Source organism: Rhododendron vialii, chromosome 11a, assembly GCF_030253575.1.
Source record: "Rhododendron vialii isolate Sample 1 chromosome 11a, ASM3025357v1".
Classification (NCBI taxonomy): domain Eukaryota; kingdom Viridiplantae; phylum Streptophyta; class Magnoliopsida; order Ericales; family Ericaceae; genus Rhododendron; species Rhododendron vialii.
Genome location: NC_080567.1, coordinates 20,670,342 through 20,789,343, shown reverse-complemented (window position 1 = coordinate 20,789,343; position 119,002 = coordinate 20,670,342). Strand labels below are relative to the sequence as shown.

Here is a 119,002-nt window from a genome sequence, read left to right as displayed (position 1 = left end):
TGTTCCATAGTTCCTAGATAGGTAGTTTTGCACTTTCAACTAAGTTACAATAAATTCAAGAGGATGAGGACAACCATAAGTTCGGCACGTTCCCTTTTGTTGTTAGCATTTGTCTTCGTCTTCACTTTCATAAATCTATGCGTGGTCCATGAAGGAAAAATGTTTTTCCTAATACTAGTAAGATGTTGCCAAATACTTTCCAGTTGTCTAGACCCATGTTCTTGTGATTATGATGCTTTTTTGCTCAGCCGAATTTAAGTTTCATTGATCCAAGTTCAAGCTTATATTGGGGTACTTGCAGCTTCAACCAGCTCCCTTTGACACCAATGCCCGTGTTGTTGGCACCTGAGCAGACCATTGATATGCATCATCCTGTTTTCAAGATGACTATAGCGATTCGCAATGAGAACCCTGATGGTGTCCAGGTCTATCCATATGTGTACATAAGGGTAATGTTTCTTAATAGCATTCCCACAGCTGAAATTTTACCATGTGGCATGCGAAAGGATGATATTTTATATACTTGATTATTTTGTTTTGATAGGTAACGGATGAGTGTTGGAGGCTTAGCATTCATGAGCCAATTATCTGGGCTTTTGTGGATTTCTATAACCACCTTCAACTAGATCGTCTTCCGCAAAATTCTAGTATCACTCAAGTTGATCCAGAGATATGCATAGAGTAAGAATTCTTTTATTGCTTGTTTGTACACAGCTGAAGTTGAAATGTTTTGTTTACTTTTTCTGTTAGATGATTCTCCTATAAAGTCTCTTAATCACATTATTTATGTGAAACTTGTCACCTGTCTAGGATGTCTGTCACCGCCAAGAGTGTCTTGGCAATTGCTTTTCTTTATTGCTGCCCCTAACTTGTCACCTCTGAGGAATGTGTAGCGCTGTGTTTTAATATGTGGAGTCTTTTGATATCAGCTGAAAGTGAGATAATTTCTCAGAAATGGTTCTTTTATGGGGAAACATGAATTGCGATGCTTGATATATGCTATATCCACTCCATATTTTGAATACTAAAGTATTGTTTGAATTTTACGAGTTGTGGTCTGGATATAGTGTATGCTGTTGATGGATGGATAATTACATGCCATGCTTTGTGTTTATTGTTGTTGGAGCTTGTCCTCCATGGATAAGATGGTTCCCTAAACTATAATATGATCCTTGTGGCTTCACTCATTGCCATTTGTTTTTGACTTTTGAGTGGGATTCTTTAGCATAGTATCAAAGTTAACTCTGGCTTGGCCCTTTGTTTCAATTAGCAGTGATTTGCTAGGATTCCCCTTGTTTGTGGCATAGGTGCACCTTGTTATCCTTCTGGTGTGTCATATCTTTTTCCGGTCAATCATGCGTATAGGGGTCACATGTACGGGGAGTGTTGGAGCTTGTCTCAACATCAATATAACAGTGCCTCCGAAACTAATGTAAGTCCCTTTTGGGCCTCTCAAATACTTGCCATTTGGCTATGCAAGCTAATTAAAAACAGGACTTCCCATAGACATTGTCCTTTTATTTCATTCTTCTTTTCTATTTTCGTCATTTTGGTGACACTCTCCCTGAGGCAAGCTGTCTGAACTGATGTTCATGGATCAGGAGGGTTCAATTTCACCCTACCTGCATGTTAGGATTTCTGGCTTCGGAAGTTGGTAAATGCAGGATAATGCCCTTGCTAGCGTAACCGGATTTTCTTTATTGTTCGGTAGAACATAAGGTCCCTTGCCAATTATTTGCTGTGCATGATCTGATGATCATATTGATCCATAAGACGTCGTAAGCCATTAATTGCAAATTAATGTGCAAATGAAAAGTTTGGGATTTTACTTCTTTTCAGCACATATTTATGACAACCCGAAAAGAATGAAAGAATAATAGAAGTACCAAAAAAAAAACGCTAAATAAACTGAACGGTGAGGAAGATTGAGACTTCCTAAATAAACTGACGCTCATATTAATTGCACCACACAACATAACACTAAGGTTGCCACAATTCATAAGTGTTTTCACCAATTACACAGTACTTCATGTTAAAATATTTTTTGAGCATAGAATTACATAGTGAGCTATTAGAATAGAGTTTCATTGTTTTATCACCTAAAGGCATTTATCCATACAATCTGCCATCACTTTAACTACTACTGTAACTATCAAGAATTACGACCCAACAATCCCATCATGGCTATTATGGTCTTCAAAATCAATCACACCTGAAAAACCAAAAACCAAACCAAAATCAAAACTCTTCTAGAACTAATGGGATTGCATGAACAAAGATTGAAGTTGGATGGTAAACGATTTAATAGCAAGACCCTAGCTAAGAAGCATCACCACAAATCTCATTAATGGAAAATGGATGTATGCACTATGCATGTCCTTAGTATTTTCAAAAATAGCACTATGCTAACTAACTTAGATTACCTAGCCAGTCCCTGAACTAAGGGTGGTCATTGAAAAATGATAGGCGTTACTCATCTATACACAGTCAAATATCCAGATGTAGTTAATCTAAGCAGAACACTAAACATAGTACGTTGAAGCATCATGACAGTTAACATCAATAAGCCTCAGATAAAATTAAAAGCCATAGGATAATTCTCTTGACATAGTAGGAGTTGCGCTTAAAAATAGACACCTTGATTGAATAAATTGCGGCTCATAATCAATGCCTACTTAACATATTAGGATTACAAAGTTACCGGTCAATAAGAAGGTTGTCGGTTGTTGCTAATGATAAGGTGAGGATTATCGCGGCCCTTAAACTTTTGGATAGGGAGAGCTTTGTTCCCGTTAAATCGATAAGATGTTGTGCTAGAGCTCTTGGAGAGAACTTTGTTCATGGGTGAGGATGATTTCGAAGACAGCTTGTGTTGTAGGACATAAGCCTACTCCATAGATCAAGAAAAAAGAATAAGATTATTCTACAATCATACTTGTTTACACATAAAAAAAAAAGAAAAAATTGTAGCAGGATATTACAGTAGGTTATAATAGAGGGGCAAAAAAGGGCCCAAGGCATATGAATCAACGATGTTAACAGAAAAAATGTTATAACCCATAACAAATAAGATTTTTATGAACTCACTGCTATTTATACTCCGGAGTATTGGAAACTATTTTCAATTGCATCAAATTACCACAATAGGATTTTGATGATACCAAAGATTCCACCAACATAGTTCAACTGAGGTATTGACAAATGAAAAAAATGGACACTCAAAAAAACTTATACAGCCTGGAGTTGAGGTATGATAGCCAAAAAAAGTCAATACAGAGTCAGGTCAATAAGTACGTGTGGCTAGAGTTGAGGTACGCATTAAAGCAAGACTTAAACAGCCACCCATAAAAATAAAATGCGTGTAGAGAGCAATCCAATGTAACACACAAATGCTTAAAAACAAATTAGTTAACATAAAAAGGAGAAAACAAATTAAATGATATTGATTACAGTAAGAATCAAATTTAAGTTGAAACATTATTTCCTGTAGCTGCGTTAGTATCCCTTCAGATTGAATTTTGGTCCTCGGTTTGTGTGGAAGTTTGAGCTTGCAATCTTTTGAAAAGAGAAAAATAAAGAGTAGGTCTATTCAATAATGAAAATGCAATTGTCTATTGTATTCAAAATAACATTAACCCCTAAGCTCCAACCGTCAATGTCAAATTATGTGCTCTAAAAAAAAATAAAAAATCATACCTCATCAAGTCTTTAGATCACTGCCCACCTCCCTGACTTGAATGCCCTGTAATACATATACCAATTGTAATCAAAAACGTAAAGAAGATATTCAATCCAACCCCAGCACTAAAAAATAGTTCTCCAAACCATACCAATCCAACCCCAGCACTAAAAAATCACAAATGGTACAACTTACAATTGATCCTGGACTACCAAAACTGACTGAATATATGGATAATCAATTTTTAGAAATAAAAGATACTTATCATTAAAACGGGAGAAGCATATAAACATCATGAAAACAAATACATATACAACCAAACTGTCAAAGTACTCATGTAAGCTACCAATATTCATTGAAGCATCACGATCTTGCTCAGGTAAACATAGTCCGACGACAACCATGTTTAAATGCAAAAAGAGCATATTCCAAATTCCGGAAGGCATGTTACATTTGTTTAGCTTAACCATAATTTTCTCATAAATGCAATAAATTATGGAAAAAAATACCTCTTCTTGGCTCACGTAGTAAATTGAGCATCCAAGAGGGCAACATGATGATTCTCAACAGCCCCAATTTCTTAGCAAAAAAGAGTCACTCAAACCTCACGTACACCTCAACTGCAATCAAATGCATCAAGAATACAATAAAAAGCCAAACTAATTTAAAGAATCGTAGGAAAAAAAAGACATTACAAAGAAGCATGAAATAAATAAGGATTTCAAACAAAATCAGATACTGTAAATAGAAAATATGGACATGAATGCACAAAAACTATTGAGAACTCCAGCCACTTTTGTTACCATATTAGCGCTGATAAATCGAACAGAAACCCATCAAACTATATGAAAATAAACAGAGAAATCACCCGAGTATGTATTACCGATCAAGGGGCATCTAGGGCTAGGGATATCCATATTCAAACCATTGGATGTTCGATCTGAGAGAGAGAGAGAGAGAGAGAGAGAGAGAGAGAGAGAGAGAGAGAGAGAGAGATTGCAATGAATACCTTCTGAGGCAGCCCTGAGGATCTCCTCAATCTTCTCGCACTTCCTGACGACCTTCCCCGGCTCAATCTATATCACCCTGCACTGCGATTTGACGATCATTCTCGTAGGGCAAAGGGTCTTTGTGGAGAGAGAGAGAGAGAGTGAGAGAGAGAGAGACAGGTTCTGTGAAATCGGAGAGAGAGCAAGGGGGAACGGGATGAACATAGTTGTTTTGAGAGAATTTTCATTTGAGATTCCGCTAGGGCTTCCAACAGAATGCCATATGTGATAACCCTCGAATGAATCAAGTATTTACAAAAAAGTCATTGTAGAATGAATGGTGGAGATTTATGTAGGCATGAGGATAAATCTAGAGCGTTGGTTATCTTTTGGATTCAAACAGAGGTCTGTTTTATTATATAGATATATATATATATATATATATATATAGAGAGAGAGAGAGAGAGAGAGAGAGAGAGAGAGAGAGAGAGAGAGAGATTTCTTAAACTAATACATTTTTAAATAGGTTTTGAAAAAATGGAACGAAGAAATTCCCAGTTTGAAACTGCAAACAAAGATTCTCAGTTCAATGATGAGAGAGAGGTAGATAGAGAGATAATAACACCCAACTCTAATGGTAGTGTGGCACGATACAAGGCACGTTTGGTTGCAAATGGCTATCAACAAGCTGAAGGTATAGATTTCACAGAAACTTTTAGTCCAGTCATCAAACAACCTACAGTCAGGGTTGTACTTAGTCTAGCTGTTCATTATGCATGGTCCATCAAACAGTTAGATGTGACTAATGCATTTCTGCATGGAGTGCTGGATGAAGAAGTATATATGAGGCAACCACTGGGCTATAAGGATTCTGAGCATCCTAATTTTATCTGCAAACTGAACAAAGCCTTGTATGGTCTGCGACAGGCACCACGAGCATGGTTTTCTATGTTTTCTGGTTTTCTGATTCAGCAAGGATTTCTTCATAGTAAAGCTGATGCTTCTCTTTTCACTAAGAAAACAGATAAAGGTATTACTCTGGTTCTTGTGTACGTAGATGATATTCTAGTTACTGGAAGTGACAGAGTATATTTCAGATTTGATTCAAGCATTTTTTTTTGCTCGGCAAACAGAACTTTTTATCCTAATTTGATTCAAGCATTGAGTCACAAGTTTGTTATGAAAGACCTTGGTTCTCTAAGCTACTTTCTTGGTCTTGAAGTTCTTAATCATGGTTCTAGCATTATTTTGTCTCAAACAAAATATGCCACAGACCTTAATAAAGCTGGAATGCAGGACTGTAAACCAAGTCTTATCACCATCCTCCTCTAAGCCTGCTGTTTTTTATCCTGATCCTGAGTATCTTGACCCTTATTGGCTTAGGACAGTTGTGGGATCTCTTCAATACTTGACTCTCACAAAACCAGAAATTTCTTTTGTGGTCAATCTCGCATGTCAGCACATGCACAGGCCTCACTATAGTCATTTTGTGGCAGTCAAATGTATCCTACTGTATATTAAAGGTAGTCTTCAATACTTGACTCTCACAAAACCAGAAATTTCTTTTGTGGTCAATCTCGCATGTCAGCACATGCACAGGCCTCACTATAGTCGTTTTGTGGCAGTCAAATGTATCCTACTGTATATTAAAGGTAGTCTTCAATACTTGACTCTCACAAAACCAGAAATTTCTTTTGTGGTCAATCTCGCATGTCAGCACATGCACAGGCCTCACTATAGTCGTTTTGTGGCAGTCAAACGTATCCTACTGTATATTAAAGGTAGTCTTCATGAAGGCCTTCATTTTGTTCCAAGTTCATTGCAATTAACAACGTTTACAGATGCTGATTGGGCAGAGGATCATTTAGATCGCAGATCTACCTCAGGATATTGCTTGTATCTTGGTTCTAATCTCGTTTCATGGTGTGCTAAAAAGAAGCATACCGTTGCTCGATCATCGACAGAATCTGAGTATAGAGCCCTTGCACAAGCAGCTGCCGATATTTCTTGGGTTCAACAACTTCTTGTTGAATTGTATGTTTCTTTATCTTTGCCTCATGTTGTCTGGTGTGACTATATTTCTGCCATTTCCTTGGCATCAGACCCCATCTTTCATGCCAGGACAAAGCATGTTGAAGTGGACTATCACTTCATCAGGGAAAAGGTTCTTTCAAAACAGATTTTGGTACAACATGTTGGGACTCACGATCAAGTTGCAGATATATTCACCAAATCGTTGTCAGTAGCTCGGTTTGTGTTTCTTAAAGACAAACTCAGGGTGTTTCCCACACCCATGAGTTTGCAAGGGTCTATTAAGCAAGGGCGTTAAAGTCAGGAGTGAGTTAGAAAGTTAGAGGGTAATTAGTTAGGTTTGTTACGGTGATTAGTGGGGCTAAACCCTTTGCTTGTATTGTCAGGGACATATATAGCTTGTAATGGTCATTCTGTACCGAACAACGGAAAATGAAATAGAACACCAGATTCTCTCTCTCCCTCGAATCATGTACTGTATCAAAAAAATTTGTTCTGGGACTTTTGAGGACCTACAATTGGAGCACACCAAACAGTTAAGCACACACAAGAGAACTCAATACACTAATTTACGTGATTTTTTTACCAATTTTCCTACGTCCATGAACAAGAAAAAATCCACTAAAATAAAAGTGAGTGCAATTTTATGAGAGAAAAAAAAAACCTCACACTACAGCCCTCGCTCACTTTTATTTTTTCTTTCCCTCTTAAGTTTCTGTTGATCCCTCATTTACTTCACCAAGCATTGTTCTCTTGACCAGTTCTCTTGTTTGAAAGAAAACCCACCATGATTCCTCCATTTCTTGGTCAAGACTTCATCCCAGAATTGTTTTTCTTTCCTTTGCACACATTGCTATACCAATAATGAACCCCTGAATAAGGGAAGCAAATAAAATGGAAACCTCCTTATCTTTTTGTTATCCTATACCAATCCAAGCACGCAAATACCAACAATTCCTCCTGTACCACCCCAAGCGGTTAGAGAGATGTTACCGACAATTTGACAACCAGCAACCAATGACTGACCGGGTGGTGTGTGCTGGCAGATAGTAGATGGTTTAACTGATGTTTATTGCAAAACCATAATCTCTACCCAATAAAAAATTAGGCCGAAATTATCAGTGTAATCCAACAAAACCTTACCCCGTTTGATAACAGTGATAGGTGGATGGGATTCGTAAGGAGATAGGATTATGATTGGGATTCGTAATGAGAAGGGATTATTAATGAGAAAGGGATTGATAATGAGTATGTTTGTTTGGGATGGGATTAGATGATGGGATTATTAATATCATGTTTGTTTGAGATGGGATTAGATGATGGGATTGGATTGATAGAAGAAATTGGTAATGAGATGGGATTAGTAATAAGAATAGGTTGGGATGGGACTACGAATACCAAGTCCCACGGGGTATTGCTAATACCCATGTTTGATTGCAGATTTCGTTTTGGAGGGATTCGTAATGAGGTGGGATTAGGATTGGGATTAAGAATGAGGTGGGATTATTAATGAGGGGATGAATCATTCATTCATGTTTGTTTTGCACAGGATTAGGATTGGGATTGGAATTGAGAATGAGGTGAGATTGTAAATAACATGTTTGTTTTGGCTAGGATTAGGATTGGGATTGGGATTGAGATGGGTTTTTAAACTAGTCTTGCTCAATCCCATGGGGATGGGATTAGTAGTAACACCCCCCCCATGGTATTGCTAATACCCCCATTTTGGGGGATTAACAATCCCATGGGATAACTAATCCCCATCCACAAATGCCAACCAAACAAAGAATTAACAATCCTATCACCTCCTCAATCCCAATCCCTCCCTCCAAGAGGGTTATCAAACACGCCCCTAAAGGCCGGATTGGACATCCCAACGGACTAAATACCCCTAAAGGCCGGATTGGACATCCCAACGGACTAATAGTCCGGACCTTTTTTGGTTACCAAACAGAGTATTAATAATCCCATGGGATTACTACTCCAATCCCAACCCCCAAACCCGTTATCAAACGGGGCAAGGGGTATTGATACCCCTATGGAGCTCACTGCTCATCCCAACGGAGTAATAATCCGGTTATCAAACAGGGGGTTTGGGAAGCCCTTGAAATTGGTAGTCCAATCCTAAGGCATAGTCCGGTTATCAAACGGAAAGGTCCTCATTGGCCTAAAAACAGCACCCAAGTTAATTACCTCACATTAGTCAAAGTAAATTTGACCCTAATCGTCATTTTCATGTCTTTCTTTCTTTTACAACCCCATGATTCTGTGGAATTAATTCTGAGAAGATAGTGACGGGTTTCGTTAAATAACACCTGTTTTAGTTATTGAACCCCATGTTAATCGTGACAGGTTGCTTTTTTTCCCTATGTTAGGTGCATCTGAGGAGGGTGATGCACAGAGACAGATTCATTCGGAAAAGCTCTGTTATTCCTGCTATTGGCAATCGTGTATGGAGAGATTTAACCCATAATCCTCTACACTTTATTTTTTCATTTGATTATGAAAATTAATTATTTTCCTACAGGTATTGCCAAGTAGGAACAAGAAACGTTGCTGCCTGGGGGACATGTAAAGAAAGTATTTAGGCAACGTTTTGAAAACTTCAAAGATGGGAATTGACTATTCCTTATTTTGTGTGTGGTCACTTTATGTTGTAAAGATTTTAAACCTTTATGGCTCTGACATTGTGTTCTAATATTCAGATTGCTTCCGCAGTTTGAAATATTTTTCTTTACAGTCCTTGCATCTCATAGGACTAAGTAATGAGGCCTCGGGTGGAGGCTAGATCCACTGGCCAATCACGATAATCCCTTTATCTTAAGTACTGGGATAGGGTCGTGACATTCTTCCAAGGATATTGTTTTGTCCAAAAGTAGAGAAGCTTCAGTGCAGTTAAATTACCTAGTGAAAAAGGCAGTTCTGTGAATTTGTTATCATCTAAAAACAGGCGTTGCAACTTATGAAATCTGCCAATGGTGTCGGGAATAGGGCCAGAAAAATAATTACTTGGCGTACTTAAGGCGGTGAGATTGAGGAGATTCCCAATACCCGAAGAGATACTTCCATGTAGTTGATTCCCCCTATTTCTATGACGCTAAGCTCGATGGAGAGATTGGCTATGGATTTGGGCAATGAACCCCTGAGAAGATTGCGACCTACCAGAAGATACCGTAAACGGGTACAATTTGTTAGAGAGGAGATAGAAGTGAGGTCATCCTCCAACTGATTAATTTGAAAGTTCATCTATTGAACATTAAAGAGTTCTCCAAGATCTTTTGGCATTGGCCCGATGAAGTTATTGAGACCGAAGCTTATCGTTTCAAGACCAGAAGCATTAGACAACGAATTAGGAATCATCCCTGTGAACGAATTGTTATGAAAGGAAAGAAACCAGAGATGAGGAAGTTTTGACCCTATATCAGGAGGAATACTTCCTTCGAGTTGGTTAAATTGTAGTGAGAATACACCGAAGGTGGAGATATTGTACAAGCCAGAAGGAACCTTCCCGGACAGCTTGTTGTCTGCGAACACAAGATATGTCAATTGCCAAAGCTTAGCAATGCCCTCTGGAATCTCTCCGTGCAAATTGCATTCCGGAAAAGAAAGCACTTGAAGAGATGAGAGGTTACCAATGGAAGGAGGGATGGTTCCCGAGAATTTATTTTTACCGATGAATAAACCTTGAAGCTTTGACAAAGAACCTAGCTGAGATGGGATGTTTCCACTCAGGTGGTTATTAACCAAGACCAAGGCCTCAAGCTGTGAGCAGCGTGACAGGTTGTTGGGTATTCCACCGCCAAACGAGTTGTTGCTGAGTTGTATAACTTGAAGGCGAAATAAACGACCGATCTCCTCTGGGATGGGGCCATGGAAGGAATTGTTCGGAAATTTTGTTTTTATCAATGGAAGGAGGGATGGTTCCTGAAATTTTGTTTTTATCGAGAATTAAAACTCGAAGCTTGGGCAAAGAGTCCCCTAGCTGGGTTGGATGTTTCCACTCAGGTGGTTATTATCCAAGACCAAGGCCTCAAGCTGTGAGCAGCGTGACAGGTTGTTGGGTATTCCACCGCCAAATGAGTTGTTGCTGAGATCTATACCTTGAAGGCGAAATAAATGACCCAACTCCTCTGGTATTGGGCCATGGGAGTGGTTGTTTGTAAGAATGATTCTCCTCAGGAAGCTGAGGTTTCCTATGTGAGGAGAGAGTGATCCAACTAGGCCTTTGGATGTTAAGTTCAACTACACGATTCTATCGCGATGCCGGCAGCTGCACAGAATGCCATTCCAGTCACAGTAGTGGACTGAATCATTCCAAGAACTGAGGGCACCAAATGAGGGTTAAACATCTATAGCAGCCTTAAAGGCTAATAAAGCAAGTCTATCAGTTTCATTTGTACTCATGCCAAAAGTGGAAGGAATGTTGCACCACCACACAAGGGCAGTGTAGAGCACAATAAGTAACCACTCTGCCATGATTCTTTTTTGTGCTTTTAGTTTTCTGTTAGTGAATCAGTCATTTCATGGTTGTTTTATAGTAGAAAATGTCTCCTCACATTTACAAGGTGGCAAGTGATCAGTCGATCTCTTGTATGGACCATGTAGCGATGGTCAACTGTGCGTGCCTACTAATCGGGACAGACAAGGGAGAAAAAATAGTCATTTCGGACAGCAATTTTAACTCCCCTTTCTTCGTATACCGGAATTTCACCTTTTAGGTAAATGCAACTATTCCCAAAATTCAACGATTCCAGAAATTCCAGCTTCGTATGGGGTCCTATTTCGTTACAGCTTTGAAAGCAATCAATTCAAGTGGAGTCTTGTTTACACCCGTTTTTTGCACTCAATCCTAGACAAGCGCTGGAAGGTCATTAATTAATTATTTAATTGAATTGGGCCTCAAAACATGAATGAGTTTGAATTAAAATTAATGGGCCAAACCAATGTTAACTGGGCCCGGTTAATTTTAGTTCAATTTGGTTATAACTTGAAATTATGGACTATGGGTTATATTATTTGTGAGCCAAATTGAGGCCCATTGGGTTTGTACGATGAGAACAAGACCTTTTTAGTTTTTAATAGGCCCATTGCTTCATTGATTAAATCATATGAGGAAGCTTCACGAAGGAAAAATGGAAACAAGTAAAAGTGGGAATGATTGCCACATAGCCATTTGATTAGGTCAAATGGCCCATTATGTTTCGGCTGCCCACGAAAGAAGGGAAGAGGAGAAGCCCACTACTTTGAATAACTTCTCTCAACTGCCCATGATCAAGGAATTACAAGTGGGGAATTTCTACCACTGCTGCAAACCGCCAACTCAAGAGAGTGGAAGTTACATGGGACACCTGGCGTCACCAGGAGAAGGCGGGAATTCCTCTTGCATGCAAAACCGTGGAGATTCTTGCCTATAAATACAAGAACTCAAGAAGGAAAATGGATTTAACACCTCAAAGCCCAGTGTTTAAACCAAAGTCTTCCTAGGGAAGCATCTATCTTTACTTTTCCTGCATTCAACTCAATTACTTTATCAAGTAATTTGGGTTTTCACTTTCCCGTTGTACTCAAACTTTATTATTCCGACATAATAAAGTTATTTTACATTGTTACTTCTTTCCTACACGGTTAGAAAATTGTTAAGTCCTCGATCGTTGAGGCAAAACCACGAACTATCACTATGATCCAGCTCTTAGGGTCACAGCACTCTCGCTCATGGTCAAGAAGTCAGAAAAAGGACATCCCGTCCTTTACATTGAATGCGACAAGTCCTGGCACGCCCACTCAGTCTTTGACCCATTTCATGACCAAACAAGTCTCCACTCCAGTTTTATTTTGCTAAGCAAGTCTCCACTCCAGTTGGGAGGCTTATCTGCCCCCCATCCCCCCACCACTTGGTTAGCCAATTCCTCGATCAAGGATGGCTGCTTCTTTTGGTTGTTTTTGTGACTTTTGACTGTCATCAATAATGTTCCTATCCTTTTGGCGAAAAATGGAAAAAGAAAATGCTAGTGGATGGAGAAACTCCATGCTTAGACTAAAGACGCCTAGACTGTCACAGGGCACCGAGGATCCCCTGTCCGAGTGAAATCCGGACAGGGGCCTGTACCACCCCTCGGAGCCGTTGCTCTCGCAAATCAACGGTTGAGATTTGTTGAGCCAAAACGACATCGTTTTGGACCAGAAAGGGTTTGGCAGATCTCAGCTGTTGATTTGCAAGATCAACGGCTCTGAAGGGTGGGACAGGCCCCTGTCCGGATTTCACTCAGACAGGGGATCTGGTCTCATCACAGGGCCATTCATTTGAACGATCCTTTTTCGCGTTTGGAAGGAAAGAGAGAGAATCAAGTGGACGGAAACTCTTTCTTTCTGTTCATGTGTATCCAAAGTCTCCGATGAGTAAATAATTCTAGCAACTTTCTCATTCTAAATTTGACATTAACTCGAGTGCATAATCTTTGAGATAAGTATTTATTTTGATCTATGATATGCGGATTGTCACATGGTGGTACTCCGTCTGCCAATTATGTTTTTTGGTTTCCTTATTTATTTGTTATAATTAAAATGACCCGGTGTAGCATTTAGCTCTGCATGTATCAGGTCATTTTTCAGCCACAACTAACCATTGGAGAACTTGGAGTAATTACCCAGTTACTTGAAGAGAGGGCTTCACAATCTATTTTATAACTCAAGGTGTCCTGATCAACTTACCGACTAATCCCGTGAGACAGTCCCTCTGCCTGCTTGAAGGGGGAAAGATTTGACCGCCATGTCAATCCCTAAGTGAGGGCTTCACAATGGGGTGCATTTGGAACTATATAGGAGTGGGTTTTGTTAAATCACAGATAAGAACAGCAAGGGGTAAAAAGGTAGAGGATTTTTGAGGCATTTGGATGGTGTGGAAATCACTCTGTCCGGTCCTTTTTTTTCCCTTCTTTATTTAACTCATTTTACTATTTTATTCGAGGGGCGTGTAAGCTAGCTAGAGCATCCTGAGTTACAAGAAAAAAAAAAAAACTTGTCTTTGCTACATGGACTGATTGAAACCGAAAGAGGGAAAACAGTGATAACATTTTGAGCAAATTACTGAAACTGATGTCTATGCAAAGATTAGAGAGGGTAAAGATAGTACACATCTTTGCCTTGGATTCGCTAAGAAACAAATCCCATCTCCACTCAGTCTCGTCGGCGATTCCATTGAGCAAGCGACTCCAATTCCTAGTAGTGGTAGAAGCTTTTCACACAACGTGGTCAACATGAACTCAGCAAGTTAGGATTGATTTTTTCCCACACAAACACAAATATAACACGGCACAATGACATAAAACAATAAACAGGTCAGGTTAGTATTGAACATGAGTAACAGAAAGTACACACGTTAAACACATGTAATTGCAATTCATTTGTGGATTCATACGTTATTTCAATCCAACCCACCAAGCGATTACTATGCCTACTGTATTTATCGACCTTGTACCATGAATTGTAGACATTGTTGCTTTCAATTGGGAAGAAGATGATCGACCTGATTTTGAGATACTTCCTCTGGGTTTTGTTTGATTGTGATCAGTGGAAATGAAGAGCAAGAGTGTTTTAAAATTTGCCGGAAATGAAAAGGTGGGTAAGTTGGACGCAGGATTTTTCGGAATATTTTGTTATGATTCCTAAATTAATGCTTATGTATTTAAGGAATATAACCAAAGAAATCCCTTGACACAGTTAGACAAGCCTCCAACAAATGTGTCCAGGAGTGTCGGACGTCACACGCCACATTCCATGAAAGTTCGTGTGCTTCTATCTCTACCGGTCTGAACTCTGACATTCAAAAACAGCGAAAAAGGGAGAAAGATCGAACTATTTGGACATGCAATTTCAACAAAGTACAAAACTAGCACTCCTTTCCACACGAACTGCTGATCTATTATATACATAATACTCCTAAATACCAAAGAAAGGGAAAAGAATCACAAATTATCGCGCAAAGAAACCAGGTTCTCGATGATTAGGAGCAGCATATTGTGGAGGTACCATCATTGGAGGGCCTTGGTAGTCATCCTGGACACAGAAAAATAAGTTCTTAAGCTGACTAGCTATCGATACAAGCCAATTTCTGGTTTGACAACTACATTAAATTCTATAGTAAAAGGTAATTGCATATACAATAGGTACATTATTATTTTTTCGATACTGGTTCAGTCAGTTCAGCTAACACCACTCTATGTGGAGTGGTGTTGCCACTGAATCCCATGCATCTTGGACTGTTATGTAATAATGGGATAAGGCTTCCCATCTACGACTTGTTAGCGTGAAGTGAGCAATCTGAATGTAACATCTTCGTCTTTTGAAAAAGAATAGACTACAACTCCAAAAGCATAGCTTGAAGCGAGTAAAGCGAGAACGGTCAGACTGTAAAACCATTGAGTGAGGTACTTACTCCTCCTATAGGGCAGCAGACTGCTGTCATTGTGAAAACCAGCTAAAGTCTTGTTTGCTCCATTCAGTCCACAATTCTGCTTGAAGTGCCCTGGCTCTCCACAAAGATAACAAGTCTTCTGGCTTGAAGACCCGGGTGATGTCCTGTGTTGCAAGCACGCAATAGAATAAATGAAGTGCTAACGCGGCAAACCCGCAACATATAAAGAAGGGATAGAGAATCCCACACCTGATACATCATCTTCATAAATGACTCCAAAGTCGTAAAGAAGAAATTTTGAGTCCATGAGATCCGTCCCCAGGTATATATGTGAAGAAAATGTTCAACTAACGACACTAGGCTGACCAGTACTTTCGCTTGTACTAAACTATCAAGGCCATTTCTTCCTAGATCAAGGTTAAGATATTATACAGCCCATTCCCCCATTTACCACTAGAAGGGGAAAACACAGCGAAAATTAAATGCCAAAGAAATTTAATCTTCATATGGCCAAATGTTCTCAACAATGAGCACTTTTTTCGCCATCACTTATTTTCCCTACCCTAGTCTAGAGAAGTTGCAATGCCCTCCCTTCAATTTTACCTGCATAAATTACAAATAGATAATTTATGTGTTAACTACCAATTTACAAGGTGAATATCTGACTTCGCATAATAACTGCCGGCTATGAATTCCTGTGCGGGTGGTCACTTGACAATCTCCAAGAGGAAGCAAAAAGTACCCCAAAAAAACTGGTATAGTAAGTTCTGGCTATCATACACTTTTTGACTACCCTAAATAAACCCTCTAATGTCTTGAGTGATTTACCCGAATGCCTCAAATAGTGATACTACAATCCCATCACTACTCTTAAGTCTAAACAGTCATTCAACTTCAACCCAACCCATGAAAAAATCGACTTTGTGACTCAATGTGATATATACTCTAATAACCCAGTCCAGCTTATTTCTCCTCCATCGTCCATCATTAGATCATTTGCTTGTGGATAAAAAGTTTGACCCTAACCTGTTGTGAATGCAATTATGTACATAACTCGGTAAATATGCAATGTAAATGAGACTACTCTGTAACGAATCGAAACGCAAGGAAGAAAAAGAAACAGGATGATAACAGGATGCCCGAAGGCCCACAATAGCGGGAAAATCATGCCTTGCTTCTCTCTGTGGGCACCCATTCTTGTTATGTGGGCAGCTATTCTTGTAGTGTCCCTGTTGTCCACAATTAAAGCAACTCCTCTGGTCTGGATCCCTTTGTGGCTTCTCTCTTTGAAAACTCTTTTTGTTATCTAACTCCTCCTCCACAGCCAATGCCCTATTAACAGCCTCCGAATACGAGTGCAGATCCAGCAGAGACACCCTGCGTCGGAGAGCGACCTTTAGTCCCCTTAAGAACCTTCTAATCCTAGTCTCCTCATCCGGAACCAATTCATGAGCATATCTAGCCAACTCTGAAAACTCAGCCTCATATTCTGTGACAGTTATGCCACGCTGTACTAGCTGGAGGAAATCATTCTCCAACGCATGTCGGAATATGAGTGGAAAGTATTTGTCAATAAACAAATCCCTGAACTCCTGCCATGTCAAAGTCCGATCTATCAAACGCCACCACTGGACTGCATCCTCCTCTAACTGAGAGGCTGCTAAAGACACTCTGGTCTGATCATCAGTTATGGACATAGAATTCAGAATCCTCTCCATCTGACTAAGCCAGTACTCTGCTAACTTTGGCTCTGGCCAACCTCGAAACACCGGTGGGTTTTGTTTCTGAAACTCACGTAGTACCACCATTGCTTTGGACTCCTTGCCAGCTGCTGGTTCCCTAGCATTTTGCACCATGACCTTGGCCATCTCTACCAAGGCGACAATGTCAGCAGGCCCACTGCACTCTCTAACACATCCTGACGTTACCTGTTCTGTTTGAAATCAAGAGAGAAATACACTAAGCTTGCCAGTCAGTAATCAATGAAACAATCACAGATACACTGAGAGACTGAGAGTTCTCAATCATAAAGTACTACCGCCAAGCCCAAAGCAGTTGTGAAACTACCAAGTTGTTATGCCCGTATTATTTCTTCAGGGGATTACGGGTTCTGAATTTAGAACAGGAATATAAGACCTGTACGTAGCATTTCTATTCACAATATCAAAAAGGCAACATTTCCAGATGGAAATAAAATAGAAAGGTTGTCAATCCAGCAAAGAAACAATATAGATTGTTGTAAATCTGGCTGCGAACAATACACATTACACACAAAATGCAAACATTGAAAGTAGTCCTAAATTCTCATGTACACCAAGGTTAGTTGAAATACCTACTCAATTTGGACCTTTATCAATTTTACATGTTAACTTTTTGTTTGGGGTGGCACCAACACTCTCTATCATCTTCTCTATCCTATAAAATATTAAATTCAATGAGGGAGAGGCATGTAAATCAATGGAGAGGCATGGGAGTTCCTTCCTGCATGTGCACCAAGCAATATTACCCAACAGTACATTTTTAAAAAATTGTTTATATATTAAAAAATATAATTAAAAATTAAGTACTCCAATTTTTAATATGTTTGAACTGGTGCAAAAATCTTGTTATTGTAATTAAATTATTCTAAAGGTTCATAATTTAGTTCTGTCTTTAGGACTTTTATATTCAAGTATTTGCTATACAGGGTCCCCAATGAGAGTCCTAGAGACAAAAATTAATTATGACCCTTTAGGATAAGATGATCAGAAAAATAAAATCTTCATATTAGTTCAAACGGATTAAAAATTGGAACACTTAATTTTTTCACCATATTTTTTAATATATAAACAACTTAAAAAATTAAATACTCCAATTTTCAATCCATTTGAACCAGTACAAAGATTTTAATATTTTAATCCTATTATTCTAAAGAGTCATAATTTAATTTTGTCTATAGGACTTTCATAATCAAGTATCTACTCTATAGGATTCCCAATGAAAGCTCAAGAGACAAAAATTAGTTATGACCCTTTAGAATAAAATGATAAAAATAAAATAAAGTCTTCACAATGGTTCAAAAGGATCAAAAATTGGAGCATTTATAATTTTTTAAACAGATTTTCAATATATAAACCATCTAAAAAAATATTTATGATAATGAGAGAGAGAAAGGAACAATTTAAGAACGAGAGAAAATGAGAGACCGGTAGGGAGGAGAGAGAAAAAGAAACAATATTTTAATAAATCCCTTGTGAACAGTTGCTCGGTAATTGAAGCGAGCTATAGTGCACAAAGGGATAATACCTCACTGTATACAGACGCTGCTGCACCCTTATTTTGTGTCTTACTTCGGTAAATGGCTACAAAAGTTGTTTTTGCTAGTTTGATGTACATGCTCTTAGAGCTCTTTCGTCCAAAACCTAAATGTCAAATATTAAGTATGAGACCAAAACCCTGACTCCACCCACAGGATTATGTAATATCCACTGACATAGATAGAGTTTCAAAGCATAACAACAAAGTCCTCATAGACTGAACTAAATATAAAATAATTACAGTTGTCTCAACAGCCAGAGAAGTAGAGAACATATAAATCAAATTCATGTTAAGTCCAGGTCATGTCCTTGAGCTTCAACCTAGGCATGTCTCGTAAAGTAATGCAAGCATTAAGCTATAGGCCCTGTAGTCAAAAACCTTATGCACTGACCAAATATAATTTCATGATGTGCATCACATGCCTGTAGGCTCCCTGTCCGAAAACAGACATGTGTGAGTTTCCAGAGTCGCCAATCAGGTTTAAGGCTATACTCAAGGAACCAAACAGAACACACAAGCAAAGATTACTAGTGCGTCATAACTACAGATTACTCAGCTCAGGAGATAAGTTACAAAACAGAAAGGCGTAAGACACCCCATTTGACCTAAGCCTCGGTTAGTCTCTACTAGTCACTTAAGGGATTTAATAGCATTAATTATTAACTCTAATGGAAACAGAGGCGCAAAAGCAAAACAGTAATCAAAGTATCAAACAATGAACAAACGTGAACGAAATCGATAACAAACTCAATGTTCTAGGCTTTCACAAATGAACCTGGTGTACGCCAAAATGATGATGAGAACGCAAGGTCAGACAGGGCAACAGACAGGCATGCGCAAGTTTTACCCTACTCTTCCATTACCGTACTACATTTTTCTCAACCACTACACACTAGGCAGCACTCATAGTTTCAAACCAACCCATAAAATAGCCTCACATCACCAAGTTTTGAATAATTACTTTATCACTCCCATGGTCTCTATAATCATCACATCTCACACAACAAACCCATAGCGCAACTATTTATACGTAACAAAACTTCCAACACAACTCCATCTTGCAAAAATGTAGAACAAACAAGTATGGACCAAGGGCGGGGGTGGCGAAAGAAAGAAAAAAAAAAAAAACTTTTCAGAATCCTATTATCACAAGAGTATTCTACATAAATTGATTTAAGTTGTGCAAGTTCGACGCATGACCTTTTTGAAAAATCAAATCTTTGCCACCCCAAAGTTAAGGTGAAAACCTTTTTTGCCGCTCCGCATACGTTCTCTTTCCCAAGGATACAAAGGCGTCTCCATCCATACGTGCACACGCACAGACACTTAACTTTATTCTCCGTACCTAGATACAAACAAATCCACTAACTACACACATAGACAGCATGAGCACAACCCAAAGGAAAACTCCCCAAAACAATTATTTTATCCCCTTGTACCACAAAGCCTTACCCCGCTCTGCCAAGCCAAAATTGCACACCCCTAAAATTTCACCTTCTTCGTACATTAAGGCCCCTTTGGACTAACTTTTCACGGACTTTTTCGCACCATCTTTTTTGTCTCTCTTAATTTCATCAGTGTTCTAAAAAGCGGCCAAGGCGGTACCCTGCTGCCGTGCCTAGGGGCCGGGCTGATTAATCAGCTGCTAGGCGGGACTAATCGACAATTAATTGCCTAGGCGTTCTAGGCAGATTAGGCAGACGATATGCAGCTAGGCAGACTGTTAGGCGAGAAGGCGATGTGATTTTAAAAAATTAAGGGCTTTAGTGTCATGGCAATATAATATAAGGGACTTTGGTATAGTCTTACTATGATATATACACATTTCCAGTCTACTTAGTTCTCTTACACAATCAAAAACTGAGGAGGGGGTAGCAGAATATTTCTTTAAAAAAAATATTGAAAATCCGCCTAATGTCTAGACGCCAATTAATCGGCCTAGGTGCTAGGTGGTGCCTGGCTGCCCAACTAGCGCCTAGAAGCATTAAGAATCTTGCTTAGTATCTACTAGATTTTGGGATAAGTTAGCCCTAAAAAGTCGGTGAAAAGTTAGCCCAAAGGGGCATCCAAGATCTCAACCCCAATCCTCCCATATCAACACTCATGCGACACGTCAAACCAAAACATCAAACCCACTTCACAATCATGTATAACAAGGAGTGGCAACAAATTACCCAATAATTCAATTCAACCAACGGCGGATAGTTTCGTTAACAAACACAATCGTGATACCATAGACATCACAAAGAAGTACTAACAGGATGAAAAAGCAAAAGCGAGGAGTTTGGTTTTGTTGTATGCATCACCTCACAAGTGTAGCACCGATCGAAGAGTGGGTTTAGCCGCCCCTTCTTCGGCGGACGTGCCGCCCGCATCGGCCGCACGGAAGCAGTCTCTGTCGGCTGACTACCGTCAATTATGCACCTACCCCGCCGCCCAACCTCTGCTTCGTTTGCGCCCATAAATGGGGAAAAAATTCCTCCCCCTGTATTTTGCACTTCATAGTTCATATAGGCCTCGTTCCACGGGGTTTTTTTTTTTTTTTTTTTTTTCTGTTTGGCGTTTTGTCGTTATTAAAAACTTTGGTTTGATAATTTTGCAGTAAATTTTTGTAGATTATTAAAAAATTCAAAAAAATTACTCTTACCAAAAAAAAATGGAAAATATCGAAGATTAAATTCCAAAAAATCGGCTTTTGGGGTTTTATAGTTTGGAGCAAAATTACCTAACGAAATGATAAAAATAAAGACTATTTTTTACTTGTTAAAAGTAGCTTTTAAAATGAATTTTCTACGACCGAAGCACGTTATGCACTTGAATCCTTATCTATTCGATTGAGCTAAATTTTGTCACACCCACCTAAAAAATTGAACAATTTCGATCAATAAATTGAAACACGAAATGAGCATACCCTTTACCGACGGTGAACAATCAAATTAGGTGGGGTAGATTGAATTCTTAAGGAGAAAAAGTTACTTAAACTTGTTGATGGATTGGGAAGGAGTTTTGAATATTCGAAGGACTCAAGGATATTGTAGGACGGGTTATCCTACAGGGTTATAGGGCGACAGATTCGAAATGGACGGACGGAACGGCCACACTAAAGCCCTTGTAGTGCGGGTTGCACTGAAGAATTTCCAAATTCGTATTCAAAATCATTCAATTTGGCATCTTGTTAGAACTATGACTCATAGGTTAAGTATGAAGAGATACTAAGGAGTTCTAGAAAGAAAGCAAGATGCCGGAGCGAAGCGAAGCGCAACGAGTGGAGCGTAGCGGAGTAACGGCATCTGACCCATCGCAAATGATCCAGGGGTATTTTTGAGATACAGACCAAATACACCAAATTAGGGTTAGAATAGAGTCGGTATAAATACTCTATGTTATAAACCCTATTCCGTACTGTGATAATAAAGAACAACAACCACTCTCGCTCCCGTGGACATACCCGGTTTTGGGAAATCATGTATATCTCTGTGTTGATTCTTTACTATTTTATACTCGTAAATCGTATGTGTGCACATCTCTTATTTAATCTATGTTAATTTGCCGCGGATATTGTTAAATGAATTTTACAAATTCTGTCTGCTGTGTTTGGTTTGATTTTTGATTTTTTTTTTTTTGAAAAATAGTAGGGGTAATAAGTGGATTGGTTTTTAAATTTTTTTTTGAAAAATAGTAGGGGGTAATAAGTGGATTGGATTTTAAATTTTTTTTTGAAAAATAGTAGAGGTAATAAGTGGAAAGAGATAGGGTGAGAAATGTCGGAAGTATAGGGAATTTAAAGAGAATCTAGGAGGAATTTTTTGAAAAATTCTTTTTGAAAAGCAAAGAGAACAAGGCAGATGGAGGAATTGTCTTTGTTAATGGGGTCATTTCTCCGAGACTCACTGACTAATAACAAGCTAGCTAATGTATACCCTCCTGTAAATTTTTTTGAACTTTATGAAAAAAATAAAAAATAAAAGTAATTATACAATGTCCACAGAGGTTTGGAAATTAATGATGCAACAAGCCATTGAAATTTTGTTTTATAGGTTTTTTTTTTTTAAGAAATCATTCATTTATCATCAGCCCATCGGGCAATACAGATTTCAAAAAAGATACAGGAAAGAACCAGAGCTACCTAAACTTCGATCTCATGCACATACTGTCGAAGTAGCCCCGGCGAAATCGCCGGTACTTAAAAACCAATCTAGGTCCAGATAACAGAGGATCAAAAGATCCACAGCTCAAACCCTATCCTAAAAACTAAGCATTGCTGAAAACTGCAGGCAAACAACAATAATTACAACTACAAGCAAACTACTCTAAGACCAGCCTTCTTCTAGTCGAACTGTTGCGCAGCCAAACCAACACACCATCGGACCACCACCAACCCTTGTTACACCACCGAACTTCCAACAGCCCCAAACAAACATCAAAAAACCACCATCAACGGACCATTCCTCAATAGCCGCAGGATTATTCGCCTACCACCCGCCGGATCTGGGGGAGACCCAGACCGGAAACCCACCGGATTTGGAGGAAATTCAGATCGGTAACACAACCGGACAAGCCGGGAGACCCGGATAAACCGGTAAAAGCAACAGAAAAAAGAAAGAAAAAACTACTCTACCCACCTACATAAGGGTCCTCGCCGTTATTCGCAACCCACCACCTACGCCCTCTGAATCGTCAGGCCCGCCACCAGATCTTGAGGTTGAGGAGGAGCCCGGATCAAACCAGATTCACAAGCCGGCCGAAGTCAAGAAGTGAACTCAGTAACACTCGAACCAAAACCATAATCGGAGGAAAGTCGAAAAACCAATTCAGAGAATGGGGGGGGGGGGGGAAGGGGGGGGGGAGGGGAAAGGGGAGGTGGAGCTCCGGGGGAGGGAGAGAGGAGGCGGCGGCCCCCTCCCCCAGAGAAGCCAGATCTGGAAAAGGAGAGGTGGGGTTAGCTCGGGGAAAAGTAGAGAGAGAGAGAGAGAGAGAGAGAGAGAGAGAGAGTACAGAGAGACAATTATCTCACTTGTCCCTAAAGAAATACAATTACGAGGGGCAATTTATGATACAGATCAAATTCTTGTTTTATAGGTTGATTTTGGTGAAAATGGGATGTTGATTGTCGAGATGACATATCAATCAACAGTTGCCAATCACATCCCCAAAAGAAGTTATTGAACTAATCCAAAACAAAATATTTCACTGATAAGATACAGTTTCTTCCTACATGGAATGAATGACAAATGGCTACATATACGATAAGGGCAGAGGTAGCTAGTATGAGGCGCAGGGTGGCACGTGCCACCCCTGCTCCAAAAACAAAACTATTTTTGTTCTACAAAAATAACATTATTCTATGAAATGCGGGTATTATTTGTGGGAATTAAGTATGTTGATGACTGCTGAGTGATTAAACGATCAAAATGTGGACCTTTTTTTTGGGTATTGTGAATAGTTACTTTAGAACATGTGGTTTTTTTTTAGTGTAATAAAATAAGTATGTTGATGGATGATTACATATGAAAATATATGTGTTTTCGATTATTATGCATAATTAACCTTAGAATATTTGTACTTTTTTATGCTAATTACTCCCTCCGCCCAGTAAAGATTGCACGGTATTATTTACCGTGAGATACGGATTAGGATTGGATTTTCATTTCAAAACCGTGGATTAACCGAACCGGACCATGAGATATTTAAAAAAATAAAAATATAGATATGTGTGTGTAATATATATAAATAATTATAATTTTACTAATTTGGTTGTTTGTTTTGAGAAACTAATTTGCTATTTTTTGTTTGGTTTTTATGGGTTGTAATAAGTAGATTATGCTTGACTAGAATTTGTATATTTTGGACAATGCTTAGTTTCATTTGGTTGCTATCTTGCTGCATTTATCATGTTTATTGCCTTAATGCTTTTGCTGCCTTTACAATTAGGACAATGTTTTATGGAAATTAGTGTTTGTATTTTTATTTGGAATATGATCATGGTAGTAGCATCATTTTATTTTTTTGGAAGGAAATCCGTGGATAAAACCGGGACCGAACCGTGATTCACGGTTCAGAATTCAAACCGAACCGTGAGACTTTTGGATTAAGATTGGATTGCATTTTCTAATAACCATGAGATACGGATTAGGATTGGATTCATACGAATCCGATCCGGACCGTGGACAGCCCTAATGTTTTGCTCTAAAACAGCAAAGGCACGATTCTCGATATTCTACAATTCGATAGATGCTGGTGGAGCTCTAGGCCTCTAGCTGTTGGTTGCCACAACTAGCAAAACTTCTGTGATGCTCCCAAGTGGTATGGGAGCATCATACTCCCATTGAATTACAACCATTGGATTGAAAATAAATAAACCTCAGCCCTTGGATTGAAACCAAAAACTAAAACATGGGTGGTTTTGTTGAAAATGAGGTGGTTTTGACCAAAAAAACGGAGAATTACTTACCACAGAACAGGCAATTTATACCATTTACTAAGGCAACACTTACCATTGTATAAGGTAACACTTACCACACAAACAGGCAACGCTTACTACAATCGGTTGGTCAGGTAACAAGTTACCATTAAGTAAAAAAAAAAAAGGTATCTGATTTTTTGGCGGGAAAATTTGCAGATTTTAGGGATTTAAATATTAGAAGAATTATCTAAAAAATATAAAATTCTTAATTTTAATTGGTTATGAAAATATAAAATTTTGAAAAATATTTTCCATAATTTCCAAATGACATTATAAATGTATTTAATTGATTAATTTTTAAATAATCCTTTATTATAGATATTAGAAGGTATCTGAGTTAAATAACTTAGTTTTAAATATTATGGAAAAAATAAAATATTTATTAATATTTTGATAGCTTACAAATATAGTTAATAGATATTATAAAATGACGCCACAAGTTGATTGTTACAACAACATTGTACGATAAATATATTTTTGATTAATAGTGATTGAATAATTTTGTAGAATTCTCTAGTATTTAATGAAATTAGGCCATTCAAATTCATTAATATAGTTTATAGTGATCAATATGATATATTTTACAAATCTAACAACTAATAGTGTTGATACTAATATATTTGGCAGCGATCAATCAACGAGAATTGATTCATTTGTAATTGATTGATCTGGTTATATGTTCAGCCAATTGGCAGATGTGGTAGTTAACAATGATGTTGAATGATAGTGATTAGTGAAAATTAATATAATTGTCTAAAGTAGGTTGACTAATTTGTTTAACTGCTTAACCACATATTTATCTATTTCAATCCTTCAAGTTACACAATTAGCAAATTTGAAAAATGGTTATTTGATGGTTAACATTGATCACTTAACAAATGAAGGAGTAATAGTCCTTGAGATTAACATTGATCACTTTGCTAATGTAAGAATAACCACTAGTGAACCAGTAAATTGAAATATCTCATTTATTTGATCCTTTTATAAAAGTAATTTTATTAATATGACTGCTTTTATTTAATTTATCATAAAAGTAATACAATATATCCAAATAAAATTTAATGTGGTAGGTAATAAGACATTAATGGGTAATAAGACATTAATGGTGATATACATTAATGTATACCTGCCCGTCATTAATGTTATATTTACTATAGAATAAAGATTACTTACCAAAGAATATGGCTAGAGATACCACAAAAACTGAATTTTTACGACGGACTAATATTCATTGATAAAACTTACCATGTGATTGACAATACTTACCATGAAATAAGGGAACAACGACTATATACTTAGACCAGTTTTACCACACAAACTTATTCACGGTTTGTCAATTGCCTTGTTTACCTGCCATCAATTATGACATTAATGGTACTAGGTTTCTCCACACCTACCTTAAACCCTGCAAACTTATCCACTCTAACTCCTCTAGCTCCCATTCATCTCTCCTCTTGTCCAAAAAGCTCACATTCATCTCTTCTCTTGTCCAAAAAAATGAAGATTTAAGAAGAACCTCCATAACAAGTTGAAGAAGCTCACCAAGTAAGTTTTCTTGAAGAATAAACTGAAATTAGTTGTGATGATTACCTCATACCAACTTACCAAATGATCATAAGTTGAAAAATCTCGAATAAGTGTTTCACAATAATCTAATGAAGCTATTTTTACGTTTTTTATGGTTATACTTACCATTTACTATGGCTTTTTATACCTCTTTTTATTGTATTTTTACTACGGATGAAAATCGTATTTAGGAAGTATCAGAAGAATAAGTTCTCTATATTCCTGGTAAGTATATCCAGAATTTAGTAAAAAACCCTTTTGTTATGGTAATTATGATCATGGAAATGGTAGGTAATCTCCATAGGTAACAGTTTTGCTTGCCATACCGTAGGTAATATAGTATTTGTGGTTAACATATGTATGTTAGTTTTTACCATTGTAGAGAACAAGAAAATGTGGCAATTGTAGAGAATCTGGTCACATAAGAACCAAATGCCCCAAATTAGTGCATGGAGATAATCTAGGAGACATGAATGAGGATGAAGACACATATGAATCAGATGTGAGCGTTATTCACCAACAATCATTTACCGGGCGAGACTCGTCGATATATCATTCATCCTTTAAGCACACTGATTACACAATCAATGGTTGTGAATCCAGTGTCAACCCTAATTTGGTAAGCCTCTTACTATCTAGTTAGTTGATAGACTATTATTTATTTGTCCATTTACTAATTTTCAAACTTGAACTTTGTAGACTGCTAACTGGTCAAGAAATCCTGAGAGTGTGCAAGCCCAGTTCCATGGCAGCAACATTGGAGGATGGGAAGATGATTTCGGACAAGGATTGTGAAGGATAAATGTAACCTTTATTTGTATTAAGGCATTGAGTGGGGACAAGAAATTTATTGTAATCTTTTAATTCAGTAAAACTAAGGTAATGATCTGGACAAGAACTTATCCGTAGTCATGGTAAGACAGTGAGTACGATTATTGAAATGGTAACAATGCCCAGATTTTAGCAAGCATACCCTATTTATATGGTAAGTATTGCTTTGGCAATGAGAAGAATGCCCAGATTTATGTAAGTTATTGAGATGGTAAGAATCCCCATATTTTAGTTAGGATACTCTGTATAAATGGTAAGTAATGCTATGGAAATGAGAAGTACGCCTAGATTTTTGTAAGTACTGTTATTGAAATGGTAAGAATTCCCAGATTTTAGTAAGCACACCCTCTATAAATGGTAAGTAATGCTATGAAAGAGTGGTAAAGCGGGAAGGAAAAATATGGTGGGACTTGGGAGCAATAGCAGCATGTAAGGATGCAGTAGCTATACTTAGTACGGGTGACAATACATAGCCCACCTGAAAACCAAAATTACTTTTTTAGAGATGGCATCTGGTTCGGCCTCCATTACTGATTAATGTGACTAGGAAAAACTTTAACTTCAGGCAAAAGCGTAGTAGAAAAGATTAAGCAAATAAAATGAAGAGGAAAACTTTGAGCAGGAAACTCGGATCCTGGTCGATTAAACTTGAGAAGGGTCTTTTAAAAGCCCATGGCCAATGTACAAGAAGAACAAAGAAATTTACAGAAGTTTCTCAAAAGAAAATAAGTGAACTAAAGCACTCTATTGAAACTTTCAAAACTTTAGTAGAACTCGTTATTGTTACCTGCCAAGTTCTCTTTTCTTCTACAAAGACAACTCGTCTGAATTCCCAGATTTTTATAAGTACTGTTATTGAAATGGTAAGAATTCTCAGATTTTAGTAAGCACGCCCTGTATAAATGGTAAGTAATGCTATGGAAATGAGAAGAGCGCCCAAATTTTTTTAAGTACCGTTATTGAAATGATAAGAATTCCCAGATTTTAGTAAGCACTCCCTGTATAAATGGTAAGTAATGCTATGAAAATGAGAAGCATGCCCAGATTTTTTGTAATTACGGTTATTGAGAGCACAACAATCTGTTCATGGCACACCAAACAATCTGGTACAAAAGTGACATGGGTAGCAGACATAACCGAATACATAGCTTAAACCAAAGCAAATACATAGCTTAAACCAAACCATAGCAGCCAGCAATAGTTCAACAGCAAACAGCAGTCATAAAAAAAAACAGAAGGCAGCCGTAGGAGCAAAGCAGCAAGCAGCACAACACCTGGACAGCAGCAGCAGTTCAATAGCAAAACAGCCATCCAACAGATTACCCAACACCTGCAGCAGAAGAAATAGCAACAGCAACAGAAAACTGTCCAAAATAGATCACCATTACAACGAGCTGTTACCATTACAACGAGCTGCTACCATTACAATAGCAACAAACAATAGAATGATCTAAATTGAAGGCAGTATTTGCCATATCAAGTTTACAACAAAAGCCACAAAGGCACCTCACATTCATCAAGTTTACAACATGATTGAAATCAAGTTTACAACAAAAGCCACAAAGGCGCCATGGTATCAAATTATCCTTCTAGTGTTGCGGTATTTTTCTTGAGCCTTTCGGATGACTTCATTCCTGATTACGTTCTCCCCACAAAGGATCAAGTCCAAAATCAAGTTGTTCCTACCCTCTTCAGAAGTGAATCTCAACTACATTTAACAAAATAACCAAATATTAGAAATAATGAGTGGTCCAAACGAATTGTAACTTGTGGCCATTAAAGATACTCAAAGTCTCAAAAAGACATACAAGAAATATATCCATCCATTACAAGGATGCTTTGGAACAGCATTACGGTCTTCTTTAACCATTTTCAACTCCTAAAACAAATAGACCTGTTAAATAAAAAATTGATAGTTAGTTTGTGAAAAGCAAGGTTGAATACATATGTACAATGCTTTCAATATTACCCCATGGTCCCCATCCCAATGGAGGGGCAATTAACGAAACCATGATGGCAAATTTACCATGATCATAAAAGCAAATTAATAGCCATGTCGATCATTAAACCTATCAATTACCGAGAAATTAATGTGAAACTACCCAATATCTTCAACATTTTGTCCCATGGCCTTCGGTAGAGGAAATTTCCCAATCTAAATGATCTATGGTCTGCTCCATTAGTCATTGGACTACATAAAAGTTCCACAGCATGCAAACAGCCTACCCAAAAAAAAAAAAAACCCTCATTCTCTACTCCTTACCCCCCACATATAAAAACGGCCATTTCTTTGACGTGTGTAAAAATGGGCTTTGATTAGTATGTCACACATAGAGAAAAAAACATTTTTGTAATTCAAAATTGGCTTAACTATGCATTGACCATTTTTGTAATGCATGAATGATTTAATTAAAAATTTAGTTGATAATATCTACCACATTCGATCTTATTTTAAGGGCCGGCACACAGTTTTAAATTCCTAGGCGAATTTCCAATGTGAGGTGGTTTAGTCGATAATATCTACAACTGATGGGGCCATCGATTCTCAAACTTGTGCATTGACTAATTAACTATGATAAGATGCACAATCAACATGACCCACAATTGTATATTCTCATGTACAGATCTAGTTTTTCAACTAAAATAATACAAATCAGTTCATAGGAGAACCCACAAATCCACGTTAAAACAAAACAAGCCAACAAACCCACGTCAAAGCTTAGCAACAAAAAAAAAAATTGTCAAAAGAAAAGGAGACTGTTCCAGAGAACCCACAAAACCCTAAGTGCAGGGGTGTTTGTGTATTGTAGTGGTGGCTGTGTGTTTGAGAGAGTGAGAGAGAGAAATACCTCGCACAATGGAGAGGGCTTTTCGTTGTGACTGACTGTTGAGGACGAGAGAGGGCTCGTCGTTGTTTGTTTAGGGGCTATGGAGGTATAGAGGTGGAAGAGTGGTGAGGGTTTCCGTTGACTGTGCAGAAGGGAGAGAGATAGAGGCGTTTAGAGCTGTGGAGGTGGAGGCGTCCGGCTATTGAGGCGTCGGAGAGGTAGACGACGATTGATGAGAGGAGAGACGACGAGAGAGCGGCGATTAGGGCTCAAAATTTTTACCTGTGATGCGTACCTTTTTTGTTTCTTTTACTCGGATGTATTAGATGCAACCGGAATAGCAGGTGCTGAGATAAAGAGAGGAGAGAGATGAATTGCATTCAGGGATTTAATGAATGGCCAGGATTAAAACAATCACATCCTACGGCCTAGGTTTGATGGGAGTATCATGCTCCCAAAACCAGCGGTTTTTGATGGGAGCATCACAGCCTTTGCCACAACTAGAAGACGTGAGGTAAGAAGAGGAAGAAGAGTTGAAAGGGGAATGATAGTATCGAGAGAAAGTGTCTATGTGTGTGGGGTTCCCTCCACAATACAATGGGATTGGGTTTAATATTATGTTCTCTCTCTAAAACCATATTTGCTCTAATACTATTTACGGAATGTAACAGTAGAGGAAGATGAATAGAAAGCAGTGGCGGAGCCAGGAATCAAAGTCAGAGGGGGTTGAGATATTAATGAAATTTTGGTTCGACAAATTTTTCAAGACTAAATCCACTCATTCGAGTTTCTTTAGGACGATTTTGATAAATTGAAGGATTAATCTCAAGTATTGTTGCTATCATATCATTCGGCAAACGCATTATCCTATCATATCATTTGGCGAACGCATTATCGTTATTGCACGATATTATTTACCATAATTTAGTGTTCTCCACATGAAAATTGATCTTACTTTTAATTATGTTTCTAAGTTTTAAAAGTTTTTATCAATATATTTAAAAAAAATATACAAAATATACTCCAAAATATGAAACTGGGTGGGGCCGGGGCCACCTCGGCCCCTACATACCTCCACCCTTGGTTGAAAGGGGAAGTATTGAGAGGTGTGTTTGTCTGTGTGGTTCCTTCCACAATACGAGGATCGGGTTGAATATTATGTAACAGAATGGTCTATGATGACATCATTACATAGTTGGGCGGATGAAACTGATGGTTTTTGAAGACGAGGGGGTGTCCGAAAATTTAAGCCAATGAAAAATACAAGGGGGTTTTGGTGACATTTTTTCAGATTCCAATTTCTTTCCCAAATACTGGCTGAGAGCTGAAGCTTGAAAGCCATTTGAAGTTTGCGCGCCCTTATTCTCCCTTCCCCTTCACTCCTCACTTGCAAGGGTTTCTCTCTCTCTCTCTCTCTCTCTCTCTCTCTCTCTCTCTCTCAGTGCCCAGAGAAATCCTTTACTTCACACCACAATGACTTCAACCAGTCCACACCACCTCATCGACGACGACGATGTGAGTGTTCATTTGCAATCCCACTTGTTTTTTTTTCTTTCTTTTAACTACATATCTATATCTATACATCTCCTTTGCTTTCTCTCTCATACTCTCTCTCCTCTCTTTCTCTCCCTCCAGGAATTCGACTGGGAAGCAGCCGTCAGAGAAATCGACGTCGCCTGCCAATCCACAAACCCCACCATTTCAAGCCCAAATGCACGCACTAATAACTCCGTGTCTTCTTCTAGGCAGTCCACTCTCGATAGATTCATTCAGAAGGCGGGACCCAGTGTCCGATCGGAGGACCGGATTGACAGGGAAATCGATCAGGACAGGGTCGAGGAAATAGACCTAGATAAGTTCCAGGGTAGTGGACGGGTGAGCTACGTTGAGATCGATGCCGAGGCTGCAAAAACCTGGATTTACCCAGGTTTTACTGACTACTATTCATTCAATTTGCCTCTTTTTTTTTTTTTTTTTTTTTTTTGTATTTTTAGGTTTTCAGGGTTTTGGTTTATCTGTTTGAAAAGGGTTATAAGTTTTGTGGGTTTTGGGTAATCTATTGAAAATGTGACACGTGCGTGCATATATTTATGACAAGCGGTAGGACAATTATATGACCGTGTTACGATAACTGTACACTACATCAACCATGGGAGGTCTGCAACAACTAAATCAAGCCCAATACGGAACAAGAACAGCGTCGTACCGGGAAGTAATGAACTGATAACGAAAGATGTTATACAGGAGAGAATTGATAATCACTAATTGTCTTTGGCAAGATTTGACTGGAGAGTGTACAAGAGGCCCAACTAGGCTAGCCATAGTTGGTTTACTGAACATATGGAACTGTTGACTCTTTTTAATTGCTCTTCATGTGGCAGAAGTTTATGTAGGCATTCTGGGAAAAAAATTATATGGCATGTGTGGAGTGATGTCTAGGGTATTTACCCGTCTATGCATATGAATGAAAGTTTGCGCTAATTTTTTGTTCAAGACTTGCAAAACGAATTTGATATATTTTCTTTCATTTTCTGGCAGCAAATGTTCCTCTTCGAGAGTATCAACAATCCATAAGCAGGACTGCTCTATTTTCAAACACATTGGTGGCGTTGCCAACAGGACTTGGGAAGACTCTTATTGCTGCTGTTGTAATGTATAATTATTTTAGATGGTTTCCAGAAGGTATTCGATGTTCTACCACACTTTTGTAGGATTTTCTCTTATTTATATCACATTACTTTAATTTTTTTTCTTTTTCTGTTGGCATCCGTTCCCACTTCTCGCATATTTGGAACATAAATTAGGGATTGTTGGCATATGAAGTTGATTACTCTAAGCTTGTCTAAAATATGAGCTGATGATTGATTGTTCTGCAACTGAGTTTAATATCGTATGTTTTTTACCAGTTCACCTCTTCTCTTTTCAGTACATTGAGGATTTAGTTTCATTAGATATCCATAACCATCTGGGTGAAAATTACTTAGTGACGACATTGATTTCACACGATGAGGGTCAAGTAATGGTAAAACCTATTTGAAATACTTAATTAAGCGACATTGAATCACCAAATTTGAAAAAGCACTGAATTTCAATCGTTGGATTTACTCTTCTGGTGTTTACTAATTGTTAAAGATGCTCTTCTCTGTGTTCAAAAAGTGTATGAATGCTTTAGTCTTGTTAGTTAGGGAAATAACCTGAAAGTCTCTAATACTTTTGGCAAATGTTCCTGTTTAATTTGCTTTTGGAGATAGTTTGGGAACACTAATGTACATCTTGGTGTTTCCATGGCAGGGAAAATTGTTTTTGCCGCTCCTTCTCGGCCGCTTGTTTTGCAACAAATAGAAGCATGCCATAATATTGTCGGAATACCACAAGTAAGACTGTTTTTTATACTACTATGTGGTGATTTGCCATCTAGTCTTTGAATAGGGACATTTGTAAAGTCAGCATTGCCCACATATTTAGACTGCATTGGTATCGAATTGGTTGCAGGAATGGACAATTGATTTGACAGGTCAAACGAGTCCTACGAAAAGAGCTTGCTTTTGGAAAGTCAAACGAGTTTTCTTTGTTACTCCACAAGTACTTGAGAGGGATATTCAATCTGGTGAATCTCTGAACGTACTTCTCATATATTTTTTCAAAAACAACCGAATGGACTTTGACATGGCTGATATTTCATTGAAGCATTGCAGTTCTTTTTGACCATATTACTCATTTGAAGATGTGAAGCAAAATAAATCTGTTGAAAGTATTATTTTAGTGGTCATGGATACGGTTATATTCGTTAATGAGAACATCATCCTCAACTTTCTGAAGATTATAGAGATATTTTTGTGTGTTAAGAAATTTAATTGGAAGTTTGAAATGAGTTCTTCCAGGTTCTATTCTTTCCTTCAACCTGGAAATATGTTCCTCTAATTTGTAATCTGTGTTGCACTAATGTTTACCCCATTTGCTTGCCACTCTTATTGTAGAAGCGTGACAAAAGAAAATGGAATATGATTCCCTTTAAAACCCATAGGTCAATAATCTTCTTGACATAACAATATTAGGTTTTTTATAGAGACATAGATCGTGTATAAAGTGTCAGAAGGCTCTAGAATGAATTTTACCTTGAGGACGTCCATTAATAAAAGATTATTTTTACTTTTATAATCATGACCAAAGATTCAACTTTAGTCTCCTCTACTCAATTTCTGTAGCACCTAAAAATTGTTAGTTTCTTTCTCCTTTACTTAATATTGTGACCATACCGATGCTCTGGCAATGAAGGAAGCATGGTAATGTGCACATAAATTGAATTGGGTCTCTAGGCCTGCCCTCTCTGATGCCATTCGGCTTTGATTTAGGGGACATGGTTCTGCAGCAAAACAAGTATATGGGGGCCACTGTTTCAGTGGTATTTTGAGAGCAGCCACTTTGTGCATATTGCCAAAGGTTATGTCTGTCTCCAATCGTCCCCCGCCCATACCCCCAATGATTGGGGACTACATGGGTTATGTTGTTGTTGTTGTTGTTGTTTCTCCTCTACTTAATACCTTGGCCTTTTAAAATAACATATCAAATTTTGGAGACACAAGACCACTGACTCAAGGGCTAAAAATAGGAGCCAGGAAGCATGTTTCTAGGTGGCAACCTCTCTTTGTCAACATTGCCATAGGTATTATATTATAGGGGGATTGGAGGAAGATGAAGCAAACCCGGTTTGACTGAATCTAAAAGCAACATGACTACTTGACTAGATATTTTCTCGAGGTAGGAGATGGCAGTCATGGTGGCAAGCCCTCATTGCAGTTTGCAACCAAGTAGCCAAGCTTGCCTTATTGGGTTCAGCTGTGGACTTAGGCCAACCGTCCACTGAAAGTCACTGACCTTCAGAAGATAATATGACCTGTAGGAATTTATCTACCTAATAAAACACAAGAGTATGGGCCCCCACACAAGACAAGTTGATCCAATGGTTGAGATTAATTTGATCCAAGGGTTGATGTATGCTCTCCAACTCGATTGATTTGATCCAAAGGCTGATCTATGCTCTCCAACTCTCTTAAGAAAACACTCACACTTTTACAAATATATTACAAAAATGCCATCAAATGGTGGGTAGTGCCGTAGGCATGAGCAAACACTAGTAACTCATAAGCTAGGTGGGTAGATGGAAAAAATGCTTTGCCAGAGTGAGAGAGAGATAGATCTTGCAGATGTGGCATTATGATTACTTGGCAATGAAGAGTTTCTGAAGTAGTTGAGAAATTGAGATAGTTTAATTTTGTGGCACATTGTGGGGGGTGATGTTATAGGGACTCTACCTGTGTTAGACACTCGATACTAGAACAAGGGATAGGATCTGTGTGTGACATGTATTAGACATTCACCTTGTAGGTATATTGTGTAATTTGAATTATACCATGAACTAAGGATAGAACTTCTATGCTACACTTGAAATTGCCCCAAGGCACCTTGTAAACCAGAACCCAGAACCATACCAAAGAATATGAATATTTTGGCTTTCCATGTAATACCCCAGATTTGGGGGGAGCAGTCATCTGGTCCTAAGGGGCGGTCGACTGGTCTAGTGTGTGCGTAGTTCTACGTCGGTTGGGAGTTGGAACCTCATTTGGTATATTAACTCCCATCAAGGGCTACATGATACCTTCTTAGGTATACCTTTTAAGGCCATGTGTTTAGGCCGAAAGAGGGTCCACGGTTAGCCGAGTCGGGTCGTGACATTTCCCATTGTCCTTCGGGTGGAAATTAGATGCATTTGATACTTAGATAGATTTGATACTTAGATAGTTGATGGATGACTGCATCCGATGCCTGTTCCTGATTCAATGTTTACAGGTCGGTAGAGTGATCAGAGAGGTAGGTATGGAGATAGTCTATTTGTCTTTTGCTGGTTTAGAGAGAGTATACAAAGCCGGAACTTGATGAGCTGAAGGGGAGGTCTTCAGCTCCATGTATATCTGTTATGTTACATTATAGAAAGTTGAAAGACTAAAGTAGCCAGTTCTTGCATTGCTGTTAAAAAGACCTTTGGATTTGGATACTTCGTGGGATGAATGTGTAACATTTTTAGTTTGGAGGGTTTAAGTGATATTGAGTCATAGTTCAAGGGGGCCTTGTGTACTCAACCTATAGAGTCTGTGTATTGCATTTATTTTTTTTAAGTTGCTTCTCATTCTTCACATTATTCAATTAAATACCTTGCCTCAATTGGTTGTCTTTTAATCATTTTTACATGCTCTATCTATGGCCGTACTTGGTTCAAAATAGGTCTCAGTTGCATCTATTGAAAGGAAAAGAAGCACCACCGATTCACCATTATATTTGTACCATGTCACATTCTTGCTAGTTCTAAGTGTGAACAACTAACCTGTTTTAATTTTATTGTTGAATTTGAGGCCTAGTTTGTGTTATATTCAGCTTTAACAGGTGTATACATTCATAATTTTTGTGCTCTTCTTCTGTGACATGCATCTCCATTTGGCACATTTAATGGGTTTTGCTTATACGTGAGGTGTTATAGCCTTATAGGTACAACACGTTTATGATGAAAAATACGTGAGGCTTTGTTCACTTGGTGTTCCCAGAACCTATCTCTCTCTCTCTTAACACGGTTTCCCAAAAAATTTCTAACGCAACGGAATTCACAAGAGACTAGTTAGCGTACTAGTCCAACGAGATAAACACTCGAATCCATGAGCAAACTTTGCGCACAAGGAAAATAGAGAGAAACTCTGAATATTATTGATAGAAAAACTGAATAATTGAATATGTTGCAACTCTTTTTATAAGACCCTAATCCTAGAAATCCTAAATAATGTCAAAACAACCGGCATTAAAGAAAAGATAATTCCTAATTAATTAAAATAAAATCCTAATTCTTGTAGACCAAGAATCCTAATAAAGTTGGAAATTAAAATCAAACCAACTATGAAAAGGTAATAATTCTAACCTAAACGAAAATATTCCTAGTAAAACTCTTTTTCTAAAACAATTAAATTAAAATATAGAAACTCTCGAATCTTGTCCTACATCAATCTCCCTTTCTTCAAAAGAACTCGCCCTCGAGTTCTTATTAGAAATTTGCCACCTTCCATTCCAAAGAAATAGACATTTGGAATACTTCAACAACTTGCTCTTCTTCACAAAATTAGATAAAAAACTGTAATTGCAATAATCTCTTCTCTCCATGCTTCAACTTATTTAAAAGACTCACAATTCGAGAACCGAGTATAAACTCAAATTGATCCACCTCAAGAAAATCAACAATATGAACTTTATGCTGAAGTTGCAGCTTCTCTTTAGGTTGAACCATCACAGAATTGATTGGTACATCGAATACAAATGCTGTAGCATTAAGAGAACGTGTACCGAATTCACCATTAGGGCCAGTCATACTTTCGAGTGTCTCACAAGGCTCAACATTGCAGGTGACATTATCGAGTTGAGAAATTACCGGCCCCAATTTGTGATTTTCCTCTTCCTTGGATTCTAATGTTTGGTTTGTCGTTGCAACATCTTTATCCTCCCATGCAACTACCTCCTTTAAAGCATTCCCATCAGAATCGAATTGTCTTTTGAGATCTAATTGACTTTCGAACATTGGGACACTCAAAAGTTCTTCTTTGTTATCAATTTCTTATTGAGCACCACATTCAACCTGACCTCCTTGTTTTTCAATTCATATCGATCCTTATTATCAAGAATCGAAATAGCTGAGCTTGAAAAATATGGATTGGTTTGTTGACTTTCAGAAATTGCTTGGTATGAACTCAAATAATTTGTAACTCTTTGTGAAAAATATTGCAAATCAAAAGTATCTTGGAAGGTATGTTTTGACTCTAGCATCCTTCGATACTCTTGATATGACATTTGTCCATGATTTGTCTGAAGAAATCTATCACTCATCAATTGTCTCATCTGGAGCCATGTCTTAATGGGTTGTTCATATTCCTGCAATCTATTGGACTGCAATTGTTCCCACCATGTAGAAACATAGCCATGTAATTTACGAGCCACATATTTGACCTCCTCTTTTGGAATACCCGTGTAGAACTCAAAGAATTTATCAACTTTACAAAACCAATAAATAAAATTCTCAGGATGGCAATACCCATGAAAAGTAGGAATTATTGGTTCTACTTGAAAAGTTGTCATCTGTGTGATAAAACCCTTCAAACCTTGAATGTTGCTTCTTCGACTGATATCCATAATAATCCTCAGATAACTCGTCTTCAGATTCATCCTCACTATCAAGTTGGTAATAAGAATATCCTCCGGAGACGTTTTGGTTAATAGGTTGGTTGTGGGCAAATCCCTCAATGCGGTTCCTATCAACCTTGTGTTTAACAGATTGACCATGGGCAAATCCTTTGGTGCGAGTTCTGTTAAATCCTTCCCTACGACCAACCTACGACCAACGTCAATGGGTGTGTCTTCAACCGTATTTGGTGCTATCGAACCAGGCAAAGCGTGGCTCTGATACCAGTTGACGCAACGGAATTCACTAGAGACTAGTTAGCATACTAGTTCAAACGAGATACACTCGAATCCATGGGCAAACCTTGCGCATAAGGAAAATAGAGAGAAACTCTGAATATTATTGATAAAAAAACTGAATAATTGAATAGGTTACAACCCTTTTTATAGAACCCTAACCCTAGAAATCCTACTGGAAAAGAAATCCTAAATAATGTTAAAACAACCGGCATTAAAGAAAAGATAATTCCTAATTAATTAAAATAAAATCCTAATTCTTGTAGACCAAGAATCCTAATAAAGTTGGAAATTAAAATCAAACCGAATATGAAAAGGTAATAATTCTAACCTAAACGAAAATATTCCTAGTAAAAATCTTATTCTAAAACAATAAAAATAAAATATAGAAACTCTCCAATCTTGTCCTACATCATTTTCTCTCCACTTATTACTCTCATCTCTCTCTCTCTCTCTCTCTCTCTCTCTCTCGACATATTACCCCCAAAACCTTTACCAAACAACACCCAGTTCTAGTGTTTTTTCTTAGTAGCAATGATAATATCAATGCTATAACTTACCATTTTCTTTCATACTCCATGTAATTATCCTGGGTTTTGCTTGAAAAGTATAGTGTTGTAGGTACATTTGCGGTGAAATACCTTGTGTGTTTGGTGATTGATGAGGCTCATCGGGCAACGGGCAACTATTCCTACTGCGTGGCAGTTCGCGAGGTTTGTAAAGCCATTTCTTCTAGCCATTCTGTATATGCTGTCACTCTGCCCTTCTGTTATTACTTGGTGTGTTATTTTCGTACTCTTGTTCCTTTTTTCTATTGTAAAATTCAAATGCTGATTTCAACCTGTAGTTGATGGCTGTTCCTGTAGAACTCAGAATATTGGCTTTAACTGCAACACCAGGATGTAAGTTTACTTGTATCCAATTTCTCTTTTTGGATGTTTCTTGTTGACCTGATAATTAAAGTGCCTGGTGTTAAATGTGATTATTCAGCAAAGCATCAGACCATACAGAATATTATTGATAACTTACAAATATCAACACTTGAGTATCGCAATGAAAGTGACCCTGATGTAAGCCCTTATGTGCATGACAGAAAGGTTGAATTAATAGAGGTATGGACTAATTTGTTTGTGCTGAACCTAAGTGTTCGTAAAAGCAAAGTTATGGGTCTGACATTAGTGTTAGCATGTTGCTAGGTTGCCATGGCCGAAGTTGCTGTTGAAATAAACAATAGGCTTTTGGAAGTAATACGTCCGCTCTTTGCCAGGCTTTGTGCGCTTGGAGTGCTTCAGAATAGAGACATGCAGACTGTACGGTTCCTTCTATTTTTTTTCCCTGTGAATTTTTTTGGCAGTACAGGTTACTGTGTGAAACTTTCCTGTCAAACATGATCATTCTGTGAAGATCATTTATGAATGCACTTGTTGGAAATTTGTACTTTACCCAATTGTCTAGTGCCAAGCCTGTAATGTGGGTGTCAGCCACAGTTTCAGGCTATGAGAAGTTATGAAACAGGAAATAACACAAGACCAAGGTCATGTACCCCTTCTTTTCAGGAGGAGAAACACCATCTAAAACAATGGAAGTGAAACTGATGGTGCTCAAAGATTATGTGAGGATGGATCAGTTAGATAATAGGCTCTTACAGTTCTGGACTGAGTTGCCTTAATCCTCTCGTTGTGCTTAACTTGCTCCTGCTGAGAGGAAGAAATTCAAGAGATCCTTTTCTTTTATAAGATTTCTTTCTCACCAAATGCATTTAATGATGGTGGCTAAGTAAACTTGGAACTATGTATGTACTAAATCTTTTTGCCACTGAATCTGTCAGTAAAGCAACTTTTTGCCAGCAGCAGTTCTCCTAAGCTTCACCATTTTCCATTTCATTCAAAACAGTCAAGGGTCCCTTGACTACCTTCATTGTTCAGAGACACTTTTCTCCAGTAACTTACTTATGACTCCAATGAACCCATGGTGCCTGAGGTGATAATGCTCCCTCGTTACTAGGAGCTTGTATCAGTGAAACATCTGTAATCGAGCTGCAGCAGGTGCCGTTGTCCTTATCTTGTATATAACATCTCCTAAACTTGGTCTGATAGTCATCAAAACCATACTGGTGGAACCACAAGTCTGCTAACGCTATGTGGTTTGCAAGATCTTAATTGTTATTCTAATACAGAACTAGTGGGCTTCCTGGTCTTGGCCACCAGCTTCGTTCCAAAGTTGCAACTTTTGAATCTTGCTACTAAAGCTTCTATCTTGTCTCTTTGGTACGAGTATCGATGTTATGATTCAATAATGGTAACCAGCCTGCCAAGTGTCCAATAAGTTGGTAACTGGTTTACTGTTTTAACTGGTTACGCTCGGGCCAGGCTTGTTATGAGTTTTATGACCATTGTCTTGTGATGTAAGTGGTTCGATAGATTATAAGTTGGCCATCCGACCATGCCATAACACCTTAAGCTTTTTTGGAGAATTCGTGATCTAAATGGTATCGGAACTTGAGTTTTTGGGAGGCCTTGGGACTTGGGTCCAAGCCTTTCTTGCTTGCATTTGTCTTCCATTTTCATTGGCTTCTCTCCGTTGCTCTCTCTTTGGTTCAATGTATGGATATTTTGCATTTGCACGTGCAAGACAAGGTTGCACATGAGGGAAAGTGGATAGCTTAATATACATTGTTGGCCCATTGCCAATCATCTTAAGATTTTGGGCAATTGGTGAGCTGACAAAAAAGCTGTATTAATGCTAGTCTTATGGGAGAGAATCTCTAGATTGTTTCTCTATTTGTTTGGACCATAAGTGCATTTAATTTCCTTGTAATTTCTATAGTTTAGATCATATGGTTACCTCTCCACATGCAACTCGGGAGTTGCAAGAGCATAATCATCACCTCCAAAACTAGTGTACGAGTCTGGACAACTTCTCCACTCATTGCTAATTGGTTTTGAGCAAAGTCCCTTAATGGTAGTATTTTGTGCTCATAATCTTATATATATCAACTGTTACTTTTTCTCTTAAATGAAGTGAATGGACGGAAGTACTTGTTGCCATCCTCTATTATACACTGAACATTTAGTCAATTTTTAAAGGGGTTGTTGGCTGTTTTTCATCGTGCAATCTTGCTTTTACACATCTGTAGTTGGAAGTTCTAATTTCATACTCTTCGTCTATCTTGGGCTATAGATATGAGTTGACTTGCATCTGTCAGTATTGATCAGTTCCTCCGTCCCATTCATGGAAGGATCCCTGAGCCCATAGTTGGCAGGTCCAATCTTCGTGCTCTTGTCCTAGCCTTTGGGAATATATGTGAATTGGCTTGCCTTACGTTGAATTTACGAGATTTTTCAAGTTTGGTTGTGCAGCTTGTGCTTATCAGTCCATTCTTCTTCCATTAAAACTATACTTCAATTTCTGACAGTTGAGCCCTATGGAATTACTTAACGCAAGGGATAGATTTCGTCAAGCACCTCCACTAGACCTTCCCCAGTTGAAGCATGGAGAAGTGGAAGGATATTTGGGAGTCCTTATTACTCTTTACCATATTCGCAAGTTACTGTCAAGCCACGGTGTAAGGCCAGCATATGATATGATTGAGGATAAATTGCGACAAGGGTATGTCCTTGTTCCTCCTCAAATAAAGCACCGTCTCAATTTCAAGGGCATTTATTGTGACTATCGGTTTCTGAATTTATGTGAATCTATCAATTCTCACTAGAATCTATTTGGTGTAGTTTTAGTTAGCATAGTAAATTGATGAAACTGAATCACCTATTCAACTTCTAGCTTGTGGGACAAAACTTTGCACTGGGGATCCTAGTGTTAAGAAGTCAAACTGTTCAAACAAATAAGGTCCCCTCCTGGTACAAGCATATTCATTTTTCAGATTTTGGGAGGGGCGGAGCCTAGCATGTGAAGATGATTCTTTTTTTTCTTTTTTTTCAACTCATTTGAAAGATCAGAGGCACCAGGTTGTTCCTAGAGGAGGGATGATTTGGCTTGACTCTCGAGTGCTCGCCCAACTAAAAATTCAACACAAAATTTAGCACTTAATTCTGACTGCCAATATATGTCAATTTAGTATCTGTCTGAACTTTTACGAAAAGGAGATTGTGACATTTCGTGTTAGATACTAATTTTTAGCATATTATTTGTAGTATAAAGTAAAATCTTTTGGTACTTTTTCTTGTTCTTATACGAAGGCCTAATGATTATTAGTTCAATACTTCAATTAGATAACTACAGTTGATTCTCACCATTAATGAGCTTATATGTTATACAACACGAAACAGACAATTTTTTTGGGCAAACATATCTTGAACAAGGCTCAATGATTGCAGGTATTTTGCACGGCTTATGACTAGAAATGAAGTTTTGCAGAAATTAAAGCTTTTAATGGAGCAAAGCTTGTCGCATGGAGCTCCTGATCCCAAATTGTCGAAAATGTTAGAAGTTCTGACTGATCATTTCAGTATGTGGCAGTTTCCACTTTCTCTTTCTGCTTTGTACTACTGGCAATACATATTTAAAGTTTCTTTTGTAATTTTGACTCATCCTGAGGCGAACAGATGTGATATTCAAAGCTCTCACTATTCCCTACTCTTTTATTTAATTCACATAGATCTAACGACCTTTTAATTTGTCTTTGCAATGAAGTATTATTACCATATAGTTTCCTAATGATATTTTTGTGACTAAATTTTCAATTAATCAGTAATCTTTCGAACTTAACGTCAATCCTTTCTCTTAGATTGTCTTGTCCAAAAATGTATTAGTTAGCCTTACATTAGTCAACCTGCAAATAATGCAAAATATGTGAAATTTAAAAAATTGATGGTTTCATCCTAAACAGCACGTGTATGGTACGGGTAAGGATATAATGCGGGTTTGTCGATATGGAAATATGTAAACAATTAGTTGTACGGCTAGGGTATGACTATAGCATATGCATCTTTATAATTCATATCAATGTATTACGTATAATAATTACACTTCAAATAAAGATGTTAGAGCTTGTCCCACATTGGTTAATTATCTCCTCTAAAACTAGTATATGAGCCTGGACAGCCTCTCCATTGATTGCCAATTGGTAATGAGTTGGATGTTTTAACATGGTATTAGAGCTAGGCTTTTGGACTAGACTCTATGTCGTTGATGGTTGGTTCCCCTTTGGTTTGTCGTTGATGGTTGATTGTTGTTGTATGTGTTGAATCATTTGTTTACCTCACCACGTGCATGGGAGCTTGTCCCACATCAGTTAATTATCATCTCCAAAACTAGTATATGAGCCTAGGCGACCTCTCCTCTCATTGTCAATTGGTTTTGAGTTGGATGCTTTAACAAAAGAAATAGCTAAATGACTTGGGCAATTAAGAATGCAACATCAAGTAGAAGTCTAACTCCAAACTTAAGGTACAAATCAGAGTATAGTGCTATTAATCTTACCAGTCTACAAGAAAGAAGGCAATGAGCAGTGAGTTCCAGGTGCAGCTTTATCGATAGGGGTAGTAAGATACAAGAAGCAAGTATAGAACTTGTAGACCAAAATCTTTATTCTACAGTCATTATATCAACAGAAAAAGGAAGTCTTATCAACTTAGCTACATCTTTGTGTTGCGTACAAGCTCAATATATAGTGGTGTACTTCTGCGGATTGCGGTTACTTCAGAGGGAGATGTTTTTGTACCTATTTTGTGTACCCGGTATGGATTTAGAGGTACCATGCAAAGTACCGGTACCTACTACGTTACGGGTACGAGTATGCCCGGGTTTTAGAAGTACCTGTTCTTCCTAGGACTTTCATCTAATTTCATTTTTTGGTTTTAGCTAGATGTACTTGGTTCAGTCAAAACCCGCGCATTGTCATGTCTGATGTAAACAAGCTGCTATTCAACTATTCAATTCTTTATGAAATGAATAATGCTCTAGTCATTTACTCAAACAACACAGGTGTTGCATTATCAATTATAGATCTCTGCATGTGAGATTTTTTATTATTTAATTGACTCCTTGTTTATACAAAAAGGAGTCGCCGTGCTATTTTAATTGCAGAATTTGAATTTTGCATCTAAGCATGTTTAGTTGTCAAGAAAAAGGTTCAATTGTTCTTTCTGGAGAATCTGACAACTATATCTATATGTGGTGATGCAGAAATGAGTGATCCAAAAAACTCTAGGGTTATCATTTTCTCAAACTTCAGGGGAAGTGTCAGGTGAAGATGACTTCTTGAATCTCAATTGTGTAGTAGTTTTCATTGTTCTTTTTGCAATGTATTTTTATGTGGGTTGGTTTTGGAAATTTCCACCGTGACAATGATACCTACTTCAGGGACATAATGAATGCATTAATGACCATTGGAGACTTTGTTAAAGCTACTCAATTTGTTGGCCAAAGTTCAGGTTTGTAATCTAGTTATTAGTTAACATTGTTTTCCTTTTGTAGTACTTTAGTGATAATTTTCTATTCCTTTCCCTGGGTTGTAGTGATTTATCTATATGCTGTTGCATCCCATGTATGTAACTGTCTATTTGGTTTTCTGTAACATATCACATATGCAGTATATTTCCGGGATTTCCGAGTTATCGAGTTATAATGTCCTGTACAAATATCTCAATCCAGAGAAGCCTAATCTTGCAGCTCAGTCTTTAGTAGTAGGATCCTTCTAAAATGGTACGCTCCCAAGACGGGGCTCGAATGGGCACTCCCAAGATGGGAGCTTGATGGGAACTCGCTCCCATCTAGATGGGAGCTCACTCCAAACTAAGATGGGAGCTTATCGAGCCATTAATGCAATTATTCTCTTATTTTTAAGGGAGTTATGCCATTGTGGAAATAAGAATATGAAAATCATCAGTCAAGAAGTTTTGCAAATTGAAAATATCTAACTTCCGATAATTACCCTTTAAGATTGTGAAACTTCTCAATATGTATCACTTTTCCTTCAATGGTTAAGTATTTAAAGGCATGTTATATACGTATTTATATATAATCTATATACGCTCTTTAGGCTCTCCCAACTTTAGGAGCTTATAGGTGCCTCTACTCCCCCGCCCCCGCTCCTGCTTCGTGCTACTAAGGCTCAGTCTTTTTACCCAAAAAAGGAAAATATTCTTACTGCTCAGTCACGACTAGAATGTTGTTTTGCTTCTGTGGAGTTATAGGGTTGTAATAAGCCACTGTAATAGCTCTAATCTATGTCAGCGTATAGTTTTCGTACTTACCTAATTTTGTTGCTTTAATGAAGGGTTTTAGTTCGTGGTTCCAGAGACGGTTCTTTATGCAGCAGCCAAGCTGCCTATAATGACTGAAAAATTGTACTGAGTTTAGTAATAGAGAAATTGTAAAATGTTTTTGGTGGAGATAAACCATTTACTTGATTTCATTTTAATTGCAAATCAATTGGTCTTTGGTCCTTAGTTAATTTGCAACCACTGTTATTTGGCTTTCAGCTACGATGTGTCGATTCTTCTATATTGAGGTGATGTACTATCTATGTAATGGATATAGTTGTTCTTTAGATGCTCATAGATCTGCGTCCAATAAAGTTAAAAAGGAACTTTTATTGAAGGTTGAGCAAGTATCTGATACTCGGACTCCCATGTACTCCCGGTTTGTATTTTGTTTGACGATTTCAATCTGGGGTGTTCTAAAAGACACGTCCACTTCGAGAACTCAATGTATTGAACTTTTTGGTTTGCTGAAACCATCCCTAATGAAAGGTTATTTATACTCTACAGTTGGGATCAACGGTCAAGGCTGTAAACCATTACATTCTGATGTGAATTTGAATACTGCATCAAAGAGACTAAATTCTTCCCAAACGATGCATAAATCCTGTGGTTACGGCATGCAATGTCACCCAGCTTGCCTCAACTTAAAAACTGTATTTCCCCTTAACCATGAAACAAGACATGTATCTTCCCAACAAAATATTGGTATATATATGACTATATATGCATCTTATATCCACGGCATAACACCCTTTTAGTTTCTCCCTTTTTGGAGATATAAAGGGCCACTTCAGTGGTAAAAGATTGTGAGAGTAGCCGCATTGTGGATATATTGTCAAAGGTTAGGTATGTCTTCGGTCTGCCCCCGCCATACCCCCATTTATTGGGGATTATAGGGGTACAGTTATTGTTGTATTTCCATATAGTTGATGTGTATAAGCATCTATATAGTGGCCAATACGTATTCGGCTTAATTAAAGAGAGATCTAATGGATCGAATGGCTTTGTATAGTGAAAGCAGTGAAGGTGGTGGGGCTACAATGGAGAAGGGAGGGGGGAACGGGATGGTGGTGGCAGAGTCGATGGGGCTGTAAGGACAGATGGGGAATGGACGATGGCAGATGTTTGGGGATGGGGTTGGCCTGGTGGTCAAGGTCTGGAACTTAGTGGTTTGCTCCATCCTAAATCCTAAGGTCTAAGGTTCGAAACCTCCCAGCTGCTATCAACTCTTTTGAGCCAGTTTGATACTTAACTTTTTGTTGATAGGCAAGTTTGATACTTAACTTGATGTTGGAGTTTGTCCCACATTGGTTAAATATAATCTCTAAACCTAGTATATGAGCTTGGGCGGCCTCTCCACTTCTTGCCAATTGGTTTGGAGTTGGATGCTTTAACATGGTATCAGAACTAGGGTTTCGGAGAATTTGTTTCCCCTTGTTTGTGCCATAAGTGCACCATTGCTTGTTGTGATCCAAGTATTATGGATCCTTTGTTTACCTCTCCATGTGCGAGTCAGGGGTCGCACGTGCGGGGCGCACATTGGTTAAATATAACCTTCAAACCTAGTATATGAGCCTGGGCGGCCTTTCCACTTCTTGCCAATTGGTTTGGAGTTGCATGCTTTAACACTTGATGAATGTGGGTATGTGGAAATCTCTATATTTGTATAATAGTGGATAAGGCTCCCATGGAAGTAGGCAATTTTAGCCAAACTTCGTAAATTTGGTGTGTTCTCATGGTATGGTTCTTGGCAATAAACATCGACATTATGTTTTCTTTTTCTCCAGCGCTCTGGCAGAATTTTCTTTTCTTTTTAGGGTAAGAAGGTCCTTGCGTTCCAGTTGCGGTCTAAAACACGAAATCTTCAATTTTCCAGCTCCGAAAAATATAAAAGGAATATATGAGCTTAGATTGATAGGTGGGTGTAGCTGTTTTTTACCCTCTTCTTTGTTGCATTTGTTTGTTTTTGTTGACTGTATTTAATGTATTGAATGTAATTACGAAGATACTCAATTTGGTAGAATCAATTAGGGATTTGATTAGGTAGAATCAATTAGGGATTAGTACCTAATCAATTAGGGATTTGATTTGATTTGATGTTCTTTCTTTATTTTACCTTGTATTCGGTCTATATATTGTACCTCATTGTGAGAAGAATAATATATCAATCAAAGTATTTCGATATGGTATCAAAGCGGGTTCCAAGAACCTGATTTCTTCTTTCTCTTCTTTTCTTGGTCTCTCGACCAAGTATCGTCTTTATCCTCTTTTTCAGAGCCAGGGAGCCTGTCTCTATTCTCTCTCGAACGATCTCTGTTTCTTAGACCTATCTGAGAAATCCCTCTTGTCCGACGAAGTACTCTCAGTTCTCAGCAATATTGAGACTGCCTTCTCTGACCTTCTACAGACTCACCCACTCAGTCGGACTCCGGCAACCTTGCCTGAACCCCAGTCAGCAACGTCAGACCCTCATCTAAACCATATCAACTCCGGGTATCTTTGTTGCATCCCCACCAGATTCGGTAATATCTGGTTTATTCCTATTTTTTGGTTTGCTCTCGTATTATGGGTGATAAGGATATGAAAACCGAAACATCTGGCTCTAAGGACACTGTTAGGGATCCATTTCATTGTCGTTCTCTCACCTCAATTAAATTAAATGGGGCCAATTATTTGCCATGGTCACGTGTTGTGACTGTTTCTTTGCGAGCAAGTGGTGAGACTTCCTATATCACTGATGCCCCATCTGAAGATTCTGTTTGGATTCAAAATGATTTGTATATTATGACTTTGCTTTGGAATAGTCTTGAACCTGATATTTTTAACAATGTTGCATGCCTTGACACATCCAAAGAAGTATGGGATACTTTACATGAGTTATATTCATCCGAACAGAATCTTTCTCGCATTTATCAGATTTATCATAATATTTTCTCTTTCCAACAAGGAGATCGATCGGTTGATGAGTACTTTTCCACCTTAAAAGGGATGTGGGATAAGTTAAATGTTTATCAACCTTTAACCACAGATTTAAAGGTTCAGTAGAAGTACAGAGATGAATTTCGAGTTACCAAATTCTTGTCCGGGCTGAATACAGAACTTGCTCCTCTCAGTCCCCAAATTTTTTCCGGCAAGGAAGTTCCTACTGTTGGTGAGGCTTTTGCTCGTGTTCGAAGGGCTGCTCCTCAGTCTTTTGTTTTAGAGTATCCAACTCCATCTGCTCTAGCTGCTCCTGCTACTGGTCCTATTCCATCTTTTGGGAATTTTAGCCACTCTAATCCTCCCCATAGTCGTAGTGGTTCTTATGAATGTGGTGGTCGACGTGACGGCCGTGGGGGGCGTGGTGGTCGTGGCACCAAGAAGTGTACACATTGCAATGCAACCAATCACACTGTTGAGTTCTGTTGGAAGCTTCATTGCAAGCCGGCTCGGGCTAATCAGGCTACATTTGAGGGGGAGCCATCTAGGTTGGCTCCTCCAGATCATATTACTATCTCTAGGTCTGAGTATGATTCCATGTTTCGCAAGGCTAATGCATCTTCGACTTCCATGGCGACTCATGTCTCATCAGGTAATACTTGCCTTCACTCATCTTCTCGTACTGGCAGTGCTCCATGGATTCTCGATTCTGGCGCATCTGATCATATGACAAGTGATTTGTCTCTTCTTATTGATGTCGTTACACCTTCCGTTCCTTCTTATGTTAGTATTGTGGATGGTACTAAAATTCGTGTACATGGCTTTGGTACTTATCGTGCCTCTGACCTTATTTTTACTTCTGTCTTATACTTACCACAATTTTCTTTTAATCTACTTTCCATTCATAAACATTCTCAAACTCACAATTGTTCTGTACTCTTTTATCCCTCTCATTGTGAATTTCAGGATCTCAAGACGCAGAGGATGATTGGTGGGGGGAATGAGAAGAATGGTCTGTACTACCTTCAGCCGTCCAATCCTTCCAAGTTATCTGCCTTCCACTCCACTACCACACCTTACCAGTGGCATTGTTGTCTTGGACACCCATCTTCTGCCAATCTTCGCAAGATAGTCCCTGATTTACCTAGTTTTTCTCCTTTTAATTGTGACACTTGTGAACTCAGTAAACATCGTAGAGTTTCTTTTCCTTTACGAGTTGAGTCACCTAGTTTAGAACCGTTTTTTTTAGTTCATTCGGATATTTGGGGACCATCTCGTACCACAAGTTTATGTGGTGCTCGCTATTTTGTTACGTTTATTGATGATTTTTCTCGTTTAACTTGGGTATATCTTCTCAAAGATCGGTCTCAATTATTTTTTGTGTTTTCTAATTTTTATGCTGAAATTGTCACTCAATTTAATGCCAAATTACGTATTTTGCGGACTGATAATGCCCAAGAATATATTTCTCATCAATTTACGCATTTACTGAAACTCATGGCATTATTCATCCAACTTCTTGTGTAACCACCCCTCAACAAAATGGGGTTGCTGAGCGGAAAAATGGACCAATTTTAGCAGTTGCCCGAGCTCTTAGGCTTCACATGCATGTTCCAAAACATTTTTGGGGGTATGTAGTTCTTACAGCTAATTATCTTATAAATAGAATGCCATCTCGAGCTTTGAACGGCAAAACTCCGTACCAGATTCTCTTTCCTGACAAGGATCTTTTTTCTCTTCTCCCAAAACTTTTTGGTTGTGTTTCATTCATACATAATATCTCTCCAGGTCGTGATAAGCTTGATCCTCGTTCTTATAAATGTATATTTCTTGGTTACTCTCGGACACAGAAAGGATACAAGTGTTATAGTCCCTTGCTACGTAAGCACTTTGTAAGTGCTGACGTGACATTCTTTGAGACCGTCCCATATTATTCCCCAGCAGATGCACGGTTACAGCCACCCATGTTGGCTGATCTTGGTCTGTCACCTTGTCTTCCTGAGATTGCTCCTCGACCACCCATTACACCTGTCCGTCCTCCCGAGACTGCTCCTCGACCACCCATAAAACAGGTTTATGTTCGTCTTTGTCGCTCTTCCGCCGCCGCACCACCCATGGCTCCTACAGACCCAACTTCTTTACCCACATTATCTCCTTCACCGTTTGAGGATCCGGATCTTGACTTGCCTATTGCCGTTCGTAAGGGTACGCGTTCTTGCACTTTCCATCCTATTTCTCAGTTTGTGTCCTATGATCGTTTATCTCCATCTTTTTGCGCTTTTTCTATGTCTCTATCTTTTGTTGTTGTTCATAAGTCTTATTTAGAGGCTCTTTCTCATCCTAGATGGCGCTCCGCTATGGAAGAAGAGATGCATGCCTTGTCCATAAATCATACTTGGACCCTTGTTTCCAAGCCTATTGGAGCACATATTGTTGGTTGTCGTTGGGTGTTTACTGTCAAACAAAATCCCGATGGTACTCTTGATCGATTGAAAGCTCGTTTTGTGGCCAAAGGTTTCACCCAAACCTATGGACTTGATTATACTGAGACTTTTTCTCCAGTGGCCAAACTTAATTCTGTACGGATTGTTATCTCTCTTGCGGCAAATCTTGATTGGCCTCTCCACCAACTTGATGTTAAGAATGCCTTTCTACATGGGGATTTGTCTGAGACTATCTATATGGCAAAACCACCTGGTTTTGAGTCCAAGGGGGAGTGTGTGTGTCGTCTCCACAAATCTATATATGGCCTCAAACAGTCTCCGCGGGCTTGGTTCGATAAGTTCAGTAACACTATTATTTCTCATGGTATGACTCGGAGTCAGGCTGATCACTCCGTGTTCTTTAAAAAGACCACTCATGGTATTGTGATTCTTGTGGTTTATGTGGATGATATCGTCATCACTGGTAGTGATAGCATTGGGATTCAAACACTAATTCGTCATCTTGGTTCTAGCTTTCTTACCAAAGATCTAGGCAAGCTTCAATATTTCCTTGGCATTGAGGTGGCTCGTTCCAAAGCGGGTATCAGTTTATCACAAAGGAAGTACACTCTTGATCTCTTGAAAGATATAGGTTATATTGGGTCTAAACCTGTAGCTTCTCCCATGGAAACTAATCTTAAGTTAATGCCTGAAGATGGTGAGCTGATTGACGACCCTGAGATGTATCAGAGACTTGTGGGAAAACTTATTTATCTAACTATTACTCGACCCGATATCTCCTATGCAGTTAGCATTGTCAGTCAATTTATGACTCGTCCTCGAGTTCCTCATATGGAGGCAGTTGTTCGTATCTTGAAGTATCTCAAAATGCTCCTAGACGTGGACTTCTCTACAAATCATCTGGACATCTTCGTATTGAAGGATATACAGATGCTGACTGGGCAAGATCTCCTGCTGATCGTCGTTCTTCTACTGGCTATTGCACCTTTATAGGAGGCAATCTTGTGACATGGAGAAGTAAGAAACAGTCAGTTGTAGCACGATCTAGTGCTGAGGCAGAGTATAGAGCAATGGCTCATACCGCTGGTGAGTTGACTTGGTTGTGCACACTTCTACAAGAGTTTGGGATCCTGGTACATGGTCCTACTCTATATTGTGATAATCAAGCTGCTATCCACATTGCTAATAATCCAGTATTCCATGAGAGGACCAAACACATTGAAGTTGATTGTCATTTCATTTGGTCAAAGGTGGAATCTAAAGATATTAGCACTCCTTTTGTTCCTTCAGGCTCTCAACTGGCTGATATTTTCACCAAGGCACTTCCCAAGACTTCCATTGATACTATTTGTCACAAGCTGGGAGTACACGATGTTTATGCTCCAGCTTGAAGGGGAGTGTTTACTGTATTTAATGTATTGAATGTAATTAGGAAGATACTCAATTTGGTAGAATCAATTAGGGATTTGATTAGGTAGAATCAATTAGGGATCAGTTAGGGATTTGATTTGATTTGATTTGATTTTCTTTCCTTATTTTACCTTGTATTCGGTCTATATATTGTACCTCATTATGAGAAGAATAATATATCAATCAAAGTATTTCGATAGTTTTGTTCCCTTTTCCGGCACCTAACATCCTATTAAAGTATTTCAACATGTTCAAGAGTAAATAACAGAAACAATTTCCAGGAATGAGCATAATACAGCAGAAATGGATTTTAAGAGTATTTCTCTTGTAAAACTCTCTTCTTTATTGCAACTTTTCTTACTCTTTCATTGAAGTTGATTGCCATTTCATCGTACGTGACATTCTTTTGGCCCGACAATCTCTTGTAAAATGGTCCATAATTGTAAATTGTGCAGGAAAAACATTAAAGGGACAATCACAAAAAGTTCAACAAGCCGTTTTGGAGGTAAATTTTATCATCTTTTCGCTTTTAAATCTTTTCATAGGCTTATGTCATTCATTCACAGAAGTTTCGGGCTGGTGGATACAATGTAATTGTTGCAACATCAATCGGTGAAGAAGGTTTGGACATAATGGAGGTTGATCTTGTCATTTGTTTTGACGCTAATATCTCTCCCTTGAGAATGATTCAGCGCATGGGGAGGACCGGAAGGAAGCATGATGGACGAGTTGATATCCTTCTCCTGTGTAATCAATGCATAAATGAAATAGATTGTTTTTATTTACCCAAACAAAGAAATAGATAGTTATCATTATAGGTATGAACTCGTGATCATTGCATATTTGGTGAACTACTTGCCTATATATCTTGGGCATTATGTTTTAGAAGTCATTAAGACAGAATTCTGGTCAGAAATCTGTTACAATTTCTCAAAGGGCTCCTTAACAAGGTTTACTTGTTTTAGCTTTTCAAGGGACAGAGCTGAAGGGTTACCTGCGGAAGCAAGCAAATAACAAATCTATCAATAAGCACATGCGAAACGGGGGAATGAATAGCTTCAATTTCCATTCTAGTCCAAGGATGGTAAAGTTCACGAGATAACATTGCCTAGTGATTGTCTTGGAGTTTTCATTTGTTACCCTCTTAACCTCTGTATGCGGTGTTGCTTTATTCGTAGATTCCACATATTTTCAAACCAGAAGTTGTGTCAATTGAGCTATCTATTGAACAATTCATTCCTCGTGGAAAGAAAGGGAAAGTGGATGATGCTAGCCAGACCCCCGTGTTTAATGCCAAGCTATCTGATGCTGAGACTGATTTAGTCGCTAAATACTTCGACTCTACCAAAGAGAGTATATGGAGACCATCCCTCATCTCCTTTCCCCATTTCCAAGCATCTCCTTCTAGAGTGCTCAAAGTTTTGCATTCATCCAGAACAGAAATGCTGATTGATGCAATGCAACATTTGCAAGGCTTAGCCATAATTAGAGACAACAGTACCATCTTAGTTGAGGTTTGCTTTTGCTTTTGGGTTTGAGTTGGCTTTCTTTCTTTGTTCTCTGTTTTCTCTTTGCGGTACATTTGAAGACAACAAAAAAGAAAAGTGACATTCCATTTGCCATTTTTCAGGATGAAGCCCTGTCAAATCTGCACTTGGGAGTTGAAACTATTGAGCAGCATGAGCACAGTAAGGAAGGTAGTGCCATCTTCCAGACTTCCACTGACTCAAATGTTTCTGGGACAAAATAAATTCTATTGTGCAGGAGGTGTTATATAGTTTGTGAATTGGATAGCACATCTTCATGATATGCAGCATATGCCAATATGGAAAAGGAGATCGAAAGGAAATTATGATAAATCGATTTGCGTCTTTCTGATGGCTTTTGTTTCAATTACCGCATCATCAGTTCTCTTTTGCATGCAAATGGATTTCAGAGTTGCTTTGGAACGTCTTAAGTTCCTATCACTGAGATAGACATATATGAATACTTGTAGAAGCTGTTAGGGGTCAAATATTCGTTTATACGGGTAGTTAATTCAACCAAATGGTTGAGCTGCCTGAAAAGGTATATCAAAGTGTCACAAAGTCCCTTGCACGGAAGGCTCTCTTTGTTTTTGAACGGCCACAGAAGGCTCTCTTGAACATGAGGCGACTGATTACCGTACCAATAGAACTGAATAAGGAGCACAAACACACTCATAATGGAGTCCATACAACCCACTCAATGGGGGAACAACATACCGTTAGACTTGAACCAAGGACCTCAAGAAATAAAGCTCTGATATCACCCTGATGCCCAAGAAGTTATGTGCCATTATGGTTCCTTAAAAATTTTGTGGTGTTCTTACCATGATTTCCAACATGCGTTCACACCATGTTTTTCTTTCCTTCTCCTACCGGCCAAATTTCTATAGATCTTATCAGGTTGTGGGGATGTCTCTCTTGGCAGTAGACTCGTGCTCGCTGAATCCTTGAGAGCCTGTGCACTCCATTACCAAAAGCCCACTCAATGACTGATGCATGCCATGTAAACCAATTCAATTTTGCGCTCCAATACTACTTTAAATAGGTGATCTGGGAGAAGTTTGGGATTTTAGGGATTACATGGATGACAAAGAGATTGGATTTGGCGGCTATAATTAGGCAGTAAAAGGGCAGCTTTAAACAGACGCAGCACAGGTGTGGGCTGTTCTGTGTGATGTGAACAGTAACTTTAGCACATTTGTGTTGCTTTGCAAGGTAGGGTGCTAGGGTTGAGCTGAGGGATGAATAGGGGACAAAATAGTCAATGAAAAAGAACGTCTAGGAATCACTCCTTCCTAGATTCCTAAAGCCAAAGGCGTCTTAACAGCATCCACAACTCAGCTCTATAATAGGCATTACATACATTGATATAGACTACGCACTTCCTACACCAACTATTACTAGAATTTCTAGATGTAAACTTCTAAAATCCATCTACTACTTGATGATAGCTTGACACATAGAAACAACCCCTGGGAGATTCCTACAGCCCGAGTACAGGAAATCTAGAATAACCAAAAAAATACCTGAGTCAAAATTTCATCAATGGAAACCAACGTCCAAAATTTTCCAACCTTTTATATCTACTTTTTCTTTAGCTCTTTATCCTGCATCAATAGGAGTAAACTAGGGTTGAACTTGGCCAACATTTTGCAATTTAAAAGAACTCAGTCCTAGAACTAATGCAAATGCTCATTCTTGTATATCTGTGATTCTGTGTGGTAATGGAGTGAAGCTTTGCATAGAACAGCTGTTGGTCTTGAAACTATAACTCCTCTACCACCTTCTCTGGCAGAAGCAGTGTCGCATTCCATCTGCTTACCCGAAAACATGCTCGGTATTTGGCATCTAAATGATGTGCTCTTCCAAAAGAATTACATGCTTGCTATGCTTCTGTCATGCCTTTAGACGCACAAAATTTTGCAAATGCCTTGCATGTTTTTCTGCTTCAGCATTTAATTCTCGATAGCATACTTTGGCTTTGTTCTCACTTCTCACCATTCCCCATAATAGCCTTCACAAAGAAAAGTATTATTCTGATACATTACCTGTGGAGAATTCAGCAGATGAGGTTAATGCGAGAATAAAAGACTTTTCTGACCGGACAACTTCCTCCTGGTCAAGGCGCAATGAAAACAAGAATATGCCGACATCAAAATGCAGCTCTGTTGCCCAGCAAGAGAATGCAGTGGATGTGGATGACAAAATTCTTCAGACCCCTGTTTCCAAAATGAATTCTTCCAACGAAGGAGAATATGTCATTCTTGAGACACCTCAGGAAAGGAAAAGAAAAGTACAGTTAATTGATGATTCGAGCAATGGCTTGCGAGATTTTGAGCTCAGTCCCCGGTTATCTAATTTTATCAAGGCCGGTGTGGTTCCAGAGTCTCCAATAGATTATGCGGGTTCGTATTCTTCCCAATGATGTTTGCATTTACAAGTTAATTGTGTAAAATTAAAAATGTTTGCTAACATCTGTTCTGCCATAATGGAGTAGTAAAACACTATAAAGCTCGGAACAACTCATATACTCCAAAATGCCACATACCACTAGCCGATATGTTACATCAGATAGGTTTGAAGATTTCATGAGAGTCAAACTGTAAACTTTAGAAATTTTAATTGAAAAGATGTAATAGAAATTAAAAAGTTCAATAGCACATGCCCCCTTAATGTTTCATCAAAGTTGCAGTATGAATTGAAAGTCTTGCATTCATTGAAGTTCAACAGGAATTCACTGTTTAACTTACTTTTATATTTGGTTTTGGCATGTGTGGATTCTTGACATTTTCATCTAAACGAAGCTATCTTTACTCTCATTTTACTTTCATGCATATGACAGTACTTTTAGCAAATGTAAATATTCGTTACAAAACATTGCGTCGAGGTATTGGTACTCTACTATTGTACCTTTTTGTATATCTCCCTATCCCGTTCATATCTTCATCCCGCTTCTGTGCTTCCTAACTATAATATGATGAAAGAGTCTTTAATTTTGCAGGGACATCAAAAGGTAAAGGGGTAGGTGATTCAATGGACCCAAACTCTTGCTCACCGGCTAAGTCAAATAACAAAGAATTCCCTATGTCTTCAATTCCTGAGAAGGAAGAAAAGATGGTTTTGGATAGCAGTGCTTGTGGAAGAAATGTTCTAGCTTCTGTTACTGAAGAGATTCATACCCCTTTACCTAATAGTAAATGTGAATCCACAAGAGGAAGCATATCTGCTATTCGGATCGTTGAAGACGTCAAAACCCCTTTGGCAAATTCAACAACCAATAGTTGTAGCAAAGACTGGTGTTTGGATTCTGGAAGCAAATCCGAAAGTATTAAACAGGAAAAAAAGTTCAAAAGATTGCGCAAATATGGAGAGCAAGGTAAACAGAGGCCTCTAGATGGTGATATTGGCCCGAACAGAAAACCAACCAGAGCTTGTGGAAGTCCACGTCCGATCCTGGTAAAGAATGACAGAGGTAACATGAAACTTATTCCTAACCATTGACCTCTCTCTCTCTCTCTCTCTCTCTCTCTCTCTCTCTCTCTCGTGGTTCTGTTTTTTCTTTGGTTACTCAATATATGTTGATTTCATTCAGGCAAGAGGAAGCCAGTAAAGGATGTCAGAGACTTCATCGAAGAAGAAGCTGAGTAGGTGTTTCTTATTTCGCACAGCATCATGTGATAACTTTAGGATTATTAGCATTTGCATTTCTGGGTCATGGGAATCACTGGACACAAGTGAAGTGATGATTTATCCACTTCACCAGAGTTAACAGAAAATTTCTGAGCCATAATTATGTTATTTGATTCATTATGGTCAGGGTATCATCAGAAGTTGAAGTGTCGGATGATGAGGAAGTTGAGCCGGACACTAATTCCTATGACGATAGCTTTATTGATGACAGGATTAATCCTACACAAGCAAGTACTCAACCTGAAACCAGTGGAACTGATATGATGGCTATTTACAGGTTTTTGATGAACTTCTACATCTGTATCTTCTGTCCTCTGTTCATTTGTTTCTTGGAGTATGTGTGTGGATATATGTTTTTCCTTTCCGTGGTAATTCATATTGTTTTCTAGAAGGGGATTGCGGAGCAAGAGGAACCTGTATCTTTAGTTATCATACTTGTAACCCCTGTGATAAACTTAACTTTGGCTATTAGAGATAGGTGTTCTGCTGCTGCTGCTGCTGCTGCTATTCTAAGCTGAGAAGCATGGAGGATGCAACACTGACGCAGCACATTAGTTTTCCAAAAAATTAGGACATATACACTTTGGGTGGAATAATGATATCACAGCTACATAGTATTAAGTAATTCCTACAAGCCAAAACAGTATTATAGCTATTACTCTACGACATGTTTGGAAGTTGGAGAGAGAGAGATTATTGTTTCCCGTTGCGTTTTTTTTAAAAAGGACGTTGAGGAAAGTTGGAAGAGAAGAAAATACAGTAAGAAGTAAAGACACTGTAAAGATAATCCGGCTTGTATTTCTTCGATATTTTCCTGTCCTCTTTCGAAATTAAGAATCAAACAAGGAAGGATTTTCTCCCTATCTCTCCCTTTCCCTAACTTCCAAACAAAGCCTTAGGAATAAGAAAAGCAAATAATATCAAAATTGCGAAGATGTGATATTTCATAATGAATTATTCAGGAACGAGTCCATGACAATTTTAAACCTATCTCAACTTTGTAGAAATGCATTGTGACCTAATGTTGTCCCCAACATGTTCCGAACATGTCGTCATCAACTGACCTCCGCGTGTTGGCCTAAAAAGGATATACTACTAGGAAAGTCCTGATAAATTTGGGCCGATGAGTATGTCTGATATGTTTCGGACAGACATGTGAGACTGGTAGACTTGTTAGTACTTCATGCATTCTAAGGCATGTATTTGGCTCATGTGATTATAATTCGAACTGACTTATGTGTTATGGCAGGCACTCTTTACTCACTCAATCACCGATGGAAAGAGTACCTAATGGTTGTACAGATTTTAGTCCCACCTCTGTTGCTTCCAAGACCCGGATGAGTGATAGTGGGAGCTCGTCTGGGACGGTAAACCGTTCTCTTCAAACACCTCAAACCGGGTCACAGTCTGTTGCAAGGATTTCAAATTCCTTTCTGTTGAAATCTAAGCAGATAGCTACAGAAGAGAAGCCATGCACAACAGATGGTATCCCCAGAGAAAATGAAAGCAGGATAGGGGGTCTGAAAAGGAAATTGAGCTTTTACCCAGTGGGGTCAGTTCCTGCCATAAATCTGGATCAGGTGTTCTTGTCCCACTCTGTAGCTGCTTGTAGAGAGACATCAGTGCAGGATCAAGTGCAAAAATCCCAACCAAATGGAGATATCTTTGATGATGATCAGTTTTATGAGGGTCTTGATCTTGATGCAGTGGAGGAAGAAGCTGCGAAACTACTCGGGTACAAATCAGAATTGCCAGTGAACAAAAAAGTGGTGATTCCTGATCCTAACCCGCTGCCACTTCGTGTTATGGGTTCTCCAACATTTGACCTTGGAATTTGATTGTTTTAAGGATCCTAATTATTTAGAGCACCGGTGAGCTCTAATGCCCTTCAACTACCTGGACAATGTTCCTACAAAATTGTGGGTTGAGATTTATCTGGTTTGGTGCAAATCATGCTCTGTTGGGCTCACTAAGTCTGGTTAGCCATTACTTGTAAAATTAGATTTTTGGATGCAAGCGTAGCTGTATATATCGTATAGTTGATAGTGAAGTTCTGTAAATGAAACACTGAAATCCTTTCATTTTGTTTTGAAAATTTTGTTGCTGTAAGGATCCATTGTATTTAAGTTATGAAGAAAGTCTATAAATCTCACAAAGCAAGCTTCTTATATAAAGATGTTTTCAGTGCGGCTTTGATAATTTTGTAGTAAGATCATTTCTCACCACACCACCCCCCGTCCCTCCCCCCCCCCCCAGCATGATGTTTTCCAGGTTTGTTTTCTTTGATAATTTTTGCACTTTGTTTTGAAGAGAGAGAAGTCATGCCTGAAAATTGTTCATATATATATATATATATATATTCTGGTTTTTAAGGGCAAGCCCGCAAGGGGGATTGTAAGGAAATGAACAAACGAAACCCATCAATAACAATCTAGGATTCACATCCAGTTTTGTAGGTTTTCTTTTGGTTGTACGTTGACTAGTGATGGTCCATAGCAGATTTTTGATTCTATCACAAATCTTTGATCCTGTTACACTTGTTTCGAAATTGATCTTTGCTTGGCGCAGCCTTCGACATATCTTTGATTTCCTGACCAAGTCCAATCCCAAGCACATAAAGGATGTATCCAAAAACTTGTGACGCCTTGATGCCATCAAGGAAAAAAATGTTTGCATTGTAGATTTGAAGAGGAATTTAATCGGGGAAAACAAAAAAACAAAGGCAAAGGCAAGTGATGAAGCTTGTTGTCGCGTTTCCCATTATTATCCCAAGCCTCGATAAATCCCTTTCCAGATTCATATTCCAAACACAAGCCACAACTCAAGGTTATGTGTAGGCAAAACATATCTATTAGAATCCTCCATCTATATCATGCTTACCTCCATCAGCAATTCACTATTTGACGCAATAATCTGCATGTTCAGGCCTCAAAACAGTCAACTAAGAAACAGGCCGTGTCATCTTCAACTGACAAATTTGCGGAGGAAAAATCATAAAGCAAGGAATTTGTGAAGGTTACTTATTCCCTCCTTTTCTCATCGCTTTTCTATTTTCAAACACAAACCTGTCTACAGATACAGGATCCAACACAGTTGTAGCCTTCAAAGAAACAGCTAAATAGAGCACAGTGCCCGTAGTTGAAGACAAAGCATCTTGATCCACATCTCTGAAGGTTACAAGGTCTCGAAGTTGAAACGATCTCACACGTGGAGAAACAAAAGTTCAATCTACACCTACCACAACCACGTCGGATTCAGAATCTACAGGGGGGTGATTCCTAACTATGCACTAGGACATTTTTCTCCACACTAAGCTTGTGACAGCTCATGTCCAAATGTGTTAGCAAGACCTGGAATTGACAGAAAATCCCCATTGTATTCTAAACCTACCATATATACAGAGATGGACTTGGGATCCACAACAATGACCAGAAAATAACAGAGGCACTATCCAGAGATAGACGGCATTGCTCTCCTAAAATCCAAAGATTCGAGGGGCAATCCTGGGAAATGCTTTCCATTCGGTACCCAGAACCCACCGTTGTTGGGTAGCAGTAAATTCGGTTGGTTACTCTTTGCCGCTTGACCAACTTTGTGTGTTGGGTCTTCCTTCTTTTTCTTCACAAATTCAAAAAACGCAGCCACTTGGCGTGCATACCTGCAGAAAAGCAAAATTGACAGAGGGTCAATGTAGGTCAATGTAGAACATTTAACACCCAATTCCTTGAGTAAAAGAAACACAATGAAATGAACCTAAAGGAAAAAAAAGAAATTAAACAAGTCATGCAAAAATAGAACATCAAATAAAAGAAAAGGATACCAAAAGAGGGAATCAGCAATCCGTGAATGCATATTGAGACCCAAATGTCTTTGCATTTACTATGCAGGTTACAGCACCAAAGATGGAACCAAATTAGAAACTAGCCTATCTTATAAACATCCTCATTCTACACTGCATTCTTCCAACAGCTCAGCTTCACTATTATCCTCCCTAAAAGCCTTTGTGGACAGGTTCATAGAACTGCTCTATTGAACCTTGTAAACACCTTTTACCTAAGAAACTAAAAGAAAAAAATGAGAACATCTTGCCATTTGCAGATGAACTGCTCTACTACACCTGTGAATCCAGCAAAAAATAAAATGCTTCCACGCGAAAACTCAAAATATTGTTAGACTTGTCCCACATCGCTCATCTAAGCCACCTAAACTTGGTTAATAAATTCTAGAGGCTACTCCACCTATAGCCAATTGGTTTTAGGTTGGAACCCTCTAAGAAATCTAACATGGTATCAGAGCTAGGTCTTGGGTGGCCTCACCTCTCGTGGGAAAGTCTCTGTCGTCTCTGTCATCTCTGTCACCCGAGTCAGTCAGTCAGCTCCTCCTGGTCTGTCACCTCCACGTGCAGTGCACGTGAGGGGGAGTGTTAAACTTGTCCTACATTGCTCATCTAAGCTACCCAAACTTGGTTAATAAATTCTAGAGGCTACTCCACCTATAGCCAATTAGTTTTAGGTTGGAACCCTCCAAGAAATCTAACAAATATCCCATGGCCTCTCGGCCCTCTCCAATTAACAGTTCACCACCCGCCTTAGGGAGTAACATTAATAACACAAATCACTCGGTTAAATGAGATATGCCAAGTTCATGCACCACATGCAATTCGCATTTTCCAGAAAAGTGTTTTTTCCTGTGTTAATTGGTAGTAGATAAATTACAAAAACCATGATAACATCAAACTGGACAATCAATAGTACGGAGTACAAGAAACTCCAACCACCAGTCAGTCAACAACCACAACATTGAAATCAAGAAGCAATTGACAAGTGAATATAATAACCAACTCAAGAAAATGGTGCGGAACAAGTTGAAAGAGTGCAAACCAATTGGTGGGATGGCTGCTCGTATAGGGGCTTTTAAGGGAACTGAATTTAGCAAAGTGGGACAAGCATCCCACAAGTACAAGTTAAATATATAGCTTTCATATGCTTGGAAAGATACAATTCTTTGAAAAGTGCATGCATTATACAAAGAACGGCGCTAGATGGAGTATAAAAAGGAAAAAAATCCCCCAAGCATCAACAAATTAAAGAATGCATGAAAAGATCATTCAAAGCTATATAAGATCCATTCCATGCCTTCATGCTTTCCGGATTCACACATCCCCCATACCAGCAACTAAAGATGATTCATTGATGCGACGTCACCAAGCCATACCAAAAAATAACAAGATACCAAAAAATAACAAGATACCAAAAAATAACAAGATAACCCAACAAAAGATGGTTTCACTGACGCCCCTATGCACTTGCAATGCAACAAAGTTTTTTATGGAGTACTGCGATGTGAGGGAGGTCCCTATGCTGTGGGGGAAGATAAAGGGGGGTGATTGTGGAGAGAGAGGATTGCCACTGGCACAGTGATATGGGGAGGTAGCTCTGCCGTGGCGAGGTAAGAAATATTCTGAGTGACAGCAAGAAAAGCACAATACAGTCAACTATTACACCGTCACACAGAATATCGAGAATATAACTTACCATGTCATGGCAAAGCTACCACCCCAACTCAAGGAAAAATATTAGCATGAGTCTCACCTTTCTGAATACTGAAACCCATCACTCCAATTGCCACCGGGAAATATTGAGAAAACATGTGGGTATATTGTTGGAAAGAGTCGCAGGCACAGGTAATTGGCTAGTTATACTACATTGGAGATGTGGGTCTTGAAATCAGAACCCGCGTTATAATAAAGAATGAGGGGGCAAGGTTTACCATATAACCCTTATCAGATACAATAAGCAATCAGATAAGTCAATAACATTTAACTTGCAGCTAATGTAACTCACACAACATTTATGACTAATAGTACTTGTATTTTTTGATGTTTTTGATGATTCAAAATAGGAATTCTTCCTCTATTTGAGCGTCATGAATGGTTTCTCACACATACTACACAACAACATATAGGCATTAGCACGTTAGATCCTATGAAAGAACCACAAAAAGCCCCCAAGTGCAGCGTTTGAAACTATTTCCAGACAAGGTTCAAGCCTCACAAGGAGATTGAATAACAATCCACGTAAAAAAAGTGGAAGTTTGATGACGGAGTGGAGGTTTAGTCTTAGATCTGAGTCCTCAGTCCTCCCAATAGACAATCTAAAATCGGGTAGAATGATGAAAAGAAAAGATATCCTATGTTCCATGAACCATCTTCGAAGGGGATCAATATCGGAGCCGAGGTTAGTCTTGGAAGTCGTCCCAATGGAGAATGTTGAGCCAGGATAAAAATAAAGAAACCTAAACGATATCGTCTGATTAGCTCATGTCCAAAGGGCATAACATAATACGATTGCAGTGGACTGTCCCAATACTATCATCTGACTGAAACTAAATAGGACAATACAGTGTAAACAAGAAGATAAATTCAGAAAACTTGAAGCAATAATTATCTTACTGCCGCTTTGCTTCAATATCTTTGTTAAAATCGATATCGGGTTCACAATCAAGAACCAAAGCAGGAACCTGCACGTAACCGAACAGGGCTAAGCAAAAACCATTATGTCAAATCCCAAAAATCAAGCAAACAATGCAAAGTATAGTACTTTTTGAATGCTCGAATGCATGTGATCACCCTCCAAATAAAACACACGGTCCCTTATATCAGCATGTAAAGAGCAGTCCATGTGGTGGGGCAGCTTACTGACAGACAATACCCCATGTGGTGGGGCAGCATGTAAAGTTGGCTCCTCCCTTTTGGAAGGGAGAAGCCAACTTTCATGCTTTTCATGCAAGTCACGAAGGTAGTCCAGAGTAACTCCGCCTTCCTCTGCTCTCTTGCGTAGCAGCATCCGCTTGTGGCAAGTATCAGGGCTTGCTCTAAGATAGACAAAGGCATCGGGAACAAGGCCAGGCAAACTTGACACAAATGGATCAAACCATGAGTCATAAATACTGATCTCCATCTCATTCATCCACTTAGCTTCATGAACAGCTCGCACAAAGACCTTTAATCAAGTACAAGAAAAATACATCAGCCATGAAACTATCATCAGCGTTTTCCTCCTCTTAAAGTGGATTAAAAATATGGGGAAAAGGCAAGGCTCCCATATTTTAGTCAATCAGTTGCACTCTGGATCAAAAAACCAAACCCTCCTATCTTGGAAAAATGGAAACCAAGGATTCCCACATTTTAGTCAGTAAGTTACAGTCGGGGTCATTAAAACAAATCAACAACATTATGAAGTGAGATGCGTACCATCCTATCGGTGAAAACACTCCTCTCCATCAACCTGAGGGGCTTAATTCCACCAGATGACTCCATCTCCTGCATGACTCTAGTAACAAACACATAGTTTTGGAAGGTATATGCATACCTTTGCGGCTCAGCATAGAATGCATCTAGTACATTAAAGTGATCCGGTCCAACATCCTGCCATTTGTTAATAGGCTCAGGAACAATTTCAACAAGATCTTGCAGCTCAAGTGTTTCATTAGCTATTCTCTGCAGGAATGTTGTCTTTCCAACACTGATATTTCCTTCAACACAGAAAGTGAGTCTCTTCTTAGGGGTTGGCTGCATATCAGGCTTTGAACTCTCCTTTAACTCTTCATCTACACTCTGTTTGATAAAAGCAGTTATACTCTCAGCATGGTTTCTATGAGTAATGCCCACTGAACTCCGCAGAAAGTCAACCATCTTCTGACTCGACTTCCCAAAAAACTGCAAGAGACCAAAGAAAACATTTTCATTCTGGAATGCTAGAGGTTCACCTTAACTGGCTTAACATAATAAATAGGATGATGCTATGGTGTCCCCGGTCATTTCGGGGATACCGTAATTTTTGGCATAACTTCACCATTATGAGCATAACTAAAACCCATTACAAGCATAACATAACCCAAACAAGGCATAATCAAGGAATATCCAAAAAAACAACCAAGGCATAACCAAACCCAACCAAGGCATAACAAACAAGTTATGCCTTGCTATGGTTCTGTTATGCTTGTAATGGGTTTTGGTTATGCTCATAATGGTTTTGCTATGCCAAAAGTTTCGGTGTCCCCAAAATGACCGGGGACACCGAAGTCATTCCCTAATAAATATTTATTCAAATTTAATTCACGTCGACATATAAGCTTGCTATCAAGTGACGGTGCTGTCAATTCCCAAACTCATGACTAGCAGCAACTGGTTGGAGAATTGGATTTCGAAATCCTCTGCTAAGTTGGGTTTCAATATCAGCAACATCACTGAATCCTGATACATATCATGTACCATTCTATCGCTTAAACTTGTATGTTGTGCATATCACGTAGGATGGTACATTGTACGACACCTTTGTCTATTGAGTATATAGGTACAAAAGAAACAAGGTGTCCACAACAAACGTACACACATACGCAATAGCGTAATAACAAACAATTTGAACATCAACAAGAGAGAATTCTGACTCTAAGACACAAGCATAGCCACTTTCCACCACGGGGACAAATAAAGACGGCAAGGGGGTGGGTCTCACTTGACAATGTGACTAGTCGGGCCTCACTTAACAAGGGACCTAGTCAATCGTAGTGTTCTCAATAAATTTTGAACTACTTATGTAAAAGAATAAAAATATTGTTCAATGTAACCCACATGGCTCAAAATAGTTATATTTCTTGTTATCTAATAAAATGCAAACTAAATACCTCACTAGTATAGATGCATGGTGTCCTGGAATATTACGTAGGGGTCATGACCCTGACTCTATCTCCACCCCCATAAGAGACTTTGCATATGAGGGTAAAACATATTAACAAGAAACCTGAATCCTCACAGCCACAAAAAATATACTCACAGGAAACGATATATATTTCACATACTGAGAAACAAAAAAATCAATGAATAGCAGAGCTGCAGAAGATATGACCCATTGCAAAATAACAATTTTATTGTTATTTTAGAAATCCAGGCCTACTAGCTTGTTCATAGATATGCTTGGTTTCAGGTATCAACCAAAGACATTATGCTGGACTTGTTTAAATACAAGTACTCCCAAGAAAATTGGTTACATGGTTTGTGCCTTTGCGGTTATAAAACAAGTCTTTCAGTTCAAGTATTGGGTCCCAACTCCACTACAAAGGTCTAGAACACGTTGATCCAACACGCACTAAGCCACTGCAATAGCTTTTTTCTTTCGGTTGAAAACTTAAAAAACCCACAGACGCTTTTGTGTGCTTTTATGAACTGCCTGTCCGTGTTGACTGAATCAAATCCATGAGATCAGTTTGATAACAAAGGGAGTAGTTTTTTTCGGAAAGTTTATTGCAAATTTAGTCTCATTGCATGCGGTTTCAACTTTCAATAACATGATTTCACAAGGGTTCAAGAGTTGAATCATGGAGATTGGACAATGCTAATTGCTAATAGCCTAAGAGATCTATATGTCAAGGAAAAGCTAGATATTTAAGTGTGATGTGCCTTAAATCAGACTATGGACAGACATCATATGAGAGGTACTACACTACAAGACTAAGTTACCCAACTATACACAGCATCAGATGTATTTTCCTTTCATAATGTCTCATGAAAATAGTGCGATGGGTTTTTGAGAACACTGGAAATGACGCCCCCTCTCAAGATTTTCATGCAAGTAAAAGTTCAGAGCAGATTTGTTGAGATGACGGCTTGGATAAATAACTAAAATTTCATTTCTAACAAGTTACATAGAGACAATACGAAAACATTCACAAGATATGGATCAAGAAGAGAAGTCACGTGACCAGAAAACAAAAATAAGGTAAGATTTCGACCCAGAAACACATCATAGAATCATGAAGTAACTAAGAGAAGGCTAAAGGGAAATTTACAATGTCTTTGTTGTTAACTGAATTCACATCAGCTTCCCCTATCCTCATAAAAGAAAATAAGTCAGCTAAATAGTATATACGATATAGCATGTGACATCATCCTCTTATGCAGAAGTTCACAAAAACATCCTGAAAAAACACCACCTTCCCGTCACCAGAACGAACTTATGGGTGATTTGCTTGCTCTATGATTCAAATAAAAAGAAATTATATGTTTCATAAATCAAAGGTCTAATAGATCACCGCCTATGTAGATCGATAAACTAGCCGAACGAGATTCAAATAAAAAGAAATTATATGTTTCATAAATCAAAGGTCTAATAGATCACCGCCTATGTAGGATCGATAAACTAGCCGAACGAGTCAAGCAGGTGGTTGATCAAGCTTGGTTAGAAATTTAGCGAGCTTCAAAATTATATTCCAGCTTAGCTTGATTATAAGACAAGCTGAAGTCAAACAAGCTTTGATCGAGCCGAACACGAGCCTATCTCGAGTGGCTTGAACTTTCTATACTTCATAAGATGAACAGGCAGAGTAGTAGCTTTGTTCAAACTTGGTTTGAAACTTTAACGAGTTTCAAAGAATGTTTGTTTATGTAACCAACTGATCTTAAACGAGTTTTTTTAATGAGTAACACGAGCTCAAAGTCGAGTAGCTTGATTTGTTCAGCATCCCTACACCTATGTACTCTAAATATGCAGTCACAAGTAATCCAACCAAAGAAACACAAATTAGACACAACACCACTCAAAACTAGCAGAAACTTCAATAGAACACAACAGAGAGAGTCCAAAAGGCGGACATATATACACCTTGTCTTTGTAGAGTTGTTTGAGCTCAGTAACACCAGAAAACCCCTTCTCCACAAGCTTCCTCGAATTCCTCGGCCCCACGCCCGGAATCCCCAACAAATCAGGGTTTCTCACCACAGAAGTACCCCTCTGCCTCCTATCCATCCTCAACACCGGCTTCACCTCCGAACCCCTTTCCACTGATAACTCAACCTTCTCCTTTCCATTCTCGACTTCTCCCTCCAAAGCCTTCAAACCCTCACCGGAGTGGACCGCGGCGGCAACCTTTAAACTCTTATCCGAAGCAGTGTGAAACCAAGCCCTAAAGGGAACGATACTGGGGGTTTTGGTGGGCAGAAAGGTTGTAGGGTTTTTTACGGCGGCGGGTGTGTGGAGGTGGAGGAAGGGGGGAGCAGGCATGGTGAGGTGGTAATAAACCCTAAAGAGAGAGGGCTTGGTGGTGTTCCTAATGTCGGCAAACCCTAGGGAGAGGTTTTTAGTGTTGTGGTGGCTGTTGGGGTTAAACCCTAGAGAGAGAGAGGTGGTCGTGGCGGGGGTGTTAGAGAGAGAGCGGCGAATGGGGGGTGAAGGGATTTGACGCAGCAGCTTCTGCATCTTCTCTGAGCATTGCCAATACAGCCAAGAAAAGGTCAGCTGATATAGAGACAGTGTGAGTGTGTATCGGTATATGTGTAGAGAGAGAGGGCGGGAAGGCTTTTGGTGTCTGATGGGTATTTCACTTTCCACAGTTGTAAATTTTGCGAAAAGGGGTTTTCTAGGGTTTTGGGAGAGAGAAACTTCAATAGACACGGCCTCCCGGCCCTCCCCCAAGATTTAAAAACCTTACAATTTATGGTTGCTTGTACTATAGTAATTACTGCATTAAGTATTTGTGTATTATGTAAATGTTTGTTACCGTAGAAAAGTTGATTATCGAAAGATTTTTCTATCAAATAGACACTAGCAATATCTCGGTCCGACTTGGCGTGTAACTAGTCATGCATAGACCTGATCATGACACCACCAATATTTTCGGTACGCCTTGGCGTGTAATTAGTCATAAGACCTACGATTAGCCATGAGCTAGCTTCAACTTGCTTGATGAAAAAGTTTTTTTTTTTTTTTTTAATTTTTTTGATGGTCTTACAGCCGCTGTCACTTGATACTCAGTATCACTCAACACTGAAGATATCTATAGGATACATCAATAAATGATTTTTTATATAGACCGCTACAAAAGCATGTGGCATAGAGGAGTGTTGGAGACTATTTTTATTTTTATTTTATATTCACCACTTATAAGTACATGAATTCAACAAAAATATGTGACATGGACGAGGTGTTTGGGAGATGACTTGACGGTGCCACAGAACTAGTAAATAATTATTTTTTGCTATCGCATGCTTGGTAGCGTTGTATGTTAGCCATTAACGAATAACTTGCCCAACGGTTTGTATTCCACGTCAATTCGACTCAAAATTACTATATTATCCTTTAGTACTTGTTTACTAGGGGTAAGCAAAAAATTCGTCAAACTGCGAATCCAGTCCAAACCGAATGATTTGGTTAAGTTTTTCAATAGTGTGGTTTGGTTTTGGTTTTAAAAATTTAGAAGCCGCGTTAAATGGTTTGGTCTGTGGAATTACGTTAATGGTTTCAGTTCCAAACCGAACCGAACCGTATGTAGATATAATATATATATACACATAACTCATTTAATTTAGATACACCAAGTATACATGAAAGGCACGGTTAGCTAATTTTCTAAATTAATAATTTATTCAATCTACTATCTTATTCATTATTCATTTACTACCAAAATTATTTAGTATAAACTTCTATATATCACAACTCATTCCTATAATCTCAAAAGCACATTGTATGTAGATATATAATGCTCCATTCAGTGAGTATTGATTCCACGGCTCAATTAATTCCTAAAATTTTCTATAAATAAAAATCAATTCTTAGTTTATCTCCTCAATTTTGAGTACTTTAAATAATTTACGAAGATGATATCTCAATATCAAATAAACCATGGTTCAAAATCAAAACCGAACCGTAGTCTAATGGTTTGGATTAGTTTGGTTCTACACTTTTTATGGGTTGGTTTGGTTTTCCAAATACATAATCCGTATATAGTGGTTTGATTTTTTGTTTACTATAAAACCGAACTAATTCGGTCCATGCTGTTTACCCAGAGGGATGGTGGAAATCAATTGCTACTTCTAGTAACATACTGTACTACGGAGTACATTATGTTATCAACCATCAAATTATCTTGGTAATGAGAGCTCACGCGTCGGATTATTAACTTTCGTCTGACTACTAACACAGCAAAATTGTGCACAGATCGTGCCCAAATTGTTGTGGGACTTATTATGTATCTCATACAAATGATTCGAGCCGTTATATTTAAAACAATTTTTCAAGGACTTCTACGAAAAACTAATTGAATCTAATATCTATACGTACTTGATCTAATCGTCTAACTTTTCTTTCAGATTTTTGAAAGAAAAGTTAGACGATTAGATCAAGTATTTATAGGTATCAGATTGAGATAATTTTTCGCAAGGAACCTTGAAAAAATATTTTAAACGTAATGAACGGCTTGGATCATTCTTGTGAGACCCATTATGTGCCCCACTACGCAATCTATGCACAATTTTGTTATGTCCACAGACTTTCTGAGTTTCAAAAGGGCTTTGAAAACAAAAATGATAGGGGTACATATTTTTTATCAGTACCATCAAGTACATATCAATTTTGGGCCCCTTTTGGATCCAAAAAAATAATCCGATCTGCTTATGTTGTTTAAAATATTTTATTTAGGGTCCATGCAAAAAATTAGCTAAACCGGATATTGTTACGAGTGTTTGCGATACATCCAACTTTGCTTCAAAATTCTAACCTGAATTCTGGGACAAAGTTGAATGCATCGTAAACACCTCTACCGATATCTGGTTTAGCTTATTTTTTGCAGGGACCTTGAACAAAATACTTTAAACAAAATGAGTGGCTTGGATCATTTTTTTGAGACCCAAAACGGACTCAAAATTGGTTTGTACACGGGGTATGTATTAGTATGTCTGTACATATAGCATCTCTTCCTTAAAAACTGTCATAGCTATTTGTTTACCTTCGGAAAGACAATTGATTTTGCTACTCTCCTATTTGTTAACATCACTTTTATTCTTGTTTTTATTAGATATCATAAAGTGCAAGGGTATTTTAATAAATTCACCGAATAAAAACAAGAAGAAGAGTGACGTTAACAAATAGAGGAGTGACAAAATCAGCTGCATTTGGAAATTATACATCTTTCCGTTTTGTATATCATTTACCCCTCTTCTCAATGATTTTACTTGGCTCCCAAATAATTCTTAGTTCAGTTTCTTTTCACAAACATTTAAAGTGTTAGATATAGTTTCAATTATATTTAGGGAAAATTCAAAATGCCACCTGAACTTTGTACCAAATGTTACAGAGACATTTGAACTTAAGTTTATTTTAATTAAATACCTGTACTAACAAAATCTCCAAATTTAGACACCTGAACTTAAGTTTATTTCAATTAAACACGTGTACTATCAAAATTCCCAAATTTAGACTCTCGTCGTTATACTCCGTCCCAAAAATTGCTGATATGGCATCTCCAACCCGTTTAAGTTGCCCCATTGCACGTGTTTCCAACAGGGGACGATGCACCCAAGTGAAACCCATCATTAGAAGTATGCCGAGCAGAAAGAAGAATTGGGTTTGGGCAAAAAAACATGGTTTGGAGGGAAAATGACCTTAACCTAATTGATTTCCCTTCATTTCTCTCTCCAGAAGTCTGCCTATTGTTCCACCATCTCCCTCACTTCAACCTTAGACCTGAAGTCTACCTATGGATTTCCCCTATAACTATTTATTTTTATTTTTATTCGAGTAGCTTAATGGATTTTCATCATTGTTCTGGTACATTATGATTTGATATTTTACGTGTCAACCCAGTTGAGAACAAACCGTATTAAACATTTCATACTCAAATCAAACTCAACATTGTACATCTCTTGAAACAACAATGTAGTGAGTTTGGACTAAATTAATTATTCTTAAAAATAGTTTAGTATATAATAATGCGGACAAAGTTAATAAAAGTTTAAATAAGACAACTGAGTGAAACTATCATTTCCAAACTTTTTATTTTTGGTCATAATTTTACACCTTTGAAAATCCTCTCATCAAGCAAAGTCACGTACTCAATTTATTTGCTTTGATAAATGAGTGGCTAATAGTATAGTTTTGAAAATAAGCTACAAGAATAAAAATGTGTCTAAATCAAATCTACCACAATATAGTCAAATAATCTGAAATTTGGGGTGAGGCCCCTTTGCAGTAACCGCATGTGTGCTCTGAGGTGAATCTCAACACGCAACTTATTTCTGTCAAAATTTACTAGAAATCATGAAAAGATACATATGGTCATATGGGTCTTGTTAATGTCTGACTTAAAGACATTTTAAATGCGTTTCACTAATTAAAATAAGTATTTATTTTTTGAATTAAATGTGATGTATTATGAGAGAATGACTTGTCTCGTAATGTGAAAATTAAGTACATAAAAAATAAGAACCTTAGCGGAACGAAGCCGTTGTGGGCCATCTCCTGAGTTTTTTCAAGTTTTACTCAAATGTGGGTAAAAAAAGAAGAAAGTGAAAGCTCTCTTTAGTACTTTGTACTTCAATGAGAATCTTAACTCAAATTTTGTTTCAAATAAATTTTGAAGCAAAATTATTGTATTCTTCCCGTCATTCATCATTCCCAAAATCCTCCCCATCCCATCTCGACCATACAAGAATCCCCTTCACCACCAATACCATGAACTGCATTTTTCAGTAATTTTAATTTTACCCCTAAATTATAGAAGTCATGACAAATTCGATACCCAAAATTATATACATTCCTTTTATTTCACTTACATCCCCTCGTATCCTTGGCAAGTTTCTAAAAAGAGTCTCTTAACTTAACGGTTTTACATAAAGACCCCTTATGGCATTACCTATACATATATTCCAGCACATTTTATGTTTTAAGTTCATTTCGGTTTTATTATGGAATTGATTTTGCACTCCATTTTTGTTAATGTCACTCTCTTTCTCTCACAAAATAAATCATCTAATCAAGACACACAAGAGAGTGGTAAAATCAATCCCCTTTATTTTTTGTTGTTTAGTATATGCAAAAGATAGACAATTTTAAGACCATTAAGATCATGTTTAATGGTGCTCCTGCCGAACAAGATTTTTTGCTACGCCCCTTGCTAAATCCATCCATCAACAGAAACAAAATAAAATATGGATAATTTATGAATACAATAGTTGATTCGTCAAGTAAGAATATACCAGCAGGCAAGGGTCGTAAACAAATGTGTTAAGGTCGCCCACCAACAGAAACGAAAATAGTGTACGGGTAATTTCTCAGTGCAATAGTTAATTGGTCGAGTGAGACCATGTAAGCAGGTAAGGGTCTTACTCACTCAAACTTGCAGATTTGACTTTCATAGCAAGAAAAAAGATCTCGGGGCCACTGAAAAGTTTAATGGGTCATTTATTGAAGGGTCCGAAATTAATTGAGATACACATAAACAGTAGACATGTGTAATTAAAAGAATTTTTGCACAACAAAAAGGACATTTTAACACCGTACTGTTGTCCTTCATAGTTAATATTCAGATTTTATTCATGTCTATTTTACCTCCAAAATTTCAAATCTTCGAAATTGCATTCTGCAGAGCTGTTTGAAATCCATATTTTGTACCTCTCCGGGCTCCGGTCCTTAAGGCTCCGTTTGGAACTTATGGAAAGGAAAAAAAATAAAAGGAAAATAAAAGAGGAGAAAAGTGAGAAGAAGATAGGAGAGAAAATCACTATTCACTACATTCAAAATCTTTATTTTCTTTTCTTCCTCTATAACTAAACAATAGGAGGAAAAATTCTTTAATTTTCCTTTCCTTTCTTTTCCCTAAGTTTCAAACAGAGCCTCAAGTGACCTGAACTGAAGCATCTAGTTTCACTTAGTCGTAGGCTCTAATTGCAACTAGGGCTGCAAATGAACCGAGCGGCTCGTAGTTGGGTTCATTCAAGCTCGGCTTGGAAGTTAAACGAACGACCTCGAGCCAATTTTTCAGCTCGTTTTGTAAACGAGCCAAACTCGAGCAAGGATAAGCTCGGCTCTAGTCGGCTCGCGAGCCGGGGTATATATACTTAAGTTTAAGATATTTATTGTTATTTCATAATTTGTTCTTCCCGTTTTCACTTTCTAGTCAACCAAGGGAGGGGAAAACACACACACACTAGTACACTCCCGCTCCATAGGAAAATGAAAGATATATACCTTCACAATCAAAATATTTGTGGTTATATTAGGCCTATGCGAGGATATATATACATTTTTCGTTGGTCCGTTGAGGCTCGTGAACAAACTCGAGCTCGAGTCAATCTAAGGCCTGCTCGGCTCGAGCTCGACTCATTAAGTTTTCACTGAGCTCAAGCTCAAGCTCGAGTTCGTTAAAAATTTAATAAACAAGCTTGAACACTGTAAAGCTCGGCTCGGCTCGGCTCGTTTGCAGCCCTAATTGCAACCGTTCGTTTCTTTTAGAGCTCATCTAGTTCATTTTCCATGCTAAAATTCAAGGTGACCTGGGAATAAATAAATAAACTGCACAAGCCTAAGGATGCATATCTGCAAGTGGAGCCCTCCCTAATTCCTGACTTCCAATTCCCAGCCACATAAACAAGAGGCAATGAAACTAAAACCTATCTCTTCCAATGAGCAACTTCTAAAATCAGGCCATCTTTTTTTCTTTTCTTTTTTTTGGCTTTTATAACTCTTCCCATGGCTTCCACAGCTACTCCTCCAGCTTCATATTCTCTCATTCTAAGGCCCAAAAACAGATGCAGTCACCAGAGGGAAGAGCACCTGTTATGGACAAGAAAGGTAGTTGGGCAATTACCCAGAAGAAAAATCAGGCATAGTTTGAGAGTTTTCGCGGCGGCGCAGGAATCGGAAAGGCGGCAGAGAGCCCCGCCCCCAAGGCCGGGATATGATACTAGGATTCACTGGGAGAATGATGAGGATGGGTGGATTGGAGGAGGTAATAATAGCAAGTCGAAATCAACACAAGAAGAGAGCCATGATGACAACCTCTTGAGTGAGAGGTTTTCGGAATTGCTCAACAGTTCTTCTGATTCTCATTATCAGTGAGTCTCCATCTCACTTCATATATGGGATTGAACTGATTCTATTTGTATTGAATTGTTTTCTTGCATGGATTATTCGAAAATGTGGATGATTGTTGAAGTAGGACTAACACGAGTCCATACTAGCAAGTGGACTAGTAGCTCATCGGTAGGCATCATGTAATCCCATGCATTTGACCCGGCTCGAAACCTAACTAACTCCTCTTTCCACGAGTTTCAAACACAATGAAGATATCTTGGCATGGTAGGCAATAGAAAGTAGAATAGGTGCAGGTATGTGTTTAGGACCTTTAGGTGTTAGATTTATGTAATGCCAATCTTAAGAACACGGGGATTCGCCAAAACATTCAATATTTTCCATATAGTTCTTTGATTTTTCGGATAAATAGTGATTCAAAGTATCTTATAGACTATTTCATGCTTAAAATGCGAATTTCCCACATAGTTCATGGTAGCATGCTTGCTGGGTAAATTTCCCTCTAGAGACGTTGGACACGGATTTCTTAACCTCATCCGAGTATCTAGTGTCCAGCATGTGTATTTTGATTTTTTGGAGGATCCATGTAACATTCTTCACTAAAAGGGGTTAGCATCTATGTCATATGGATCCCTGATTTTTGGGGTAAGCTCCCGTGTCAGTGTCTAGATGTGGGATACACAACGAATTCGCCCAAATAAATCCAGACATGCCAGAAGAAAAGAGGGAAAGTCGTACCAAAGAGGCCTTGAATGTTTCACAGAAACGGTTAACCAACGCCAAGGGTTTTTGTTAAAGCATCCAACTCCAAACCAATTGGCAAAGAGTGGAGAGGCCGCCCAGGCTTATATACTAGTTTTGGAGGAGATAATTAACCAATGTGGGACAAATCCCAACAGTTTTATCTAATTACTGCCCATTTTTATGAGGTTGTGAAGTGGATACTTATATCCGATTCACGTACCCCTGTCCGTGTAATGTAAGTCAGCACCAAATTTGAAGCAAAATAGTTAGTTTCTCGCATACTTACCATAGATATTTTCTTTTGCTTAGTATTTGTCTATCTAACCAAACTAGAACTGATAATCTCTCTTCTCATTTCCATTTCCATTTCCACCAAACCCTGTAACCAAACTGCACTCCATAGTGTCAGCATTAAAACAGTTTTTCTTACTGAACAGGTTCTTGGGGGTTTCAGCAGAAGCAGACTTGGAAGAAATAAAAGCGGCCTATAGGCGATTATCAAAGGAGTACCATCCGGACACAACCTCGCTTCCGCTGAAATCAGCGTCGGAGAAGTTCATGAAACTGAGGGAGATTTACGACGTGCTGAGCGACGGAGAGAAACGCGGCTTCTACGATTGGACGCTGGCTCAGGAGGCGGCCAGCCGGGAAGCCGAGAAGATGAGAGTGAAGCTGGAGGATCCTTACATGAAGGAGGTGGCGAATGCTGTGCCTATGCCGGACGTGGTGGATAGGCTTGGTGGGAAGAACATGGACCTTAGTGATCAAGCACTCTCTGCTCTCACCTTCGACGTTGTGATTATACTGTTCGCTATTTGTTCTATCGTCTATGTACTCGTCTTCAAAGACCCATATTATTACTAGCTAGTTAGCTTCTTGGATGGCATTCAAAGGGCTAGAAACTTGTGTAGTTAATGAAGATATGAATTGTAAAGGGAAATCTCTTCTTGGATGGGGAAGGCAAATAAGAACATGTGTTGTATGTGTGTACTCATATAAGTTGGATCAAAGGGACTTTTATCTCTCTCTTTTAGATTGTTGTTGTTCAGAAGCCTAATGCTGCTATGATAATTAACTCGAACTACACCCCTTCGTCGTAACCTATGAAGCACAAATGCTGTCAAGAAGAGACGTATGTCAATGTCTGTATCCACGTCGGGTATCGACATTCCTTGGATACGCAACCATTCAAATATCCATAATCTGAACTCAATTTCCTTTAGCTTCATGAAGTATCGGATGGTACTTTTCAGACACTATGTGTCATCTATCGAAACTTTTGTTTTTGTACAGACTGTGTTCGATATCTGCAGCACTTATCCTCGAGCTAGACTTAAAACAAAAAGATGATGCGCTCCACATTCTAAACACGCCAATTAGATTCGTAGTATTAATTTGGAATATGTCAGTTGCTTTTCATCTACGAGTCTATGATCTTCTATTTAGATCATTTTGAACTGTGCCTTCAACATAGTTTCTCCGTGTCTGTATGCAATATCAGAGGAAATTTCGTGTTCTAATCAGATTTGGCTGAAAAGCATATACAGTCAAAGAAGTTCCTTTCTGGTTCCGGCCTGGTTATGATCTCCGGTCTCCTCCGCTGATTCGATGCAATAGCAGAGGGTACTACGTTTTGGCTATCCATAAGCTTCTTGCCATCATAAACAATTGCAACCTCACAATAATCTGGTGCTTTCTTCTGAACAAATTCTCCATTTCCCAGCCCCTTGATCAGTCGCCTAAAACAGAACAATGTCAACGAAGAAAAAGTTAACATCCTCTTGAACAAACAGTTCTTGTGTTTATATTCGAAATGGAAAGTCTTCAGTTTTCGAAGTTTTGTCAATAGGTGATAACTTGATAAATAGAAAAACTGCAAAATCAGTTTGTATTTGATCTTCAGAGATTTTGAGTTCGACTTCCTCCCTTTTGATCGTAAAGGCAGCCGGGACATACTATTAGCCATAGCTTGTAAAAGTGCACTAAATGTACCCAGAGCAAGTTCATCCGTTGGTGTCAAAATGATTTTGCCAAAGTTACTTTTTTGACATGTTGAAAGGCAAAAATTGGCAATGTTTGTTGCACCCGCTGGTCTAATGTGGCACACTTCTGTTTTTTCCGTTGAAGGATGAGAGGAGGGAGAGAAATTAGTTGGGCTAGGTGAGGTGGCAAGGTTTGACGCCAAACTTATTGCCAAATTTCGTACAGAAATGGTTTTGCCGAAACTCAACAGCAAGTTTAAGTACCCAATAGAGAGTCTTACTTTATTTTCTCCATAAATATTACAGAGAGTAGCAGTAACAAGAGATCCGACATGCCGGTGAACTTGCTCTAACATGTGTTTGAGCACTATCTATGTTTGGATCCTCCCTCATGCCTTTAAGCACATTTTCGTGCTGTTTTTGTGCACAGAACATCGACACTAGTGACCCTACAGAGATTAGGAGCATCTCCATTTGACTTTTTAAAATTGGATGTGTTATACAACAAAAAATAATAAAAGTGGGATCCAATTTTATTATTAGTTAAAGAAGGATGAATTAATGGTCCATTTGAATAGTTTAGATGTGTGTTAAAGTAGAAGAGGTTCCACTTTTACATGTGCCTGTCTCTCTCCTCTCTCTATCTTCATAACCACAAAGCCACATGTATAAGGGCTTACCAGAAGACACTAATTAAAGTCATGTTAATTTAAAGAACCAAATGGAGCACAGAAGTTTAAGAATTCAAGTTAACCCATAGAGTCTGAAAATGTGCTAAAGTGTCAAATGGAGATGCTCTAAGGACCCAACATGACGTCGTCACGTTTTCGTGTCTTGTTTTTTTTGCACCTAATGTCTTCGTGTCCGGTATTTGCACACATTCAACGGTGGAAATTGATAAGTACCATTCAAGCTGCAGCAACTGTACTGATAAAGAAGTGGATGTTACCTAGAGGCAGGTGGGCGTTTGGTTCCCATGACTAGGTAAGTGATGTTAAGGACAGGGATGAGATCAAGAATTGCTTTGGCTGTTGAATTGCTCTCCAAAAGCATTGTATCCACAGTCACCTAACAATTCAAATTCAAGTATAGAAAATCCTTGGGCTTAAAATGTGACAATAGGACATCGAAATTCACACAGATGCGTACCTTGGCTTCAGCGCATAGTTGAATGTACTTCTGCAACACGTTCCTCCGCCTATTGTTCTCTTCGTTGACATAGAATCGGACCTGTTCTGGGGTCAATTGACTTCTCGATAGCCTTCCAACTATAGAAATCAATCGATAAAATTTGCAAGGAATGCCATTAGAGAGGAGATGTTTCGCAGTCGACTGTTTGCTAAACCTATTGATGATTAGTAATAAATTTGTCATTTTGTCTTTAATCTTGAATTGCATCCCATTTGTAAAACCTACTATCCATATATGTTTTCCTTTTCCCATTTTTTCATCCAAGGAAGTCCTAGAACAAGGCATTGAGCCACATCACAATTGTGTATGTTAGATTTGTGAAGACTGATTCAGTTTGGTTTATCACTCCACGAGCTAAGCAAGGGTATTAAGGTAATTGGGATGTAAAAAACTCTAGGCCACATAAAAAAACTGGTGTGATTTGTAAATCTCTTAATTGGTCGTGCTTTCTTTGCGTGCTTTTTGCTTCATTATTTTTCGTGTGATTGTGTGTGCGGTTTTCCATCAAATCCACAATAACCTAGCCTTTCTATTGCTCAAGAATTACTTTCCCACGTTGATTTTGACCGGAAAGGCTGTACATGATAACAGCTCTACCGTGCTATATGAAACCACAAATGGAAAATAATAATATCAGAACTGTTTTTGTGAATGCCAAAAATCTTTGTGCGAAACAAAAACAGTTTCGATGTCAGCATCACCCAACACAGTAAGATGCCAACATCATACCAATCAGTCTTACCAGGAGTGGAGATGTAGGTGATTGGAGGGAAAACATGGACAAGGAAAACTCTAGCTCCAGGGGAGATCATAGCATGATCAAGAGCCCATTTCACCACATCCAAATCATTTTTTCCAACAGCAACATAAACATCATTCATGCCACAATCTCTGCTGCTTATACTCACAGTCTTGTTACCTTCTCCAATCTCCACAATCTCTGGCGACATCACTTGCCAATTACTCCGGTACTCGCAATGCTCTTCATCCGGCCGTGCATTCCCTCCTTCCATGCCTATCCCACTCTCTCTTCTCTCCCTCTCCCCCTCTCTCTTTCCCCTTCCAAAAGAATGAAAATGGTAATGGAGTAGTACAAGGGGAAGGGACAAGGATATGAATAAGATATCAAATTGTGGGGAGTTGGGAATTGGCAGTTTTATTTGCTTTTTGATAACTCAGGCTGTCCGGGCCTAACCTCTGGGGACCCAATTTCGCTGACCACGATCAGAGAGTAAAATTAAAAGACGGAACATATTCATGTATGAACTGGTCCACAAGAGTTGATAGCACGTGATGTGAGAGGTTCGAAGCTGAGATCTTAGGAGGAAGCAAGCTCCAAAGTCTCATGCTTTGACCACCACCGAGAATTGGTAGTTTACAACTAAAGAGTCGTTGCTATCAAAGATTTTACTAAAAGAAAAGATTCTCTTTTGTCAAGATTTGCAGGCTTCTTGGTATGTCATGTTCACAGACCACTGGAGACTTTAGTGCATTAAAGATGATCTTTGCTTTCTTTTTCTCCCAAAAAATTGCATGTTATCTGGTACTTAATCATTTTGATAGACTTTCCACAATTCAGATAGGGTTAAATTGGCTAATAGCATCTGCTGCATATATGATTTATATCCTCCTCACAAGAGAGAAAGAAATCAATAAGTTAGGTTTGTGCACATGGCATGTTTGGGTAGACCGAATCTGTTGTTGGACTGTATAGAAGAATCCAAATGACACATTGATTGTATATAGTATACCATCTCAGATTTCTATGAATTTTGAGCTAAAAAATTGTATAGATCGATCAAATTGGGATCAGTAAAATCTTGTAAATTTAGAGGCTGTTTGTTTGACCAGATATGAGCATTAGTTGGAACTTTATATCCCACGTAACCAAATAGCTGGTATTTGATTAAAATATTAAAGACCCTAGATATGTACGACTGTTGCGATCATATATAAATCCCTTCCCTATTAGTTCCGTGAAATAATTGGCCGTATCTTGACATTTTTTCCTCCTCATGTGAGCATGTCAGGGGGAAAAGGTCGTCCAAGTGGAGAAAAGGATAGTGCTGTGCACCCCTGCACAGCACCGTGTCGTGCACTATTCGAGTCGTTCGATTCAATGGTCTAGATTTTATCTCGGCAATGAACGGTTCGAATTGCCCAACGGACATTGATGAAATCTGCACAATTGAGTTGCCGAATAGACGGCTCGGACGGTGCACAATACGATGCTCTGCACAACACCATCCCGGTTCCAAAAACAATGGCTAGATTGTGATTTTTAGTTTGGGTTGGTACCACCCACCTTTCTGAATTACCACCACAGCTAGGAGTCTGTTTTCTAAAGTGAACTTCATTATCTGTTGGTTATCACCATAGGTGTCTGTTTCATTTGCCAAAACTTTTGGTGGACTAATAAGAGCTACTTTTCACAGGAACCACTCAGTTTTTTCTCTAGATGATGATGGGATTCTGTTCTGAGCTACTTGAATCGAAAGATGTAGTTAAGATCATCACAAGGGAAAAAAAACATCATCGCAAAATCATTGGGATGCAAAATGGAAACGAAAAAAATCATGGAAATGAGTTTATTTATGAATGAACTGGGTAAAGAAACTTGGGGGAAAAGGCGAAAAAGTTTGGTACTGAGAGTCATACAAGTGCTTGGTAAATTCCGTTTGGCAAACTCAGATAAACCTATTAAAGTGTAGTTGTCGAGCTCGAGCTTGGCTCGTTTACTGAACGAGCCAAAAATTTGAGCTCGAGCCTTAATGAGCCTTATTGAGTCGAGCTTAACCATTTACTAAACGAGACTCTTTAATTGAGTCGAACCTCCCTTAATGAGCCAAGCTATTTTCGAATGAGCCGAGCTCCCCTCAGCTCATTTACTAAACAACCGAAAACTCGAGCTCAAGCTCGGCTCATTTACTAAACGAACCGAACAGAGCCGAGCCGAGCCGAGCTCGCAAGTTACTAAGTTCATTTGAAGCCCTAGATCATGTTGGCAATGGAAGAAAGACCATTGGGTGTTTTTCGGGTGATTTCTTTAGTTGGTGACTACTCCTTTTGGGGTTGGCGAGTTCATTATTGCTCAGTTCGTATGTGTCAACTTAGTTGGGATATATTTCGATCACAATAATGCCGTTTTCCATTCTCTCTATTAGGTTGTCGTAATATCTACACTCAAGTTAAAAATTTTTTCGTTCTTATTAAAAAAACAAACAACAAAAAATTTGTTTGAGGGTGTTCATAATTGAGTAACTTAAATTTTTATAATTTTTTAAATAAAATAACATGTAAAATAATTAATCAATTGGTATAACGCTTTGACACTAAGCATTAACTTTTTCATATTTTTTTTGCCTTCTTGCTGTAAATTTAGTTTTTCATCCAATATTAGGTATTCAAATTCATTTTGTCTCGGTGAGGTCCCAAATGTTATTAAGTGATTACCGGACTATATTTTTTTAACTGAACACCTTTGGTGCCTTTCAAAAAAAAAAACCTGAACACCTTTGGCTCAAGGTAGAGCCGCCAGTGCAACTTTGCACTGGCCAAATGGCCAGGAAACGCAAATGGCCATATTTTAGTATGCAAAACTCCCTTCCATTAGCCTGATGTGAAGGCATGCAAAGTTCATTGTGGTTGTAGGGAATGCTCGATCCATTAGCCTTGGTGCCAAAACTTGATAATAGTGCTCCATAAGGCAACTTGTTCTTTCTCATCCCCCTTGCTGATTTGGGGACCCCATAATGTGTATATCTTCACTTTCATCATTCCAATAGTTCCAAATATGGATATTCCTTCTCTGTAAATCAGGCGGTGGGGTGCCGCAACTGACAAGTGCTTGAAGTACCATGGAAGTACTACTCAAACCAATGCATCCATGTTAAGACACATCTGGGCTATTAGCAAAAAGGCTGATACCCTTTGGGTGCAGTGGATTCATACTTTCATGATTAAAAGTCATTGCTTTTGGAATATGGCGACTTTGCGAAAGATCTTCAAGTTAAGACCTCTAGCTCAGTCCATTATTAAATCTGTTATTGGTAAAGGAGAGTCAACTTTTCTTTGGCTGAATAATTGGCACCCCTCGGGGCCCCTTTATCTTGCGTTAGGTGATATAATTAGGTTCAATATGGGAAGGAATCTTCATGCTAAAGTCAGCTCAGTGATTAGAGGTAGAGAGTGGAGCTGGCCCAGAAGTAGGAGTTGGTACGCCTGCTTCCTTTATCCCTTTGCCTGAAAGAGATGATAGAGTTATTTGGTCAGCTTCTCCTTCGGGGGAAAACTCATCGAAATCTGCTTGGCTAGCTATAAAAAGAGGAGCATCCTGTGGTGGGTTGGTACAGGGCTGTTTGGTTTAAAGGACACGTTCCCAGATGGGCCTTCATCGACTAGATGGTGTGTCATGGTCGGCTTAGCACTAGGGACAGATTGATGAATTGGGGGATTTCTGTGAAAATCTTGTAGCAGTTACGTTCTATTTCTGAGTTTTGTTTTGCTCAGCCTCTGGTTTAAGATTCTTTTGTAATGTTTGGGGATTTTTTCGAGGCTATCCCCTTCGTCTTTTTTTTGGGTGGTTATAACAATCAACTTTCCCCCCCAAAAAAAAAAAACCAATGCATCCAGTTCCCTTGGTTGTGGTGGGGAACCTCACGCTGGTTTTTGGAATTCGACATCAGGAAGTGCTTTCACACCATCGACCGACATCGACTCATCCCAATCTTTAAGGAAGAGACCGATCAATGATCCCAACTTCTTTTACTCCATTCAGAAAGTCTTTTTGAACACAATGTGGATTCGACCCAAAACCACACGAACACACAATCGCATGGAGAATAATCAAGCAAATACAGAAGGGAAAAAAAAAAGTTGTCACAAAGATTCACGTGCTGTTGCTTCTTTATTTTTTTTCCTTCTCTTTTTGGTCATTTGGTAGGATGAAATAGAGGAAAGGAATGGTGTTTTTGGACTGTGATTTTCAGTTTTCTTGTTTGAAAAATTACACGAACAGATATTGAAATAGCCTTTCTAAGTATGTGGTGGATGGGATACATACTAAATGGTTTTTCCCACTTAATTGTGGGTATAGTAGGACCAGTGTGTGAGTGCTTTCTCCATTTTTCATTAAGTATCTCCACAAAGATCATGATTCTGCTGGGCTCCTTGCAACCTAAGCTTTTACAGCTGTCATAAAACACGCCTAAGCTTTTACAGCTATCATAAAACATGCCGTGACGTGGAGGTGATGAGCAACATATACTATTGTACATAAGCATAACTGAGATGAATTCATATTTAGGTTATGATCAAACCAAAGGTTAAAGCAGAACTACACGAACGGATTCAGTCACTAAATGATGTTGACTCACGAAATGCCTATGGAAAGATCCTCATCATTCACCAATGTCATCATATAGTGCAGTTTAGATTTGCTGTTACCTGCTAGTTTGTAGACAGGCTATTCCCTTTTGATCTATTGCTCTCAAGACTTTTGGCTTATTGTTATCTACCGCTTTATTTCTGCACTGTTGTGGGTGGAATCTACGCGAGTGTGGATTGTGAAATGATGAGCACGAGGCGGCTTCAGACAGCTTTGGGATTGAATTCGCTTACGATTTGCTGTGGTCCACAGTAAGGTTTCACATCTTGTGTTGTAAAATGTGAATTAACCATCTGCATGCCCACATTAATCGCAATCGATTCTTGTTTCCTCAAATTAAATCTTCTTTGTTTTCACGTTTACAGTCCCTGTTAAATATTGCTTGTTTTTTTATCAAACACTGATTTTCTGAATGTCAATGATGCAAAAGCAGAGTAATCCCATAGCTTGCAATGTCTGGTATAATGCAGGAAGATGAAATGTTAAAATCAACTGTAGTGGGTTGGACCACATATCCACTAGTTAAAATAAGCACCAATTCTTAAGAGGAAAGGACGATTGTAATGGAATTCTTAAAGCCTCCAATCAATCACAGTGTACGACAGCTTCCAACATTCGCAGTGCTAGCCTCACATACACGTCATTGTATACATAAACTGATGTGTTTCCTGGAATCATTTTCCATTTTCATTAGTCCCATCAGAGCTAATCAATGAAAATAAGAAGCTTAAGCTGAAAAATAGAAATACCTTTAGAAATTGAAGTGCAAACTGCAGAAAACAGCCCCACGCCATCCTATCCCTTTGCTCTTTTTATTTTTTTGGATTATAGGGAATATTGTGTCCAAGGGAAAGGCTATTGAAGTGAGAGGCACTCCTGAAATGGCGAGTGCTAGTAAGACCTTTTGTTAATCTCTTAGTGGCTGTCAATTGTCAATCAAACTTCTATATAAGCATATTCCTATCGTACTGAAGAAACAAAGTGCTCAGTCCACAGCATCAAATTCAGGAGATTGACATGGCGATCCCCTTCCTTCTTGTTGTTCTTAAGTTGCTGATGATCTTAGTATTTTCGGGTTGGGTTTCACTTTGGCTTCTTAAGCCCACGGAAATATGGACACAGAAATGGAAAGGAGCTGAAGAAAGTGCAACCACCACTGTATTTGGCTACAATGGTACAAACATCTGTTGAAAGAATCAATCCCCTTTTCGGACATATAGTTTGCATAATTCGCATTTGTTAGTTTGTATGAGTTATTATTACTAAGTAGGTGTATTCATTCGAGACACAAACAAACTACACAGTTAAACGAATGTGTTGGTTTCAACATTGATCTAAAAACTACTGCTCTGCAGGGCTTGACTTTGCTGTCTATAGCTTTCCACTTATTTTTCTGGCTATAGTTGGATTCATTTACTTGGAATTAAAGCAGAAGGAGCCAAGAAGCAGGTAAAAAAACCCTTATCAACATAAAACTTGTCTATCTGCAATAAACTTTGTTTTTGTGCATATTTTACATAACTTCCACTAGAATTTGAATGACAGGCAAGCGAGAAGTCCTGGAAAAGCTCTCTCAAATCCACTCATTGTCAACAGTTATGTTGGTATCGTATCTGCAGTTGAGGTTCTTGCAGTATCGCTCTTTGTCCTCTTCCTGGCATGGACGTTCTATACTCGCATCTCCAACGATTACAGAAAAATGTTGCCGGTCAAAAACATGAAACTGAACATGTCAGTATTATCGTCACTATGCATATGAAAAGAATTAAAAAAATCCAATCTTTATTGATGTTGCTTGTGTATTTCAGGTGGCAGTTCAAAATCTTTAGGGTGGCAACGCGGTTGGGTTTGTTAGCAGAAGCATGCCTAGCGCTACTACTTCTTCCTATATTGAGGGGTTTGGCCATATTTCGGATACTTGGCATCCAATTTGAAGCTTCAGTAAAATACCACATTTGGCTTGGAACTGCAATGATACTTTTCGCCACCTTACATGGGGCAGGCACCTTCTTCATATGGGGTGTCAAAAACCTTATTCAAGATGAGGTGATTTCAAATCCCATCTCTAATTTTCCCCTTAAATGTGAAAGTTATTGGTATTGTGACAGTTTTGTTGATTTATTTCTTTTTATATTGGGGAACAGATGTGGAGATGGCAAAAAACAAACAGAATATACCTTGCCGGTGAGGTTACTCTTGTTACAGGGCTAGTCATTTGGATCACATCACTTCCACAAATAAGGAGGAGACAGTTTGAAATCTTCTACTACACACACCATCTGTACATAGTCTTTTTGGTATTCTTCTTGTTTCATGGTGGAGATAGACACTTCTACATGGTATTTCCCGGGATTTTTCTCTTTGCCCTTGATAAGCTACTCAGAATCATACAGTCAAGACTAGAAACGTGCATACTTTCTGCTAGAGTCTTCCCTTGCAATGCTATAGAGCTTGTTCTTCCCAAAGACCCAAGTAAATTTTCATGTTCTCACTTGCCCAAAAATATAAATATCAAGTGGTCTAAGTTGTCAGAAAAAAGGTTAATGAGAACACTAGAAAGCAACTCAATTTACCTTTTTCTTTGGGTATTCATTTCAGGACTGAAGTATGCTCCAACAAGCGTGATATATATGAAAATACCGAGCATATCTAAATTACAGTGGCACTCGTTTAGTGTATCGTCTAGCTCGAGTGTAGATGAAAACACTATGTCTGTGATAGTCAAATGCGAAGGAGGATGGACAAGTTCTCTGTACAACATGGTACAAACTGAGCTAGGCTCAGAAGCTGATCAGATGAAGTGTATTCCAGTTGCAGTCGAAGGGCCTTATGGACCTACTTCACTCGACTTCCTTAGGTACATAAAAACCTCCAACAGCAACAACAACATATTTGTAGTTAGGAACTCTCAAATTGTATGATTTTTACGATGATTTTTATTTTGCAGGTACGACAGCCTACTCTTGGTTGCCGGAGGAATAGGGATAACACCATTCCTTAGCATGTTGCAAGAAGTTGAATTTGTCCAAAGCAGTGGAAAAAAGAGGATCCCTTCACAAATACAACTCATTTATGTAGTGAAGAAGTCCCAAGACATATGCCTTTTAGAGTCAGTTTTGCCTTCACTGCTAAACCAGAAATCGGAACAGTTCCACCTCAAACTAAAAGTGTTTGTGACCCAAGAGCAATCTGGTGCAACTATTCGGGAACTACTGAACGAGTTTTCTCGAGTGGAAACAGTAAACTTTGACACTCAATGTTCAAATTACGCCACGTTTGGACTCGAGAGACCACTCTGGATGGCTGCCATTGTTGGGCTTTCTTCAATCGTGTTTCTCATCGTTCTTTGTTGTTTCAACGCCGCCTTTTTTCATCCCATTAAAAAGGCCTCCAAACCAAAGTACCCCACTTCGGTAATTGACCTTTTGCTAATCTGTTCTTTTTCTATAGCTATCATGTGTGGAACCTTCGTAGCTATTGTTCTAAGATGGAGGAAGCTACAAAAAGAGCTTCAAATACGCTCTCAAAATCCGGTAAAAGAAATCAAACCAAGTTTGTTGGAATCAAGTCGTGCACTCGAGGAACATGAAATTCATTTCGGAGGAAGGCCTAAGCTTCAAGGTAACCATTTTGTACACCCCTTGTTGCATGAATTCTTCCTCTACCTTTTCGCAACCCATCATCCACATTTCGTATTCAAGTACATGGTTTTTTTATCATGCGGTGAATTGTGCAGACGTATTTGCACAGTTTCCAAACGAAACAGGCGGTTCCGATGTTGGAGTCTTTGTGTGTGGACCTGAAGGAATGAAAGACTCAGTGGCCTCATTGTGCCAGATGAAGTCTCAAGGTATCAGAATGGGTGCTCACAGCAAGAAGCCATACTTCAGTTTTCACTCACTCAATTTCACCCTCTAAGGGCTTCAATAGACAGTGGAATTCTCGAGATGCTCTGTGTATCTCTAAGCATATAGAATCATAGATACTTCTTTCTCATATAAACAGAACCAGAAGTTTGTTAGTTTGCTCATGTTGTGGTCTTTAAATCTTCAAAATAGCAACCCATTTCCTTGTATCATAAGTTTAGACAATCTGCTCACATGCTGAGCATTTCTCTACATTAGACTGTTATAGTTTTCGTTAGAAAGTCCGCGATTCTAAAGAAATAGTTTCTAAAAAATGTAATCCGCAACATGTACAAACTCGCCTTTCGAAGATCAGAATCATGCATCCGTCCATGGAGTACTACTTTTATTTTGACAGGAGCCGCGCTCGCGCAAGATGAATGTAATGTTGTAAGTAGTACAGTGTGTGGTTCAATTGATCATTGATGGCTCATGAAATGGCAATCAAATCATGAGTGGGAGATCAACTCTGGATTTTATTTTTGCAAGGATGAAGCAGTTGTCTTTTCTCCACCAAATTTTTCTTGATTTAAACCAGCCCACTATAGGTGCCGGGCCAGCTTATTTGCAACTCAAATAATCATGGGACCAATCCCACTCACTACAGACTTAAGGCGTCAAATTTAGTACTATCAATCACTGTCCTATCATGGTGAAGACACTTCAATATGTTGGCCGGTTGGGGATTTGGTCCATGTGCACCACAATGGAATACGTACAAGTCTAGCAAAAGAAAACAGGAGGCATTGTCTTGTTTGGCGGGTTGGGGAGGCATGTCCCTACCCTTGAATTATCAAACCAACTTTTTTTTTTTCACTCGATAGATATCTAGCCAAGGACCGGGGAACGTGCTGTGCACCATTCGAGCCGTCCGTTCGGCAATCTAATGGTCCAGATTTCAATTCTGCAATGAACGGCTAGGATGCTACACGGAGCTAAGATGAAATCTGGACCGTTAAATCGCCAAACGGATAGCTCAAATGATGCACAGCACCATTCCCCGTTCCTTAATGTGGACTCCTAAGTAGATAGAGAAAGGGTACCGCTAAGCGGCATTGGGATGAGGCAAGCCCAAAGGGTATCAACCACAACAAAAAGAAAAAAGTCTATTATATTTTCGAAGTTCAAAACATTGTTTACAGTCGATAAAAAAAAAAAAAAATACATTGTTTACATAGTTATCCCACATTTACACGTTTTTGTATACATATATTTTTACTATTTTCAACCCACTTTTGAAACTTTAACCTTCTAGTGAATCATCATAAGTGGAATGTGTTTTTCCTTCCAGTTCACTTTTCCAATTCATTGGCATTTCTTCTTTTCCTCTGTTTTTTCAAGTTTTCTTGTCATCATTTCTATATATTTCAACCAAACAGAAAAAAAGAGTAACAAAGCTTATCACCTAATTCATTTCTTCAGTTCTTTTTTGATCCACAAGTTCCAAAGTCCAAACACAACTTAGGCCGCATTTTTCCTAAATTTTGTCAGGTATTTTGTCAGTATTTTTTTTTCTTTTTGTAACTTCATGTTTAATTTTTCATCGTAACTTTAAAATTAATTATTGTTTCGACGATAGAAATAAAAAAATATTGAAATATAGATCGAAGTTGAAATAAATTAATATATGATGGCATATAAAAACAAAAATACCAGCTGTTTACTTGTTTGGTTTTTTTTTTTTTTCTTCAGCAAATGTTTTCATCTTGGGCATAATTTTTGACTATTATTTAGACTCTTCTACTCGAAATAAATAATTAATTCGAAAATAAAACATGAACATAACAAAAATACTAGGACAATAATACCAAAAATTTAGGGAGATTGGGGCTGAGCTTGCAACTCAAAAGCAAGGGTTAATTCGGTTGGTTGGTGGGTTTGCTCCCCACACAATTGATCAGAGTTCGGTTATTGGGATCATGCCACGACAAGTAATTTATTGTGAATCTCTCTTAGGAATGGACGCCTTTGAGTGGACCGGAAATGAAATTAGTTGAGATGTGCGTAAGCTGGCTCGACCACTCTTCATCGTAAAAAGAGAAGGCAACACAAAGTCACAAACACATGCCAACTAGTTGACAAACACTGTCCATTGGCATCGAGACACAACTATATAAACGTAGCGTTTTACGGGCTGTTTGCATTAGTTTACAGAATCGAAGCCAAAACAGCTGCGATTTGGGAGTCGCAATTCAACTAGTAATCCACGTCTCTATCCTTCGCGGAAATATTTGCGTTGCTTCAAAACTGTAGGAGTAGATGCCTTTGTCGTAGTGCCCACCACCCGTTTGATAAATTGCCTCCGAGAGGAGCATGTAATTTGAGCCTCCTTTCTTTCTTGTTTCAAACAGAGACAAGATCCAGCTAAATTCCCATATTACTTTTCCAATGTTGCGGAATTTCGTTGTATCGTCTGCTGTTAGAAGTGCTAAATCCATTGCAAGAAGTATTACGTGCTATCAGTTTTCAGTTGATGACGACCGATTTCGCTATCCTCGTCATGTCATTACGTTGTCACTCATATTCAGTCGCTGCCATTGTAATTACGACACACCCACATCACATATCCCCTTGCCACCTTTTGCATTTGGTCGAAGTCCGAATTTAACAACAAGGTTGACACTGCCATATAAAGCATGCCTACTTTTCTTGTGCCCTTCACCTTTCGCTGCCCGGGTGAGTGGATATTCATATTGTTCGGAAACTGTTGCAGTGGATTTATGCGTTACAAACGATGTCGATAAGCTGTACAGAGCTATAACCGATTCGTCTTCTGATCCGAATCCTCATAACTCCATGGAGAGAGGTCTTGACCAAGTTGGCGTGCAACTGACGACTCCATTGTTTGTTGAGGTCCTCCAAAAGCTTTGTTTTGAAGAAAAATTGGCCTTTAGGTTCTTTAGTTGGGCAGCACGCCAAGAAAATTACTCTCATGAACCTCAGGCATACAACGAGATGATTGACATTCTTTCTAGTACGAAATATAAGGTCAAGCAGTTTCGGATAATTTGCGACCTTCTGGATTACATGAAGAGAAAGGAGAAAAATAGTGTTCCTGTTGAGGTAATAGTTAACATTTTGAGACAGTACACGGAAAAACACTTGACTCATCTTGAGAAATTTGCCAAGAAGAAGAAGATAAGGGTGAACACAGCCACAGAGGTCCATGCCCTCAATTTACTTTTGGATGCTCTGTGCAAGTGCAGTCTTGTTGAAGATGCTGAAGCCATGTTTTCAAAGATCAAGAACAAGGTTAAACCTAATAGCCATACATTCAATATCTTGTTTTTTGGATGGTGTAGGGTTAGGAACCCCAGTAAAGGCATGAGCATTCTCGAAGAGATGATCAAAATGGGTCATACGCCTGACAATTTCACTTACAACACTGCCATTGATACTTTCTGCAAAGCGGGTATGGTGAAAGAGGCTTCAGAACTGCTGGAGTTTATGAAGACGAAAGGTTCGACAATGTCTTCTCCCACTGCAAAAACTTACGCTATCATGATTGTGGCACTTGTCCAGAATGATAAGATGGAGGAATGCTTTAAGCTTCTGGAGGATATGATCAACAGTGGATGCCTTCCCGATGTATCAACTTACAAGGAACTTATTGAAGGCATGTGTTTGGCCGGAAAGGTTGAGGCAGCTTACAAATTACTGGAAGAGATGGGAAACAAGGGTTACCCTCCTGATGTGGTCACCTACAACTGTTTCCTCAAGGTTCTTTGTGACCAAAAAAATAGTGACGAGGCGCTTAGGCTTTTCAGTAAAATGATTGAGGTGGATTGCACGCCTAGCGTACATACGTTTAATATGCTAATTACGATGTTTTTCGAGATGGGTGATCCAGATGGGGCCTTTGAGACATGGCATGAGATGGATAAGAGAGGATGCAAACGGAATACTGATACTTACTGTTTGATGGTTGATGGGCTTTTTGATTGCAACAAGATGGAGGCTGCCAGTTTTCTTTTGGAAGAAATTGTAAATAGGGGGATGAAACTACCGTATCAGAAGTTTGACTCATTCTTGAAGCAGCTTTCAGGGATTGGTGATCTCCAAGCTATCCATAGACTCTCAGAGCATATGAGGAAATACTACAATCCAGCTATGGCACGGCGTTTTGCATTGACTCAGAAGCGGAAGAGCGCAAGCTTAAGAGGGAAGTAAAGATATTTGGTGGGAACGGAAAAGTTAGTTGACCTCTCTTGTTCTTTGAAGGATGAATCTGAGTGTTGACGGAAATGGAACATTATTTCCACCATAACTGATAAAGAGGTTATTATCCAACGCTGCATGGATAGCATAATGACATTGGAAATAAACGCTTACCAAACTGTCTTTTGGTTGAAAAAAAATCTATTGAACCAACCAAGCAAGACTGGTGACGTTGTATGATGTCTGAATCTTCAAGCTCCTCAATTATGTATCCCTCTCAAGTCTCAAGTCAAGCAGCTTTAATGGAAATCGGGTACTGAATCGTCTCGGATGCTCATTATTTCCTTTTCTAGCAGAGCATGAGGAAATACTACAATCCAGCTATGGCACGGCGTTTTGCATTGACTCAGAAGCGGAAGAGCGCAAGCTTAAGAGGGAAGTAAAGATATTTGGTGGGAACGGAAAAGCTAGTTGACCTCTCTTGTTCTTTGAGGGATGAATCTGAGTGTTGACAGAAATGGAACATTATTTCCACCACAACTGATAAAGAGGTTATTATCCAACGCTGCATGGATAGCATAATGACATTGGAAATAAACGCTTACCAAACTGTCTTTTGGTTGAAAAAAAATCTATTGAACCAACCAAGCAAGACTGGTGACGTTGTGTGATGTCTGAATCTTCAAGCTCCTCAATTATGTATCCCTCTCCAGTCTCAAGTCAAGCAGCTTTAATGGAAATCGGGTACTGAATCGTCTCGGATGCTCATTATTTCCTTTTCTAGCATCCCCTCGGGTGCTGAAATATAAGAAAGTTGAAGAAGATAATTCAGATTTGAATCCCATGTTTTATGTTGACTTACCAACTCAGTTCAATTGACGATTCACAGAGCTTTGTCTACGTGGGTTGCTCACATACGAAGAGTGCAGTGATGTAATATCTATTCTGAGTGATATTAGAGGTCTTCTCAATTGGTCCGCATTTGGACACACTTGATCGGGATTATTTGATCGAAGAGTTAGATCTTCGTCGTTGTAATTTAGATCCTTTGAATGTGTTCGACAAAATCAGAGCTGATTTGCAAAGCGCCTCTTACAGAAACCCATCACTCTTGGGTATGTTTTTTTCAACAGAATTCACGAAGTCAGATTTCTTCATTGCTAGCTTTTGATTGGCATTTGATTTCGAAATCGGATGGTCCATTGTTTCTTGTTTTGAGCGCTTTGTTTCAAGTGCATCAAACTTTTGTTTCTTGTCATATATATTTATTTAACATCAAGGGAGTTGCTGTTCTTGTAAGTGGGGCATGGTTTGACCATAGTCCCGAAGTTTGCTTTTGTGAAATCAGATGCTTATGATGTCTGGAAATTATGTTGCATATGGCACTAAAATGGCTTATACCGATATGAATTTTGCCCGGGAACTTTGTTCGTACAAAAATTGCTTTCGTGTTTTCATCTCCTTAGCAACTGAATGCAAAAGTCTTAGATGGCTTATCCAATGCTAGACTTGTTCTTTAACTATTCAAGCAATTTCTAGAGGAGACATTTGGATGAAAATGAAGTGCATCTTCATTGCAATTTTGTTTTCTTTGGGAGGAAGGGTGTCACTGTGTCAGGATCTGAACTCCACCCTATGTGCAGTACTGGCCGTAAGTGAAGGCGAACAAGACTTTTGCCTTGGGACCCCGAATATTTTTTAAAATAGAGGTCTCTGAATCTGATGTAGTACCCATTAAATCAAGCATCTAAGATTATATTCAGTCAAACGAAGCCAATCAAATACGAGAGAACCAATCGCATGAAACAAACACAGAGCGGTCTCAGATCCTATGAAAAGAGAGTTGCAAATGGTCAAACCAGAAAAAAAAAAAAAAAAAACTCTAAAAGTTTTACGCGTTCAATACTTGAAATTTATTTAATTGGGCTCATCTTTGAGGTTTGTTTTGGGTCGTAAAAGGTCATGCTGACCTTGCCTATGCAGATTAGGCCTCTTTATCGGACCAGTAGCCTCGGGCTATCAAGACCTAACCAAAAGAGAGACATATGCACTGCTTAATGGTTTGCCTAAATTAACCGAAGTCACATCAGAAGCATAACATGTTAGTGTGCTGAACGCAGAAAATCTTGTGCTGCCTTCATATGCATCAACTGAAAGTTGCCTTGCTGCGATGCCATCTTGCTCCTCCCCCATTTAATCTTTGTACTTGTTTCAATGGTTAATGAAATCTTCTCTTTGCTGTAAAAAAAAAAGGGTTGTGCAAGTCACTCCTTTTTGAAAACAGCCAAAAAAAATCGAAGTGTTGCACATAGGTCAAAGTGGGGAGGAGCTAAGGGAAGGAGGGGGAGCACCAAATAGGCACCCACAACCCAAGCCAACCAAAGCCACAACACCCATGACAAACCAAGAAAGAAAATAAACACAGCAAAATGGTTGGCATGACGTACACCAACCAGACCAAAATAGCAAAACCAAAGAAAAACAAACATCAACAACAGAAATTGGAACTACTACAATTGCTGCAAAAACCACACAACTGCTGAAACTTCACAGGCCTCCTGATAATTGAAACTGTACCAGAATTGATACTCCTACAACTGCAACACCCAAACAGCGGATGGCTGCCACAAAACACTGCAGTAGCTGCAACAAGAAGTAAGTTCCTTATTTGGGGTTGGCTAATTCCGTGACGTTTTTGTGTAATTGATATCCTTTATAATGGCAAGTTAGTTGTTATAGTGTTGGAGTTGGAGTCTAACTTGTAATCAGAGCCTTAGCCAAATTGGATTTGGGGTGTGACATCAAAGTTTGGGATCCATCAAATGGATGAATATTACAAAATCTAAGAACCAACTTTTGGAATTGATGCTAAATGGACTAACAAGTGTCACAACCTATGTTACCAGAAAATGCTAACACCCTAGCAAATTACATTGTGGAACTATCGTTCTGAAATGTGGTACAACAACGTTCCAATACGATGAATTAGCAATCCAAAGGGATCTCAAAATTTCTCCTATGAAGACTAGAGATATTAGTGCTTTAGCAAGACAAAATATAAGAAAAGTTGCTTATAACACTTCTAGAAATTTATTTTTCATGAATTGTTAGACAAACAATTCTTTATTTTGTTGTATGATTCTTGGAATGTAAGCTCTAGAAGCCTGCCTACTCACGTCTTTCCAAAAATTCAAGCATGCGCATACCACATTCCTGTTCCTCGTATGGGAACAATCTTCGTTCCAGGTAACATGGGTCACAACACTTACGGTGGGTTTTTATTCCTTTTATTTTCTTTGTAACTTTGTAAGGGTAGTTTTAGGGTCTCCGCCCCACTCTGGTACTCCTAATTGTAAAGCAAATGGAAAACGAAGAAGGAAAAAAACAAAAAAAACAAGCATCTTATTCACTTTTTCTTGCAGCCAAAATGTGGACGTTTTGAAGGAGGACAAGAGGGTAATTTCACATACCAACTCACCTAGGCAATTGCTGACTATGGAGAGGCATAATGGATCTTTTAAACACACATACACAATACCCAAACTCTCGATGTAGAAGCCATTCCAGCTGACGCAGGCTCAAGAGCCTCGCCACTGAAGAGTGGCACCACGACAGAAGGCTCAAGGGGCCTGCACCAGAGGTCAAGCACCCAAACCACAACGGGTGGTGGACGTTCATGTTGATGTTCAAAGAAAGATACTTTGTTCCTTTCCAGAAGAAATATCCAGGAGTTTGGAATTTTTCGGTGTCAGGTGAGTATATTTTAGGTGGTACCTGCTCGGCACATTCGGGTCATCCAATACACTCTTATACGGTTTGGATTGAAACTCTCTCTCCTCTCACCCCCAACATTTTCTCTCTCCAAATCTGAGCCGTCTAAAAATGCAATAGATGGCTCAAATGCACCGAGCGACTACCACGTGATACCCATCTGGCAATGAAAATTTTTCCCCAAAAATGTGAACGTTCATGTTGATGTTCAAAGAAAGATACTTTGAGCATCAAGGAGTTTGGAGGCACTCACCCCTTTCTCATCCCCAATCCTCAGCCATAGAAAAAGAATCTGTCACCATCATCTTACCCCGCCGTATTCTATCAAATACAGCTTGCATTTCTAACCACATATGCCACAAATCACATCCATTTTTTGTTATCACTTGAACGAATATTGGATTGTTTGCTGATTCCTCAAAACATCGAAATTTGTTATTGGATCAAGAGAAGAGAAAAAGCCCTGGACAAGTAGGTACAAGTACACCACTATCCAGTGGCAGCTCCACCCTTGGAACAAGTACACCACAATGGTGGTCACCTGAAAACAGTCCTGCTATGAGTACACCGCTAGGTGTACGCTGAAGTATATGTTGCTATTGGGGTCACACATAAATAATTCGGAGCCGCTTAATATATTTAAAATATTATTTTTAGAACCCTTGTAAAAAATAAGCTTAGCCAGATATCGATAAGAGCTTGAACGATTCTTCACTCAATTTCCTATCAGCAAATTGAGCAAAGCGATCGAGCTCTTACTAATATCTACTGGAGTCTTTAAAACAATATTCCAAACATATTGAGCGTGGCAACAATTATTTATGTGAGATCCCGAGATGGGTCCCACACGACGTGATGTATATTTGGTGTACCTCAAATTTTATTGATTCCGGAAAGGGAAAATTAGTCATAAGGATGATAAAATAGTTTTCATTTAAGAGAAGAACACCGGCAAAATAATTTTCAGTAGAGGTCCTTAAACTTTTTGAGTTTTTTAGCTATAAGGCCAAAACATGTTAAAACACTTTCATAGGTTTTACGGTGCACTTTCCTATTATAGAATTAGTGGTTTAAGCACTTTCATAGGTTACCTTAGGGCTTTAGGCACTTTCATATATAGGATACCCTAGGGCTTTAGGCACTTTCATATTTAGGGTACCTTAAAATTTTAAGCACTTTCATTAGAGTACCCTGAGATTTTAGGCACTTTCATAGACGCATTTGTCCTTATGTTTGATTGTAAAATATATTTGTCATTGAACTTAGGCTCCGTTCCGGAAAGGAAAATAAGTACTTATTTTTTAAGAAGGCAATTTCAAGCTCAAAAATTATGCGCTTACGCAAATAATTTTTCTATTAATATGGATCTTGTTTGATAGATCTCATTGAGATCTTTTATACGGTGCAAAAAAAATTAAAAAATTATTTTTCATTTACATTATTTTTAAGTTTGAAAATGTGAAATAAGTACTTATTTTTTAAGAAGGTGTTCTGGAACGGGGCCTTAAACAATATAAATATAAGTGATTTTTTGCTAACCCTCCCCTCCTTAGCTATTACAAGTAATGGGTAAAGGTGAGAAAATGTTGAAGTGACCCGTCCTTAGCTATAAGTCCCGTCCTTGTTACGCTACATTTCCCTTCCGGAGTGGTTCCCCTTTCTTGCTTCCCCAAACCTACAAGGACGAGAAACGAACATGCGGGGAGCCTGTTGCGTGTTCCGGGCCATGCCTCACTATCGCGCATAGAATACGGTCGATAAACAAATCAAATTGTTTGAATTGGGGTATTGTTCCTTTGTCAAAAGTTCGTTAGAGTTTGAGGTACATAAAAACAAGGGAAGTGCTACAATACACACCCCTTATTTGGGTGTGTATCATATGCACCCTTATTAAAATACACCAAAATGTTATGAATCCCAAAATGTTACGAATCTATTGCTAAAAAGTTACGAATCATATTGTTGAAAAGTTACGAATTTTTAGTATAAAAGTTACGATACGAAATAAAATGTTATGAATGACCGGTCCTACAAGTAATTTTTTATGAGGTGGCACAATATGAACCACACAATAGGTGCATATGATACACACCTTAAAGGGGTGTGTATTGAAGACTTTCCCTAAAAACAAAGTCTTAAATTTGAATATTTTTCAAAGCTCACGAAAACTTTATATTAATGATGCTCGAACAAGTAACTTTTTCGGCTCATTCAACTTTCAATGTTTACAAAATCAAGATAATTGAATTCACCTCGATTGAAACTCATTTGTATTCAACTCGCTTTACAGATAAAACCCTATATTGAATAACTCGTTAAATTGAATAATTAACCGTTTAGATCGTTTTGTTTAAGTATGCGTGTGCATGTTGACATGAGCGTGAATGAGAGCCTAAAGCGTTTTTCGGTAACATCATAAATTATCGAGAATTCGCAAGAGTGAGAATTAAGAGGGAAAATGTAGAACAAAAATAGAGAGGTTGTTGGAGAATAGACTTGGGTTGTCAGCAGTTGGTTGGGCGCCGTGCAGTTAGATCATTTTCGGTCTCGTGACAGATTAATTGATGATCCGAACTGTTCATTTTAGTTCCCAACTGCCGACAACCCGGCCAGGTCCCTTGGAGAATTATCTGACTTTCTCTCTCCTAGTAGGGCCACCTAAAAATCTCTATATATAAGCAGAGCTTAGAAAATCCTTTTAAGGTTGTGAAGGTGAAACTTGACTCTCAACATCTTCCCCCTCTTTCTCTCCCATCTATATATATATAATAATAATGATGACGCCAATTGTGAATTCAAATTACGACGACAACGCAATTACAAACAGCGCCCAAAAGATCAAGTTCCTCTACAGCTATCGCGGCAGAATCCTCCCTCGCCCCACCGACGGCAAGCTCCGCTACGTCGGCGGCCACACCAGAGTTCTCTCCGTTGATCGTTCCATCACATTCGCAGGTTGGTTAATTCTCCAGTTTCTTTTCGGTTTTTTTGGGAAGGTATGAGGCGGTTGGCTACGTGTTTATATCTCTCGAATTTCCACTTTTCCAGTGAATTGAATTGAAACTTGATTGTTACAGAGCTAATGGTGAGATTCTTAGAGCTATGCGGATCCTCGATGAGTTTGAAGTGTAAGTTGCCGACCGAAGATCTAGACGTCCTGGTTACAGTCACCTCTGACGAGGAGCTCGTTAACCTCATCGAAGAATACAATCGATTCTCGTTGTCTGCAAATAAGGACCTGAAGATTACAGCTGTGTTGTATCCCCTGGAATCTCTCAAAAAAATCTCTCCTCCTCCATCTACCGTTTCCAGTCTCGATTTCTCCTCAGTCGTCATAAAGTCGCCTTCCGTCACAGGATTTTGGTTTCGGAATTCGTCGCCTGCCTTTGGATTTCCGGCGGGTGTGCAGAAAGTTGGTTGCAAAGTCCGTTATTGAGTAGTCTTTAGCTCTTAAAGACGAATATGACTTATTCAGATGAATAGCTAGCAATGAATCTTATTGTACGTCACTAGGTCCTATAAAAGACTACGACATGAGAAGATCTCGATACCATTTGGAGAGCAAGCATTAGGCAAGGAATGCAAAAGCTTTGGTGATTGAATGTTCCAATCTTGAAGTCTGGACAAAAAGGTCATGGGGTTTTTCTGGTTGAACAAGAATTCCTAAAATATGGTTAAGTCAAATTGGTAAAAGATTCACATGGTGCCCCGAGACCACTGAATATTTACTGGGTGCTGAGTGTTGGGTGTCCCTGCATTAATTATCCAGAAAGTCTAATAGTACAGATATAATATTTGTACCAGTGTGTACAAATTTCTTTTTGAGCCCATTTTGGGTCTAAAAAATAATCGGAACAACTTATTTTATTTAAAACACTTTGCTTATGGTCCTTCAAAAAAAAAAAAACTCAATCTGATATCAGTAAGAACATTTACAAAACATCCAATTTTGCTTTAGAATTCAAGCTTGAATTCTTAGACAAAGTTGGATGTTTTGTAGATGTTTTAACCGATACCGGATTGAGTTTATTTTTTGTAAGAGCCGTAAACAAAGTATTTTAAATAAGATGAGCAGTTCTGATTATTTTTTTGAGACTCAAAACGGGACCAAAAAGGGGTTTGTATACATTGGTACAGATTTAATATCTGTACCAGTAGCACATCTATTAATTACCATTTGAGAGGCAGTTCTGTTTTGAACGGTGCTACACACAGATAAATAGGTATCAGATCATGCACAGATTTTTATGTGGGGCTTACTACGGGTCCCACACAATCCGAGCCATTCATTAAATATAAAATAATTTTTCACGTGCTCTCGCGAAAAATTAGCTCAATCCGATACCTATAGATGCTCGCCCCAATCATCAGACTGTTCATTTATTTTCAAGATAATGAAATGTTAAATGATTAGATCAAGTAGCTGTAGGCATCGGATTGAGTTGATTTTTCGCCAATGGACTTGAAAAAAATGTTTTACATTTAATGAACGACTCGAATTATTTGTGTGAGACCCGTAGTGGGCCCCACACAAAAATATGTGCTGGGTGCTTAGCCTTCAAACCTCGCCTTCAAATAAGGTTGAGAAAAACCCCAAGCGTAGGGTTAGGTCGTCGGTAGCATAATAATCGAAAAGTCCGGGATCGTACCCACAGAGAATCGAAAATAACTTATTCGGAATGTAGGTTTTATATGGTGGATTGTGGCGTTTAAGACGGCCAACTTGGCTTTGCTTTTAACGGTGAAAAGACTAAAGTAACAAATTAGATACGAGCTTTATAAACTAAAAGAGGCAAGTCTAGGGATCGTCTAACCCTTGACTTAAGCCGTTACCGGTTCTCAATTATAACTCAAGTGAGAGTCATGACCGCGCGCTTACACTCGAAAGATTTAGCTTTAAAAGACTATGTTTATCGAAAGATTTGATTAACCGGAATTAAATCAACTTATTTTTGCTAATGTATCTAACACGTAGGAGGCCACGAGCCCTCAATATGTCGCTTGCCAAGACCGCTTGACTAAACGATAAATCAAGGAGTTAACACCTCTCGCTTAGACCAAAATGATTAGGTTAATGAAATTCCGAAAACCATGATTTTAAGCCCGAAGGTTTGAGAACCAAAAAACAACCTAAGTCTTTGGGAAAGAGTAGCCCAAGACTTAGCCAAAAGACTACTCACACATGTTGAAAAGACTAGAAATTATGCTAAGAATTGAAAACATGATTAACCGATAAAAAAGGAAATAAACTTGATATTCACAAAGATCTAAAGAGTAGCTACAATTTTAATAAACGAGAAAACATCAAACTAGGAATTAAATTTACAAGTATTGAAACTTGAAACTAAGAACAACAATGGAGAAAAACTAGAGAGAAAACTAACCTAGAACATAAAGTAGATATGAGATAAAGTGGAAGAGAAGAGTATTTATACAACTCAACTTCTCTCCCAACAAATATCCTAGAAACATACTATAAGTAGCAACTATTCCATAAATGGAAAGTCCAAAAAGCAGCAAATATCTGGCCGAGAGCTCCCCGTATCGATACAGATTATGCAAAGTATCGATACCACATCGCTGAGCTGAGAAGACCAATTTCCCGTAACGCGCTTGTATCGATACGGTTTATGGCCGTATCGATACGGAACTCTCTGCCTGCCCAATTAATCAACGCGTATCGATACAGCCCTTAATCCGTATCGATACAGGGAGCTTATCTCCAGTCTTCAGGCCAGCCTCCAAGACTTGGCACCCGACGGCTCCGGAGCTCCACAACATCTTATTTTCATTCTCTAAAATTAAGTAAAGACTACATTTTAAACATTTCTTTTACCAGACTACATTTTAAACCTTTCTTTTACATTTTCTTTACTTTAATTTATTTAATGAAAGTAAGAAAGTACCCCCCATTTGAAAATAATGACATTACCAGAATTTTAAGATTTCAATTAAATCAAAATGTCAACCCCCACTTTTAGTGTAAAATGAAAAACTGCACATTTTTCGCAAGAGAAAATGGCTCAAAACATGACCTTGCTCTTCAAATAAAATCTTGTAACTTTGTAGTTACTCTTAGAAAAATTCAAGGATCAATTACCGCCATTTTTAATCTCGAGAATCGATACTTTTCCTGAAAGTCATTTTTCCATACTTGGACAGATTTTAAGGGGCCGACAGGGTCTTCGGGTACTTGAAAGCACTTGGGCCATCCATGGCATTGAAATGCGCCTTATTTGCACGGTTTACTTGAAAACACAAAAAACACACCTTACGTGCAATATCGTTATAAAAGCTAAACAAACGCAAGTTAAAGCAACATAAAACGGGACTAGTCGCACCAAATATCTACAATATTGGGTGCTCATCACTGGGATCTCTGTACAATAAGTCTATGTCGATAAACTCTGTTTTGTTTGGTTGGTAGTTTAGTTTAATTTAGTTTTGGTGGTGGGTGGAGAAAGAAATAAGATTTTTTTTTGTTGAAAATGTCAATTTCATTTCATAATAAACCCGAAGGCAAAAATTACATCGCAAAATACAGGAGTGCACCGAACTACCTATTCCGGGATTAATGAACACCCTGCAAAAGCAAATCAACACTAGGTGCATATGAAAATCTCATTCGGGACTAGGCAGAGAGAAATCGAAACGAAATTCCAGTACAAACCATTACACAAACATAATAGATGTAATTAGAACAATAAACAAATCACAAGCGAAAAGGCCGGCCGAAGACCAAACCGTCCTTCACCCCGACTTGTAGTCGTCTTCGCCGGCACAAGACCGGCTCACGACAGAAATCAACCAAATAGGCAGCCTTCTGGTCCCATGGACTGCTGTCCTTTTAGCACGCCGGCCAATCAGAGAAAACTTCGCAGCAAGCCTCCGCTGCCACGACAAGCTCCAACCACGCAACCGAAGCAAACCTAACTAGGTCCGGGCGGCTGAGCGTGGTCACGGCAATCGATAACCGTCAAGAAGACTATTCGTTGAAACTCATCCACAACCCATACCAGAACAAGAAAGAAAAGGTAATTATTTGCCCATCACCACAACCTCACCAGATCCGGGGGAGACCCGAATCGATACACAATTGAACTGGGAAAACCAGCCGGTAGAGGAGACGAAAAATTGTCGGAAAAGGAAAAGAAAACCCTAACTCCAAAACACCTCACCTTATTAGACTCAACCACCGACCACCAGCTACTAGATCCAAGTCTCCACTGTGAGGACCGAACGGAGAAACCCACAAGCTATGGCCGGAGTCAAGCGCCAAGCTCAACAATGGACAAAACAAGAACGGAGAGGTGTGAACAACAAAAAGGAGGGGAGAAAGGAGGAGATTAGGGGAAAAAGGGGGGAGGAAGGAGGGGGGCGGTAGCCCCTCCCCCAACGGAAAAACTTAGCTGTAGAAAAGTTTAGAGAGAGAAACAAGAGAGAAGGGAGAGAGAGAGCTGTATTTGCACAAATAAAGTAATGATTAAAGAGATGAGTAATGATTGAAAAGAGATAGAGAGAGATGGGAAAGTAATAATTGAAAAAATAAGATAATAATTGAAGAAAAAAATAGGATAATGATTGAAAAACTAAACTAAAATGTGAACCAAACACAACGATTATTGTTTTGTTTTTGTGCTTGAAGTATGAACCCAATTATTACAGTGATGTTTAATCATGATTTTACCTTGTTTCCAAAATTACATCATCTTCTCCTAAAAATAAAATAAAATTACATCCTCTGATGTGACAAGAAATCATATATTTTTCCTTGTATTTCATACCTGTTTTTCCTTAACGGGCTCTGATGTGCCTCAGACCACATTAGAGATCCTAGGCTCTGTCTAGGAGTCTCATTCTGTATCACATTTTAAAAAATAAAGTTGATTGACATTAACATGAATGAAATACATTTGTCCCGGAAAAAATTAACGATTTGTATGAATTAATAAACTTCAAAACAAATGTACGATATTCGATCAACCAAATTCTTTTGCTAACTACTCGAACCAAAAAAAAGATCACGGTGCCGATCATTTTTGGGCCTGAACAAAGCCTTTAATTGTCGTATATTGTTTTTCATTTAAGCAAAACTCCAATTTGTTTTTTTCCCCTATAAAGCCAGCTTCGTTTTGAAATATCTTTGTTTTAACCGAATTTTTTAGTTTGTTTTTTTTAAACATATTTGATTCGTCTTAAGGGTAGTTTAAATTAGGTTTAAATTCAATCGTACGTTGGATAAGAAAAACTAAAGAATAAAGTTTTAGTTTTTCCGTTTATATCTCCGAAATGAGTTTTTTTTCTAAGAATCATATTTGTTTAATTTGTTTGGATTAAGAAAACAATCTGTCGAAGAGAGGGAATAAATAAACTAAAATACATAATGATTCAGGAATTAGGAAGGGAAATAATTTTTGCACTTCACTTTCTTAAGCACTGAAAGACAAATTTTGAAGTGCATTCATAGAAAGTGGAGTGCAAAAATCATTGTCCACCCATAAATAACAACGCCAGCCCGTTTTGTTTGGGCTTCTCCTGGACATCTTTCGTATAGAGAGTGCCATAAACAATGATTCGTCCGCCATTTAAACAGTACTTTGGGCATGGCCATAGCCACATTTGTTTGGGCAAAGCCATGTAAGAGCATCTACACATCTAGCTTTTTTTGGCATAATTTCTTGTCATTTTTGAAACGGTACCAAAAAAAAAAAAAATGGTGTATTAGGTGCACACCCACAATGCCAAAATTCTCTCAAATTTGGCAAATGCCAGTTGTGATTTTTGAGATTGAAAGAACTGAAAGAAGGAAATAGCAAAACATATATTGCTATTTTTTTTTGGCAACACGACAGTATTCATTTTTTTGGTAATGAACGACAGTATTCATTTTGTCCATAAATGAGAATGAAAATGACATATCCATGGGTGTGAAAGCTCTAACAAAAGTCCTTTGCTAAATGAGAAACAATTCAGTTCCCTTGTCACTTACGAACAAGATCGTTCTGTGCCTAGAATTTTTCTCTCTCCTCTCCCCTTTTTTGGGGTGATTAGGGTGTTTTGAACCAGTTTGTACACGCGTTGAATTAATTCTTACAGCTTCTTTCACAGTTTTTTCACACGTTTATGCGTGGGAGTAAGATGTCTTTAAGAGTTACTGACAAAGAAAATCAAACCTAAAAGTAGGTGTGAGCATGCAAACCCCCAAAGTCCATGCCAATCCCTACACGCTTTCACGCTTTCCCCTTCTCTCTCTCCAAAATATCCATTAAATCCATGGACAATCGAATATTGGCTAATTGGTAAAGATCCTCGAATTGGAAAACGACCCATCAAACTACTTTCACCAGCCACGCAACAAACCACGGTTGCCGACAATAACAATTGTCCAACAACAGCTTCTCCTTGATGTGGAAATATTAGCTCAGGTGATGGGGTGTCGTGTGGGATCTCTCCCATTAAATTACCTTGGGCTCCAACTTGGTGCTAATCCTAGAAAAATTCAAAGTTAGCAACTTGTGGTAAATAGGGTGGAGAAAAGATTGGTATTATGGAAGAGGAGATTTATCTCCTCAAGTGGTAAGTGGACACTTATCGATTCAAATACTAATAATCTGCCTATCTATTTCATGTCTATCTTTAAGATGCCAATTTCTGTTGCAAGGACACCATAGTTTTAAATATCGGCCGATACGGTTCGTATTAGCCGGTTCGTACCGGTATTTTGGACTCCCGGTTCGGATATAGGCAGGTATAACGGTGAGACTGAAATTCACAGGCGAACCAGCCGATTCCCGATACGTATCGGTATGTAACCGATTTTTGGACCGGTTCGGCCGGTATGTATCGGTTCAGCAAAAAAAAAAAAAAAACAGAAAAAACCAAAATAGTCATGGTGATGATCAAGTTAATGAGGAATATGTAAATCCTCCGGTACCTCCATGTCATTCATTCTGGCATTGAAGTTGTATTAGCAAAATTATGTATGACTTAAAAGTTATGAGCTTGAAACTAGTTGTGGCTAGCGATTATGTAATGTAAAACCTCTATGGTGTGTTTATTTTAATGTCTTCATCTTATTTTTGCTATTTATGTCAATTATATCGAAACTTATAATGTTGCATTTTTCTCATATTTGTAAAATCTTATTGACTTGTGGGTTTTGATAAATTATCGGATATTTCACATGAAGAAAATGGGCTATTACATGTCTTAAATGAATTAAAATGTGATAATTTAAGCCAATGTTTGGGGCAAAAGTATATTTTTCAAGTTTTATACATGTTGCTGATGATTTTTAAAAATTCACGACCGCGACACCCGATTCCCGCGACGTATCACCGATATGTCCCAATACCGATATACCGCGACCGATACCATGACGGCGACCGATACCGCGATTTAAAACTATGAAGGACACTTGAAAATTGCGAAGGCAGTTTTTTTGGGGGGGGTGGGGGGGATTTCATTGATAAGAAAAATATCCACTTGGTTAAATGGGATACTATAACAAAAAGTAAAGAATATGGAGGACTGGGGGTGAAAAGATTGATTAAACAAAATCATGCTCTCTTAGCTAAGTGGTGGTGGAGATTGAGTAGATAAAATGATTCCTTGTGGGCTAAAGTGGTATGCAGGAAGTGTGGGTTATCACATGAAGATTGGCTCCCCAAATTACCATCTTCAGGCCGAACATCTACAATCTGGAAAGACATTTGTGAAATTGGAAATTTGGCTAATGAGGTGGGAAACATAATCCAAGCAAATTTCAGAATTCAAGTTAACTAAGGTAGTACTACATTGTTCTGGAAGCACAAATGGCTAGGGGATCAAACGTTGCAAGAGGAATATCTTAGACTCTATTTGGCATCGACGCAAAAAGAGGAGTTGGTTTGTAATATGATCAATACAGCGGGCAGAGGGGATAGGACTTTGTTATTTCTGAGGAGAATATTTAAGAGGGAAAGAGCACAGTACGATGAGTTAGTAATGAGATTACATAATTTAGTTTTGGAGCCGACAAGACTGGATGCAATGCTTTGGATTGGTAATTCTAATAATATGTTTTCTGTGAAGTCAGTGTATGGTCTATGGGAAGCATATGCTTTTCCCCCAATACTGGACTTGGATCTTTGTGGAGAAATCATAGTCCTCCAAAGATATAGATTTTTGTTTGGTTGGCGTGTCAAAACAGGATTGCGACTAGATCTTTCTTGACTAGCAGAAACATTTTGTTGGGAATGGATGAGCAAGCTTTCACATGTCCATTTTGTCTACTGGAAGTGGAAACACCAGAGCATGTCCTGCTAACGTGCCCGTTTTCTAGGCAAATCTAGTTGGAAATAGCAGAGTGGTGGAATATAGATTGGGTGATTCTTTGGAATCTGCTGAGTTTATCTTCTTGGTGGTTTTCTTTTTGGTTAAGAAATTTGAAAAAATACTTTTGGGAGTGCTGTTTTTTTTTTTGCAACGTTGTGATCTATTTGGATTACAAGGAATGATGTTGTCTTCAACAACAAAGCTGCTGATCTCAACCAAGTGGTAGAATACTAGAATCAATCAAAATAAGGGCAGCTGTGGGTCAAAGTCAGATTTGATGTAAATGTGTATACGGTGGAAGATTTCAAAAGGCACGTTGATGGTGTTAGAATGCTCATGATTTAGGTGTATTTTTGGGTGTAATTTTTTTCTTTTTTTAAAATTTTCTTTTCCCCAAGGGTTGTGGTAAACTTTATGGTTCTCCCTTTCCTTTTACTCGATTTACCCTCTTCGAGTCTAATAAATTTTTACTTCGCCGAGGAAAAAAAAAAAAAAAACAGCTTCTCCTCCTTTGTTGCTTTGAAGCGAAATTGCCGATTACAATTGGATAATACTAAGACATTAGCACATCTAATTCCACGGTACTCTCTTACGAGTAAACAATCTCACTCTGGGACCGATTTACACGGGGCACATGCCCCATTCAAAATGAAAATATTTTAAAAAAAATATTTATGCATAATTAGCGTAATTATGAAAGTGTGCTAATATATAAATATATACACTTGTATTTATATCGAAAATACGCATATAGAATTTAGTTTAATACCTAAATTTCATTATATGGTGCATTTATACTTGTTAGTTTACGAGCTGTTTGCCTATTTGAGGTTATTCTTTCTTGATTCTCTTTATTTTTAACCGTCTGAGAGAAATATTTTAAAATAAAGTCATTAACAAAGCTAGCTTCATCATTCTAAAATTTCTTGATATTCATTTAAAACATACTTTAAAAGTTTTGTCTAAGAGCATCCACAGTGGAATAATCAAAAGTCGCCACATCATCTTTTGATTATCTATTTAAGGAGTTACTAAGGTTAGTAATGTAGAGGTCCACAATGGTACAATCATAATTAAATAACCAAAACTTGCCACATCACCTTTCAACTTATAAAAATCTAAAAATTGTGACATAGAAAATATATTTTTAAAATAGTTTTTAAATTAATAAAAATAGGTTATTAGAAAAAAGATAATATAGTTTATTGAAAACTCTGATTTTAAAAAAAATACAATTTTTGGGAAAAAGTTTCAAATTTTTTTTTTAGAAAGAACAGTTTTTGAAAAAAAAAAGTCTTAATAATAAAACTGTTTTGAAATTAATTGTTTTTGCAAAAAAAAAAAAAGGGAAAATTTTTTTTACTAAAAAAACAATTTTTGCAAAAAAATAAAAACTATTTTTAAAAATATTTTTCTTAGAAACATGTTGAAAATGGAAAATAGAGATGATTTTTTTGTAATGATAGTATGCTTGATTGAAGAAATGTGGGGACAACTAAATTTGATTATCCAAGGTCCAAAATTTGATGGGTTGTTAAGAGATTGCTAAGTTTGATTATTCCATTGTGAGCTATTTTTTGAGCAAATGTTGATAACCTTAGCAACTTTTTTGTTTTGATTATCCATTGTGGATGCTCTAAGATTTTGTGCTTATTTTTACCTAATTTAACTTAAAGTACGCGTTATAAACTTTTGTAATTAGTAATGCGTGTTTTAATTTTGTACAATTTTACTATGGTTGACTAAAAAAAATAAACTTTCGCCATTATGATTAACAGGTGCCCCTACTATGGTATATTCCTGAATCCGTCAATGATCTCACTGCCCACTTGCAGGGGAGCCCAATTAACCGGCGCAAAGCTTCGACCATATGTACTGACTTAAGGAGTTGATATCACATAGGAAGTTTCGAACCTAAGACTTTAGGATGGAGCAAACCTCTAAGTTCCAAGCCAAGCCCTGGGGTTGATATTGTTAGAGAATATGGAGAAAGTAATATTGTATTGAATTTAATACAATGAGGTCCCTATTTATACAATGTGAGGAAACCTAACTATGGAAGGAAAATCAACCTAATTACAATCAAATCATAATCAATTACAATAATAAGAGATCAAGAGAATCATATAATATCATAATCATATCATATCAGGATATGATTACGATATTATATATTTTGATATTCTAACATCCGATATTCTAACATCCTCCCTCAAACTCAAGGTGGTAGTGCAGACACTAGCTTGAGTTTGAACACCAAGTCATGAAAACGTCCAGGAGGATGAGCCTTTGTGAAGATGTCCGCAGTCTGATCGGATGAGGAAACTGAGAGAAGGCGAACGCTACCCCGAACAACATGTTGTCGAATAAAGTGACAGTCAATCTCAATATGTTTGGTGCGATCGTGGAACACATCATTGCGGGCAATCTGAACAGCACTCTGATTATCACAACAAAGTGTAGTAGCGATGGAATGAATAACACCCATATCACTGAGGAGCCAGCGAAGCCATATCAACTTTTGAGTAGTGTCAGCAATAGCACGATACTCCGCCTCAATACTAGAACGAGAAACAAGAGATTGCTTCGTACTTCGCCAAGAGATGAGAGAGTCACCAAGAAAGAAGCAGTAACCTGTGGTAGAACGACGATCAGTGGGGTCACCAGCCCAATCAGCATCGGAATATGCACATAACTCAAGGGAGGAATGTGCTGAATAGTAGAGGAACAATGATAATCACGCAGATGAACAGGTACTTCCCTTACCCGAGTAGACCGACGAAGTGGTGAATCATCAGATAGAGGTGGTGCAGGAAGCTCAATAGGAGGAGAGCTGGGGAATGTGAAGGGCACATTGGGAGCAGAACCAAAACGTGAAGGCTCGGGAAAGGACGAGCCAAAAGGTGTAGGAGTAAGGCTAGGAGGTGCAGGAGTAGGATCATCAGACAGAATCGGTGCCTCGGGATAGATCGTAGAAGAAAGCTCGGAAGAACCTGTATCAACATCATCAAGAAATATATCTACAGAAGGGTCAGTGAAGAGCAATGAAGTAGACACAGGGGGTAAGTGAAATTTGGACATAGAAGAGAACATTTTGTGTTCCCAAAATATGACATGCCGGAAATGCGAAGGCATTGAGAAGAGGGATCCCAACATTTGTATCCTTTATGCTCAATCGAATACCCTAAGAAGCAACAAAGACGAGCATGAGGTTCCAATTTTGTGCGCTCATGGGGTTATAAGAGAACAAAACAAGCACATCCAAAAACCTTAAGAAGATCATAGGCGGGCAATATACCATATAATCGTTCATAAGATGACTGATTTCCAATGGTAGGGGATGAGACACGATTAATGGTATAGACAGCAGTGAGAGCAGCCTCCCCACAAAGTCGCTCAGGACAAGAGGAATCCATAAGAAGGGCACGAATAGTATCCAAAATGTGTCTATGCTTACGCTTAGCACGACCATTTTGTTGAGATGTGCCAGAACATGACCTATGTGGCAAGGTTCCATTTTGGCGAATATATTTTAAAAATTCTGTCTCTTTATATTCCATGGCATTATCAGCACGAAAAACTTTGATTGGGCGTGAAAATTGAGTTTGAACCATTTTGGAAAAATCATAATAAATTTGTTGTACTTTAGATCTATTCTTCATGAGATATAACCATGTAAAACGAGAATAATCATCTATGAAAATAACAAAATATTTGGAACCGCCCATGGTAATGTTTGGTGAAGGTCCCCAGATATCAGAGTGAACTAAATCAAAGGGAGCAGAGGACAAAGAGTCACTCGAATGAAATGGCAATGCTGATTGTTTAGCAAGTTGACAAGAAAGACAATCCACGTGTTCATCTTTTACATGTCCTAAATGTCCACTTGAAACTAGGGTACGTATTCGACCAAAAGACGCATGACCCAATCGAGAATGCCAAATACCAAGAGAATTAGAAGAATTAGAAGTAACGGAACATTTCGATTGACTCACTGAATGAGTGGGATGTGCAATGGACTGGGATGGAATATGAAGATTGATGAGTTCATACACGTCCAACCTTACGGCCTATCCCAAGAGTTTTACCTGTCCGAGGATCTTGCACATGACAGTCAGTAGCAGAAAAAATTACGGTAAGCCCAGGTTTACACAATTGACCAACATAGATTAAATTCAATTTAAGTTTAGGGATCAAATACGTATCAGATAGAGATATGGTGGAAGTAGAGATATGACCGACATGATTGGCATGCATGTGAGAACCATCAGCTGTTTGGATGGCTGGAGTGTGAGAGGCATGTGCCTTGGAGGAAAAATGGCAGAATCAGATGTCATATGGTTACAACAAGCTGAATCAAAGAACCATGAGGATGTACCTGTGGCAGCAGACAAGGCAGTAGAATTCTTACCAGACTCAAATAAAATACCACATTTGGAGAGAATGTCCGCAAATACAAATGGCAATGAACTTTTGGTGAACCGAGTTGAAAAAGGATACTGTTTGAGACCTTCCAAAATGGCGTGGGCATACGATGATGTGTCAAATGGTTCCATAGCAGCAAACCACAAAAAAATGAGTGCAAGATGCAACCGCTCCATAGAGAAAAGTAAATAACAATGTAGCGGACAATAGAACTAGGATAAAAGGTAACTTCCTTTTCTTTTCTTTTTTGGGGAGAAATATGTGGCGATCTGTTGGTGCAGCAGTGGTTGACAAGGATGGACGATGTGAAGCGGCAGCAATTGAAGGTGGTCGACCACGTAGAGTGTCGTCGAGTGGTTACTGCCGAAAACGTTTGCGAGTCACAGAACTGACGGTGCAAGTGAGCTGCAAGTCGGACAAGTTGAGGCAAAACAGAACCGGTACTTCGATGTATTAAGTGAATACTGGGTGATTGGGCTTGTGGGTTTGATGGTGGATAATTGGGATACCACTAGTTTCCAGAGAAAAATGTTTGAAAGGGTGATTAATGTTGGTGGAAGAAATAACCCATGGTGGGATCTGGGCATCTGACGATCGAAACAGAGGGTTAAATCGTCACTGGAGATGAAGAACGCAAACTGATTCGATGGTGGTTGCGGGTAAAGATTTGGTCACTGGTTATTGATTTTCTGGTAATTCAAGCGAAGGTAATTGATTTGGATGAAGAGGGCGATGATCGGAGCCGTAGCTCTGATACCATGTTAGAGAATATGGAGAAAGTAATATTGTATTGAATTTAATAATAAACTGTACAATAAGGTCCCTATTTATACAAGGTGAGGAAACCTAACTATGGAAGGAAAATCAACCTAATTACAATCAAGGCTTAATTGCAAAAATACCCCTTGAACTATCACTTTTTTGCAACTTGACCCCCTCATGTACAAAACTCGACAACATGACCCCCTTAACTATCAAAATCAAACAACATCACCTCCTCCCCTCATTTCCGTTAACTTTTGCTAACATTTTGGATGGAAAAATGTTGAATTGGATGGGAAATGATTTCTATTCCTAAATACCCCTTCCCCATGGCGGGAAATGAACTTTTTGGGGTATATGTACATCTTTCATCCTTTTTCCTAACCTACCAGGTTTGTTCTCTCTCTCTTTTTCTCCCTCTCTCTCCCTCTCTCTCTCTCTCTCTCTCACACACACACACACACAATTACCTCCTCTCCCACTACCACCATGAAATTTGGTGGATAATACCAAGTTTGTTCTCTCTCTCTCTCTCACCACTACCCCCGCCCCACCACCACACACTATGAAATCTGGTGGAAAATGAAATCCAGAACATTTCCCACTTCTTTTTCTTCTCTTCTCTCTCTCCATAACCAAGAACACCTTAAACAGCAAAAACACCCAGTTTGAAACCCCAAACCCAGATTTCTTCTTCTTATTCTCTCTCCATAACCAAGCACCATCCAAACCCAAACCTTGACCAAGAACACCATCCATTGCCCAGTTTTTGGACTAAAACCCACAACCAAAAAATTTGAAACCTCAAACCCAAAAAATTTCGGACCAAATCTGTCTGCCTTATTCTGAAAACCAAAACCAAACCCACTGACAGTCCTCACCTCATTTCATACAACATGAGCAGCTCTAGTTACACCAACATCAACTACTCACCGTACAATGGAGATGAAAAATGCAAATGTGGACGGAAGGCAGTCATGAGACTGTCATTGACTGTGAAAAATCCAGGAAGAAGGTTCCTTGGGTGTATCAACTACAAGGTAAATTTATCCTAGAATTTCTCTTCCCATTTTTTATTGGCCTTTTTTATTTGATTGTACAAAATTTGAAATGTGTCATGTTTATTTTCATAAACGAAATGGATGCAATTTCTTTGAGTGGGTCGATCCAGAAACCTGTCCTAGAGGATTGGAATATGCCAAGATAATGCAAGCTAAAAAGGAAGAACTTGAGAGACAAGTTGAAGAGTTGAAAATGATTAATGAGGGGTTGGAAACAAGAAAACAAATGGTCGAAGAAGAAAATGAAGCCCTGTTCGTGAAAATAGCAGACTTGACTGAGATAAATGTTAACCTAGCAGCTACTAATGAAGCTTTACGTGCACAAATTGGAACAAGGAAGACTAGACAGATTGGAACATGTTTTTGGAACATTATAGTCTTGGTGGTAGTCATTGTGCTTGTGATTGGTGTACTTGTGTCAAGTGTGAAGCACACCCTTAAGAAGAAAACTTTGTATCTTCCTAAAATATGAATGAAATGCAGGGTTTTTCATACATGATTGAACAATATGAATGAATGAAATTGATGAATTGATGCAATGCCAATGTTTCCATTCCATACATGTACAATAATACCAAAAGATATAAATACCAGACTAGTGCCAAGCCAATGCAGTACGAAATACAGCAACACAAGTGCCATACTAGATCAGATCAATTGAAGCAAGGCAGTGCCAAAACCTGTTCAACACCAGTGCCAAACCAAGGCAGTACCAAAACCTGTTGAACACACAACATAATTGAAGCATAAGTACACATTTAATTAGTAATATTCACCTCTTTTCTCATAAGGCATCCCAAAAAAAATATAAACTTGATTCTAAAACATAACATTCAATCAACAAGGTACCAAAAGATTACATATTGACTACTGCCAAGCCCAAGGCAATACCAAAATAATTCATTACAGTGAACAAAATAGAGTTCTTGACATTGTGGCATTTGGTACAACAAAAACCATTACATTAAGTCATCAAAACAAAAAGTACTAATGCCATTGGGTACCACTTAAACCATTACACATTACAAACCATCACACAATATTAAAGTTTAGCCATAAGCCTAAGATAAAGCTGATTCAAGTGGCAGATCTCTGGGTACTTGGTGTTGAAGTTGCTCCTTGGGAGTCTAGCCTAGGAATATGAGTGTTTGGCATTGTGGCACTGCCACTTCCACTACCACTACCACATGATGCTGCAGATGAACTTGCTGTCTGATTCCAAAAAAAAGCATTTCCTAGCCTTGTGGATCTCCTCCAACCCTACATTGACAGTCCAATATAAATAAGTTCACACATATTGGCATCGACTAAACTATAAACAATGGACATGAGGTTAGTGTTATACCTGTGGTATTGGCAAACCCACCCTTGGGGCAATAGATTCTGCACCTCCATACCTTGTCATTGGTATTTTGACTTTCCCAACTATTGGCTCCTTACCCTTCCCACTCTTTGCACCTTTATTTGTTCTAAGATCCACTTCAATGTTTGGATTTCTTTCTCTAATGACAACACTAGGAAGTGTAGCAATGGTTCCACCTTTTCCTTTACCTCCACCTCTACTACCATTCCCATTGTTTGCACCTCTTCCTCTTCCAAGAACCATTTGAGTGTTTACAGCTCTTTCCCTACCAATGAGAATACCCTGATTTGGGCCTCTTCCTTTTACAACCAACCCATTATTTGCACTAGTGTTTGCTCTACCTCTACCTCTACCACTACCTCTACTACCATTGTTCACTCCTCCAGTACCTCTACTAGCAGTGGGGACCCCCCTTCCTTTACCTCCAGTCACTCCTTTTCCTCTACCTTCAATCACTCCTCTTCTGCCACCATCATTCTGAATTCCTCTTCCTTTACCTCTAATCACTCCTCTTCCTCTGCTACCCTTATTTTGAATTCCTCTTCCTCTTCCTCCCACCACCATCACACCCTGTTAAAGCCAAATAATGAGGACTTATAATGAAATAAAAGTGTTGTAAATCATAAATTATTAATGTAGTCATGACAAAAGAAAAAACAGATTGACCATATTTGTTCACCAGTGCTGTTCGTTGACTTGTGAGGGCAGGTTCTAGCATTATGACCTGGCTGCTTGCATTGTCCACACTTTAGGGTTGTATAATACTTCCTCACTCCACTTGAAGTAGTTTTTGGCTCATCAGGGTCTTTCCTCCTATTTTTTTTTGGGTCTACCACTCTTTGCCCTAAAAGGAGGAGGGCTGATTGGATCAAAGTCTGTACGAACCCACATTGTTTGGTCTAGAATTGGTTTAATTGTGAAGCTGTATGTCCTCGCAAAAGTACTTTGATGAAAGCACTGATCAACATAATCTTCAGGATCACTTTTATCTGTTATGATTGCAGCCATTCCATGTGCACATGGTATCCCACTGACATCCCATTTCCTGCAAGTGCATGTTTTCTGTCCTATGTCCACAACATAGATCCTAGGTACACAAATGACTTCAAATATGGTGCCACCACTATACATAACCTCATATTGCCCCATTAGTTGTTGGGTTCTCTCAATTCTCCTACTAATCCTTGGACATATATTACCATTCCACCCCATGCACAATTGAAGTCTAGTTTGCAACCTTGTCATTAGGTACCTTCTAATACTTTCCACCATGGTCAGAATTGGTTGGTCTCTTGCATCTTTGATTGCTGTATTAAAAGCTTCACTTGTGTTATTATCCATTCTATTGCACTTAGACCTTGTGCTATACATGCACCTAGCCCATGTTGTTGGTTATTCTCTCATCAACCATTCATATGCAGTTTCATCAATCTCTTTAATTTCATTCATCCTCTCTTCAAACTCCTGCACTGTGTAAACTGATGCAGCCCCCCACATGAGATCTTTCCACTCTTTACCCTTGTATAGTTTATTGAAGTTTGAGTACATGTGTCTAATGCAATACCTATGTTCTACATTAGGGTATTTTTGAGCAAATGTTTCTGTCAAACCCTAGAAAAAAATGAAACAACTTAAGAAATAAAAAAAAAGCAACAAACATAATGTAAACAATATAAACATTTAAGTAAGTAAACAACTTAAGTAACAAATACCTTCTGCCTATCAGAGATGAAGCACCAACCCTTTTGCTTTGGATTCCCTATCATGTCGGTTAGATTCTCCAAGAACCAAGTCCAACTGTCTTTTGTTTCTGCCTCAACAACAGCAAATGCCAAAGGAAACATCTGATTGTTGGCATCTTTTGCAGTTGCATGCATCAATTGACCTCCAAATGGGCCTTTTAAGAAACATGCATCCAACCCAATTATAGGTCTGCAACCAGCTAAAAACCCCTTTACCTGTGCATCATAACCTATGAACATTCTCTGAAACACTGGACCTTCATTAGGCAAGGGTCTTTCAACATTCAGTTTAACCACACTACTTGGGTTCTGTATCCTAACCATCTCACAATAATCCCACAACTTCAAATATTGTTTTCTATGATCTCCTTGAATTAGCTCAAGTGCCTTTCTCTTTGCTCTATAAACTTTGGTATGTGAAACATTTATCAGCCACTCCCTCCTAACTATGTTCTTCATTGATTTGACCTTAGTCTCAGGAGCATCAACCAGCTTGGTTATGTACTTTTGGGAAAGCCACGATGAGGTTGCATTATTATTAGTGTAAATCCTAGTACATTTATGCATTTGCGTTATCTTTTTAATTTGAAAGGATTTCTCATCGTACATGGGAGAGGTATGAAGCCTAAAGCCACAATCATGTGCACACTTCACAGTCACTCTTGTAGACTCATTCTTCAAAAATGTGAATGTATACCCCTCCTTTATGTGGTATTCCCTCAATAATTTCGTAAGCACCCGCACATTAGGAAACTTCATCCCCTCTATTAGTTGGGGTTTCTTCATGTAACTCTCTTTAAACTCAGGAAAAATAGGTTTCCCATCATCATCATAGTCCTCTCCCAAGTTGTTATCATCACTGTCAGAACTAAGATCTTCATCACCTTTACTCCCAGGGTTGTAGGTATTTCCTAAACCTACCAAGGGAATGGTCTCCTCTTGTTCTTCATCAGAAGACTCTTCTATCCCACTAAAAGATCCACAAGAACTTTCACTATCATTATTGGGCTGCCACTCATAATCAGAATCACTACCCTCATCCATTTCTTCTGCATCCACACCTTCTTGAACTATATGTTCAACTTCTTCTTCATCACAGCTTTCTTGAACTATGTGTTCAACTTCATCTCCATGAAGGTGTTCCACTACGTGTCCTCCTTTGTCTAAGTCACCTTCCAATTCAGTTAAGGAGCTAGGGTCAACAGTAGTATTTGTCTCTCTACATATCACCTCCACCTGATCCTCACAATCCTCGTCAGATTCTACCACATTAGGACAATGGACATATACATCAATTATCATATACTTCCTACCAGAATGCGCTGCAAACATTTGAAGCATATCATCATGAGAAGTCAATTCAACTAATCCATTGTTCGTTTCATGCATTGGAAGTCTATAAAACACAGTTATGTATTCTGTTACTCCATTAAAATCTGTTATTCCATACCCCATCTGCCTAATATTATCCACCAACTCATAAAAGGTGAAGGAATCTGAATCTACCTTCATTTCAGCAATGACCCC

At 38.5% G+C, this 119,002-nt stretch overlaps 8 protein-coding genes, 1 long non-coding RNA gene and 1 other non-coding gene across 17 annotated transcripts; 6 read left to right on the top strand and 4 right to left on the bottom strand.

Annotated features, from left to right (window-relative positions):
- Positions 1–14,346: 14,346 nt before the first annotated feature.
- Positions 14,347–20,918, bottom strand: LOC131307415 (uncharacterized). Of its 4 annotated transcripts, XR_009194123.1 has the most exons (5): positions 20,713–20,914; positions 16,280–17,037; positions 15,131–15,273; positions 14,665–14,751; positions 14,347–14,511 (listed from the first exon to the last, which is right to left on the bottom strand). XR_009194123.1 is itself a non-coding variant. In XM_058333911.1 (4 exons), exons 1-4 carry the CDS (start codon positions 20,914–20,916, stop codon positions 14,747–14,749), a joined length of 1,089 nt encoding a protein of 362 aa, XP_058189894.1. In that variant the 5' UTR covers position 20,917; the 3' UTR covers positions 14,536–14,746. The 4 variants fall into 4 exon arrangements, 3 of the variants coding, with proteins under 3 accessions (XP_058189894.1, XP_058189893.1, XP_058189892.1); XM_058333911.1 differs by lacking the exon at positions 14,347–14,511 and having other exon boundaries at positions 14,536–14,751; positions 16,301–17,037; positions 20,713–20,917; XM_058333910.1 differs by lacking the exon at positions 14,347–14,511 and having other exon boundaries at positions 14,536–14,751.
- Positions 20,919–28,528: 7,610 nt separating this feature from the next.
- LOC131307413 (uncharacterized) lies at positions 28,529–30,581 on the bottom strand. Of its 2 annotated transcripts, none has more exons than XR_009194120.1 (3): positions 30,116–30,581; positions 29,075–29,160; positions 28,529–28,974 (listed from the first exon to the last, which is right to left on the bottom strand). It is a non-coding gene; the product is annotated as an uncharacterized LOC131307413 (long non-coding RNA). The 2 variants fall into 2 exon arrangements; XR_009194121.1 differs by lacking the exon at positions 30,116–30,581 and adding an exon at positions 29,236–29,298.
- Positions 30,582–31,423: 842 nt separating this feature from the next.
- Positions 31,424–59,967, top strand: LOC131307412 (DEAD-box ATP-dependent RNA helicase FANCM). 3 transcript variants are annotated; one of them, XM_058333902.1, is made up of 23 exons: positions 31,424–31,609; positions 31,730–32,021; positions 32,633–32,776; positions 33,386–33,468; positions 33,587–33,701; positions 39,221–39,312; positions 39,447–39,501; positions 39,590–39,711; positions 39,796–39,909; positions 42,015–42,208; positions 42,934–43,064; positions 44,744–44,804; positions 44,921–44,991; positions 53,051–53,100; positions 53,162–53,327; positions 53,552–53,679; positions 53,774–54,109; positions 54,226–54,292; positions 56,188–56,526; positions 57,123–57,593; positions 57,714–57,765; positions 57,939–58,088; positions 59,061–59,967. In XM_058333902.1, the coding sequence occupies exons 1-23, from the start codon at positions 31,568–31,570 to the stop codon at positions 59,647–59,649; spliced, it is 3,864 nt and encodes a 1,287-aa protein (XP_058189885.1). In that variant the 5' UTR covers positions 31,424–31,567; the 3' UTR covers positions 59,650–59,967. The 3 variants fall into 3 exon arrangements, with proteins under 3 accessions (XP_058189885.1, XP_058189883.1, XP_058189886.1); XM_058333900.1 differs by having other exon boundaries at positions 56,185–56,526; XM_058333903.1 differs by lacking the exons at positions 31,424–31,609; positions 31,730–32,021; positions 32,633–32,776; positions 33,587–33,701 and having other exon boundaries at positions 33,410–33,468; positions 56,185–56,526.
- LOC131309030 (small nucleolar RNA snoR100) lies at positions 34,362–34,470 on the top strand. Its single transcript, XR_009194704.1, has one exon. It is a non-coding gene; the product is annotated as a small nucleolar RNA snoR100 (small nucleolar RNA).
- A 982-nt stretch (positions 59,968–60,949) lies between the features above and the next one.
- Positions 60,950–69,251, bottom strand: LOC131307411 (uncharacterized). Its single transcript, XM_058333899.1, has 5 exons — positions 68,470–69,251; positions 65,064–65,528; positions 64,411–64,812; positions 64,263–64,330; positions 60,950–61,469 (listed from the first exon to the last, which is right to left on the bottom strand). The coding sequence occupies exons 1-5, from the start codon at positions 69,061–69,063 to the stop codon at positions 61,259–61,261; spliced, it is 1,740 nt and encodes a 579-aa protein (XP_058189882.1). The 5' UTR covers positions 69,064–69,251; the 3' UTR covers positions 60,950–61,258.
- A 5,922-nt stretch (positions 69,252–75,173) lies between these two features.
- LOC131307409 (NAD(P)H-quinone oxidoreductase subunit T, chloroplastic) lies at positions 75,174–77,446 on the top strand. The gene is made up of 2 exons (XM_058333897.1): positions 75,174–75,692; positions 76,851–77,446. Exons 1-2 carry the CDS (start codon positions 75,328–75,330, stop codon positions 77,275–77,277), a joined length of 792 nt encoding a protein of 263 aa, XP_058189880.1. The 5' UTR covers positions 75,174–75,327; the 3' UTR covers positions 77,278–77,446.
- Positions 77,447–77,606: 160 nt separating this feature from the next.
- On the bottom strand, positions 77,607–81,150 carry LOC131307410 (U-box domain-containing protein 52-like). The gene is made up of 4 exons (XM_058333898.1): positions 80,329–81,150; positions 79,545–79,663; positions 79,345–79,463; positions 77,607–78,152 (listed from the first exon to the last, which is right to left on the bottom strand). The coding sequence occupies exons 1-4, from the start codon at positions 80,597–80,599 to the stop codon at positions 77,930–77,932; spliced, it is 732 nt and encodes a 243-aa protein (XP_058189881.1). The 5' UTR covers positions 80,600–81,150; the 3' UTR covers positions 77,607–77,929.
- A 3,734-nt stretch (positions 81,151–84,884) lies between these two features.
- Positions 84,885–89,226, top strand: LOC131307408 (ferric reduction oxidase 8, mitochondrial). Of its 2 annotated transcripts, none has more exons than XM_058333896.1 (8): positions 84,885–85,223; positions 86,328–86,421; positions 86,518–86,703; positions 86,781–87,018; positions 87,117–87,444; positions 87,571–87,829; positions 87,920–88,593; positions 88,709–89,226. In XM_058333896.1, exons 3-8 carry the CDS (start codon positions 86,672–86,674, stop codon positions 88,888–88,890), a joined length of 1,713 nt encoding a protein of 570 aa, XP_058189879.1. In that variant the 5' UTR covers positions 84,885–85,223; positions 86,328–86,421; positions 86,518–86,671; the 3' UTR covers positions 88,891–89,226. The 2 variants fall into 2 exon arrangements, with proteins under 2 accessions (XP_058189879.1, XP_058189878.1); XM_058333895.1 differs by lacking the exon at positions 84,885–85,223 and adding an exon at positions 85,518–86,146.
- Positions 89,227–90,921: 1,695 nt separating this feature from the next.
- LOC131307406 (pentatricopeptide repeat-containing protein At1g73400, mitochondrial) lies at positions 90,922–94,413 on the top strand. The gene has a single exon (XM_058333892.1). The coding sequence runs from the start codon at positions 91,266–91,268 to the stop codon at positions 93,045–93,047; it is 1,782 nt and encodes a 593-aa protein (XP_058189875.1). The 5' UTR covers positions 90,922–91,265; the 3' UTR covers positions 93,048–94,413.
- A 5,087-nt stretch (positions 94,414–99,500) lies between these two features.
- Positions 99,501–100,416, top strand: LOC131307407 (uncharacterized). The gene is made up of 2 exons (XM_058333894.1): positions 99,501–99,761; positions 99,884–100,416. The coding sequence occupies exons 1-2, from the start codon at positions 99,581–99,583 to the stop codon at positions 100,240–100,242; spliced, it is 540 nt and encodes a 179-aa protein (XP_058189877.1). The 5' UTR covers positions 99,501–99,580; the 3' UTR covers positions 100,243–100,416.
- Positions 100,417–119,002: the final 18,586 nt, after the last annotated feature.

Coding starts and splice junctions, on each gene's coding strand:
- LOC131307415 (XM_058333909.1), bottom strand. CDS start 20,916: ATGAACTATGAAGTGCAAAATACAGGGGGAGGAATTTTTTCCCCATTT. Junction 17,038..20,712: donor ATCGGTGCTACACTTGTGAG/GTGATGCATACA, acceptor CAAACAGAACAG/GTAACGTCAGGATGTGTTAG.
- LOC131307410 (XM_058333898.1), bottom strand. CDS start 80,599: ATGGAAGGAGGGAATGCACGGCCGGATGAAGAGCATTGCGAGTACCGG. Junction 79,464..79,544: donor AACTATGCGCTGAAGCCAAG/GTACGCATCTGT, acceptor TTGAATTGTTAG/GTGACTGTGGATACAATGCT. Junction 78,153..79,344: donor AAACGCCCACCTGCCTCTAG/GTAACATCCACT, acceptor GTTCTGTTTTAG/GCGACTGATCAAGGGGCTGG.
- LOC131307407 (XM_058333894.1), top strand. CDS start 99,581: ATGATGACGCCAATTGTGAATTCAAATTACGACGACAACGCAATTACA. Junction 99,762..99,883: donor TCGTTCCATCACATTCGCAG/GTTGGTTAATTC, acceptor TGATTGTTACAG/AGCTAATGGTGAGATTCTTA.
- LOC131307406 (XM_058333892.1), top strand. CDS start 91,266: ATGTTGCGGAATTTCGTTGTATCGTCTGCTGTTAGAAGTGCTAAATCC.
- LOC131307408 (XM_058333895.1), top strand. CDS start 85,990: ATGGCGATCCCCTTCCTTCTTGTTGTTCTTAAGTTGCTGATGATCTTA. Junction 86,704..86,780: donor AAAAACATGAAACTGAACAT/GTCAGTATTATC, acceptor TGTGTATTTCAG/GTGGCAGTTCAAAATCTTTA. Junction 87,019..87,116: donor AAAACCTTATTCAAGATGAG/GTGATTTCAAAT, acceptor ATTGGGGAACAG/ATGTGGAGATGGCAAAAAAC.
- LOC131307412 (XM_058333900.1), top strand. CDS start 31,568: ATGACTTCAACCAGTCCACACCACCTCATCGACGACGACGAT. Junction 32,777..33,385: donor TTTTAGATGGTTTCCAGAAG/GTATTCGATGTT, acceptor TTTCCATGGCAG/GGAAAATTGTTTTTGCCGCT. Junction 53,101..53,161: donor TTCAACAAGCCGTTTTGGAG/GTAAATTTTATC, acceptor ATTCATTCACAG/AAGTTTCGGGCTGGTGGATA.
- LOC131307409 (XM_058333897.1), top strand. CDS start 75,328: ATGGCTTCCACAGCTACTCCTCCAGCTTCATATTCTCTCATTCTAAGG. Junction 75,693..76,850: donor TCTTCTGATTCTCATTATCA/GTGAGTCTCCAT, acceptor CTTACTGAACAG/GTTCTTGGGGGTTTCAGCAG.
- LOC131307411 (XM_058333899.1), bottom strand. CDS start 69,063: ATGCAGAAGCTGCTGCGTCAAATCCCTTCACCCCCCATTCGCCGCTCT. Junction 65,529..68,469: donor AACAACTCTACAAAGACAAG/GTGTATATATGT, acceptor GGTCTCTTGCAG/TTTTTTGGGAAGTCGAGTCA. Junction 61,470..64,262: donor GATATTGAAGCAAAGCGGCA/GTAAGATAATTA, acceptor GCTTTTCTGCAG/GTATGCACGCCAAGTGGCTG.